This window comes from Choristoneura fumiferana, chromosome 7 (assembly GCF_025370935.1).
Source record: "Choristoneura fumiferana chromosome 7, NRCan_CFum_1, whole genome shotgun sequence".
NCBI lineage: Eukaryota > Metazoa > Arthropoda > Insecta > Lepidoptera > Tortricidae > Choristoneura > Choristoneura fumiferana.
In genome coordinates, this window is record NC_133478.1 from 3757256 (window position 1) to 3861103 (window position 103848).

The window sequence follows — 103848 nt, forward strand, 5'->3', positions numbered from 1 at the left end:
AGCCATATAATGATTCCAGGCAAAAGTTATATGCAGTTAGTTAGCATTGAATCTGAAGGAATTGTGTATTAATAAATACAGAATAGTATTAGCAGACAGACTATAAGATACCTAGGTGTACGAATAGTGACCGATGCTTTTTAGTTACAGCATAAGGACGTAAATCAGACTATCAGTAGGTAAATCCCCTAATGTACCTACATACTGTTGCACGCAAACTCTGTCAGCGTAGAATTCGTTTATAGCTATTCCGCGGGAATATTGCGATTAAAAAAACTACCCTATGTTTTTCTACGGGACTCAAACTATCTGTATCCCAAATTTCATCCTAATCGGTTCAACGAATTAGACGTGAAAAGGTAATAAAGAATAAACAAACAGACTAACAAACTTTCGCATTTATAATATGAGTGGGATTATTGTCTTATTTTAAGTCATCATCATCATCATCGGCCTATCTTAGCCCACTACTGGACATAGGCGTCTCCAATTGCACGCCACTGAGCACGACCCTCGGCCACTCTCATCCAGTTACTGTCAGCTACCCAGTGAAGATCATCGCTCCACCTAGTCTGAGGGCGTCCCTCGCCACGCTAGGCTTTTACTCGTTTACCTTAGCAGTTATCGGTTCTTCGGCTGATATGGCCGGCCACTGCCACTTCAGTTTGCTTCAGTTTTAAGTAATCCTATAGAAATAGACGGACGGACAGCGTAATATCAAATTATCTGAACTATGTCTTTGTGACAAAGTTTCTCCATGTCTTTCATTGAATAAAGTTAGAATTCGGCAGCGATGACATACGACCATCATCATCATCATCATCATCGTCATTAAGATCGGTTTGTGAACAATACTTATCTTTTTCAAAATATCCTGATATTGAATTTAGATTTTTGCTATTCCTTTCTGCCTGCATGTAAAATTTACAGAGATTAGTGATATGGAGATAGAGTTGTAAAATTAAATATATAACATTGAATACCCTGGGTATTAAAATAAACTGGCCAAGTGCGAGTCGGATTCGCGCACGAAGTGTTCCGTACCATTATCTATACAACATTAGACATTAGCAAAAAAAAAACTTAAATATTTGTTTTATTCTGGTTTGAGTATTTGTTGTTATAGCGGCCACAGTAATACATAATCTGTAAAAATTTCAAGTGTCTAACTATTACGACTCAAGAGATAGAGCCCTGTGACAGACGGACGGACAGACAGACAGACAGACAGCGGAGTCTCAGAAATAGGGTTCCGTTGGCACTTTTTAGGTACGGAACCCTAAAAACTAAATAATAGTTACGAACCAGTAGAATTTTATGTAGGTACCTACATAATAAATCCCATTTTTTCCTTATCTTAAATTTCAGCTTTTTAGGATAAAAGGTTTGGTGTGTGCGTTGGTAAACAATAATTAAAAAATAGGACAATGATGTAATGTTCACTTCGAAACACAGACAGACAGACAGACGGACAGACAGATGGACAGATCAACAGACGGACGGACGGACGGATGAGCCGACGGAAAGGTACACAGACAGACTCACATACGCATAAAATTAACAACCTGTGTCACTCCTAACAGAGACAAATCTAACGATACCTCTTCTGATCTCTTTATCTCCTAACATGAGCTATTTCTCAAGACTCTGCTTCTAATTATCAATAAAATACTTATAAATTTTAAAGGTCATAGTAAAATTTTCGACTAAAGTACAGTTGGTACAACTTTATTCACCATCATCATCATCATCATCTCAGCCGTAGGACGTCCACTGTTGGACATAGGCCTCACCCACAGACCTCCAGTTGCTTCAACTGGCAGCAGCCTGCATCCACCGCGAACCTGCGGCTTTAACCAGGTCATCCGTCCATCTTGTTGGTGGACGTCCTACGCTGCGCTTGCCGATCCGCGGCCTCCACTCGAGAACTTTTCGGCCCCAACGGCCATCCGCTCTCCGTGCTATATAGCCCGCCCATTGCCACTTCAACGAGCTGATTCGCTTGGCTATGTCGGTGACCCTTGTTCTTCTACGTATCTCCTCATTTCTGATTCGGTCCCGTAGAGAAACCCCAAGCATAGCTCTCTCCATAGCTCGCTGAGCAACTCTGAGCCTATTTATAAGGCCTAAAGTAAAGCACCACGTCTCGGATCCATATGTCATCACTGGACAATAATGATGTAGTGTTCACTTCGAAACACAGACAGACAGAAAGACGGACAGACAGATGGACGGATCGACAGACGGACGGACGGATGGGCCGACGGAAAGATACACAGACAGACTAACATACGCATAAAATTAACAACCTGTGTCACTCCTAACAAAGACTTATTTTCTTGTCTCTGCTCTTGTCTTGTTGTTTGCTAAGATGCATCAAGGCCTTGTTGCATAGCGTGCGAAAGAAATGACCATACATACGCTCCAAAACCATAACCCCTGCCGTTTCTCACACTTATAAATAAAATAAAAAATCTTGAATCACTTCATAATAGAGTACATACAGTACATACTCGTACATATGCAGACAGACGGTGGGAAGCGACTTACTTCTATGGAGTGAAAATGTTCACGACGCAACTAAGAGTTAGGGAAATTTGGCATCGTAGTAGGTTGCTGCAGACCACAAGTTTGGTACACACGATAAGCCATACTTTGGCCACCCAGTAGGAATTAAATTCTTACAGCCCTGCCTCTGGTGTTCTTGTAACAAATATTAATGTTTCTGACAAAAATGATAAAATAAACATACCCGTGTATCCAATTACATAGGTATTCTTTTCATCATCGAATCGTACATACATAAATAGTTTAAGAGTTGCACTCTTGCTAATTTCCTCTCGTCCGCCAACTTTTGACTTCTTGATTTGTGTTCAAACCATAATTATTCAAACATAATTGCTTTTGAATATCAATCTCATTGACTTGACGTTGTGACAAAAATGTATTATAATGACGTTTAAATTTTACTTATCTAGCCAGTTATAATAATAAAAAAGGTACGAAAACTACTTCGATTGTGAAAACCTTTTTATTCACCGAGCCTAGATTTAGCGGCCGTAAAAATGCCGTGATATGTAGGAATTTATTTGAGCCTCACTGTAAAACTTGATATTCATACATACACATGCAATGTATGTTGAATGTAGACCTTATTTTTTAACTAATTAGTTTAGTGATTACACCTAGCACCTTTTATTGTGAGAATAAATATGCTTTATATAAATTAGTGGCGCTACTGTCTACGTAAGAGTAAATAACTAATATCTGTTCAGAATTTGTAAGTTGAATTTAAACCACTTGTCCTAGATCGAAGCACCGCATTATAATGTATGTAAAGTATGCAATGTTATAATTTTTGCCGAGGACTGGGTCTGTTACTTAAATAATTATTATTTTAAATGACAATTTTAAAAGTAACTTACCTATTTTCGTCTTACTTACAGTTTGCGTCCTTGCATTAATCAGAAATAATAGTTTAGGCGTTTCAACTTACGAAAATAACAGATTTAAAAACAAAAAAAGTAGATACTAGACTCAGAAACTTGAACTTGATCTCTCAGTGATCTAATGCTTTCTCATTTAGTTGTCGTATTATCTGAGCCAAAGGTGATGGTCACGTGACCACACGAAATAGTCGATACCTATTTACAATAGTTTGATTTTGTGACATTGACTCACGCACCCATATAAGATGTCACTACATGCTCGCTGCGAACACTGTCAGTTGTACTCATACAATGGTAAAATGCATCAAAATTTACTGCATCACGCTGCACTCTTGATGCAATAAAGTTACTTTTTTTTGGATTTTGCTTGAAGAGCATATCCATAATTTACTATGCTCAAAAAATCCTCTAAGAAAACATGTCCGTGGAAGCTATGCGGGGTGTCCGTAGGTTTGTATGGAAGAGCAACCCCTTAAGTAGGTATGTCGTTTGCTTGTTTGTTGAAGGTACCCATAACACAAGCTTTGCCTACTTTGAGACTAGGCCAATTGGTATGGTCATGTAATATTTATTATCAACGGAACTTACGTAGACTGAGGAACTCGATGAAGTATATGGGCAGGCTATTGTCGGCAAAGTTGTTGATCATGTTGATGGTGGTGAAGAAGATGAACAGGAGAATATACGCCGTCACCTGCAGAGAGGTCCAGATCACCCACGGACGGATCAGCCGTGGGCGCTCCTGGGAAAACAGAGGCCATTCAAGATTTTCAAACACTGAAAAACGCTCATCTTCCGAAAACTTAAGCAAGCTTCTTTTTTATTGTTGTCAGTCGAAAGACTCTACTGCTGATAATGTCCAGCAACTTCCCCAAATGAAAGCAAAAATTAGTAGTCCTGCAACCCCCGCGTATAACGTAATTATAGGGCTTTTACCAGAGTATCAGTCTACTATGTGGACTATAGACGACTTTAGACGGACGGACGAACGACGGACGACGGACTTTAGACGACCAGATGGCCTAGTGGTTAGAGAACCTGACTACGAAGCTTGAGGTCCCGGGTTCGATTCCTGCGTCGGGGCAGATATTTGTATGTAAAATACGAATGTTTGTTCTCGGGTCTTGGGTGTTTAATATGTATTTAAGTATGTATCTATCTATATAATTATATTTATCCGTTGCTTAGTACCCATAACACAAGCTTTGCTAAGCTTACTTTGGGACTAGGTCAATTGGTGTGAATTGTCCCGTGATATTTATTTATTTATTTATATCTTCACTCATGAACACAATATTATCTTCAAAAGCCGTCAATTCTTCAAGCGACGTGCTCCGGCCACAACCATTTTACTTTGGCAATTATCGGGCTCTGTTACTTACTTTGGTTTATGTGGACGAAATTTTCCAACTGAATAAGTAATGGTTCGTAGATTTTAGTTTTGTGAACTTACAATTAAAAATAAAAGTCAAAGTTAAAATATCTTTATTTAAAGACGACTTGATTGATTGTCAAAAAATCTATCACCCAAAGGGCCAAGAATTTTCCAACCCTTGAAGGTCTTCATCCGTGATGTTTAACTGATCACTTACGCAAATCAACCAGTAGCCCTTACGGCATTTAAATAATTGAGCATTTTGAATCATCTAATCAATCATCATTATGTCAGCTGTAGGACGTCCATTGTTCGATATAAGCCTCCTACACAAACTTTCGGTTGCTTCGGTTGAAAGCGGCATATTTCTACCGTAAACTCGGTGCTAAATCAATTGCTATTTGGATTGCTAAATTAAAAACCACTTTTAATTATAGGTCTAATAGCCAAAAGTCCTAAGCCAGAAGGCGCTATCTCAAAAAAAAACACTTTTGAGTTATTAATACTATTGTGTAGCTTAAAACATTCTGCGCTGTGTTAAAAATAAAGTTGTGTTAAATACTTGTGATGTATACATGTCATTTAATAATATTGTAAATCTGTTTTAAAAAAATATATATATACCTCGTTGAGTTTCTTGCCGGATTCTTCTCAGCAGAGGTTTTTCCGAACCGGTGGTAGATTTTTTTTGACATTCATAAGTGCTTGTTGTAGCCTAAATTGAATAAAGATATTTTGACTTTGACTTTGACTTTGATTCTGCATCACATGGTGTAAATGACAGAAAAGCGATTTTATTGACATAGCGCCTTTCGGCTTAAGAGGGCAGAATAGTCTGTTGTAAAACTTAATCGGTGCTCTAGACTACACTACTGGCTTCTTACCCGGAGTACTCCGACCAACATGATGGCAGTTAGTAAGAACGTGACAGAATGCACGATAGTCACGGTCACCACCAGCCCATATGTCAGCATGAAGGCATAGTCGTCAGGTGTAGTCTTGGTGGGGAGAACGCTGATGGCCGCTAAGCATTGTGCCAGAGCCAAGACTGAGTACAGCTGGAAGCAGAAATCACTTTTTTTATGCAATATAGGCTTACGTTGGTTACAGTCATGCCTGATTGATTACTGATGCTGAGACTGAAACTACTGAGGCTACAAACTGTATAGCTAATGACTGTTAGCCAGTTCGCAAACTAAGCAATCTTGTCGCTACAATAGGTATTACCGTTTACTTATTTTAGCTAGCGGGCGACATGACCATATCAATACTTCTCGCATGGTAACAAATTATTAAAAGCTAAACATTGTGATGCAGTTACACTTATCGATATTCCGCATTAGCAAAATTGACACATTATTAATCTATTTGATAAGATTAACAACGCTTTTACTAAACGCCTGTTATTTTATATCCGCGAACAGATTAGTAGTGGTGTGGCAACATTTTTGCTGCAAGAAAAATAGTAGATTGAGAAAATTTACAATTATAATATTTCCTAAAAATAAATTTAATTTTCATAAAATACGGTGTATTAAATACAATATTATCCTAAGTTTTTAAGTACCGTGTAATAATATTTCAAAGTTAAAGGTCCGTTTCATGGCGCATCTCCCCTACGCAACAGGCGGCCTTATTGTTACAGAGTGATTCCGTCCAGGCAAACTTCACAGAGGATAGAGGAAGAAGACACATTAAAACAAGGTGATGGAATAATCAACATTAATGATAATAAAGAAGACTCAGGCACAAGACGACAAATAGTGGTTCTTAAATATGATCTTAAAGATAAGCAAGAATTAGTGCGGATTAAAGAATTAAACAACCGTCTAGTATGACTTTGTGCAACAATATTTGATTTTGACGAAAGAAACGCCATAAAACGCAATATTTATGTAAGTACAGTCACCAGCACCAATATCTGACACAACAAGCGTGCATAAATATCTGATAAGACTCTATTTCTAGGGCCGGAAGGACGTGTCAGATATTTTTGCGCGCTCAGCTGTGGCAGATATGAATGCTGGTGACTGTATCATCGCCTTTTTTTCCTAATTGATAAAGTGGATTAGACGTGGGGCGCCAGCCTTCCTCCAGAAGATGAATATCAGCTAACCAATGGGAGAGGCCTGTCCAACAGTGGACGTCCTGCTGCTAATATGATGATGATGAAAGTGGATAAAAAACAAAGGTTACGATCACACTTAAATAGTACTTACAATAACTATAAGCGCTGAAAAAATGCTTCCAAACTTGAGGGACAAGCAGCCGAAGCCAGAGTGCCTCGGGATGTTCTCCATCGAAAGTGGGAATTCTGAAAGCATTAAATAGTAGATTGTACAAAAAGAGAATAAAAACGAACCATTTTACCTGAGGCGTTCATGCCACCCGAGCCGGTACGGCGAGGGCGGATAGACACGTCGAGGGGAAAATGGGTTTAATGCTCGAGTTTTACACTCTGCTTTTCACTTCGATTGCGAGGAGATGAAATAACAACAGAGGAAATATTGGGCACTTACTAGGTACCTTCTATTTTTCATGCATTGCTAATATAATTATAAATTTATATATAGTTTTATTTATTTGTTTTGATTTATGTGATTGATGTAATAATGAAATTATTAAAAAATACACTGAAACCTGATTGCCTTAGTCTTAGACGAAAAGTTTACTTTATGTTCTAGAATAAAAAGTAATTTTATGTCGTCTAGGTCCAGCATAAATACGTACTTTACGACTATGAGAAGTTAAAAATATAATTGGAAACACTACATCTGACTGAACTGTATAGGTAGGTATATGCTGTTGACTACACGTTCGCGAGCTTTCTGCATATTCGACTTTTGGTTACAAGTTCTAAGTTAGAAGTTCGGTATACTATATTACCTCTCGTTACTTGAATTATTTTAGTAATTTATGCTACCTGGTACCTTTATGCCCTTAATTAAATATGAAAAATAGGATAGGTGCAGTTAATCAAGATTCTTTATTTTTTAAATTCTCATTTACCAATGAACACGCAGGTACATACGAGATAATTAATAAGTAAATTATGACATTTGTCTGTTATGAGAAAAAAAAATATGAAGAGTGATTATTATGAACATAAATCGGTACTAAAATAATGAATAGGAATAAGAATTTTATGAGAGTCAATATGGACCCAATATTGATACATATATTTTGTCATCACGTTTTATCTTTGATTCTCTCATTTTGTTTTAAGTATGACGTTTCTATTTCTCGTAATAGTTCTATGATTTCAAACAACTGCGTACCTAGTGAAAATGAAGCACCAGAATATATCTATTTATTCACTTGTCTCTAGTGGATGTTCGTTCAATATACTTTTGCTTTAAGTTGCCTAAAACCTAATGCCAGGTCGGTCAGTTGGGCAACTTGGGCATTTGCCTTGGATTGACTGATTGATACCACTAATTCAATGAGCAAGATATTCAGTCGAAAATACAAACTGAGACATGGATACACAGAAAAATATGGCACGCAGCACGGAATGCTGAGGACCTGGGTTCGATTCCCAGTGCTGGTCTCTTTTTCTGGTTTTTCTGTGCATCCATGTCTCAGTTTGTATTTTCGATATGGTGTTACGGGATGACCGTAAAAGTAACAAATTTGGAGTTGAAATAAAAAATACAAAAAACTCCAAATAACCAATCATAACAAGATATTCAAGATATTGAAGCCGTGGTGGCCTAGGAAGCCGTGGTGGCCTAGTGGTTTGACCTATCGCCTCTCAAGCAGAGGGTCGTGGGTTCAAACCCCGGCTCGCACCTCTGAGTTTTTCGAAATTCATGTGCGGAATTTACATTTGAAATTTACCACGAGCTTTGCGGTGAAGGAAAACATCGTGAGGAAATCTGCACAAACCTGCGAAGCAATTCAATGGTGCGTGTGAAGTTCCCAATCCGCACTGGGCCCGCGTGGGAACTACGGCCCAAGCCCTCTTGTTCTGAGAAGAGGCCTGTGCCCAGCAGTGGGACGTATATAGGCTGGGATGATGATGAACAAGATATTCAGAGCAAGAGCTTTAAAGATATTCAGGGAAAAAATACGAGTAGCTCCCAGTGACCTTCTGCATACAATGAGGGCTATCGCGTATGAATTCACCGCTAGAGGCGCTAGTGTAGCGTGAGGTCTCCCGAAATGTCAAATCTCATAGTTTTTGGGTGAGCTACGCGGGTTTATTTATAATTAGAGTAATTTTGTGAATATTTTGCAATATCTTAAATTAATTATGGCAAATATGCGTTCCGGGGCATTGAATGTCTGTGTTTTGAGACAGTTTTGTCTTTCGAAAACCTTTGTGCTCCCTTTTTTCCGAACAAAACGGGGACTATGCAACACTGTGGCATGCTCGATATTTTTATGGTACGGTTTTAAGGTGTATTAAATTTGATTTTAATCTAAACTTTGTTTTCACGCCCGTAATAACAGACTTTGAAAGCCACATTTAAAACCTCACGCAACAGTGGCGCCATCTCGAAAAACAAAAAACGATGGCCCTCATTGGACAAGGGCACCACTCCATTCGACCCCTTTTCTTTACACTTTCTAAATCTGTCTGATAGAATTGGAAACACGACATCTGAACTATGTAGGTATATTGACTACAAGTTGTGATTAGGCTCTCTGGACTTAAAGAGCCAGTTTTTAATGTAAGAGCCATTAAATGGTGCCAAATAAACACAGTTTCGTAGTTTGATAATGACGCAGTCAATTACTTAGGAGTAAATTATGTCGCACTATGTCGATTATTATTATTTATTTCATTGTAAGGTCATGTACATATTTGTGAAAGGTGTTACATTTGGTATTTTTATTAGTTAGTCCATGACGCCCTGCAAGGGCACACAATAGTTATAATTATGAAGTTAATGGTATTAAATCAATTAATACAATGTCGATATTTTGTCGATGCAAATATTTTAGTAATTTTTTACTCGGTTGCTTTGTTATTGTTATTATGCTCTGATACTAAGTCAGTACGATTATAATCGTGCCATAAAACTCTGAAACGTGTCGTAGATATAAAAGGAATGACGAAGTTAATCCAGAATATTTGGTCCAAATAGTAAGCTCAATTTAATCTTTTGGAGAAATTACTGATATTCTTCATTCCAGATGACGTCACAACTTTCATGCGTTACACTTTGAAAATCTACTAAATGTACTGAAGCAATAGAATATAGAACTCTATTATTTATAGTACTGTCAATGGAACTAGTGGGAACACACCTCAACTTCAATACCTACAATGTTCTCGAACTCCCAGTGGCAACAGTAAATTGACTCAAATATGCCTCATCCATTTTGTAATTCGTTATATAAAGCACTATTTATATCTCTTTCGCACATTACTGCTTTAGTGACACAGCGGCAGGTAAACAAAGAACAATCACTTCGTATATTTTGCTTACCACTTTAATTTGAAGGCGTAAACGCGACAACATAATACAACAACACATCACACACTAACCAAAACTATTCCTTATCGATATAGCAGTTTAACGCGGTTATAAACACGTTACGATCTTGACACGAGAATAACAAAATATACTTACGTTTGTACATTGTGGCACTGAACTAACTATTCTTGAGAGGTTATTTATAAAGTCCTGAGACGTCTTCCTCAGCGTGAAGCCGCAGACTGGCTAACTCACCGCATAATCACTACTGATAGTGCTATCACCAATACTTCGGGATTAACAGTGATAACGGACTTTCAAAGTGATTTGAATAGTTTATTGAATCAGGCGTTACTTTGCGGAGGTCCATATCAATGAACTAAAATAATTTCCCCGCTCACCCGCGACCTCACGACAGCTAAGCTCATGCAAAATATGCGTGTTCATGCAGCTCCCCCACCTCCACACTGCAAGAACACACACAAATCACACAAACCCATCCATCACCACCACCACACTACACTGACGCGTTTCGAACTCAAACAGAGCTCATCTTCAGAGTGACACAACCGTACACCATGCTACCAGTTGTTAGACTCTCACAACACATGTCATACACACATACATGTACATGGTGTATGTCTAACAACTGGTAGCATGGTGTACGGTTGTGTCACTCTGAAGATGAGCTCTGTTTGAGTTCGAAACGCGTCAGTGTAGTGTGGTGGTGGTGATGGATGGGTTTGTGTGATTTGTGTGTGTTCTTGCAGTGTGGAGGTGGGGGAGCTGCATGAACACGCATATTTTGCATGAGCTTAGCTGTCGTGAGGTCGCGGGTGAGCGGGGAAATTATTTTAGTTCATTGATTTGAATAGCTATTAAAATATAAATGAAGTGAAGTAAAATTGAAAGAAATCGGTAATTTATGTGACACTGATTATACAGCGTACGTATTACATTTTTGCGCGCGGATTTTCTGGTTGATTGTGGCATTACGCACAAATTAGTTGCCAAGTAGATAATAATATAAATAATTATATATCACTGGACTCTTGACACCAATTGACCTAGTCCCAAAGTAGGCCTGGGTGTCTTTAAGAGGCGGGTGTACAATTTTCTGCAGGGCCGACAACGCACTGGCATCGCGTAAAGCGCTGCGGGTGTCAATGGACAGTGGTGATCACTTAACATCAGGTGACCCACTAGTTCGTTTGTCTGGCCTCTCTAACATAAAAAAGTAAAGCTTGTGTTATGGGTACTGACTGGGTAACGCACAGTAGCGGCGTTAGGATAGGGCGACCGCCTAAGGTACTGGAAGTGTTAAAACCGGTACTTGCAACGCATAAAAATCTTAAATAGATGGATACACACGTAAATACATACATATTAAACACCCAAAACTCGACCAATTTGTATTTTTAATACAAATATCTGTTCCGATCGGCAATCGAAACCGGGACCTCAAGATCGTAGTCAGGTTAACCGCTGGGCAATCCGTCGTCGAAAAAAGTTCTTGCCGTTGGAGCAAATGTATTCTTATATCTATTCATGAATGGCAGTCTCCTACCTGAAGAAGCTGTGTGTTTAAACCCTTACAAGGGGGACTGACGACCTGGTGATGATTTGAAATTGCGGTTCTTTTATGTTTTCATTGGACTCAGTGTCTAGGTACTCTTGTTTCCGATATCCTGTCAATCTTTTAAAGGTTAACTAGAAAAGATCCCTTCAAGGGATAAGTTTGCCTATGTACATCTTTTTCTCTTGCTCACTGATATTTTCTTTGTTTTTATGTACAACTAGCAGTTACCCGCGACTCCGCGTACAATTCGGTTATCGCTATATCGCGGGAACTGTGCAAATTTCCCGGATAAAAAACTATCCTACGTCCTTCCTCGGGACTCAAACTATCTGTATACAGAATCTCATCTAAATTGGTTCAGCAAGACGTGATGAAGTAACAAACAAACAAACAGACTTACAAAATTTTCGCATTTATAATATTAGTGGGATACAATACAATACAATACAAATATTCTTTATTGCACACCATAAAGCAGTAAAAATACTTATAATATAAACACTTAGATTTACGGTAGACAATAGGCGGTCTTATCGCTTAAAAGCGATCTCTTCCAGACAACCATTTGGGAACAAGAAATTATATAAATATGTTACAAAAATAGGTGGCGGAAACAGAAACAGAAAATAAAAACAAACAAAATATCAATAACATTAAAATAAATACAAATGAAAATACATACATGCAATACTATACAATACATAAACCACTAACATAATACAGCAATATAAATTAACAATTAGGCCGCAATGGGAGAAAAAGGATAAGAAATTAGGAAATAAAATAGATAAACACAGAAAGACTGAGGACAGAGCTAAGAAGGCAGTGTCAAGAAGTGAGCCTTGACGAGATTTTTGAAAATAGGAAGAGATTTAGCTTTCCTCACATCTAGGGGAAGAGAGTTCCATAAAAGGGTTGAAGTGCAAGTGAAGGAGTTATGATAGAACTTAGAGGAAGAAATTGGAACAGTGAGAAGTAAATTTTGGGAAGACCGAATGGAAGACAGGAACTTAAAACGTTGTTGGAGATATTCTGGAGTTGTGGGGTTGAAAAGTATGCTGTATAAAAGAGAAAGAATATGAGAGTCACGGCGAAAACGAATGGGGAGCCACTTGAGATGCGTGCGATAGGTGGAGACGTGGTCATATTTCCGTAATCCGAATATGAACCGAATACAGACATTTTGGATACGCTCAAGCTTATTCAGTTGCTCCTCAGTGAGATCAAGATAGGAAATATCAGCATAATCCAAAATGGGCAGAAGAAGAGAATTTGCCAGCGCAACCCTGGTAGCGAATGGGAGAAAATTGCGAAGCCGTCTCAGAGACCCCACAGCAGCAAACATCTTCCTGCTTACCTCTTTAACTTGCGGCGCCCAAGATAAAGTCTGGTCCATAAAGACACCCAAGTTTTTTACCTGAGCCGAGAAAGGTATCGTAACACCATTAAAAAGTATAGACGGCAGATTATTGATATTTAATTTGGAGATAAAATAAGGGCTGCTGGATAAATAGTTTTACAGTGCAAGATCGGAGACCGATGGACACGGGTGGTATACGACCTGTCATTGTGGTGTTCTTTGAGGGAGGCCTACGTCCAGCAGTGGATGTCTTTCGGCTCACCACAATGACCAGTGACTGGCATCTATCTAACCTAGTAGAAAGTGCAGATGATGCCAAAGATGTCAATCTAAATCCAAATCCAAATCATTTATTCAGTAAATAGGCCGCAATGGGCACTTTTACACGTCATCTTTAAACTATCAGCGCTTTCGGAAAGACCATCATTGCCAAGAAGAATGCGCTGCAAGAAACTTGGCAGAAAGTCATGTAAGTAACTAACTGGTTAAATTACCGCCTATTCACTCTAACCTTGAAGACGTAGGATACGTTGAGTGACAAGAATGTTTAAGAAACTCCATTTAAAATCCAGTCGGCTTGAACACTCTGGGTTCATAGTCATAGGGTTCTAGTGTACATATTATAGACTCTTAAATGATTTGCAAAACCGGCTAGTTGACACAACAGACCAAAGAGCCGACAACATCTCTTTCAAAGAATTGGCAAAGCTATTCAAACAAGGAATGGCTGCCACTGCCAGTCATTTGGGCACAATGCCATAGAAACTACAAAGTTTTCATTTTACAATTTATTTATTTTGTAATTCCTTAATATATCTAGTTAGATTAATTGAATTGTAATTGAATACATTTTCATTTTAATTATATTTTTCATAAGATATTGTTGAAATTACTTGACGATTTAGGCCATTAAAGCTCAAACAAGTATTTGTAAGGACTAGGTATCTACTTATTGCAATATGATAACTGTACATTTTTTTTGTGAACCTACATACCTATATAGCCCTATTTGGAAAAAAATACCTCTAGGATGAAATCCTCGTATAAATACTTCTTTTTCCATAAAAACCATTACCGTTGTCTCAATAATTGCTATCTGCCTCATTTATCAGCATACAATTTTTTTGTTGACTTATATTACAAACACATTCAGAAATCACATTAAATTAACCCTTAACCTGTTTTTTTTTTAAGATAAAGGAATATTTTAGAAACAACTCAGTGTATTATTACTGAGCGGCAAAAATTTTTGCCCTCAAATGTATACAGAAATAGGTCATTTTGTATGTAGAGTAGTACAAAATTTGTATGTAGGTGGGCCAAATTTTGTATGTAGGGTGGGACAAATTTTGCGCCGCTGTTTTGTTTCTGGTATGATAGTCGACAGACTGCCGAACACAATTAGGTCAAACAATGTGTAGGTACTCATTTTGTCGGAGCGATTAGAAGAGATAACGACGTGTTTTGAGTTCAGCGTTGACTTTAGCATTGAACTGATGCAAGGGTTTCGTAAGAAATAACTATATGTATAAAGACTACAAAGTTACCTAGTTATTAAAGACTGTGCGGCAATTAGAATCGGAATTGATTAGTATATCTTACCCGGAATATTCAATTCAGAGCTAAAGAAAGTGTACATCCCAGCAAAGAAGGGTTTTTTTTTTCATTTTCCCCATACTTAACCATCTTACATAACCAGCGCCACTGAATAGATAATAGCAAACTGGACAGGGGCCAAACTTTTCCTACTTCAAAGAGATTTCAGTAATGTAATTGGTCACTTTTACTGACAATTTAGGTTCCGGAAAATTGAGTATGATGACGCGAATCGAGGAGGAATGTTAGGTGCAATTGCGACCAGCGAAACCGGCTGCTTATTTAGTACCTCCAGTCAAAAAGTTGACTTTAATTGTAGTTTAAATACATGCATTTAATTCCTTATATTTAACCAAATCACCTGTAACGTGATTGTTATAAAAAACAAATACCTATAGTAGGTTTGAAAGCTTAATTCAATCCATATCCATACTTACTAATATTATAAATGCGAAGGTGTGTGCGTTTGTATGTTTGTCCGTCTTTCACGTCGAAACGGAGCAACGGATCGACGTGATTTTTGGCATAGAGATAGTTTATGGGCCAGAGAGTGACATAGGCTACTTTTTATCCCTGAAAAATGCACAATTCTCGAGGGAACAGCGCGCGATAACCGAATTACACGAGGGCGAAGCCGCGAGCAAAAGCTATTTTAGAATAAAATCAAGCAAAAGCTAGCAAAAGAACTAATAATTTCGTTTTTAAGAGCTCGAAAACAAAGTAACTACTTTATGCCACTGAGAATTCGGTTAAAACTTGTATTCCTTAAATACCTAAGTATTAATACTCGTGTATGATATGATCTGCACTTATTTGTCAATAGTTATAGTCACTTTTTGGTTTGATCTGGCGATATATTTTTTCCTCTGCATAGTAGAAATGAATTGCAACGTCTCAAAAGATTGAATGGACATGATACATGTTTTTAAGTACCTATATATTTATGTGTAGTAAAAAATACTTGTAGATAAGCATTATTACACATCTATCACGTTCACAGATATTACAAAGAAACTGATAAAGAGAAATTGAAGCAAATCATTGTGAAATAAAAAATGATCTTGAAACGTACATATTTTATTAACTCTTAGTACAGTATTAAAGCTATTTTTAAATAGGACTAACCTAACGTCTAAACCAATACAGAAGCATCATTATAAAGATTCATTGTTGTAAAGAGTAGATACAGTTATAGTAGCACGTAAACACAATAGATTGCTCTGTCAAGTCAGCAGTCAAGTGGCGTAATCTGAACGTGTTCATTCGACAACCTTACCCGGAATGTGACAGAAGCGTGAAAATGGGTTCATATTTGTATAATTTTAGCAGTAGGACGTCCACTATCCACCTCCAGTTGCTTCTGTTGGAAGCGGGCTGCATCCACCGTGAGCCTGCTGCTTTAACCAGGTCATCCGCCCATATCGTTGGTGAACGTCCTACGCTATGCCTACAGATTCGAAAACTTTTCGACCCCAATGACCAAGCTGTTCTCCCCGCTTTGTAGTATGCCTATGCCAGCCTAGTGACACGACTATTCCTACATTGGAATCAAATCATTAAGGCCATATTGCCTTAATAAAAAATATAAATATAAGTACCTAACCTAACCAACAAAAAGTTGGAAACCCCGACTTTGTCTCTTCAAAGTTCAATATCTCAAAAACGGCTAAACGGATTTTGATGAAACATGTCTAAGAACCGTCGCTGGAAAACCTGATTTCAAATAAAAAAACCGCATTCAAATCGGTCCACTCGTTTAAGAGCTACGGTGCCATAGACAGACACACATAGCGGTCAAACTTACAACACTTTTCGGGGGTCAAAAATAACCGTGCATAAAAATAGCCTTACATATTTTAAGCCATACAATTGAGTGGTAGGTATAGGGATTTATTGATCACTTTACTCGTACAGTACATTTGCCAACTTGTTATCACTTATGTCACAGTTTTTATTGCGCCACGCCACTGGTGTCTACTTATTTAATATCTAACTTTAAGGAAATTCATAACAAAACAATGAGTCAAAACAAACAGCTCACTATACACTAGGTTATTTGGTTTACATAGGTATATCCTTTCTTATCAGAATTATCTCACGTGTGGACATTATTATCTTAACAGTTCGACAAGGTCAACAAGTACATATTATATACCTATCTCTTGTTTACTGGAATGTTCTTTCAATGTCCATGTGTTCTTTTCTACTATCCTATCCTATCCATTATAAATAAAACAAGTGCCTTATATAGACATTAATTCTTAAAATACCTTAAGTAACTTGCCCTAATGGTTTTACCTATGGCATCTCGAGCAGAGGATCGTGGATTCAATCTCGGGTTCGCATCTCTGAGTTTTTGTTATATATTGCTGTTACAATAGGAATAACGACTGGGTTAAAAATATATCATTATATTTAGTCCGACAGTTAGATTATGGAAAAATATGGGACACGTATTTTTTGGTTTATCAAATTATTAAAAATCGACAAAGGTATAGACTATAGATCATCAAACTTCCGGAGTGGGGGCTTGTGACGTCACTATTATATTGGTAAAAATCGTACCATATAGTGACTTCACTCGAAACTTCTAAGCACTGTGTCCTCGACATTTTTTGTTTGTCAAACAAAAGAAAAAATACGTGTACAATATTTTTTAAGTATCTTACTGACGGACTAAACAGTTTTTTTTAGTCGTCGAGCCTATCGCTCCACCCAGACTTGGTATAAAATAAATACCTACCTTTAAATTAGGTACCATTAGGACCATTTTATTTAGTACCTACTTAACTTTGTGTGTTCATCAGACTTCTTAATAACCCGCCTTAAAATACAAACTCTTCATCAGTCACTAAATATCTTTTGAACTAATACGGATGAACAATAGAATGTCCATGCGCTTCCAACACCTGACCCCGCACTCCAATTGGAGCAACTCCCGACGCCAAAGATGCCACAGGCTGAACGACCGGTTGTGCAATTTGATTCACAGCTACCGGAACTGGCTGAGGAACCCTTACAGGAACAGCTGAAGGTATCCCAACTAAATATGGCTGCGGGACAGGATACCCTACGCCTTGCGTAATAGTTACCGGCACAGGGTGAGCCACGGGGTATGGAAAAGGCCTGTCAATGGGCACAGCTACAGGTCTAGGTATTATATGGGCTACTGGGTGAGGTACTACCACTGGTACCGGTCTTGGTTGATCAACCGGTACTCCATAGTGGACTGGGTATGGCACTGGGCGGGGAATAGCTATTGGTACTGGCTGGGGAACAGGTATGGCTACTCGGTTGTGTAGTTCTGTGACCGAGTGGCGCGTCGGCAAGTTGGCTGGCACGGCCAAGGAGTTGACTATGTTCCGTTTGGTTGGCTCGGCGCTTCTTGAAGAGCTTACGCTCAGAAACAGGAGTATCTGAAAAGAAATTACAACGTTAGCCAAGCTTTCGCTTCTAAGCTGCTACACTCTTGACAGAGTGGTCTTTGTCGTTGGATGAGGAGTGAACCTTCATGACAACTTTCTTGGGAAAATAATGTGGTGATTTCCCATTGCCTAAAATTTTACTAATTATGTGAAATAAACACAGATAGCTCACGTGTTAAATCGAGTTTAGATCGACATGTTTAGGGGTCGTATCTGAGTTTATTTCACTAAACATAAATGATATTCATGTTTAAAAAGGTTTTAGTTTTTATTCGACTGAATGGAAAACGAGCATGTGATTCTCCTGATGGTAAGAGATCACCACCCCCCCCATAAACATCTGCAACATCAGGGGTATTGCAGATGCGTTGCCAACCTAGAGGCCTAAGATGGGATACCTCAAGTGCTGGCTAATTTCACCGGCTGTCGGCTAGTGTGTGCTACTAATATTATTCCGAATGTTTGTGATTGTGTGTGTTTATGGATGCAGATAGCTAAATACGCACGCAAAATGTCAAAATCTCAAATGCTAAATCTAGCGATGCAAATTTTCAAGTAATTCAGTAATGGTTCTCTCACATTGGCTGTTATAAGTGTTATATAACGTTATAAAACATTTTTTATAACAAATTCTAACAAATGTCATGATTGTTATCATGTTATATAACTTTTAAAATGTTATACCTATAACATGATAACATTATGGAATATAATACATATATGGTGTTATTTTACATTTTTATACCAATGTGGGAGCGTTTTAAACATCTAACAAGTTGTAACAAAATTTATAAAGTGTTAGACAATGTTATCGTGTTTTATAACGTAACATAACACTTATAACAGCAAATGCGGGAGCACCATAAAATTTCAGAATTTCAATTTAACTGCAAAGATCCAACGGTCACGTGTGTGAACCCGCGGGTAGTAAATATATTTAAAAAAAATAAAACTTAAAGTGAAAAAAACAGTATTGGTAGTCTATAGGTTGAATACCTACTGTCAATTAATTTAAAGTTCAACAGTCGGGACCCATTCGAAATCGTGGCCTGCTCAAAAATACCCAGTAGTTAATAGGTCATGTAGGTCAAATTCTAACAAACAAACCCGTTAGTTTACTGTTGTTTCAAACAGAAATTCAATAATACTTACACAACATATTCGCGACATTTTCCTTCAATGTTGTAACCAAGTGTTGCAGGTGAAGCGAGGAAAGAAAGTGCCCCGGAGTGGGAAAGCAGGGTATTTATAATGTCAAGTATACCCGTATAAGTAGGCGATGTACGGAACCCGGCACACGCCCTGCAAGAAAGCTGCTCCATATGGATGGAAGCTGGTAAACCCCCCTTTAAAGACATAGAAATTATTTAAAAAAAGCTGTTGCCCGCGACTCTGTCCGCGTAGTATCCGTTTATCGCTATCCCGCGGGAACTATGCAATTTTTCGGGATAAAAACTAGCCTTTGTCCTTTACCGGGACAAATCAGTTCAGCGATTTAGACGTGAATGAGTAACAAACATCCAAACCTCCAAACATCCAAACATCTTCACAAACTTTCACATTTATAATATTAGAGGGATTTCTTACATTGCTAAGGATTTTTCTGGAATGTTGTATTGTATTGTAAAATCTTGAAAAATATTTATTGGGGTGTTCAGTCAAATTAATCCAACCACTGTTAAAATGAAAATATTAATGTGGCAAAACTGTATTTAAAAAAAAATACACGATGACGACACCATCAATGCAACTTCATTGACTTCGAGATTCTTGCTGTAACATGGTGGCTATAGTAATCGTATCAATCAAAAAATCTCAAGTTGGTTTACTTAAGAAACCTGCAAAATTTAACAGAAAATTTATTTTAAGATATACAGTGTACCTAAACACAGTGAACAATTCCCAAAAATACATTACGCATTCCGTAATTTATGTATACATGCAATTATACGAATAATACGAATATTTGTTCTCGGGTCTTGGATGTTTAATATGTATTTAAGTATGTATTTATCTATATAAGTAATGTTATCCGTTGCCTAGTGTCCATAGTACAAGCTTTGCTTAGTTTGGGACTAGGTCAATTGGTGTCAAGTGTCCCATGATATTTATTTATTTATTTAATTTTTTCTATCTCTCTATGTAGAGACAAAGATACTAAGGAAGCTAAGAGCATTTGCCACTTCAGGAATTACATGCGGACATTTCTATCTCGTGTGACTATGGGAATATGCCAATCCGTTATTTCCAAGAACGAACTAAGTTATGTACCTATTTAATTTACATATCCGACTCTATTTTAACCAATCACACACTCACACACTAGAATTAGAAACGCCAAAGTGAAAGTATCTTTATTCAATTTAAGCTATAACAAGCACTTAATGAACGTCAAAAAATCTACCACCGGTTCAGAAGTATTATCAGCTCTATATATTTACTACCAATAACGCGTCAGCCTCACATGTTAGCTATTTTAGGTATAAACTGGGCGATCTAGACTGTGCGCAGACGTAATAGGCTTACGCAAGGGTGATTATCAAATTGTTTTAGCTAAACCGCTCCGAGCTAGGACTTACGACTTCCTTTAATGCTCTTTCGGTATTTTGCAGATAATGGTGATGAGATTTGATGAAATGGTGATTATTTATGATTTACTAGTGGTTATCCGCGATGTTATAAATCGGTTTAAAAATATATACTTTCTTCGTGGAGTTTCTTGCAAAATTCTTCTCAATGAGTTTTTTCGGAATCGGTGATAGATCTTTTGACAGGCATAAATGCTTTTATAGCCTATAATTCGTCTTTATAGCATTAGTTTAGGTACGTGTCTTTTTATTGAAAAACACTTTTGAAAAATAAGTCACAGCAAATAGTAAAAATTAGCAAAGACAATACGAGTATGATCATTTACGAGTACATGCTATTGGTATCATAAGTAATAATTACTGTTTTTATAAAAACATTTTTCAATAAAAAGACTCGTCAAGACTGTTTACCCTTTTTCTGATGCTAAAAAAACGAAGTATAAATTGAATCATCATCATCTCAGCCGTAAGACGTCCACTGTTGGACATAGGCCTCCCCCATAGATCTCCAGTTGCTTCGGTTGGCAGCGGCCTGCATCCACCGTGAGCCCGCGGCTTTAACCAGGTCATCCGTCCATCTCGTTGGTGGACGTACTACGCCGCGCTTGCCGATCCACGGTCTCCACTCGAGAACTTTTCGGCCCCAACGGCCATCTGTTCTCCGTGCTACATGGCCTGCCCTTTGCCACTTCAACGAACTAATTCGCTTAAATAAATACATAAAGATATTTAGGACGCTTATACTCGTATCATTAAGTTATTGTATTGTACAAGTGGCGAGTTGTCGTTCATTGTGGCGTTCTAAGGCGGAGGCCTTTGTTCAGCAGTGGACGTCTTCTGGCTGATAATGATGATGATGAATATTTGGGGATGCGCATGGGAATTTGGTAAAATTATGGTATTTCTATTCAACTGTTCGATCTAATGGTATACGCGTGTAGTATATTATAATAACTAATAAAGTTTTGTTACTAAACCAACGTGCTTTGCGTAAGTAGGCATCGCCGTCGGGTAAGTGTCAGCGTACAGTTTAAACTATAGCCGTAATAGGGTGCCGGAAACAATACTGTTTCGCTAAGTCTTCGACGCACAGGTCTGTATCTGTATTGCTTAAGACAGCCGCAGATACGGTTGCGGATGACGTTTGGAATTTAGATATACGTTATGCCAATCCAGTTCATTAAAAGTGTAAACAAACTGATTTCGTCAAAATTCGTGTATAAACACCCACTGGATCGAATCAATAACACATTTATCTATGATTCGTGTCTTTTAACTAGATGTCACTGTTTTCACCAAAATTCACGTGATTTTAATATTTATTTTTCATTTCTGACGTTATTTCTTTATTGAAACATGTGTATAATCTGTAGAAGCATAGCTAGCTTGTGGATGGCTAGTAGATGGTGGAAAAATTTACATTTTAAAATCGATTAATGCGCGGACGAATAAGCGATTTTTATTTACTTTCCTTAAAATGAAACAATAGTTACTGCTTTCATAATTGAATAAAGTGTTTGGAATTAAATCAAGTATTATAAATAATAAAATAGACAAAAATATGTTGATCTATTCAATTAATAAATAATCGATTTACTGAACAGATTAATAATTTTGGAATAGGTTCTAGGTTTTCACATCACTAAATGTCTATGCTCGGGTTAATGGCGTATTTGTTTACGCTTGTCATGAATTGGATTGGAATACAATAATAGTCTAGTAGTGGTAATGGTAGCAAGTCCAAACGAGCAAACAAAAACATTTTTTTCCAGCCGAACCTTTTAAAGCAGTTTACGCAAGTAGTTTATCAACTCATTAACTGACTCCCCATACTCCTAGCTTATGTTTATGTAAAGAATCGAAAGGACTAATATTAAAGTTACATAAGGTTTAAGAATGCAGTTCTATCACTGCTGTAATGGGCATTAGAGTGTACCAGTTTTTATTTACTAGCAAGTGATAATTATGTAGCTTCAGCAGAAAATGTTTCCTTATCCATGTTACATTTTTTTTATTGCAAACACATCTTACAACGATTCCACTCTACATTGTGAAATACTTATCGAGGTCTTATGTGGACGCTAGCTTTTGCCAGCGACTCCATCTGCGAACAATACGTTTATCGCTATCCCACGGGAACTGTGTAGGAAAGTCTTCCGACCGACGTTCAAACAGGTTCTAAGTTTTCCGAAATTCATTATGCAAAATTAAATTTGATATTTACCATAAGCTTTACGATAAAGGAAACCATCGTGAGCAAAACCTGCACAAACCTGCGAAGTAATTCAATGGTGTGTGTGAATTTCCCAATCTGCATTGGGCCCGCGTGGGAACTACGGTCCAAGCCCTCTCTTTATGAGAGGAGGCCTGTGCCCAGCAGTGGGACGTATATAGGCGTGAAGAAGTAACAAACTTTCATATTTTCACATTTATAATATTGGTAAGGAAGAGTAAGTGTTTATAAACACAAACTGGATAGCTATTTTATTGATTTAGGGAGTTATTAAGTTAGTAAATATTATTTTTATCACCATCTTGTAACTGTAAAAGCCTATCTCTTGTCTTCCTAAACAAACCTTAATTATTTCAATCGTCTATATACATTATTGAAATCGTATATATTCCACTGTAACTGATTCCATGTGCCTCCCTACCTATATAGGTATACACTCACCCTCCAAGGACCCACCTTTATCTTTCCATCATCCCTTAGATCACAATCAGAGCTCCGCTTTCTACATCATAAACTGACTTGTAGCCCGGTCGATGCTTTGCATTTTAATCGATACAATTTTGTAATGGTTCGGCGCTGGTAATGCGCAGGAGTGTTAGTGGGTGATCTCATCAGGACACAGTGGCTGGTGTTACGTGGCATGTATTTTGGGGTCAAATCCCATGCAAAATCACTAGGATAGCTGATTAAATACGATATTTGACAACTGTTGAATTTACCATATCCTGTTTATAACATTATAAATATACAGACAATGTTTAGCGAAGAGAAAAAATAATTTGCTTCAAAATTGGGTTTACAGCGATTTTTTGAAAAAATCTGTATGTCTGTCTCTTTCTAAAATGGGGGACGATTGTTACTCGCGTCCGCAGGAGAAACCCACCACAACCCTGCACGTGTCCCCTGGGTGGTGCTAAACGAGTGACAAACATTAAGGCGATATACAAAAGGTGCCATACGATTAAATAAATCTAAAACGTTTTTCTCTATGCAGCAAATATGGCGCTTCTTGCATGTGACGTCACATACAAGTAAGTTTTTCTCTGCCTAATCTTGAATTTCAAACCTTTATAATTCTGTTGTATACATTAATTTATAAAATGAATAAAAAATTGTCAAATACCGTATTATTATTTTTTCGCTTACTGTACTTTTTATTAATTGTACTTGCATTGTCATCCAATAATATGTACTTAGCAAATTTCAAGTTAATCCGACTACTACGAGTTGTAAAATTTGACCCAAAATCAAACAAGGCAAATTATAAACAAAACTGCCATGATTCGTTCAAAGGTTAGTTAATAATGTGTCTACTAAACCGATACGACATCGTTTCGATAATGGTTTTATTTTACCACATTATCCGGTTCTAATAACAAAATTCCCCTGGGAATTCCTAAATTTTTTATCGTGGTCGTCATTGATGTTTGTGTTAAGAACAACTGCCCAAGATTTCAAGACTTTAAACCCAGCGGTTGTTACTTCGAGATTTTATCCCTATCCCATGGGGATATCGGGAAAGTATTCTATGTTTTAATCCAGGTTATAACTAACTTTTTGCCAGATTTCATCCAAATCCGTTCAGCCATTTCAGCGTGAAGAAGTAACAAGCATACTCACTCACTCATAAACTTTCGCATTTATAATATTCGTAGGATTATTTATATTTATTATAAATTTATATTTCTTACCTATAAGCTATGGTCTGCTTATAGTGTAACAATAGTCATCCGTGCGTTGACACCCGGGTGTTGCGCGTGAGTGGCGCGCCGGCCACGTGCGTTTGCACACTCGTTAACAACTGTCATTGGATTACATAAGATTATCGCCGCCCTAGACGTGACGCGACGGCGATGTAAAATAATAAGGTTAACAGAAGTGTATTCGTATGATACAATACAATACAATATCTCTTTATTGCACACCGACACATAATACAGCAAACACATGTGTATGTATATAGAGATTTTTTAAGGTAAGTAAGTACTAAGCGGCCGCTTCAGAGCGATCTCTTCCAGGCAACCTTTACAATAAACAAACTTCTTTTCGTTTGAGTTTCTTTGAATGCATTGAAATAAACCAAAAACCATAATACAGGCTTTCCAAGCCTGACATTTGTCTTTAATTTAACAAACTAGCACTTAGCCAATTCATGAAATGGCGCCACTTCATGATATGCCTAGGAATTTCGTGATCTAGCGGATTTAACGATCGGCCGCCGACATATATACAATACAATAACTCTTTATTGCACACCAACGCAGTACAGAAAACACAAGTATATACATAGAGATTGGTTTTTTGGAATCTTTTTGTATTTTTTAATTCAATTCCAAATTTGTACTTTTACGGTCATCCCGTAAAACCTAAATTGAAAATACAAACTGAAATATAGATGCACAAAAAAAAAAGAAAAATAAGACCAACACTGGGAATCGAGCCCAGGTCCTCGGTATTCCGTACCGCGTGCTATACCGCTACACCACTGTTGGTGAACAGTGTTGGTGAATATATACATAGAGATTTTCTAAGGTAAGCAATAGGCGGACTTATCGCTTCTGAGCACCTACCTACACCGAGATATTTAATTATAACGCAAGAGGGTATTCTCTAGTCAGAGCTATTGTTGATTACGTGGCATTGTAGTATTACGGACGCTATGTATAAAGTATAAACAGAGAGCTTTTCTCAATAAGCTCATTTAACTTGCCGTCTAGCCGTCGCAGTGGCACCAATACATGCGCCCACGCAAACCCGCGGCATAAACATCAACAATCGGGACGATTTACGACATTCTATACGTATCCTGCTATGAAGAAATCACTACTCACTTAGCAATAACGACGAACATTTATTACAGACCTTAATAATAATATGCAAATGCTCGCATAAACTAAATATAGCACAGAACTAAAAACATCAGCAATTGATTTGTTATCTTATATCAGTGTATCCTTTTCACGATCGATGTCGCGTTTGTTGTTCTTTTCATGTATTTTTTTCTTTAATTTTATACTGTCGTTTTTAATTATTTTATTTCGAAAAAAATACTTTCTGCCAAGTATCTGGCGACGCATTCTTCTTGGCAATGATGGTCTTTCCAAAAGCGCTGGTACGGCCAGCTGAAGACTACCTACAGCTGGACGTCTGGAATGACACATACTTTTTATTCCGATATTACCACGGAATAGAGATAAAATCTTGAAATTTCAACTGCTGGGTTTAGAGTCATAAAATTTTGTACAGTTGTTCTTAACACAACCTCAATGAAGATCACGATATAAATTTTGGGATTTCCCAAAGGAATTTTGTAAAATTCCGGAATTTCAATTATAACTACCAGATCGAATAGTTTACGCGTGCGAAGCCGCGGGTAAACACTAGTGTTCTCATATTTCGAAAACTCAGAAGAGCCAGCCCGAATTTAAACTCGTGATCCTCTGCTTGAGAGGCCATAGGTCAAACCACTTGGAAAATAAATATGTGTGGTTTTTTGTCACATGCTTGTTCATTTTAGCTTGCGACATTTCTACTCCTCTTGTTATAAGATCTATGGTATATAGGATAGTCCTTGGTCCGTCGCCACGTCGTACCAAAAGTAGAACATCGAGGCATTCTTCGAAACAAACAGGATCGCAAACGGACTTTATTTAGGCTTAATAAGATTGTAATTTCTTCGGTTGTGGTTTAGTTGCGTTGTATGGTGTAGTCTGATTTGGATCTAAGCCACTGTGGGAACTGGTGTCCCTTTCTATTGGTGTTATTTATGGGTTCAGCTGATAAGTTAGCGACCGTTGGATGTATGAATGGATTGGATCGAAGTATCGAGAGCTGTGTTATTCGGATTTTTGATTAGTTAAGACTCTTAGCTAAACAAAAATCCCAGTTTTGTCACTTTGATCAGATCGCTCTTAACTTAAGACAAAACGGAACTATTATTATTGGATCAATTGATATGTCTATCTATTGAATAGATTCTATTCGTTTGTCTTAGCGAATTTGTTCCGAATCTTCTGAACCGATTACATCGAAATTTCTTCATTTTTTGTTCCGCCATTTTGTGGTTAGTTTAAAAAATGGTCTCTACAGCAAGTGAAAAAGGGTAATGACACAAAATAAATACTATGTTAGCGTCGACACAAAACGATACATATCGCTCTTCATACACTTCCGTATCGTTTCCGCGTAGCATTGCGTTTCGTGGTACGGTGTGGTGTGAGCGACGCTGTCAAAGATGTTTCGACATTTTACAACCTTTTATTTAGTTTCACCTGTCCCGTTGTCTGTCTGTCTGTCTCTAGTCAAATCTTGCAAGTTAAATTCGACCAACTTCCAGTCGTCGGATTGTCTTGAAATATGGCATACTTATGTAAATCACGTGACAATACATTAATCTAGTAGTGACATCCTGGTAGTCCAGCCAGGCTCGTCTCCACAGGACTAAATGTAGTTTGGGTGACAATGCAAGTAGGTACACTGAACAAAAAGTACAGTCAGCAAAAAAAGCTTGTATTAAAAATGTACAATACAATACAATACAATAACTCTTTATTGCACACCAATACAGTAAACAGTACAGAGAAAACAAGTATATACATAGAGTTTTAAGGTAAGCAAAGGCGGCCTTATGCTTCAGAGCGATCTCTTCCAGGCAACCTTACAATGGACAGAAATAAGAACATACATATAATGTAATTTTTTATGGTTAGGTTAAGTATTTTTTAAATGATGACGAGGAGGGGTGACGTGAGACAAACAGAGCTGGACTAACACGGTCATTAATTTTATGATTTAAATTCGGCTTTTGCCGAAATATAGAGTTTCTCTAAAATCAAGATACGCGGAACAAAACCCGAATTTAAATCATAAAACAAAGCTTCTTCTTTTAATACACACATTGGTACGTTTGAATTTTTGAATAATCAAAAACGTTTGGTGATCTCTGTGATACCTAGGCACAAAGATCATCGTCAATATTACCAACGACCGGAAAGCCGAGTAGTTAGAGAACCTGGGTCCCGGGTTCAATCCCCGGTCCGTACAGATATTTGTATGAATAATACGAAAGTTTGCCCTCGTAGACATTGAATATACCTATTACAGCTATTGTAGCTTTGCTTATTTTGGGACTAGGTAAATTGGTGTCAAAAAGTTTTTTTGTGTCTAAAAGCGTATTAAGTATCTAGTGTAGTAGTACCACCAAATTCCAGCACGTTACCTCACGGGCGCTCGACAGTAACAACAAACGGCGCAGGCGCAGCTTAGGCTATCGCGATCAGTGCCGATGTCGCGTGTCGCAAGGGTTACATTAGCCGTTCGGCCCATAATAGTGCATTAAGTATGTTTGTATTTTGATAATTTTAAAATACGAGTACTTATAGCACTTTAATAAGAGCTGTTGTATTGTAACAACATACCTACATATTAAAATCTAATTATATTATTTTTGGATGATATTTTCATATAATTGATTTAATAATTCGGTCCCCAGGTCCTTTAACGAAATCCACTGGAGGAAATCTCAAAACGTAAGTTTGGTTAAGAAAAAATAATTCAATGTAGTCTTTTTTTCGCTAACTGCACTAATTTAACTTATTAATGGGAAAGTTTGTAAGTCTGCTTGTGTGTTTGTTACCTCATCACGCCTAAACCGATTTAGATTGAGTACCGGAGAAAGACATAAAATAGTTTTTATACCGGAAAATTACATAGTTTCTGCGGGATAGCGATAAACGAATTTTTGCGTACGGAGTCGCGGGCAACAGGCTATTGTGTAAATAAATGTCTCGCTCACTCTCTCCTTCTCATTCCAATGTATTCGTTTATTAATTTCTGTTTAAAAGCCTCACTATAATTTAGTAAAGGTATTAAAACTATTAGCTAAGGGCCATTTTAAATCTCGAGCACGTTAAGATGTGTTGCAGAACTGGCTTGTTTACGACGCGCCAAATTCCATACTATATAGTGCTAGTTGCCTATTAAAATAAATCTTTTATTGCAAAAAAAAAAAATACAACCGAATTGATAACTTCTTCCTTTTTTGAAGTCGGTTAAAAATAGCATTTTAAATGCTAATTTAAAATGCGATGTTTGCGATAAAGCACTTTTTTTTTCATTTGTGTCCCTTTTGTACCTATATACCTAAGCAGCGAAATATACTGAGCGGCAAAAATCTGGCCCTCAAATGTATGCAATAATAGGTAATTTTGTATGTAGAGTGGACCAAATTTTGTGCCACTGAGTATATATGAGAGGAGATAAGCAATTTATGGTATTTTGGGCTATCCAATGCTGTAATAAAATAAAAACAAATATTCTTTATTTAGCACCACGAATCAGCACAATAGGTTAACATCATCATCATCGTCCCAGCCTATATTACGCCCCACTGCTGGGCACAAAAATAATTTAAGCTCGATTAGCAATCTATCAAAATTTTGCAACCACTAAAGTTCTCTGAAAACATAATATTATCCGCCTTAAGGCCGCCACTTGGGGGAATAATAAACAATAAAAATAATATAATATCCGCATTTCCGCATTTGTAGTCAAAAGCGTCATACAAACTTATACTCTGTTTATTTAACCAAGATACTAAAATGACGTTTCATGTGTTACCTGTTTTTTACGTCTCATAATAATGATGTGCTACAACCGTTAATCACCGAAAAGTTTTGCTAGCTATGTCATACGTATAAAATGTTAAGATATGAACAGATCTGTGACTGTGATGTACTAACACACGTAGGGCACTTTAGGACATTCTAAAAAAGGTAAAAATGCCACCGTTTAGGAGATATTTCGACTTTTTGTAGACATTTTCCCAGTATAAACAATACTTAGCTTATGTTCATCTGGGATTATCTAGCTTTTTATATATAAAAGCCTTTTTAAAATCGGTTCATTAGCTCCAGAGGTTGTGTACTACGAGAACCAAGTGGTATCACTTTATTCTATAAGTACAGATCAACGGACAACTAAACAATCTAAATACAGTATTTAAGGATATACACCGACCCACTAAACCATTTTACCCTAACAAATGTCCATGTCGCAAATACTAGTAAAATCCCTTCCTACAGGGTGTACCGCGATCCTTATATAAGCGCGCGCGCATCGGACTGGGCACATTGCCAGTGGACGGTGCTACTGAAAACAAATATTTAAATTGAATAAATACTCCATTAACTGAGTAGTGCAGTGAGTGAGATGAAGGTTTTTGTAAGTTTCGTTTTTTCAGAAGTGTTTTGGGATATTTAGAAAGTTTTCAGTGGATTTTAGTTGCCGAATATTTTTATAAACTGACAAATATTTTAAATAATTAATACGTAATATCCGAATTATTTTGGACGGTGTACCTAACAATATGTGATTGTTTTGGTGGTGGGAACGAAAATTTTTAACACTATTGTAAACTATTACATTGCTGAAATTGAAAGTCTGTTTTCATATTTATTAAAAGTACAATCTTGCAATTACTAGGTACTTGAATAATTGTCCATTGTCTAAAATTATGTGCGTAGTGCGTAATGTAGAGCTTAATAAGGAATCATATCTCGTAAAGAACTATTTAAGGAAAATAAAAACAATCGGTGTACAAATTTATAAAATATGCAGTTATAATGTATGTATGTATGTAAATACTTTATTGTACATAAAACACAAAAATAATACAAAAAGAAAACAACAAAACAAAAGAGTACAAAGGCGAACTTATCCCTTATAATATTTGGATTAATCTCAACAGTTCGTAATTTTGGTCTGATTCCAGTGGTCATTGAGATATTTTTTTTTAAATAACACTAAGTCTAAATTATGAAAACAATTTCTATAACAGTTCATGAGATATCCGAAGTAGATTTTTTGACCACCAATTTGTTTTATTATTCAAAATGCGTTTTTAGTCTGGCTGGCTATCAAAATTTAATTATTGCTAAGTAAATTGACCCATTCATGGCATCACGACACGAAGTTTATTTTAGACTACGGGTTCCAGAAACTGCGGCCCAGCAGCCAACACATTAAATCAGTCAGTCAATTCAATGTAAAAATCGTGGCCGTATGAGCTTAAAAACCTCGCAAATCTGCATGTTCACAGCTTAAAATGAATAAATATTCACCGCGCATTTTAAACCCCACGCTCCACCATTTCAAAAAAAAACAAAAACTAAATCGACAAAATAATGCAACTATAGAATCCGTTCACAAAATTTCTCCAAGAATCGGTTGATAAATGTGAAGTCCTGGCTGACTGACTATCAGACGGAGTAACTGATCATCAATGCCTCGCCCAAACTCCTGGTCATAGAAAGCTGAAATTTTGCGTAGCTTCCCTTTACGATGTAGACGGATTTTGCAAAACGAGAATAAAGCTGCAGGCGTAATTATATCAGCATCTCATTACCTCTTCAACTCAACCTTTTATCACCCTCCTCCGCAACCAAATAGTTAGTAAGAGCAAGAGTAAAAAGATAAAAATCAGTAATTTATTGAAATGGACCTCCGCAAAGTAACGTTTGCATCAATCGTTACCTCTTCTTTGTAATAAATCACTTATTGAAATCAAAATTATAAAACAATATCAAATCACTCGTGATGCGACTCACGCGCGAAAATTTCGTAGTCGCGATGAAGTCGTCCACGTAACGAGTAAAAGTCCATTGTATTCAGATTCGGACATGGCTTTTGGCAACGCTCGTGCGGGATTCGATCAACAAGAGCTTATTGGTAAATCCGATTTATTGGTAATCTGTGTCGTGACTGATCATTCGAAATTTTGTGTCTTATAATTAAACCTATGAAGTGAATTCAACCCATCTGTTGAGAATTAGAGGAGAGTAGAGGAGAACAGAGAGCCTTATTACATACATACAAAAAGCATTCTAACCCAAGATGAAGCGTTCGTTCGCTCAACAAAAAATCCTAAATAACTGACTCACAGACATTTAGACCAAAAGAAAACCAAACTTCAAGCCCAGTTTCTCCTGCGAGCGGAGCGGACTTCGTACAGACTCAGTTTAATATACAACAATCGCCTGCATGAAAGTACTTGCACCAAAAGAGTTCGCGCGGAGTCATGTATACTGGGCTTCATGAATTGAACTAAAATAATTTCTTTGCTCACCCGCGACCTTCTGATATCTAAGTTTATATAAGATATGCGTGTTCATGCAGTTCCTTCACCTCCACACTGTAAGAACACGCACAAATCACACAAACCCATCCACCACCACCACCATACTACACTCACTCACTTTTAGTTGATTGATATGGACTACCGCAAAATAACGCCTGATTCAATAAATTAGTCATGAATTGTTTTTCATTTTCAGTTGGCAGTCCTCTTCGTGGCTTCGGTCCTTGCGGAACCAAGCAAAGTCGTCCAGAAGCGGAGCGGTCTCGTCGGCCATTATGGTGGCTATGGGTTGGGGTACGGGGCCAGCTTGCCAGCCCACGGGTACGTGGGCGGCCTGGGTTTGAGCGGCGGGGCGGTGGTCGGAGCTGATGTACACACCACGGTCACCAAGCATATCGGCGTGCCCGTTCCGGCACCGTATCCTGTGGCGGTTGACAGACCTGTGCCATACCCCGGTAAGGTAAGTTCTAAATTTCAGTTAGGTAATAAAAGGCCTCACCCACCCAATGCTGAGTAAATGCATCTTCATTTCGTTCTAAATTTACAATACAATACTCTTTATTGTACACCAGAAATAGTAAGCGATACAGAAAACAGTTACACAGAGAAATTACAAGGTAAGCAATAGACGGCCTTAGCTTAAGAGCGATCTCTTCCAGGCAATCTTTTACAGAAAGAAGGAAGGACTAGTTCACAGCAGGTGGTGCATTAACAGTAATCAGAAAAATTAAAATGCAACAAAACACATCTACACATACACATTATCGTACATATTATACACGTCTAAAATAAATATAGGCAATGGGATAACAGCCACATATAATTAATGAAATGCAGATAGTGCTTCTTAAGCATAAATTTAAAGAGTGACAGAGATTTTGCCCGTCGTAAGTTAATCGGTAAGGAATTCCACAACCGAATAGCCTGGACAGTATAAGAATATACATAGAATTTAAGTTAGAAAGATGCACAGTAAGGAGAAGTTCTGAGAGCATCGAATAGAGTTACGTAGCTAAATCGCTCTTTGGCGTAGCGAGGAGTTGCAGGGTTAAAGAGAATGCCGTAAAGAAGGTGGAGAATGTGAGAGTTACGGCGAAGGCGGATTGGGAGCCACTTGAGCTGTGATCGAAAGTTAGAGACATGATCGAACTTACGTAGACCAAATATAAACCTAATGCATAGATTTTGAGTTCGCTCAAGTTTATTAAGCTGCTCTTCTAAGAGATCGGATAACAAATGTCAGCATAGTCGAATATAGGGTGCAGCAAAGTTTGAGCAAGCATTTATTACTTCTTACTTGTTTAAAATGCGAGGGGTGACTTCGTTGTCAGCCGCCTGGTGACAAGGAGTGTCTAGCCGAATAGATTTTTATGGCAGCTTATTTGTTGGAGTCTTCTTTGAGCCCTCAAAGCTTAAAAAATGCTTAGAGACTACCTATGTAAAAAGCTCTTAAGTGGTGAACGTATATTTAGACAAAGATCAAACAGAGCTCGTACAGTCACCAGCATTCATATCTGCCACAGCGGAGCGTGCAAATAGAGTCGTATCAGATAGTTATGCAGGCTTGTTGTGTCAGATATTGGTGCTGGTGACTGTACATATTGATAGTAGGACCAATATTTACTTTGAGAGAGCCGTAGACGTTCTCTTGAAAATTGACGTTTTGGAAAACATTAGGTACACGTTTGTTCAAAGCGTTGTTCAAAATGTTAAGCAATGAATGGATATCGTGACAATATGAATTCACTACTTAAATGCCTGCCTACATAACAGCATTTGATAAATTAACCGACTTTATTTAAGTTATTGGGTGCATACCCTGTACCTGATAGTACATTATTTTATCAATCAATTGCAATAAACTTCTTAAAAAAAGCGTCTGCATCCGTGCATGTAGATTAAAACGTCATTAAAACATTGTTAGTCAGGACGAATACTATCTTACTCAAAATATAACTTTATTTTATTTTTCCCTCAGGTAGCGGTGCCCGTCCCTGTGGACAGGCCATACGCCGTCCCCGTCCCGCGCCCGTACCCAGTGGCCGTAGAGAAGCATGTCGCCGTACCGGTCGACCGTCCCGTTCCCGTACCCGTACCGCACGCCGTCCCGTACCCCGTCATTAAACAAGTACGTATAAAACGAGAACAGAAAATGCAAGTTATTTGCATACTAAATTCTCTTTTGGGTGTAGTGCAGGGGTGCTCTCTGGCAGAAGAAAAAAGTTAGTTATATGTCCTTAAGTGCACGTAACACGGTATAGCATTTATTTATTTGATTTACTTCTTCTGAAGAAAAAGTTTTCTGCACATTACATATAATTTATAGAAGAAGACACTAGAATAAGCGTTTACGGTTCACAAAACTGCATGCAAGGCACACCGGAGCGTGTAATTCATGTGAGTATGTTGTGCTGACCATCAAATATACCATACCCATGACATGAGTAACTATGCAAGGATATAATTAGGAAATGGTATTGAATAGGTTTATGCACTCGCCGCATAGCATTATGTCCGTCATTTTTATTAAATGTACGATTATATTTACCTATTTATATGAGCCATAAACATTATGCTATTTTATGTAAGAAACAAATATACCTACAGGTTGTAGGCAGTTTTAAGCTTAGTTATTCAGCAGTTCCAATGAAGCTCATTGCATTGCATTGGCTTATCTATTCTGTAGAGCACTTTATACAAGACCTCAAACATGTTATATTACTAATCGACGTACCTACTTTGTATATTCATTAATTAGATCACAAATAAACTCTGGAAATTTTACTTCCCGATTTAGTACTTATTTTTATATATTCCCGGGTCCAGCTTATCTTTTCAAGTTTAACATTGTGTTTTAGTAATGGTATATTTTAGCAAATTATTAATTACATTGCTAATTGTCTACAAATCATTAGCAGCTAGAAAATAGTCCAGTGTTTTGACTATTTGAATAAATAATATCTTTTGTACACTGGTACAAAAGATATTATTCTACTATCTAATCTACTGAGATTAGATACCCAAAATAACAGAGCTTCAAATTTCCTTCCAGGTCGGTGTGCCCGTTCCCCAACCGTACCCGGTCGCCGTACCGAAACCGGTAGCCGTCCCCGTCCCACAGCCGTACGCCGTACCACTCGTCCAATCCGTTGGCCACGGGCTCATCGGTCATGCAGGACTCGGTCATGGACTTATCGGTCATTCAGCCCTCGGACACAGTGTCATCGGTCACGGATACGGCCACGGTTTGAGCGGACATGGATACGGCCATGGTTTGAGCGGACACGGAAAGATCTGGTAAAGATGTCGAGGTCGTTTGTTTGGTACGGGTTGAGAACAAGGGAAAACCTAAAAGTTTTCGTCTGTGAATAAATGCGTGCTACTTTCGGATAAAAGGTAATGCGATTTTGTTACACTCGAAATAATGCACAATTTGCCGGAAAAGTTACTGGCAACATTACCATTTTGAACCACATTCACATCTTTGTATATTTATCGAATGACAACATGCTTAACACGCATTAACGAAAACTTTTAATTTTGTGGGAAGTTAGGTTTTGTAAATGTAGGGTATGTATCTAACAAACGTGCTTAACTTTACCATGTATAAAATATAATGGCATATCCATATAGGACACAGTAGTCAACGAATGAACGAGAATTGTGATGTAGGTTAAGCTAGCTTTAAAATGAGCGTGTGAAGCGATAGTGCTATATGTATGTATGTTTATAAAGTTTTATTGAAGATAAGTCCCAGAAAGGAGGGTAGAAAGGAGTTGCCATAAATTTTTGTTTAGTGATATTTGGGACGAGAAAGCAATATATAAAATATATCGTAAGGTAAATAGAGGTATTCTTTAACCGACAGAAATCAAAGGATTGCCTGAAACAAGTCCGTATCTGGGGAGGTGGTGCAATGTTCAATTAAAGACTAAAATTTGACCCTTTCTGATGGCTGTTTGATTTATTTTTTATTTTTTATTGGAATGTTTTATGATTTAAAAAATAAATGGCAACAGGAGGTAGAATATCCAGTTCTTTTTTTCAGAAATTATATTCGATTTTTCTTTGATCTCTTTCAAATATTATAAAGGGGAGAGAAAGGCTTGAGTGTACCTGGTTGACGCCCTATTGTATATAGATTTCTATTTAGTACATAGCAATCATAAGTTTATTTCGACCGCAGTCGGCTAAAAACTATTTAACGAACGATTTATTTTGTAATAAAATATATGAAGAAATATTTTTACGTTTTATTTTGTGCTTGTAAAATACACACACACACACACACATACTTATACACACAAACATCACGACTGTATTCCCAAATGGGGTAGGCAGAGCACACGAAACGTTACCGCTTCGTGGCCACTTTTAGCAATTTTAGGTTTTAAGTTTGACAAAACCGGTACAATAGTGACAGGTTGCTAGCCTGTCGCCTACGGTATAGCTTAACCTATATCCTTTGTCGCCTCTTACTACATCCACGGAAGAAATGGAGAGGTGTAATTCTAACCCGACCCACATGGGTGTAAAATGCAATCATGAATAAGTACTTCAAAAAATATTATACAGAATACCAGTTAAGTAAGTACATAATTTTTCAAAAAAGTTTTGTAAAAGACGTGACGCGATCGGTAATTAGGAGTTGAAAAACATTAATAATCAACCCAAATACAATTAAATAGGCGAAGTACCTATCACGGTCTCTTAAATCGCTGTTTAATTAATTACAGTTAATGATATTCTTAAAACCATTAATCATTGGATATGTGGTCACCCTACATTAATTACTGAACTGAAGTAGAAATGACAGTGACAATTTGTTATTCATCATTTTCTAAAATTTAGTTTTATAACTATCCTATCAAAGAGGTTATTAGCTCGTCGACTAAACCATTAGTAGAGTGACAATGAATTTTAATTAAAAGTTATTTTCAACATAAAAGTATTACAAAAAAGAAAATGCTTGGTTCCATGTAATTGCGACTTGTTCTTGATAGCCACTGAATTAGAAAAATTAGTTCCTGGGGGGCTACTACGAAATTCGAAAATCGAAGTTCGTATCGTACCATCCCTCTCACTCTCGTATACATAAGCGTAAGCGAGACGGCAAGGGACGAACTTCGAATTTTGCACTACGTAGGCCTGAACACCGTTTAAAAATCAACGTGTATGTAAAATTTAGGTAAAAGTAAAGTAGGTTGGTAGGTTTGATTAGAAATCTTTATTTCAAAACTGCACCCGTGTGAAGCCGGGGTGGGTCACTAGTTTATAATATTAATAGGATTAAGGAACCACTTAAACCACCCACATGGTTAGCTAATGTTACATATGTGACTGGTAATCCATAACAAAAACCCGACATATCAGCTTCCTTAGTATGTGAAGCAGGTAATGCAAGTCAAGTGTTACATAACGCACTCCCGTGCCATTTGCAGCGCTGCCACTTTCCACAGGACGTGACGTGCATGCTTGTATGACTGGACAGGTTGTTGTTATGGTATTCTGTGAACCGTGTTAGTGGTGTCACCTTACAATGGGTAGCTTGCGCCCACGGCTTAACCGTGTTATGAAACGTGTCATCCCGAAGAAAATTCGCAAAATCCGTCGTTACTTCAATGCAAAATTCCAACGTTCTAGGTCCAATGGTTTAGTTGGGTATTGTTGATGATGAGTCAGTCAGTCAATTAGAATTTTTTATATTGACTTTACGACGTTACATGATGGGCATAGTTAATATTCGTTTGGTTTTTCTGTCACTTTGAAATTTCCTTTTATCACAGACACAGATAAAACCTTTTTTTCATGACATAGCAGGGATGCACAGACCGCGGCCCGGTCTCAGTTCAGTTGTGTTCATTTGCTGCGGCCCACCTTAAGCGCATAACGTGTCAGACTGGAACCTGTTCCTTATAAGTCTGTGCATCCCTGCTGTATACATAGCAATGCTGAGACGTGCGAGGAAACTGCAGCTTTTCGGTCCCCATATGGACTTTGATGCCCCATTTTTTTTTTTTTATAAATAATTCAGGGTAAAAATGATTAGGTATCGCCGTTTGTAGAGTAGGTAACCAAGACATCACAATACCCTTAAAGATGATCACGATGTGAATCTCGTAACAAATAAACCTAAGTATATTTTAATTTAAATATTGATAAATCTAACCTTTACTATGCATTGAGATCAAAGTGTCAATACTTGTAAAGGGCACCTTGCACAACGGATCGTGCGCTGGCGCACAGCAAGGAACCAAGCTGCGATACACTTGCGTCAAGCATTGTATCCAGACAGACAAAATGGAAATTGTATAGTTCTGATCGATCTAACTAAGATAAACTGCTACTGGCTGCATTCTAAATGAGCTTTAACTATAATACCTATTATTCTCTAAAAGGAAATGAGAAAACATCGTTTCTTTCGGCTACTGCTTTGACTTTAGAGTGTATTAAATTCATTTTGAAAAAAAAAATATAAAATTAAAACGAAAAACTATGTAGGTTCAGTCACCAGCAATAATATCTGCCACAGCGGAGCGTGCAAAAATATCTGACACAGAAATAGAGTCGTATTAGATATTTATGCACGCTTGTTGTGTCAGATATTGGTGCCGGTGACTACATACCACAGAAATCAGTTTCAATTTTAAATACTCGTATTCCTTCGTGACAATGCACAAAAAAATTAGCAACTTCATAATAATAATAACACAGCATAAAGCCAAACTTCATATCATCATTACAATATCATAAACATGACACACAAATAACGATATCTGTATACACAATCAGGGAAATTTAACTACCATTAATTTAATGTTTGATAATAACGAACATTAGAATTACTGGCAGTTAAATTTCCTTGACAGTAAGAGGATTGACTGTTATAAATTTCATTATGTCAGTATATAAAACTATTAATAAAATGTATAATTATTATGTATCTTATAATCAAATGTCTTACAACAATATCATTATCATTCACTTTTTACGCGTAGATAGGTCTTACATTATCAAACTATACTCTAGAGCGGAATTATATTTCGAAATTCAAACTAGCAACGCCATCTATCAGAAAGAGTTGGTAACTGCTTTCAATTAACCTTTCTACTATATTGCAAAGATAGTTTGCGAAGGATAAACTGAGGCAAACCTGGCCCTACAGTAATTTCTCTGCCAATATACAGATGGCGCTAACAGTCTTACACTAGTGCTACGAATTTATCAACTGCTACGCCACGTAGAGAAGTCAGCCACAGAGTCATGAAACTTCAGAATTGACTGGAGCTTTAAAATCATATCTATAAAAAAAACCTTAAGCATGTTCTTGTCATTCCGTTTGATAGACACGCATTGTATATTTTACTTACTTAAATAACAGATTGTTGTGACTAAAAATTTTGATACTCACCAAAATCGGTTCAAATAAGTTTTTTGCTAACTACATTTTTTTTGACAATACTTGCATTGTCATCCAACCCACGTAGGTACCTACTATGTCTCAAAACTAACTTACAAGATTTGAAACAAACAAAGAATCTACAACGTGAATTTAGAAAAAAAGAAAGAAGATTCACTCTCACAAACACACACGAATACAACAAAATTTACACAATTGCACACAAATAAACAAAAAAATATATAGAAATGAAAGTGCAAAACGGCCACAGACTCAACATTATGCTGATCTAATAAAAAGCTTGTAAAAACCCGACTTTCGAAAATTAAAAACCAACATTTAACCTGAAACTGTAGTCCATGCTATCTGGGTCGCCTCATTGGGTCAGTCGATGGTCGTTAATAATGTATCGACTGGTCGATCAGTAATGGTCGACACGTCACTACGTCACGCCATTCAGAGAGTCTACCACGAAATTTGAAAATCGAAGTTCGTATCGTATCGTCCCGCTGACGCTAATATTATTTAATACGAGTGAGAGGGATGGCACGATACGAACTTCGATTTTCAAATTTCGTAGTAGCCCTTCAGGTCTGTGGATGTTGCGGTAGCGCGTTGAAAATTTAAAAACATTTACTGAAATTCGTTTAAGTTTTAAATAAAAAGTCTATTCTAAGGTCTTTAGATTTTTTATTTTATTACTAACTGTTCGCGTGAGCGTAACCGTAATGGTTTTAAAAAAAGATAATTGTTAATACAAGTCTTTTTTTCTTACGTATGAATACCAAATTTCCAAGGTGTAGCAGACCTGAGTTATTGATTTCAACTCGATACCTTCACGCATTACTGAGAAAAAGGGTCTTGACAGACTGACGGACAGTCAGCCAATGGTTCTAAAAGGAAAACCTTTAAAAATTTTTTTTTGCACAGTACGAGTACCTACTAGACGTAGGTAATGATTTTAGTTCAAGCAAACAAGACCCCTTGAAGAAGTCGGTGTCATTTTGCACCATCCCGAGCTCATCCTTTTGTTTCCTAACCATAGGTACCTACATTAAAACCTATATATACCTATCCTAAACTTAAAATATTTACATAAAATAAAATAAAAGTAAAACAAATCACTAAATAAATTATTTACGTAATAATGAATATGTTTGTTCAGTATATATCTAGGTACAACAACTATATTAATGTGATGTCAAAGAGGAAAGACCAGCACGATATGATGGCAATCATAAAAATACATGAAATACGTTTTACATTTTTTAATTGGATCATGCAACCAAGTGAAAATTGTGGTAGAGTCTTTTACTATGATATTTATTAACCCTGTAAGGCATTAGTCCCACCAAGGGCGAAGAGATCAGCTTTGACTATCTTTTCGCTCAAGAAGTGAACAAAAGATATATATCCCGTGTTGGTAAAAGAGACAGATATATTTATATTTGATCGCTGGCTGTTCACCCTTCCGGCGAGGACTCTCGTTACTAGATACTTAATCGCAGCAATAAATGCTATCAAAGATATTGCCCCAGTTTTAGGATATCTTTTTTTTTTTTTTATACGACTGGATGGCAAACGAGCAAGTGGGTCTCCTGATGGTAAGAGATCACCACCGCCCATAAACATCTGCAAACCAGGAGAATTGCAGATGCGATCTTTACCTAAACCTAACATAAAGGGCTAACATGGGGTAGTTCAAAAAAGCATTGTATGCGGACAGTAAAGTTGTTGTTGATGTTAAAGACCGGATATCCGGATGATTTGATTAGAGATTATGATTTGATTTTGCAGGTGGTAGGACCTTGTGCAAAGGTCCGCCCGGATTGCTACCACCATCTTGCTCGCTAACCCTGCTGTGAAGCAGCAGTGCTTGCACTGTTGTGTTTCGGCGTGGAGAGTAAGACAGCCGGTGAGATTAGTGGCACTTGAGGTATTCCATCTTAGACCTCTAGGTTGGCAACGCATCTGCAATACCCCTGGTATTGCAGATGTTTATGGGCGGTGGTAATCTCTTACCATCGGGAGACCCACTTGCTCGTTTGCCATCCAGTCGAAAAAAAAAAGAGATCCTGACTACAAAGCTCGACTTCCCGGTTGCGATCCCCGGGTTGGATCAGTACGAATAACACGAATGTTTTTCTCTCGGGTTTTGAACGTTGAATATGTCTTTATGAGTATGTTTATCTGCTGCCTAGTGGCCATAGTAGAAGCTTTGCTGAGTTTGGTTGGGACTAGGTTGATTGGTGTCAATTGTCCCATAATATTTATAAATTTTTTTTTGATTAGCCTATTTTTGTGTCCCACTGCTGGGCAAAGGCCTCTCCTCTCTTGCTCCACTCCTGCCTATCAAAGGCGAGCTCCCGCCATCCCACATTATAAGCGTCTAAGTCGTTCATTTATTCATTTAAAAACTACAAATATTTATCCATATTATATTTAGGTTCTCAAGATACAGGCTCCGCCTAGTTTGACGAACGCCAGATATTTAATTGTTGTATAAGTAATTCATGTCTAATGTTTTAAGCGAATAAATGATTTTTATTATTATAATTACATTATGCAATTCCTGTAACTTGAACACCTAGATGCATGTTAATCAGACATTTAAAAGTAAAACTAAATCATTAAGTGGCGCACGCGCTGGGCGGGGTGCGTATACGCAGTGCGCAAAAAAATGACCGATACACTTACTGTAAAGCAGCGTACAGATCCTCTATAGTAAGTTTCTAGGGTTCCGTAGGTAGTAAATATAGCAAAAAACGGAACATCTAGTTTCACCGTGTTTGGCTGCCTGCCTTTCTACACTCTCAGTACTAAAAAGCTGTTATTTGCACGATCAGTGTCAGGCCGATAAAGTGGTAGAACAAGATTTTTCTTGGAATATCTTCTGGTAGGTACACGTAAAGTGGGGATGTATTTTTCCCATCTACCCCGTATATAAATATACCTACCCCATAAAGAAAAATGTAAGATTTCCCCGGGGAAAAAATACGACTAACAAAAATTATGACAAAACTTACATTACTATGACTATGAATATTATGCAACCCCAGGTATGAGTATTATTTGTAAGTCCTGCTTTGTGGTCGCAAACCGTTCACAGATGCATAGTAAAGTCTATACGCAGCCTTATCTTACTGTAACCTCCGTTCTTTAGCTGCGTATGGGCACATATTAGCATCTCGACAGTCTGATTAGGTGCGAGGTTCTGAATGCTCGATTTAATTTCTAGTTATTAAAATTCCTAACTCGAGATTTCTTAGCGCTAATTCTGCGAGATTTGAGGGATTTCATGCGATTAAAGGACTGTTTTTATAAACTGTACGGTTAAAAAACACAATTAGTATCTAAGCCGTACTATAAAATTTAAAAAATATATATAAAAATAAAATTATTGGACAGGGATATTTGGAAATATTTCCGATCCGCATTGGTGATCCCTTACTCCAAATAGCGAACCTACTGTGTTAAAAATGAAGTTGTGTTAAATACCTGTGATGTATAGATATCATTTAATAATATAATGATATTGTAAATCTGTTTAAAAAAATAAGGTATATTTTGACGTTGAGTTTCTTGCCGGATTCTTCTAAACAGAGGTTTTTCCGAACGGGTGGTAGATTTTTTTTAATAAGTGCTTGTATAGCCTAAATTGAATAAAGATATTTTTACTTTGATTTTGACAAGATAGGCCGTTTTTGCATCTAATAGCATAATATTCGTTATGGAACTTATGCCGTTTATCTAATTGGGAACGTGTTAACGTAACTTTAATGTAACGAACAGTCGGTTCTTAATTACAATTATTCACTTTTTCGTACTAACAGCATAGTATATTATGCAAAAAACCGCCTTTTACTCACTGGAGTTCTGTGTGTGAGCAAAGAGATGTGTATTCCTCAACCACTCGATAAAACTCGTATTGTGGTAAAGTTTGGCCATCGGGGTCTCAATCTCGGCATACGGCAACGGCGGCAGGGCACAGATAATGATAAATTTATTTGTCAAACAGTTCTTGAAATATTTCCATAGAACTCTGTCTTGCCGTTAGGCGTACACATATTTTGCAGTTATACATCTAAACATTCTGATTGACTTAATAAAACAATAGAGTACTGTAAATAATAAAACATTGAAACGAACCAATTCTGTTGGTTAGAAAAATTACGCTAAAGCCGGTGTTTGGTTTTTTTATACATCTGTAGCGGTGTAATCTCTGACCAATCGCTTGTGGCTGTTCTCCTAGTACTTGCTTGTTAGCTAGATCCTATATCCTACTAATATCAAAAAGGAGAAAATTTGACAACATGTTTGGATGTTTATTGCCCATTCACGCAATACGCAATAGTAAGGCGACGGATTAGGATGAAATTTTGCAACAGATACTTTATAATCTGGATTAACACATAGCATACTTTTATCTCAGAATAGTGCGTAGATCCTCCAGAATAGTGATAGGGAGTTCTTTGCAGACGACCTCGCAACAGGTATAGTACCTATAGAAAATTATACAGGAAATATGGCGAAATTAAACACAAACCCACCCATCCACCTACCATCTGTCTGCTCTATATCACAAAGTCGTCGTCACTATATCAAAATTACTCAACTGGCTTTCGACCTAAAATAGAACATATAATTAGATTTAAAGATACGAGGTAATTTACATGCGCATGCGACTGCAGACAGCATGATGGAATATGCACTTGCAATTCACCTTAATCTATTTACCTTATGGACAGAGAAATGCGTTGACAAGAATCATTTATTTATTTATCTTAACGTACAATTCCCATTATAGGCTAAGCCAATGTGATAATATAGCAAAATTACAATTAGGTACTAGGTATGTATTTTTAAAGCGTATTTTATACTTTTTTACAATCAGATAATTTTAAGTTACTTTTACAGAGTATCACTGAGTGCCAATGATTATGATAAAAAAAATTGAGCTCAATTTTGTGATATGTTTTACATTTACAAACTGTAGGTACGAAAAAACAACAAACAAAATTCTCCATAAAACAAGAACACTTTCCTTAGAAAAAATCGTAACTATAAATTATTATTATGTGGTTATAAAAATTAATTGTACTTTAAAGTTAAAATGTTCGTTTATCTTTAATCATTAAATAATTAAATGTTCATTATTCGAGTTGATCCCTGCCGCATCCTTCCGCCACCGCCCTATGTGACAACACTTCCATCCTCACCATATAGAAGATTGGCAGTCTTCTACTGTGCGTTTTTCTAGAAATTTCCTGCCTCGCGCAGCAAAGCTCTGGAACGAACCTTCGCCTGCGGTATTCCCGGAGTGATATAACCTTCAAGCTTTCAAAAAAGACGGTACTCCTACCTAAAAGGCCGGCAACGCACTTGTGACTCTTGTGGTGTTGCAGGTGTCCATGGGCGACGGTAATCGTTTACCATCAGGCGATCCGTTTGCTCGTTTGCCCCCTATAACATAAAAAAAATATTACTAGATATAGCCGGGAAAGAAGCAAAGCGCCGACACAAAAAATTAAATCTCCTCACTTATCATAAAGAATTTCTTATTTTTTTCACAAAAACTCTACTAAAAACGCTACTCTACATATTCTTTGACCGTAACTAAATCCTAAAATGACAGCATCCGGAGCAGCAACCAGCCAGTGACAGGTGCTATCCTATATGTACAACTTGTAAACGTACCATTTGTGAACACAGTACGCATAAGTTGAGGAAACGGCAAATAAGGTAAAGTTGTATGTAACGATTTACTCGCTTACGCAATTTTAGTGTTTAGAAGAGGATGCTGCATAGTTAAGACCAACTCGTCTTCAGTAGGACGTGGAGGTAGTGTTTTGTTTTTTGCTGTTTTATAAATTGTCATGGTAGTTAAGTTTAAATAAAATCTTAAAAGGGAATTTCGATCACCTTCCCGTGGTGATGACAATCCAAGCAGAGTCAACTTAAGCTTGCATTAAAAAATATTTAATTTACAAAAAATTATAGTGCTTTATTGTCTTAAAATAGTTGAGTGATTAAGGTATAAACTATGACAGATTCCTACTAATATTATAAAAGCGTCTGTCTGTGTGCTACCCTTTCCCAGCCCAAATCACACTCACATAAATAGCGTTAAATAGTGATATAAATACGCATTATTTAGAGACGAAGTCGCGGGTTTCAGCTAGTAACTAAATAAGGTGAGTTAATCTGCTTCTTTATGGATAATATTTTACTAATATAAGCTGTTCACGGAATATTTAGTTTATTTAAAAACGGATAGATGTCACTGGGATCGAATTAGATGGCGCTATCGTTTGGTTGCCTCAGATCCTATAAAAGGAAGAAGTTGTTTTTTGTTCAATATACTTTGCTACGAATGTAAACTGTATGGAGTTTCATTTCATGAAACCTATAGTGGATTGTACGGGCATTGTACAAAGCTATCCTCACAAATCAAACCAGTTGCCACCATCCATAATGGAACGTAATGACTGATGAGGTGTTGCTAATTTTAATTTACTTAGATATTTAATGAAGTAATTAAGATAATTACTGCCTATCAAATATATCCCTCGGAATGTATAATTTAAACAGTGAAACTCATGTATAGACTGCAAGAAATGTTACCTCGCTTTATATAGCAGAATTAATAGTTGCAAAAGAATTTCTAATATTTATTGCTAATTCGAGAAGTTTATGAATCAGAGGGCTTAACAGACGATGTTATTTTAGACGCTATCCTAACCTGTTACTCTATAAGGCGCTCTGGCACTTTTAGCACTCCAAAAATTACAAGTATTTAGTACGTTGTTAGAAAATAACCAAGTATTTTTTCGCTTCCAAAGATGCATTATTTTTAACTTTCAGTTAATGGGGATAACATGCCTCGTGTATAACACTTTTAGTGGGTCGAAAAGTCACCTTTACGCCCCGTAGCTCAAATAAAGGCGTTATTTGTCTCAGTACCACTACCATGAGTTTACAGTGACCGTACTCGATAGCGACGGCGTAAATTATTTGTATGGAGAATTGTACAGCGACTCTACAAATAATTTACGCTGTCGCTATCGAGTACGGTCACTGTAAATGTAGTTAGTGGTACTGAAGTCCAAGATATTCATGGTCTGACTCTGACGTATATATAGAAACACCAACCTTCAAAAAAAATTTTTTTTTCTCTAAACTGATTATTATTTAATTTTAAAATGACTTATTAATTTTTCAAAATTCATGTACGAAACCACATTTGAAATTTACCACAAGCTTTGAGGTGAAGAAAAATATCGTGAGGAAACCTGCACAAAGCAGCGAAGCAATTCAGTGGTGTGTGTGATGTTCCCAATCCGCACTGGGCCCGCGTGGGCGCGTGGGAACTACGGCCCAAGTCCTCTCATTGTGAGAGGAGGCCTACATATATAGGCTGGGATGATGATGAAAACAAACACGAAGCGTGTAGGTAGGTAGGTAGGCAACCAATGAAAACAAGCATTTTTTTAGGGTTACGTAGCCAAAATGGCAAAAACGGAACCCTTATAGTTTCGCCATGTCTGTCTGTCTGTCCGTCCGCGGCTTTTATCAAGGCTAGAAATCTGTAATTGTGCACGAATATATATGTAGACTATGCCGACAAAATGGTACAATAAAAAAAATTAAAATAAATGTTTTTAGAGTACCTACCTCCCATACACGTAAAGTGGGGATGTTTTTTTTTCCATCCAACCTTGTAGTGTGGGATATCGTTTGGTTAGGTCTTTTAAAATTATTAGGGGGTTGCTAAAACGATTTTTCGCTTCAGTGATTTGTTTTCAAAATATTCAATTAAAGTGCAAATTTTCATTAAAATCGAGAACCCCCCCTCCCCCCAGAGTATATCAAACTTACAAGGAAAACTATAACGGTTAAGTTTTCTTGAGAATTATTAGTAGTTTAGGAGTTTAGCAGCCTAAGGTATAAAATATACCTAAACTTGGAATATTCCGTACAAAATACGAATCCTTAGAAAAATATTACTTAATTTTTTCGTAATGGCCACGGAACCCTATTTCGGGCGTGTCCGACACGCTCTTGGCCGGTTTTTATACAAAAATCTGACCCGTGAAATACCCCTATTATCTCATCTGATAAAAATTACAGATGAGGCCAAACATCTATCCCACAATCTTACTGGTTCAGTAACAGCGGATTCAATCTAAAATTTAAAACAGATCACGATTGGTTTTATCAATTTTTACCCGACTGCCAGCTTGTTTTAGTGTCACGTACGCACCTAAAATCAAGTTTGGCCTAGGATGTCTTAAACTCCTAGACTGGGCCCGATGTAAAATACCATCGTGGTATAAAAGGGCAGCACTGCGGGTAATTGGCCATACTGCATTCTTGCTCCGTGGGCTACGGTGAACTAAACTATGCAATACTTAGTGAGTATTCTTTTTTTATAAGGTGTGAAAAAATAGACTACACTTTTTTAATTGCAAGGATTTTTTAAATGATTCTTTAAAAAAATGGTAACTACCTAGCAAAGTGTCTACGAGTGTTGTCGCCATTGTTTTATTGTATTAACCATAATTTAAAAAAAAACCGTCAAGTGCGTGTCAGACTCGCGCACTTTCACACAGGGTCCCGTACAAATTTGTATGTACCTAAAAATATCCAGTATTGGCCGAGCTCGTCTCCTAAGCTATATTTCAGATGATAGATGTCAGTAACATTTTGCTTAGGAGATGGGCTCTGCTAACACAGACAGAAAAACAGTAATACAATCAGTCTCTCAAAGGGCCGGCAACGCACCTGTGATACCCCTCGTGTTGACAGGTGTCCATGTGCGGTGATTGCTTTCCATCAGGTGACCCGCATGCTCGTTTTCCCCCTCTTATATAAAAAAAAAACTAACTGCGTTAAATAAAGTAATCGAATCTTAAACCGTAAAATACTTGTTATTGAATAATTCCACTGGCCAACTGTCTCATAAATGGTGGTCTTTTTCATAAATTCCACTTCCCCTGATGGTGATTTCCAAGAGCAAATGCATGTGTTACTACTAGGTACATATTATACCTACTAAAATCTACAGGCAACCCTGCTGACAATATTTGTAGGGTTCCCTCAATTTCCTTAGGATACCCATAGATCCTGACTTGCTGGCAATGGGATCTAATTAGAAGTATTCCTATTCCAACGAAAACATTTTTTTTAAATCGATTCATAATTGATGGAGTCCTACGAATATAATAGAACTTTATTCAAGAACAACTATTAAGAATTAAATGAAAATTCACATTTACAGATATAAAATACTACTTTTATAATTGACCAATCAATAATTTTTTATGTCAATACTAACGGATTGAGCTACAAATTGTATATAAAAAAAAAACTTTAACAACTGTAAAGTATATAAAATATTCAATACTTTTAACCAGTAACTGAACTAACGACGTACCTTGCATCATTAAAGCTACCAATTTATTTTTGCCGTCAATGAAGACACCCATGTTCTAATTTTTGTCAACAAAGCAGCGGGTTATAGTTTTCGTCGTCGACTTAGGTAACTTTGTAAAGCTATACCTGACACGACCTAGACGATAGACGAGAAAATAATAATCCAAATTGTTAGCTTTTAAAACAAACGCTTATGGAACTAAAATACATAACCCCTAAAACCAATTTAAAACTCAATATTGGCCGCTGACTCACACTTGTCAGTTTTTTTAAACTTTAAATAAACTATACAAGAAATTTATCCTTCGTGTGTTTCCGGTTTCAGATGTCTTGTCAATTTTGTGTCAATCAAACAAAAAAAGACAAAACATAAAGAACGCCAAAGTTCGGAAGTAAGGCCCGGTGTACGTCCCGCCGTGCGACATGTTTTAGTCACGCGGGACTTTACTGGCTAAAACACACTTGTCCAATATTTTTTGAAAATCTAACTGATGGACTAATTAGTTTTTTTTTAGGAACCAGAGGCCTTATTGCCTAACGTTTCTGAGCTCTCGATTGGCATACAAAAACGTCATTTGATTGCGATCGCGAGCGTCAGAAACGTAAAATACGGCCTCTGGCCTCTTACTGTGTAACGCACTTAGAATCAAAATCGTTTTAACCACTTCTTTCTGTCACACGGAATAAGACGAGGGTAGAGAGAGATGGTGAACGCAATGGCAAACGTCAGCGCGTTAGACAAAAAGGCCTCTAGCCTATTATTCTCTAGCACACACCCGTCTTATAAATGTATTATTTAAGTTTATAAAATTAACAAATTATACTTGTAGGTAGTTTAAAAAAACACGTGTTGTTTATTTTAGGTTCTCATCCGAGTACTGTACACCGAAGCTACCGTACAACGGCCAATCAATAGTGTATTTTTCAACCTCGACATTGGCGGAATCATCGATAGTTTCGATGGAGCTATATTTAATTGAATTGAATCAGTTTGCGTCTAACTTGTTTGAAAAAAATATTGCCTGGAAGAGATCGCTCTTAAGCAATAAGGCTACTTATTGCATACCTTGTAATTTTCTGTTTGTGTAACTGTTTTCTGCATCGCTTACTATTTCTGGTGTACAATAAAGAGTCATTGTATTGTATTGATATTTTTACCTGACAGGGGGAAATATAAAAATAAAGTGTTATGATATACCTGCCTATCTAAATTGGCTGTTTGACTTTTTTTTTTAGATAGCATTCGCTGTGCTGGCGGTGGCGGCTGCGGCTCCGAAGCCCGGCTTCGTGGGCAGCTACGGTGGCCTGTCCAGCTACGGAGGCCTATCTGGATGGGGAGCACCATCGGTAACTAACACACATCTATGTACCAACAACAAAGAGTTTACAATGCAATACTATACAATACTATCTACACCCTATACTCAACCTGGGGTCTTCGTTTCCCATAATTTGATTTGTCATAATTTCACTTGCCATACCAACTTTTCATGTAAAATATATGTAGAACTTATGTCTTCTTATAAAATGCTGTAGGCTCGGCTAGGATAGTTTGATAGCAATTTTGAAGAAAATAACGTTACAGAAATAAATTATTTATTGAATCAGGCGTTACATTGTAGAGGTCCATATCAATGAACTATAAATAACTTCTCACCCGCGACCTTCGGCGGCCGATCGTAAAATCCGCCAGATCACGAAATTCCTAGGCATGTCATGAAATGGCGCCCTTTGAACACCACAATGAAAAGCAACTAGCCACCTGCATCTATCAGTTGCCCGCAACTCTCACAATGAAGCCGGTGCACCTAGTGGGAGACCTTAGTTATAGCTTTGCAGTAATCTAATCCGATGTAATTACTAAATCCTGTACTTATTACTACTTTTTATTTACTACTTTACCTACTGTACTTACTTAATGTGGTCTGTAGTGTGGTGCGTTCAATAAAGATTGTATTGAATAATATTGCAGTATTCATCAGTGAGCCTAGTGCAGCAACCGACGGTGGTGCACGCAGCCCCATCGTGCAAGCCGCCCCCATCGTGCATGCCGCCCCCGTAGCAATAGCCAAACCCGCTGCCACTAGCTACTCTTCCTTCCAACAGGTGGGTTAAGGACAAACTGTCTATAAAGTTACATACCACAACTCACGGAAAATAGTCAGGTTATTAAATATTGTTTACAATTATCCCAACGTTTCGGACATACCACGGCTTGGTCACAAATAGACAACTTTTAAATTATTCTAAACAATGTTACGTGATTAAGCCCCATGAGTTGTAGTACTTTATAAATGAAAAATCGCTTCTATTTAAAATAACATTTGGTGCACATCTTGAAGAAATAAGAGTTATTCAAAATAAGAAATGTGACAGGACCCTTTGTGGCCTATATTGCTAGCTACTGGAGTGCTAATTTTCCTTTCGAACGAACGTGGCTACATATACATTAAACAATTGCTTTTTATTTATACACATTTCAAACTTAACTCCATCTTCCAGGTGGTTCACCCAGTAGCAGTAGCTCAGCCAGTCGTGCACGCCGCCCCCGTGATATCCCAGCCCATCGTGCATGCCGCCCCAGTCGTGCAGACAGTCGCCCAGCCCATCGTGCAGTCGTACCACGCGCCTGTCGTCAGCTCGTACGGCTCCTACGGGCACGGCTGGTAGTCTAGTTGAATATGCGTTGAGATCAAAAGCGGCTAACGGGAATAAAGTATTGTAACCTGCTTTCGTTTTTTCTTTATATTTGAGTGGTTAACGTAATCAACGTGCTTTAGTCCTTTATTACGTGCGAGCGTAAAATATCGTGAGAAAAAAGTACTACCCGACCAAGCTACGTTTGCACCTCGCGTCTTAACAAGAACAGTTAAAAAAAAACAACATATAGAAGGCGAAAACTCGTAAGACAGTACTGACGCGACGCGACAGGGTGAGCAGGGTGACAAGGTGAGCTGGGAAACGGGCGGGATTTTGCATTCCAGCTAGGTGCAATCTGAGCTTGGTCGGGATATATGTAGATATTATGATATGCTTGCATAAATAATTAATTGATTCACCCGTTACTTTGCGGAAATACATACCTATTATTATCAATGAACAAGGTACCTACAACCTTTTAATTTACCACTCCGCATCTCCGCAACCGACAACTCGACTTAACCAGAATAAAATAGTTTAAGAAACAAAGTTTTTATTACTTTGGTAAATAATTTTTCTGGCGTCTAAGTAAAAGTGTAGTTGCGAAAAATATTAGATTACTCAGTACACATACTTATTGATCTTTCAGGAATGGATTATTTTGATGCATTCATACAAATTATGTATTAGTACCAACTTGTATGGGTTGTGTATCGATCAGCAAACAAATTACTAATATTCTATTTTGATAGCCGGTCTGTCGTTGCGTGATCCACTTATTATCGGTCTTCGTCATATTAATACTTGACAACCTGACCGAATTCTAACACAAGAACATTATGATACGATATCGGTATCTTTATGTACAAATTTAACAATTGGGAATGTGTGTGTTGGGTTTATATAGCCGGTGAGAGTCCGGCGCTGTCTGGGTCTTACCTTCCCAGTGGATTTTTTCAATAGTGGATTTTTCCCGACTACACGCCCCATCTCCTATAATCACCTCATATAAAATTTAAAAACCAAAAACAAATAAACAAAAGCAAGGACATAGTGTCTTTGGCCCTGAAGGTATCAACGGTGTATCGCGTAACTCTTCTCTGTGTGACCATGAGCATCACCGGTGGTGTCAATAGCTCATTTTCCAGGGTATCGTTTTATGGTTTATTTTGGGGGCCAAAGTCAAAGCAATTTAAGTAAATGCAATTTTATAGAGAATACTCTGTAGTTATTTAAAAAAAAATAACTGATTCGAATTTTCACATTATATTATATTAAGGAGCTGTTTCACCATCCATTGATTAGCGTTAACCGACGGTTAAATGTGATGCCGTCTCCGTCTATTCGAACAAAACAAATAGAGATGGCATCACACCTAACCGCCAGTTAACACTAATCAATGGATGGTGAAACAGCCCCTAAGTATTTTTAGATTATTATGGCTCAATAGGCTATGCACTAGGCCACCACGGCTGTTCACATAACATCAATCAGTTTCTGCACAGACTATGAAAGAATAGTAGACAAAAGAAGACTGCTTTGTCAGTTTATCTACAATATCCATGTTCAAGTTAATTTGACCAGATGCGGGTAAATTTAACTTGAAATATTTGAACAAATTACATAAAAATTGCAAGTTGATTAAAATAAAGAAAAAAAGAAAGAAGACATTTATTCACATTCGCAAAGACACAAATACAAAATGAAAAGCTTGTAATACACGTGAATGTTTATTCAAATAATAGCGTATTTATAAACTAATCCGTTGAACTTAGGTACTACATCAAATTTAAAAAAAAAACAAGAAACATGAAGCAAAATTCACGCAAAAATACTACAACAACGTCACGCGGCCGTATCTTTCATTTAGTTATCCTCTCCTATGTCCATAACTCGCACTCACAAAAAAAATCTTAAGCTTCAAGACCAAAGGTTATAACAGTTTACTCTCAATTTGAATAAAGAACCTTATAGTGCTGCGCCACGTTTATGTAAACAAGGAAGCCATAATGAATGAAACAATAGCACGAGTCGCGAATCGCGAGATTACGGTTTGTATAATCGATAGCACATCACTAGTGATCGCGTGCATCCCACAAAAGGCAGAAATATTGTCACCATACTCGAATGTGTGTGAGGATACGAGAGTAACTTTTTGTAGTAATTTCTCGACAGATAAAAAAAAATGCGGCTTATTCAGCGGAGTCGGAAACCCTACGGAGACTTCACAGAACTTTTGCACTCCTAAAATGCTAACCAAGTTACTGTCTTGCAATTATAAAAAATATATTCTTCTGTAAAAATAAAAATATGCATTACAATGAACTGCAACCTTTGCTCCTCCGCTGCCATACCTCTAAGACTGCTACTACGTTTGTGAGACACATATGCTTTCATGCAGATAACCCGTAGATCGTAGTTGTGTGTGTATTTATTTATGTGGAAGTGGGTGAAAACACATTCATATGCATCGCACAAAAATAGCTCGAAGTGCAGGAACAATTGAAAAATTTGTGGTTCATCTATCTAGACCTCTCTATAAGTTACATTAGTTTACATACATACAAAGCTTTGCAAAGTAACATCTAAATCAATTAATCATACAAATTTCGAAGAAGTACCTAAAGTCACATATTATGCACAGACTGTAGTGTACGCTGATAGAGTCAATAACTAAAATCCATTAAGTGTCGTCTTTTTACTTTATCTAGAAATGTGTCCCAATTACTCATACACAAATGGACACACTATACGTACCGGCCGTCCGTTTCAGAAGCCACAACAACTCAGTAACTGAAATGCCTTGACACCGAACGCATTGACTGAATAAAATACTGGCTGGTTGTACGTGTTCCAACTTGGTATATGAAAATAATAATTTAAAAAAAACTAATTTTAAATTATGAATCGTAAAGTTTCGAACTGTAGAAAGAAATGCGCGGTAAAATTGTTTGAAGTTTGTGAGCAAGAAAAAACTTTTTAAAAATGAACGCGTGGCCGGGTGAGAGAGGGGGAGATAATATTATGGGACCCACTGTCACTCGTAAGTATTTTTTGGACACATTAATTTAAAAAAATATATATTTTTAAATACTAGTAAAATAACCTCTTTTCGAGAATTTAAATTGGAAAAAAATCTTCGAAGTAAGTATTAATGTTTTTTAAATTGCAATTTAAAAAATGTCTCTGGAGACATGATGGCATTTACTTACTAATTGTAAATAACACTGGGTCAGTTTTAAATTGGGAGTTCGAGTTTTTGCATTTAATTCATCAAAAATAGTTAATCAGACGGACCAAATCTGTGTAATACCTATTTTATAAATTAATTAATCACACCCCGCTGGATGAGAATAAGAAGATACCTACCTACTTACTATAACGACATTGCTTGTACGTATACTTTACAAGTGAATAAATATAAATTTTACAGGAGAGCTTGTTCAAAGGTTCAAAAACCTGTAACTTTCTCATTTGATGATATAACTTTTCAAAATTTTGCATTGGTTCCAAAGAAAATATTTGCTTTCTACCTGTATTCATGGAATTTTGAATTTTTTTATAGTTTTTGAGAAAATTGCAGATACACTACTATACGCGTATTTTACATCTTGTAGTTGTGCGGTATACTGAGCTAATTACCACTTGCTCCAGTATACGGCGTAATGCGTAGATTACTGATCCAACGATATTTTTATATTGTATATGAATTTTTAGATGAAATACTTATATGGCTTGCAATGAACAATAAAAAAGATTCTCTTTTACGTTCATCTATTGATTTATAAACGTTTTTATCACTTGCATCATTATACGCTAACATTAGCATGCCACTTGTACAATATACCGCTAGTAATGTTTTAAAACGTGCTATACAAAATACAGAAATATACCTTTATAAAAAACCTCACTTGAAATATAAATGGTTTTATTAAGAAAAGTAATTGTATTAAGTGCTTTAAATTAATGGAAGCACATTCAATGGATTCGTATTCCTGTTCAAATGTGTACTCATATTTTATTGTGAAAGGTTCCTCATGTGATACATATATCGCATCGCACCCATTTGTATCCACATATCGGTTTAGCTTTTTGTGCCTCTTCAGGGTTCCGTACCCAAAGGGTATAAACGGAAACCCTACTACTTTATACTACTTCGCTGTCCGTCCGTCTGTCACCAGGCTGTATCTCATGAACCATGATAGTTAGACAGTTGAAATTTTCACAGATTATGTATAACTGTAGTCGATATAATAATATATAACAAAAAATAGATCAGAATAAATATTTAAGGGGGCCCCCATAACAATGTTTTTTTTTTTGCCATTTTTTTGCTAATCCTAATGAAGTTGTATAGATGGTACGGAACCCTTCGTGCGCGAGTCTGATTGGCACTTTGCTTAAGACAAGCTTTGACATGAAATATTGAGTCAAAGTCAAAATATCTTTATTCAATTTAGATTTAACAAGCACTTATGAATGTCAAAAAATTTACCACCGGTTCGTAAAAACCTCTGTTGAGAAGAGTCTGGCAATAAACCTAGGTATATTTTGTAAACAGATTTACAATCATATTTTAGTGATATCTATACATCACAAGTATTTAACACAACTACATATTTAAAACAGTTTCTCAATTCGCTATTTGGAGTAAGCACTCGCCAATGCGGATCGGAATTATTTCCAAATTTCCCTATCCATGATATAATCATTATTTTAATAATACGCCTTATATATTAATGTGTCTTCTTGACAATAGATTTAAATTTGTGTCTGTTTCTGAGTCTTGGAAAACTTCTATAACTTCATACGGTTTACCCGTTTTTCGCCATATACATAGCCAGGTACCATTTCTTAGGTGTGTATAAAAAAATGTGTAAAGGGTGTTATTAAAGCCCTGTACTACACTTTAAACCACATTAGGGCTACTAATTACTAATATGGTCCAAGTAGAAAAATACTGTGATTCGAAAAAAAAAAGTTTTGTATGGAAGTGGAGTCGCAAGAAGACTTCTAATTTCGATGTTTTCCCACTTATATCGTATTAGTACAGTAGCCCTAATATGGGTTACAGTATAGTACAGGATTTTTTTTATCAACCTGTAGATATATTGAAATTTACTGTTCTCATTTTAATTAAAGCATGCATGCCTTCGCCTTCTTTTTGGGGATGCTCAACTACCAAAATGCAATATAATACTGCAATGTTATATTTCTAGCACGCGTACATGTAGGTATAGCCGAGGAAATTGAATCACGTACTGGTACTGGGGTGGAACCGTTGTACTACAATGTTATGTTGACATCCCATACATTTGCCAAAAGAAATCATAGCGAAATAGATCACGAAAAGGTTTCACATTGGATTTAGTTTCCATGACTGTCTATGAGAAATACGGCTATTGTGGTCTTGCCAACCAAAACATGTTTTTTTTATATATACTATCAAATTATGTGCTCGTAGAACAGTTTAAACGGTCCGCACGCAGCGACGGCTAGCGCGTACACTGAGGCAACTGCCAGTTACACTCGACTTCCCCGGGCCCGCGACAATATCGGTGCCGCGTATAGTGGTGCATGTCGGTTGCCTCAGTATACGTTGTACCGATTAGCAAAACGGTGTTAGATGCATTCAATATACGTCACTTTATTTCCAAAACTAATAGGAATATCCGTCCAAATTTTTTGTGGTAGGTAAATAAGGAAATATTAATCACAAAATTGCAAAAAAACTAAAAATCAGAAATTTGTCACTTGTACCAGTATACGTAGGAGGTGTCGATAAATAGTCATTGCTGGTCGACATTTCATTTTACAAAGTGAATAAATATTTAAATTTGCTACGTTATCTTTTCTGGCGAACCATGAATTCACCAAACTGGACCTTGGCTACTTCCTTTGACAGCACGGCCGGCACTGCAGTTGCATGCAAATTTTACTAAACCGACCATTTAGATAAAATGACCATGCGATATCATAAGTTTTGAAAATGATTTGGTACTTCACCGGCCTCGAAATTAAATTAAATTTCGTACAAGTTTTTAATTTTACTAATAAAGAATGCCGCGGGTTCTCGGTGGATGCCACCCGCTGCCAACCGAAGCAACTGGAGGTCTATGGAGGAGGTCTATGTCCAACGGTGGACGTCCTACGGCTGAGAAGATGATGATAAATCGATGAATAAATAGTTCAAACTTTTTTTACGGACTGACCAACTTATCTGTGAATCAGACCAAGCAATACTAGTTACACTTTATGCGAACGACATTAAAACTTTTTCGATTCACAGATAAGTTTGTCAGTCTGTACGAGGTCTGCAGGGCTACTACGAAACTCGAAACTCCAAGTTCGTGTCGTTCAGTCCCTCTCGCTCTCGTATTAAATAGTATAGTGTCAGAGGGATCGCACGACACTAACTTCAAGTTTCGAGTTTCGTAGTAGCCCTGCAGTACCCACTCTTTCAGTATTAAGTTTTAGGGCCGTTCTCAAAAAAGTGGCACCGCCATCTGTCAATGGGTTTCTCTTAGATCTTTTTTTTCACAAAGCGTTATCCTTTTAGATAAAATTTATTTTTGTATTGTACATGTCATCGTAATGTCTTATAGAATGGAAAAAAATATAAATTTACTAAATTAAAATAAAATACTCCTTGCCGATGATATGAAATGCCACCGTGGGAGATATTTTCGGCTACCATTTTTAAGGTTCCGTAACCAAAATGGCAAAAACGGAACCCTTATAGTTTCGCCACGTCTGTCTGTCTATCTGTCTGTCCGTCCGCGGCTTTGCTCAGGGACTATCAATGCTAGAAAGCTGTAATTTTGCACGAATATTATATGTAAACTATGCCGACAAAATGGTACAATAAAAAATTAAAAAAATTTTTTTAGGGTACCTCCCATAGATGTAAAGTGGGGGTGATTTTTTTTTTCTCATCCAACCCTATAGTGTAGGTATCGTTGGATAGTTCTTTTTAAACCATTACGGGTTTGCTAAGACGATTTTTCGATTCAGCGATTTGTTTTCGAAATATTCAACTTTAAAGTGCAAATTTTCATTAAAATCGAGCGTTCGGCCCCCCCGCCCCTCTCAAATCTAAACCGGCAGGTGGAAAAATTTGAAAAAATTCAGGATGGTAGTAAGTATATCAAACTTACAAGGAAAACTATAACGTTTAAGTTTTCATGAGAATGATTAATAGTTCAAGAGTAAATAGCAGCCTAAGGTATAAAATATACCTACACACTGTACAAAATACAAAATCCTTAGAAAAATATTACTTAATTTTTACATAATGGTTACGGGACCCTATTTCAGGCGTGTCCGACACGCTCTTGGCCAGTTTTTTCATTCTAAAATGGCACAGTAAAGCATATTTCTCTTAGTTTTAAGTTTTTTTCTTCTTAGCTCTCACAACCGTCAGTCATAAGCGTCTTCGGCGAACTGACCTATAGTTTGCGGAACTCCGCATAATACTAGTAGCACACGCGAAACGGCTGCTTGACACTTCTACTAGTTTTTTCTGTTCTGTGTTTACCACATATTTTCAAATACCTGTATGTATCTTCTAAAATAATGATATAAATAACTTCCCTTTACGCGATATCCATTATTTGACTGTATTTCCAGCGATAATTAAAAAAAATGCGAAATTGAGTATTTTCTAAAATAATGCGGAATTAAATCAGTGCCACTTTTTTGAGAACGACCCTTTAGTGTTTAAACCGCGCTGGTTGTTGATCAAACTCAAAAGCATAAAAAAAAGTTCCGCTTCCTTTCTTACCCTTAAATAGGTTGCATTAAATAATAAATGAACCAATAAACCCAGCTGACTGTGTAACTGGCCGTGAAGAAAAAGTTTCGTGCTGTCATAAAAAAGTATTTACCTCTACGGTTCTGTCAAAAAGTTTGTCGTTTGCCTCCATTTTCTTTAAGCGATGTTTGGCGTATTAAGTACAAACCTTGGTAGATTGGTTCTTGATTATGCAGGTACAGCCAGTGCGAAAACTACGACCCCGCCCTTGAAAAATGGAAGCGATTTACGAGAATCCGGGTACCTTATTGCTGTTGGTTCAAGAACAGCTAGGTAAGTTTATTATCGCTATTTTAATAAATACCTAGTTCCTGTTTCTGCCACCATTTTATTTAGCAGAAAAATTAAACACCAACGGGTAATTTTCAGCATAAGTACCTGTGAAATACTATTTATAAATTTGGAAACTATTAGCTATGTACGAACTATTGCTCCGAAATTATCACTCAACTTGAATCCCAACAAGTTTTTAAAATTAAATATCAAGTGCAGTGATCGCATTTCAGATTCAACATTGTTACACTTTTAAATTCTTTTAAGTTATCTATCACACCTGTGATTCTGAAATTCACCTAAAAACACCGAAGAAGGTGAAAATAGGAAGCTTTATAAATATAAAAAATATATATTTGATTCCATTTACAGTGGTGGTCATGTAATTAAGACGATTTGAAGTTCCAGATTATTTTTAACTAATCATGTCATGTGTAGTCGTGGTTCCTTCTTAGAAGTAACTAGTTACGTTTATGAAATAGCCTCATGTATAGAGCAAACGGGATTAAGAATAAATAATAAAATTGCTGACAATTTTTTTACAAATTTTGTTTTTATTCTCTTTAGTAACAAATTAAATAGTAATGAAGCTGGACAAATAATTAGAACGATTTATTGAACTGTTCGAACTTTTTTTATTTGAAACTTAGATTAACTAAATCACACTAACGTGAAGTTGTACACAAAAAAAGCAATTTAATACATTTTAACTAAAATAATAGTTAGTAGCATGTCACGGCTTTTTATTACTGCCCTACACCGGCGAGGCACTGAATCTATCAATTTTTGACATTTCGCAAGAGAGATAGAGTCATTCTTCTAAGAATACTCGTTCATACAGTTCTCTTAAATTGCCACACTGTCGATTTGAACCTTTTTCTTGACTTCGCACCAAAGATGCTCTATTGGGTTAAGATCGGGGCTGTTGGCTGCCAATCTAAGACAGAAACTGATTGCGATGTGAGGAATTCCTTAACGGTAGTGCAGTATGCTTGGGATCATTGTCATGCTGGAATGTCCAAATAACCGGAAGCACGCCTTCAGCATATGGTACACATTGTTTCTTCCAGTATGTTTTTGTATTGAATCCATGTTTCCTTCTATCCGCCTAACAGGTCCAACACCATGTCCAGAACATCCCCAATTTTCACATTTCCTCCGCCATGCTTTAAAGTCACTTTTGTGTACTTTGGGTCAAATGCTTTATTTGAAGGCCATCTTACATATCGTTTGCCATCAGAACATACCCTATTTATTTTTGTCTCGTCAGAAAAAGTACGTTTTTCCAGTGTCTGACTGTCCAGTTTTCATATTCTTCTTGCAAATGCAAGGCGGGCTTGCCTATGACACCGTTTCAACATAGGCACCTTCCTTGCTATCCTTCCGTGCAACTTTTCTTCTACCAAACGCCTTCGAATAATGCGTGCCGAGATTGCTGAAGGGTTGTTTTCGCCAAAATATTTTTTTTCTTAACTCATTAGACGGTATTAGACCTTTAAAAGGATTTGTTTTGCCAAACGAACGATATTTCGATCATCTCGACGAGATGACTTTCTTTGTCTAGGTACACGCGGAACATTTGAAGTAGTTTGATACGTGGCAAAATGCTTTATGGCGTGGAAAACCATAGTTTTTGAACATTGCAGATGATCGGCTATGTGTTTATACGACCAATTCTTGTCGCGAAGTTTTAGTATTACTTCTCTTGTAGATTTATCACAACTTTTATTTTTCCCCATTGTTTTTATATGAAGCAATCGCCTTTAAGACTTTTACGGCACTAAATGGCGCCAAAATTATTCGAATAATAACTAACCAAAAGCGGCCGTCCGTTTCTATATAATTTGAATAAAAAATAAACTATTCAGCGTTCTTAATTATATGACCAGCCAGTAAGTAGTAATACTAGGTTTAGATGTAATGTATAAGTTTATATATTTATTTTAGCCAATTATATGTAAAATAAATTTACCGCTAATACGGAAAAGTTTTACGATACCGAGAGAAGTACTAAAATATACATGCAGTTTAGTAACACTTGTCAGTTTGAAAAAATCTTCTCTATAAAAATCGTTCTTAATTATATGACCACAACTGTATACACCTTCTGTCTACCACAGAAAACGATGGAATCCTTTTAAGGTTTTTTTTTTATTTACTTTTATTAGATACCTAAACATCTATAATAACCACATTTTATTTAATCTTCCATTAACGATTATAAGTCGGCAAAGGTCCAATAAGTTTCGGGCCTTTTCAGAACCTTCTTCAGGGTGAGTGCGTTCACGATGAAAACATTTTTTAGAAAACTTTATTATAAGTAAATAAATAGCAGTAAACGCACTAGAATAACAGTAGGGACAAACTGTAGCTCATATTTATCGTTATTTACAGGTTTAGAAGAAAACATCAGAGTAAAATGCTGTTAGTGATACTTCTCGTGTTACTTCTATTGCTGCTGTCCATAGCCATTGTAATGACAGTATTGTGTGAGTAAAGATGTTCATCAAGTAATAGTAACAGTAAGGTTTATAAATCGACTAGTTTAAATGTGTGGCCAATATCCCATCTGACGAAAGATATGCTGATGAAAAACAAGGGATAGAGCGTTTTTTTAAATTAATACAGTGTTATAATATATCTTTTACTTACTTTTAAACATATACGAGTAGGTACACTATCCTACGAGAACCTTTTTTCTCTGAATAAAAGGTTATGTGTTACGTTAAGGTATAAACTATTTCTAATGTTATGATTAAATTCAGGTTTTGTTCCGCATACCTTGATTTTAGGGAGAATATTTCGGCTCAGTTGATGCGCCGTGATCACGAGACGCGCAGAACAAAACCTGAATTTAAATCTTAAAATTAGTAGTTAATGAAATGACCGCAATAGTCTAAAACAATATAATCTATTTCTGTTCCTAATGCAAATCCGCCCAGAACTTTCGGTGTGAAAAAAGTAACAAATATACTCCATAACAAAACACAAATACACACACGCAAAGCCAGGAAGAGAGAGACTTTCGCTTTTATAATATTAGTTGGATCAAAGTGGCTATGTTGCAGATATAAAACAAAAACGTCACAAGCCACCCCGATTGTGCGAGAGCAAAGAATGTCTACGTTCGGCGGCCAACCTAGCTCTCTCCATGGACCCTACGGCTGACCCATGTGAAGACTTCTATCAGGTTCGACATGCATATAGAAAGAAAGAAAGAAAGAAAGAAAGAAAGAAAGAAGACATTTATTCACTAACACAGAAGACACACATATACAGCAAAATTAACACAAATAAAAAATAAAAATAAAAATACAGAAAACACATGAAAATATTAAATACAATATACACAATGTTGTGTGTCCCGCGAAAGTGAAACGGTCGCTGACTCAGCATTATGCTGAAGCGTTAAACGCCTGCAGCGCTGATTACATGCATATATAACTATATAACAGATTTCTCCACAAACTTTTTTAAATTGCACTGTTCGTATGTAAAATAAAAACACGGGATACTTGACATCCATTTCCTAGTCCCAAAGTAAGCAAAGCTTGTTTTATGGGTAACATTAAATACATATTAAATACCCAAGATTTGAGAACAAACATTCGTATTTTCGATACAAATATCTGCCCCAACCAGGATCGAACCTGGGGCCACAAGCTTCATAGTCAGATTATTTAAACGCTTGCTTATCCGGTCGTATTATTTAAAAACTACTAGCTGGTGCCCGCGGCTTCGCCCCCGGTGCAGTTTTTTTTTAATTTCTAAATCTTATTAGAACCTTCTTCTGATAATAGCAAACAAAACAAAAAAAGAATTAGCGAAATCGGTCCAGCCGTTCACGCGTGATGCGCTGACCAAGGGAAATAGGGATTCATTTTGATATATTAAAATAATAAATAAATATCTCGGGACAATTCACACCCATTGACCTAGTCCCAAAGTAAGCTTAGCAAAGCTTGTGTTATGGGTACTAAGCAACGGATAAATATAATTATATAAATAGACACATACTTAAATACATATTAAACACCCAAGACCCGAGAACAAACATTCGTATTTTTCATACAAATATCTGCTCCGACACGGGAATCGAACCCGGGACCTCAAGCTTCGTAGTCAGGTTCTCTAACCAATAGGCCATCTGGTCGTCGTATTATTAAAGAAGATTCCAAAATAGGGCTCTTCAAGGCTATACCTTCCGCCGCCTAACTTTGTCTAAAAGTTCATTGCCACGAAAACTAAAAAAAACTTAAAAACTATAAAGGTATAGGGAGTAACGTAAAGACGTCGCATAAAAAATGTATCTTAAAAATGTGTCAAAACTGAGTATTAATATGAACTTTTAGGCAGATTTATATGGCGTTGGTATAGTTAGCCTCATCTGCACTTTTCATCATAGGGGCCAATCACGGCTGTTATTTGTAAAAAATAAACTGGATTTTTAAAAAATAACATTAATATTATTAGGTGTGTGGGTATTTTTTAAACTATCGCTTTGCTGGACACCGTGTCGTGACTTAAAAACATTACACAAACACATATTGTTGTAATCTAGGGCATAGTGACATGTCCATACAGTACTAATGTTCGATTGATGACCTAGATATTGAACAATTATTTATGACCTGCCGTTTGTATGCTCTGTTTTTATTTTAAATTCAATATCAATATAAAAGGAAAAGCAATTTTTTTTTTCAGAATTAAGTGGGTAGTTATGATGATAACTGTTGTTGATTTTCTCACCTCAGTGCATAAATGTGGGACTTAAAAGGGTTAAAAACTTCGGGATTTACGTTACAGTTGCAGTAACAACTACCATGAATAAATACCGAAGCCATATTGTTCCGTTTGGCAAAACTAAAAGAAAGACATAATTTTCAAGTTTATTTTTAAATTAGGTGTATATATTGATTCTGTATTAAATTCCATAGCAATCAAACATACAGGAAATATACCCAAAGCGAAAAGGGTGATTGAATGATTCCTGTAGAGTTCATTGACAAATAAAAGCCATAGGATGACTCTACGACATGGCGTTTTTTTCTTTCAATACAATAATTTCATTAAAGTACAACCCTGTCGGTGCTACATGAGTACCTTTCTGTTAAAACAGTCTTTACCAATGTAGGTCGACTGACATGAAAGCCTTGATGCAGGTTTAATTGAGTATATTTGCAACCTTTTGTATACTTACCTATCTAGCATCTACAATAATTCTACAGTCGGTTTCAATCTCATCATCAGCCTTTCCGAAATCAAGTGACAAAGAACTACTTACTCCTTATTTTTTCCCTCTATTTTTATATAATTTTGTAACACTTTTTATACTTACCTATCTTTCTATCATCTAAAATCTACAGTAAATTTCAGTCTCATCATCAGCCTTTCCGAAATCGAGTCACAAAGATTCCTTATCTTCTCCTCCAGTATGTCTGCGGCAACTGGGCCGCAGACCATCCACGACCGGACGCGTACCGCTCCTATGACTGGTTCCGTGACAAGCAGACCAAGGTGTACAGCGCTGTGAGAGACTTCCTTGCCACCAACAGCTCACAACAGCCAAAACCAGTGCAGCAAGCTAAGAACATGTACGCTGCTTGCATGGATACTGGTTAGTTCCTCTCTCTATCAATTTTGTCACTAATGCCCTAAAATCATGTTAATGTTAGTGTTCCTACCCTACTTTAACTTACTTACTACTTAAGTACTTACTTACTTCTCAAAACTTGATTATTTTTTCTTGCAGAAACCTTAGACAAACGAGGCCTAAAGCCAGTCATAAGAGTGTTAGCTTCGTTAAACCTCCCGCCATACCCCACTTTCGTGAACGCGACAGACTTTGATTACTCCACATATTCCTTCAACTGGCTGGAAGCTGTTATTCAAGTGAAGATACAGCTCGGAATGGACGTCCTCATAGGGTTTGACATATTTACAGACCCGAAAAACTCATCAGTGTACAGATTGGTGATGGGATCACCAGAAACGACGAACCCTTTTCCTAGGTAAGTTCATTCAGGGGTATTTAATAAGGAATTCTAGATCAAACAAGTAGTAACTTCTACTAAACTTGAAGTTTCATTTCCATTAATAAGGTTTGTTTAGATGATAGGTACACAATAAATCACAAAAAAATAACTCTGTAAATTAATCCTCGTCGTTTGGTAACCAATACAATTTTTTATTTTAGTATTTACAATGAAAAAAAACGTCATACTGGTAGAAAAAGCAAACGGCTGGCAATTCCAAGAGAAGAAATTTCTTCGGATGACATATTTATTTTTAACAACGAGCATTACTTCGAAAGTAACGAAAAAGCGGGTGAAGAAGAAAAATCTACCCAAATCTATAAGATATTTTACGCAGAACTTATAAAATTATTTGTGATAGAATCTGGTGGTAGTGATATAACTAAAATTAGTGAAACGATACTTGATCAAAACATATTTCTGTCTTCTGATGAATATTGGACAATAAATGAAAATCTGTACGAGGTAAGTGTTATAAATGACGTATTTGATGAGCAAATGAGCAAATCCATTTCAAGAATCAACTAACCTGTATTCAGGCTATTATTATTGTGGTACTTATTATTTATTGATTAACTTATGGTAAATTTAATATGTACGTTAATGTCAAATCGATGAGTCACAGATCTAGAACTACAAAGTAATTGTACTTACTTACTGAAGTCAATAACTTTTTTATAAGTTTGTAGACGACAAATGATGACGAATAAGTTCGGCGTTATTCCAATCTGAGTCATTGCCCTAAGCACTAATATCGATTTTTCGTTACTTACCTATTCATTTTTTAAGAAATTTACTGACGTCATAAATTTTAAGTGTCAATAAATAGGTAATGACTATTAACTACTCACGTTTTCCGATTTTAATTCATTCACTGGTTTGAAAATATTTACGAGTATATCACAAAAAAATGATAAGTAATTTTTTTGTTAAATTTCAGTTGGAATCGGACAACAGTACTGACTCAGACGAAGATTTATTCGCAAACATACCAGAATACACCGTCGAAGAGATTCAAGCTCATACTGACTCCATAGTGGAAAGCAATAACGCTACAGCCTCTCCAGTATGGAAACGATACTTAGAAGGAATATTCAATATCAGCAACGTTGAGTTGGACTTTGAAAATGATAGAATTCTAATATCTGATGCTGACTTGAGATACATGTCTTTGATGACGGCATTCGTTGCTAAGACACCACCTGTAGTGATGGAGCTCTATATTTGGATTAAGGTGATAAACTTGTTAAAATCCAAAAAAGTGGGTGCGATGAAGTCGGTTAAATTTATTTCGTTTTTTTTCTAGCTAAGTTACAAAATTGTAATATGAACGATGAGTTCATCGTGTTGTTAACAATAACTCAAACACTACTGGTCAAATCTTGATCAAATTCAAATGAGACCACATAACAAGCACCAGCTTTTAAAAATCATCCGAATTCAGTTCTCCTAGAAAAAAGTTAAGAGATAAGTAAAACAAAGAAAAAATACAGTCGAATTGAGAAGCTCCTTAAGAACCTCAACAGAGCGGAGGTTTTGAAGTCGATTTAAATTTAAAACTAATGAACATGAAACTACCGCGAGACTCATATTCCACAGGTGATGGAGGTAATGTCAGTCCACACCACATCGGAGGTGCGCGCGCTGTTCCAGCGTTCCTACGACGCTGTGAAGCCGCACCGCCGGCCGCCGTCGCCGCGCAGCCTGCAGTGCGCAAGCGCGGTCAACGACATGATGGGCATGGCTGTCTCCTACGCTATCGCCGACCAGAGCTTCTACAACGTTACTAAACCTAAGGTGGCTACCGAACAATAGTTATCCATTAGTATCTTTTTCAACCTCGACATTGGCGGAATCGTCGATAGTATCGATGGAGCTATATTTCCCAAAAAAAATATTGAATTGAAGCCTAAGGTAAATTTGGTCATCACCTTCATACCTAATGATTATCGTTCATCTCGAAAATACAAACTAAGACATGGATGCACAGAAAAACCAGAAAAAGAGACCAGCGCTGGGAATCGAACTCAGGTCCTCAGCAATCCGTGCTGCGTGCTATAACCCCTACACCACCGCTGGACAGGAATCTAGATACGAATTTTTCCTATGCATACATATCTCAGGTTGCTTTTTATCTACTACGCTCGTTCATCTGCCTCAACCACATGTTTTTCTGCAATAAAGCAGTGAACAATTTTATTGGTGTTTTTCATTCATAGCAAAAGATGAGATTAAGCACTACTCAAATCATAAACAAAACCAAGTTTTGGGTATTACTAAAGTTATACCTGCCACTTACGATCACTAGCTTTAAAATAACAAGTACATTCAAGATGAACTTTATAATTGCCTGCATATACTAATTTGGTGTTTTGTTGAATAGTTGAAAAGAAAGAAGTAAGCTGATTTACTTTGTTTACCCAGATCAAAACAATGCTGAACGAAATGAAGAACGCTTTAGCACACCTTGTAGGACAAGCCAGATGGATGGACGACGATACAAAGGTAGAAACGTATCAGAAGATCATACAAATGAAGACACTCATAGGGTTTCCGGATTGGCTGCTGGATGAAGGAAAACTTGAGCAGTATTACGAAGGAGTCGAAATAACCTTAGATAAACATTTAGAGAACATGATCAATATCATACAAGTAAAGATAAAAAAAGGGCTAAATAGGTTTAGAGATGGCAACAACTTTACTTGGGCGACGGATCCTACTGAAGTGAATGCATACCATACGTTTCAGGAAAACACTATAAGTAAGTTAGTAAAAAAACTATTTAATATCTTACAAAAAATACTAACAAAAGCAGACTTTAGAATAGAAAATTAATAGTGTTAATTAATTTCACTAAACTTTTTGGACGCAGCTGTTCCTCTTGTGATGTTGCAATATCCATTTTTTGATTTGGGCTTAGAGTAAGTAATTGCGTAAGACATTTTAGTGTGGACACTAATGTGGATAAAGATTTAAGTAAATGATTATTGTTCACAACGATTTTTAATTCTAGCGCTCTTAACTACGGATCCCTGGGAACTGTTCTTGGTCATGAAATAACTCACGGATTCGACAACTTTGGTAAGTTCTTCATCAATTAACTGTTTAGTTATTTTCCTATCATATGCTTTAAAAAATCCGGCAAAGTAAGTGTTGGTCTCGTGGACTGAGCGTTTAATATAAATTTGTAGGGTTCTATAAATATCCAGTGTAAGTAGAGCTCCTCTCCTAAGCAGAATGTACGCAGTGTGGGATCATTTTAGGTGATTATAGTTTCAGACATTTCTTATTGGTTGTACTAAAAGAGCTACCTCCATACCAAATTTGTATGTTAGCACCTTTAATCACGAACTGTATTTTTGATTGCATTGACTTAGAAGTTTGTTTTTAGGGTTCCGTACCCAAAATGTAAAAACAGAAACCCTATTACTAAGACTTTGCTGTCTGTCCGTCCGTCCATCCGTCCGTCTGTCACCAGGCTGTATCTCAAGAACCGTGATAGTTAGACAGTTAAATTTGACACAGATTATGTATAACTGTAGCCGCTATGACAACAGATACTAAAAACAGGATAAAATAAATATAATAAAAAATGATTTGTTGCCGTTTTTTGCGAATGTCTAATGAATGTTGTATAGATGATACGGAACCCTTCGTGCGCGAGTCCGACTCGCACTTAGCCGGTTTTTTTCACTACATCAAGGGTAACAGACCTATTTGATATTAATTTTAGCTTACCTCCAAGTGCTCCTGAGAAAAAATGATCTTGACAAAAACACACCGACAAACAGATAACAAAGTGATCATACTCGTAAATCATATAAAGAGAATAAGGCTTCCTATTTAGCCAGCTGAGGTACTTAGTCCTAAAAATGTGTGCCCAATCACCGTGAACCTGAAATTTCATGATTCTGAAAGTAATCTAAACCTTATCTCTGTTTTATTTCAGGTCGTCAGTTTGACAAAAGCGGCAACTTGATCCCGTGGTGGTCGAACGCTACGGTCACCGCTTTTGTTAACATGACACAGTGCTTCGTCGACCAGTATAATGAGTATTACATACCGGAGCTTGACGAGCACGTGAGTAAAATAATTTAAAAAAACTGCAAAGAACTTCCTTGGGAGTGTTTTTTTTATAAAAAAATCTAACTTAATAAAACATTTTTTTGAAATTGGGTCATAAATGTATGTATGTGAGATGTGACAACAAATAATACTTTTGAACATGAAACTACCGTGAGACTCAATCATATTAAATATATTGACCCGGATAACTCAGAGTTATCCGGGTCAATATATTAATAAATAATAATGATAAAATAATTTAGAATGAAGAAAAAAATATGATAAAACTGTCTATAACGATGAAAACGTATACACTAAAAATATCAAAGACTTAAAACATGTAAGAATCAATTAAACTAATCATCGCAGCATGGGTGGGTATATTATCTTGATGTGATAGGTACTATATCTATGGCCATATCTAAGGTTAATATTCCAGGTAGACGGCAAGAAAACCCTGGGTGAGAACATAGCAGACAACGGCGGAGTACGAGAGGCTCTGGCGGCACTGAAGCAACATCTCCGCAAACACGGGCCTGAGCAGAAGCTGCCGGGTTTTGAGCACATGAGCGCGGAACAGCTGTTCTTCCTGTCCTACGGCAATGTAAGTCTCAATGAACATAACAGACAAAATTGGCAGGGAACTACTAACAGCATCTTTACAAGCACGAGCCTGAGCAGAAGCTGCCAGGTTTTGAGCTTTTGAGCGCGGATCAGTTGTTCTTCCTGTTTTACAATCGCGGTCATGAGTAGGTATAAGAAAAGTCATAATTTTCAGTTCAGATACTCATATCTCGCCTCCCGCGATGGATGTCCGTGAGAAATAATATCATCTATAAAAATATCTAGCCATCTAAATCTATCTAAACTAATAGAACATAATATAAAGAGAGTATTGATCATGCGGTTTTTTTGTAATGTATAAACTTTAAAAGGACTAAACCGATTAAAAACAATGTTTCATCTTTATAATAATATAATACCAGCAAGTAGGTATTGGTTTTATTTTATCCCAGAAATGTGTAAGCTTTTCAATATCGTTGAATTAATACTCTTTTGTTTCTTAGCTATGGTGCGGAGTATCCACAAAAGACTCTCTCGAAGCAGAGTTGTCCGACGAGCACTCCCCCCAAGCCTTGAGGGCGCGCGGAGCTCTGCAAAACAACGCGGAGTTTGCGCAAGCGTGGCGGTGCAAACCCGGCAGTGCCATGAACCCAAAAAAACGATGCATTATATTTTAAGTACCTACCTACCTACCCGGGCACAGCTATGTTCGAGTTAAAACTCGAAAGACGCTTATAAGACCGAGCTAGATAAATTTGTTCATTCCCGGACACTATAAAAATTGACTATTAAGACAAATGTACCGGTTGATATTTGTCCAGCAGAGCTGCCGGACCATTACTATATAAAAGATATCCAATGTTGAACAAAGGGTGCGTGCAGATGACAAGCGCTTAACGCGCATTTTGATAACGCGCGTTTACAACTACCATACATTTTAAGCATGTGTACGGCCTGAATAAAATGTATGTAGTTGTAAACGCGCGTTAACAAAAAGCGCGTTAAGCGCTTGTCATCTGTACTTAGCCTAAAGCTTCCCGCTCAGGACGCCACAGTAAACAACAACGGCCACTTGCAGCGACCGGTTGCCCGCAACTCTCGCCATGTCGTCAGTTAACCTAGTAGGAGTCTTTGTCTTTTCCCTCTTAAAAAAACAAAATTTGTGAAATATGCAATTGAAACGTTGAGTTTTTGTTTGTGAAATTTGGCGTTTTAAGTAAAATAAGCCAAGAGTTTTAAAAAGATTTTGAAAGGAAGTTTTGGCATTTTATAAAAGAGCGTATGCAAATAAAACGAAATTTTATAAATTGTTAGTCGTATAAGCGATTAAATGTTTTGAAACACCATAGCTTATTTACTGTAGAGTAGTCTCTTAGGACATTATTATATCGACATCAATTTACGATACACTGTCAATGAGAGTTTTGTAAGAGGTCGAATATCGCTAGATGGCGTTAGTTCCGTGAGGTGCTTTTGACGTAACAGTCTAACTGCCTTATTCATAAAAAATCCTTAATTGAGGTTTGATCGGTCTGTTACTTAGCAGACTGATTAAGCTTGTTAGACGGTTGTCAAGAAGTCAAATGCTTGCTAAGTCTGCTAGTTGTTAGCTGTGATAGCGGATTTTATGTTATTGAATCAAAGACAAATTTGTGAAAATTTTGACATAACTGAAAAAAATTATGGCGAATTTTGCGTTACCGGGCATGAATGTCTGAGTTTTGCAGTGTTGTTTTCAAACTTTTGTCCTAATTTCTTTTCCGAACAAAACGGGACTTTTAGCAATCTGTGGTTCTGTATTTTATCTTCGGTACGGTTTTTTAAAACATCTAAACTTTGTTTTAACGCAGTAAAGCAGACTCTGAAAGCACACTTAAAAACCTCACGCAAAGTGCGCCTTCAAGGAGAACAAATAAGGCTGTTACTCTTTACATTGGCTCAATTCTAAGGCTCAATAGACATAAACCAATCCTAAGCGTGACACAAATGTCAAAATTGACAAATGGTTCTTACGGTAATAGCGCCAACTAGCTAGGCGTGAAAAACCCTCGCGTCAATCAAAGTACTATCTAAGTCATAATAAAGATGATCTTTTTGACAATGACAGTGATAGTATATCGAAAATCAAAATTAAAATAACAAAACATTTACCACAGTTTACATACTAATAATTTTAAAATATGCCAGTTATTTTTTGCGTTCATATTGGCACGTAAAATAACGATGCGATAATAAAATCCATTCGAACATGTCATAGTGCTGCAACAAAATAAAGTTTAATTTTTCAAATTTGTAATTAATAGGTCATGTTAAAATTTTGACACCAATAAAACGTAGCTGCAGTCCAGTTTTCATTTTTGCAAATGATTCAATAAATAAGATTTTACACCCATAACGATGTTTTATTCAAATATTTCTTAAATAAATACATGAATCATATCAAGAGGCATGAGACAGACTAACGACCGTTGAGTGCGAAGCTGGAGACATCAGCGGAGATTGAGTTTCCGATGGAGGAGATGCCACCAAGACTTGCTCCACCGAGGCCAGCACCTAAACCAGTTGTCAGCGGTATTCCACTCCCAAATCCAGAAGGCACGGTTTGAATCGTCTGAATAGCCGGTGCTACGGGTACTGGTCTGTCAACCACCACGGGCTGCGGAACCGCCACTGGCCTGTTCACGACCACTGGCTGCGGCACGGGAACCGGCCGATCCACCTGGACCGGCACAGGCACGTTCACCGGACGATCCACGTACACGGGGTGCGGCACCGGCACGGGCCGATCAATGTACACCGGTCGGTCCACCGGCACTCGCCTCTCGACCGTCACCGGGTACGGCTGGGGTACAGACACCGGCACTTTCACCGGATACGGCACCTTCCTCTCGTAATACACGGGTACATGTCTCGTGACTTCAACCGGTACTTTCTGAACAACGTGGACAGGGTACGGTCTGTCTACGGGTACTGGTACTGGTACGTTATACGGCACGGGTACTTGGCGGTCCACAGGGAAAGGCACGGGTACTTGAACGGGAACTTGTACGTTTCTGGTGATCGTTCTCGTGATGAACCGAGGTACTTCTTGGCGGAGAACGACGGGGTTGGGGGCGACGTCGACGGAGGTTTGGACGGCGGGAGCCACGGGGACCACAGGGGCTGCTGGGACCGCAGCCACTGGGATCGCTGGGGCAACAGCTACAGGACTTCCTAATCCTGGACCAACTGGTACACCAACGGAACCTCCTATTGGTGCCCCTATTGTGCCTATCCCTCCTAAAGAGCCACCAAAGCCCGTTGAACCCAGACCTCCCAATCCTGTTGAACCTAGACCTCCCAATCCCGTCGAGAAAACTTGTCGCTTAACACCCTTGCCAGACGGTGTATCCTTTATGCCATTGCCTTCGAGTATCTTTGATAATTTCGGCTTATCTTCTAGCTCCTTGGACAGGCTGCTTGCTATCAGCAATATCTAGAAACAAAAAGAGAACATCCATTAGAGAAATAATAATAATAAAACAAACTAACTAAGTTTCTTACGAGCGTAAATCATTAAATGGATGAATGAAGGATGAAACGCAAAAATATATTGGCTTTTTCTTTAACCTATGTCAAGCTTAACAGTGCTGGCAGTCAAGGCAAGATTTAAGCAAAATAATTTATGGACTACTTTCAATTCACTTCTTTTTTCAATACTTCACTCAATGTTCCGGAAAGGAAATATCATTTGCCATTTGCGTTTTTTTCGCCGATCCCTTTGTCCAAATATGTTTAAAACAGATGGTTTTCAGAGATAACTTTTATGATAACAAAAGATAGCCGATGCTGAGTCTAATAAATTATGGTCAAAGTTATAGCAACCTGTTCTTTGGTTCTGGTATTAATCGTAAGTGGATAATGATGTTTAATTTAATATCGACCCTCAAGTTTAATATAATATTCAATTTAAGTGAATTTCTACAGACCTCAGCGTTGTCCACCTTTTGCAACAACTCGCTCATAAAATTTCACAGGTGCATAAAGGAAGGCGTAACATGCAGGGCCATACATCAATGCCATACAAACAAACGGAAAGTCAAGGCAAGCGACCGATAACTGAACTGACCCTATCCTAGATTATAATTTATAACGACTGATAAGTTACCGTCGGAAAAGTGTAGCAAGCTTGCAACGAAGTGATTTTCTTTTAAGACACTATCAAGTCAAGCAATTTCTTTTTAAAATTAACCCCCTTGTGTAATATTGTTGGAATTACAATTAATACACTAAAACAACTTTTATTTTGATTCGTAATCAAATGAAAAATATATATTTCCAAAATGCTTTCAAAATTAAATTGGGTGACCAGCTAAAATCATGGTGACCTATGATCATGGCACGGTTGTTTTATGTTAATGCAATGTTAATAAAATCCACAATGCATTTGCATTTTTTTTGGAATTCTCATGAGAATTTATTAAAACTTCGGAGTTTCAATTCATCTGTTGGATTCCTATGGACACGAGGGATCACAGGTGCATTGCCGGCCCTTTGCGAGACTGATAGGCTCGTTTTTTAAATATCCCGATTTTGTACACGTGCCTACGGGAATGCTGGTCCAGGAAGCTTGGTTCCATATTTTTGTCATGCGTGAAAAAACTTGTAGTACCTACATTACCTTATGGTAGGTACGTACCTAGTTGGTTTACAAAATGTTCAGGATTCAAGAAAAAACAATGTTAAAGTAGTTTTATGTCATACGAGTAGTATAGTCGTAACATGTACAAAATTGGTCAACAAAGCCATCATATCGTCGGTTCCTTTGAGTAAATTATAAATTCCTCAAACTCGTTACGGGCAATAACTTGTGTTAGACATATTGCACAAAAGTGGCACCGAACCGAACCGAACTAGCTGTTGCCCGCGGCTCCGCCCCCGCTGTAACCCCGTGTTTTTCTAAGTTTTCTTCGATAAAACCTTCTCCTGACAATAACGAACACTACAAAATAAGAATAAGCGAAATCGGTCCAACCGTTCCCGACTTTTGCGCTTAGCAACACATTTTACGATTCATTTTTATTAGGGGTCCGAAGCCAAAATGGCAAAAACGGAACCCTTATAGTTTCGTCAAGTCCGTCTGTCTGTCTGTCCGTCCGTCCGTATGTCACAGGCATTTTACTCGAAAACTACAAGATGTATATCAATGAAATTTGGAGTACAGATGTGTTGTCAAAGCCGCTATTTAGTTTTGTAGTTAAATTACAAAAATAAATATTTATAAGGGGGGCACTCCATACACGTAAAAAATTGAAAAATTTTTTTTTTAGCTCATCAATGTGTGGCACATAGTTCGACAGTTTTTTCTTGTATTCTTTATAATTTTGTAAATGTGTTTTCTCTTTTTTTGTCATGATGTGTTGGCTGAATAAACATATTTCTATTCTATTCTATTCTATTCTAATAAATACTTTCAAGGAAAATTGGTTTCAACATGATCGGATATACCGTTTTTGAGATATTGCCGAAAAACTGCGCTTCTCAACAAAAGGGCGTAAGTGCCGTGAAGATACACTCTTTTTCTGATAATAGATTTTATGACTGTAGTAAGTGTTTTAATTGTGTTATAACGCACATAATATTACTTGTTTTTTTTTTCGTAATGGCTACGGAACCTTATCATGGGCGTGTCCAAGACGCTCTTGGCTCGTTTTTTTATATAGTGATTATAATATAGATCACGAAAGTGACACAAATTTCAAAGTTGTCAAACGGACCTCACGATATAGCACCAACTGTCACACGCATTATTTGCTGAGGAAACATTAATTTTAATTCTTGACCATAAATTACCAGTTGCAAAATCCTTGCTACATTATCCTAGCGGATCTAGACTTGATCAAGATTCGAAACTAGTTTATTTATGCCTATGCCAGTCGACGTCTTATGCATGCATAAATTAACTTCAAATGGTCCAGTTTTAAGCTCCAATTTAGGGAAACCGTAAGAAGTGCTACTAAAGGGACTTATTTGGAAGTATCCTAAAAGGAATATCGAGCTTTTCCCAGTACGTACTAAATAAGTGGGACAGATACTTATAGAAAAAAATCTACGAGTAAGTCTTCGACTGAGATATCATGAGAGCCAAAATGACAACGGAGCATTACGTACGTACGTAACCAACAGAAAAGTTGAAAAACACCGACATTGCCAAAAGTACCTACTTCGAAATCAGTCCATTTATAAAATAAATAGACAGGCATATAGATATTAGCGTCAAATTTATAACATCTTTTTACGTCGGGGGTTAAAAACTACGTGTACACGTAGACCTGTACAAGCGCCACTGTTGGGCACTAGCCTCCTCTCATAATGAGACTTTACATACACCAACCACAACCTTAATCCGCATCACACGCAGGTTTCCTCACAAGGGTTTCCTACACCGAAAAGCTTATGGTAAATTGCAGATTTAATCGCAAATAAACTGAAAAACCTTAGGTTCTAGCCAGCTCAAACCTCACGAGACCAGGGTCAGTCAAGGAAGAAAGCAATGGGGATAAAAAAAAGACTAACGCAAACACTCCTCAGAGCCTAAAGAGAAGCATGCTCGTCTGAACGTCCCATCTTTGACGACCGGATAGCCTACTCGTTAGAGAACATGACCATGAAGTCCCGGGTTCGATCTCTGGCCGGGGCAGATATTTGTATGAATAATACGAATGTTTGTTCTCGGGTCTTGGATGTTTAATAATGTATTTAGGTATGTATTTATTTATATAAGTACATTTATCCGTTGCCTAGTATCCATAGTACAGTCACCAGCACCAATATCTGACACAACAAGCGTGCATAAATATCTGATACGACTCTATTTCTAGGGCCGGAAGGACGTGTCAGATATTTTTGCACGCTCCGCTGTGGCAGATATTAATGCTGGTGACTGTACAAGCTTTGCTTAGTTTGGGACTAGGTCAATAAAATTGGTGTCAAGTGTCCCATGATATTTATTATTATTATTATGTTTATTCACCCCCATAAAGCGCCTTATATAAAATTTAAGAAGTTCGGTCTTTGACCCTTAATGGGACTCAACCCCAACAACACCATGAGACGTTAAATAAAAGCTCATTAACTCACCATCAACAAAGGGACCGCAGCCATCTTAAAGCTTCCTAATCCGAGATCACAGCTAAATCACATGAGTTACGAATCGACCACCCGACTCCAGTAACAGGCAAGTCTGTTGCAGTGACCGATGCAGCGCACTTATATAAGAAGTTTGGTGCTCCCATATGTCCCAGTACACGATATATGGTCTTCACGCATTTGTAATTGGTTTCAAATGTTTTAATGAATTAAATGTCGTTGCGACATGTGTCCAGGGTTTTGGATTCTTCAATATTTACTAGCATGTTTCAAGTTAAGTAGAGCAATATTTAAATGAAATAGTACCTATGTTTTGAAGGATCGGACTTGTCACGTAAATAAGAAATAGGTATAAAATAATAAACTGTGGTCAATTTTTGTTAAGATCATTAGGAGTAAATATCCTTCCTTGCCTTCGGAATCCAAAAGCTTAATGGTAACTTGACCTGAAATGTAAATTTCAGAATTAAATTATTATTATTTTTTTAATTTATGACGGTGGAAGCAGTCTACACTTCCACTGAACGTAATAATAGTTAGTGTTTAGTTTTGTAACTAAGGGACCCCATATACATCCCTGTATTTTTTTTTTTTTTTGTAATTTATTTTATTTAATTGTATGCTGTAGTTTTAAGTATTTTATTTGTAATTATTTTATGTTGAAAAAAGGGCTTTCTGCCAAGTTTCTTGCGGCGCATTCTTCTTGGCAATGATGGTCTTTCCGAAAGCGCTGGTAGTTTAAAGAATGACGTGTAAAAGTGCCCATTGCGGCCTATTTACTGAATAAATGATTTGAATACCACTAGTACGAATACTAGTAGAACTATTTATTACTACGAGTAATATAGTAATACCTATATATAGTAATATCTAGTAGGTACTATTACTTAAGTAAATTTAAGTGACACAGGACGTGACTAACAATTATGATGTACCTACCCGTATGTTATTCACGGCAGTCATTTAAAAAAGAATTAAGCGAAAAAAATGGAACCGACTTCAAAAACCTTAAAAATAATTTTCTACTAGTTTGAAGTCGGTGCCTCAGCACAAGCCAGCAGGAGTGGAACTATAGTCGTCTACCTCACCTACGTATTATATATTGGGCTTCAATCACTCCTGCTGGCTCGTGCTGAGGCACCGACTTTAAACTAGTAGAAAATTATTTTCAAAGTTTTTGAAGTCGGTTCCATTTTTTGTTAAAAAAAATAATTGTCATAGTTTTTAGTGCTTTGTAGCCAAAGTGCATCTCACAACGATTCCATTAAGCTCAAACACAGCATAGTTATATCATTTTAAAACAGAGTACCGATACCTACGGTCTTCTTTATCAGGGTCCAGTTCACCAAATGATACTTTCTGAATGTAAATACTTCACTTGATGTTAAAAATGGCAAAATGGCTACAGGTGTGCTTTAAAAATTCGAGGGTTGCCCTTTATAACTAAAAAAGAATTTTGAAATTCGGCCCACAATTGGCGGAGTTATCGCGTAACAAACATACAAAAAAAAACGTACACTCGAATTGAGAACCTCCTCCTTTTTTGAAGTCGGTTAAAAATTTTAGGAAAAAATGACTACAGAATCTCGAACTGTTTTTTTTTAATCCTTTTTTTATTAATTACCTAGTAGACACTTATACTTACTTACTTTTATTACTAAAATGAAGTTGTAGTTTAGTTTAGTACAGGGAGTCATGACTCTGAATTTTTCGGAATTTGTGAGCGAAATTACGTTTACGCTGAAGAAAAACATCGTCTCTATTATATTTTCTTGTTACTACTGTTACTTATTTTATTTTATTTTTCTATGAAATGAAAACTTTTATTGAAATAGTTTCCAAGATCACAAACCTGAGAGTACCTACTTGGCTCGGTCTGTAGAAATGTACGGTAAAAAGTCAGAACTTACGAGGTTAAACAAGTTTTTTCAATTAATGACCGGTCAAATCAAGACCATTGCTAGAAAACCTGCTCTCAAATAAAAAAACTGCATTCAAATCGGTTCACCCGTTTAAGAGCTACGGTGCCACAGGCAGACTCACAGACAAACACACAGACATCACATAGTGGTCAAACCTATAACACCCCTCTTTTTGCGTCGGGGACTAATAAAAAAAACAAAGTAAAACGATTCACGCGAGTAAATCAACATGTAGTCTTTACTAAAAAGTAAGATCCTATACTATCTTATATCCTATACATATCCCATGTAATACATCATGTGCAGTAGGCGCATAGGCGAGCGGCGCAAGCGCAGGAATCCGCGGCATTGCCCGCTGCAACATATTTAGCGACAAATTAATCAATACGCTAGCGGATTCCGACCGGCCCGCCATTTTTATCGAGTGTACTGGCCACATGGTGACCAAAAAACACTAAATTTCAGGACATGGAAAGTTTACATTGAGAACAGTGCGAATCCACGTAACCAGCATTGGTTAATTCCGCGCATCTGCCGGCCTGAGTCAGTTTTTATCCTACTAATATTATGAACGCAATATTTAATTTGTATGATACAGAAATGTGATGCTGTCGCCGTTTCATCATCATCATCATGTCAGCCGAAAGACGTCCACTGCTGGACATAGGCCTCCCCCAAGGCTCTCCACTCAGACCGGTCTTGTGCTTTCCGCATCCACCGCGATCCCGCGATCTTAACCAGGTCGTCGCTCCATCTTGTTGGAGGCCTACCAACAGCTCGTCTCCCGGTCCGCAGACGCTATTCGAGAACCTTCTGACCCCATCGGCCATCACAACCCCCGCCTTCGCCGTGTATTCAGTCAAAACAGACATAAAATTGCCTATAAAAATTCTCAATAAGTGGCGTAACAGGCCCTAAATCTTTGCAACTACCGATTTACTCGCCAAATTAGATTAACTTGGCATAGACTATCATATTACTACTAGACATCGGACCTTCGGAACCGGACTTTTGTCCAACGGAGCTGTCACCCTAGCCAATCAAACCATCTGAGCAACGCAACTATCAAACATTTAGCACTCGCATTGTCGTAGCAAAAACCTCAGGATATTTCCCCACGTGGCTAAATCCGGACTTTATTGGCTTCTGTGTGAGCCCAATACTGATTAGGAAAAATTATACACACCCTGTACGGGAATGGATGCTATTTGAGACGGTTGCGAAATAAGTCGGTCGTCGTCTACGATATTTTGATTACAGAATAATTGGGATAATTATTCGCACATTAATATTTATAAAGGTGTTCTGCCATGCTTTTTAATTAACTATAAAAGAGGCGTGAATTAATTGGGTTGAAGACATATTTTTAGAAGCTTTTACTTAACTTCCCGTGTATTTATTGTATTTATGTACCTACATGTCGTGGAAATACAGAAAGCATTTTTCGACCACTTCCTGCTGGTTATCTTTGATTGAGCTGAAAATCAGTATACTTACGTAAATCCTGTGGTCCAGCCAGGATCGTTTCCGCAGGATGTAACTCCTCAACAGTTTAATGGCATCGACTTGAAATTTCGTACGGAAATGTAATTTAATTTGAAGTCAAAAAAAAAAACCTTGAATTAAAAATGAAATTTTTACCAAAAACTGACAACTTTTTTAAACACTTTAGGAGAAAGATACACGATTATGATAATGGATTATTCTATCTTTAACATAACTAGCTACCTTCTTTTGTTTAATTTAAGTAGTTAATGAAAGTAAGTAATAAGTTACTGAAACTTTTAACAAAAACTGATTTATCTTCCTGAAAAAAATATCCGACAACTTAAAGACTTTAGGAGAAAGACACACGATTAAGGTAATTTCTATCTTGAACATAACTTAGCTATCTACTTTTGTTAACTGTAACTAATATAATCCTGTAAGCTAGTTTATTTGAACTTAAATCGGAAACTTGGTTTCGAAATAGTACATGTTTATTTATCTAAACACAAATCTTGAATTCCTGTAGATACTAGATTGAAACAACATTCTAGTTTTTACGCTGTATTTATCAAATAAACTTACAACTAAACAAATAAATAACTTAATCTATATAACAATCTATAAATTATTTAATTTATAAACCAAACAAACACATATCTTGTTTGCAGTCAATCAGAATGTTAGGTGAATAATTCGCACAACATTAGTTAAAACCGTGTCAAATTTTAGTTTGGAATTTCAGAATGTTTTTAATATCATGGTATTTCGTCAAATATTTTCAAGAACACACGGCACACGGGATTCTTAAACGCGCCGTCGATGTCCCTAAAATGCGTAATGATGGCGCGTTTAAAAAACGCGGCGTGAAAATTCCCCAAGTGGAGTGCCATACGGCCAAGTCTAGAGGTGGGTACTCTTGTTCTTTATCCTAGAATAGATCCGGAAACCCTAATAAAAAAACTGACCCTGTCTATAGAATGCGCTTCATAATGGCTATTCAGTCTCATTCTCTTCACTCGGTTCCTTCGTAGACAACTCTGTGAGCTCCGTTACTTCTTCGACGCTGGTGACTTCTGTGGTGTCAGTTGTATTGTCCGGTACGGGTGTTGTCATGCTGTCCGGCAGGTTCTCGCAGTTCCGGCCGCTGATGCCCGCCGGACACTGGCAGCGGAACAGGCCGTCGCCGGACTCAAGCGATTGGCACTTGCCTCCGTTCTTACACGTGTCTGGATTCTTCTCGCAGTAGTTCAGTTCTGTAAAAGGTTAGACTATGTTAGTATCGTCTATGCAAGAAGTGTTAGGTTATTTTATCCATACGTTGTCAAATCAAGGTAGTTCGATCAAAAACTTGAGTGGGTGCGACAGACCAGATATTGCGCAATCTTTGACTGTGTAATATTGTCATACTTCATCTCGCAGCATGCCACCCCAGCTCGGGTACGGGTGGCACTGCGAGCACGTCAGTCCGGTCCACTTGACGTTGCAGCACTACAGCAGTAACGTGCATACCTTCATCGCACAGCATGCCGCCCCATCCTGGCTCGCAGGAACACTCCCAAGGACGAGAGCACGTGCCGTGCTTGCATCCCGGGTACGGGTGGCACTGCGAGCACGTGGGGCCAGTCCACCCGACCTTGCAGCGGCACTCGCCCGGGCGACGGCAGTAGCCGCGCTCGCTATGGCACCCCGACGAGCATATCGCTGAAATTGAGAAAATATAAATTATTTTAAGTTTAGCTATAGCTTAAGTTCTTCTCTACAGAGGAATATCCCAGAGCTTCCACAATAAATTAGTTAATTACCCACATGTCTCACGTGTCACGAATTAGAAATTTGAAGATACCCACGCAAAAGAACGAGGGTCACCGAAATAGCCAAGCGAATTAGTTCGTTGAAGTGGCAATGGACAGACTATTATAGCCGGAGAACAGATGGCCGCTGGAGCCGAAAAGCTCTCGAATGGAGATCGCCGAACAGCAAGTGCAGCATATGATGTTTATAAACTGGATGGACGGATAACCTGATTTAAGCCGCGGTTAATGACGGATGCAGACCGCTTCCGACTGAAGCAACTGGAGGTATATGAGGAGGCCTATGTCCTATGGCTGATATGACATGTCTACGGTGGTAAATCGGAAACGCCGTCTAAAGCGCAATCGCAATCAGCGTGGGACCGTTCCTGCAGCGTCGTCCTGTATTCAAGCTGCAGTACCGATGGTGGACATCTACTTGTCTCGGTTGGACAAAAAGACGACACCGGAGAAGGTGTTCGAGCACGTCCGCGAGGCAGTAAAGGCCCGGTTACAGGGAGCCCTGCTAGAGCTGTCCATCCTCCCGCTCGAGTCTCAAAGGGCTAACAATTTCAGCTCATTTAGACTCCAAGTGCCTGCCAAGCACCAGCAGATGTTCCTGCGCTCCGACTTCTGGCCGCAGGGTGTGGTGTTCCGTCGTTTTAGGGTAGCGACGAAGACGACTTTCAAAAATCCCTAATTAGTCTTTTTTATGTCTTTTTGTTTTGTATAATTTGATTTTTACATCGCATTGGTGTTTTTGTTGACAAATAAATAAATAAATGACGATGACTCACGTGTCTGACAAAGCAGTCCTGTGTAGCCAGGCAGGCACTTGCACTCTAGAGGTTTGTCGCAGTAGCCGTGCTGGCAGCCCGGCAGCGGCTGGCAGGCGCGGCAGGTCGGCCCCGACCAGCCCAGGCGGCAGCGGCAGTCGCCCGGCACCTCGCAGAAACCACGGGTCGCGTGGCAGTCTGAGCGGCAGATCGCTGGACGAAAAATAAGTCATCAATGTAAAAATTACAAATGTCAAAAGTGGTCCTATTGTCCTCGTAGAGTTCTTCGTGGATATATATTTTTTGTCGTAATTTCTCAACAGATACAATAGGTAAAGGAAAGGTACACAAAATGAGCTTTTTATGATGACAACGCAAGTTGTAAGCCGTGGTGGCCTAGTGGTTTGACCTATCGCCTCTCAAGCAGAGGGTCGTGGGTTCTCCAATAAAGTAAAATAAATAAATAAACCCCGGCTCGCACCTCTGAGTTTTTCGAAATTCATGTGCGAAATTACATTTGAAATTTACCACGAGCTTTGCGGTGAAGGAAAACATCGTGAGGAAACCTGCACAAACCTGCGATGCAATTCAAATGGTGCCTGTGAAGTTACCAATCCGCACTGGGCCCGCGTGGGAACTATGGCCCAAGTCCTCTTGTTCTGAGAGGACGCCTGTGCCCAGCAGTGGGACTTATATAGGCTGGGATGATGATGATGAAGTTGTTGCGACTTATACTTCCGTAGTTGTAACAGTCGTAAAGTATTTACCCATACTTAGATATATTTCAAACGTCGAGAAATTAAATAGTAGTGGGTAATACCGGGAACCCAATTGTAAAACTCATTACATTAATGACAATGTCTCAGTAATAACGTAGGTACAGTCGAGTTCATAAACTTGTGAGCAAAAATTTGATCAAAAATATCTGAACACAACTCTATTGTTAACAATATTAAAGGCGCAGGAGCGTGCTCAGATAATTTTGATCAAATTTTTGTTAACAAGTTTATGAATTCGACTGTACTAACATAACATTAGTAGTTTAGCGATATGTTTTCGGCGTCGCAATATAGGTACAGAGCTCAATAGATATCGCGGGCTAATTTCCGTTCAATTTAATTGAAATATGAATATGAAGACCCGACGGATTAACCCTTATTCCCTGGCAAATGGGTCGGCCACTTATCTGGGATGCCACTTGTGTGGATACCCTCGCGCCGTCCCATTTAGCCTCTTCATCTACCAAGGCGGGTTTTGCTGATACAGCAAAACGCCGCAAATATACAGGTCTCTCTAAAGACTACATACATATTTACAGCTTTTGCTGTTGAAACTTTGGGTCCATGGAGTTCGGACGCACACAAACTTTTTGGACAAATAAAAAAAAAAAAATCGAAATTACCAATGACCATAGGGCTGGTGTATTTCTCGCCCAACGTATTGGAATCACGATCCAGCGAGGAAATGCAGCCAGCCTTATGGGCACTCTTCCTCAGGGACAAGACTTGGGCGAACTGTATATATAGTTAATTTATTTTTAGGATAGTTTAGTGTAACCTCAATTGTTCCTTTTTAATTAATGTGTATGATTTATTTGTTATAACCCCCTTATTATATTACGGTACGTACTCGTCGATACCGCAACTAATGTAAAACTGTTACTGTGGTCTATATTATCAATATATTATATTGCACCGAGCACATTCAAACTTAAAGATGCTACTTATGCAAATTCTAAAAGCAAATCACAAAGAACATAACGGTGACATTTAAATCTATTCAACGGGCTTTATTATGTTTTCTTTTGAATAGTTTTAGAGATCGTCGTGTCAATGAACTATGAACAGGTTGATTTGTATGTGGGTCGATTATCATGCTTTCTAGGACTATACGGTGTTTATTTTTTACAAGCTTTGTATGTCAAACCAAAGGTATGTTTACTTAAGAAAATATTGCAAGTAAATATACCGATATATTTACTAGTATTGGACGACAAAGAAAGTATAAAGACAAATAATTTCAAAGTAACCATGCTTGAATAATACAATATATCACGAAATATTTTAAACACACAAGTAAAGTAACAACAGTATTCATTCTTGCATCAACACCACTCATATTCGCAACAACACTACTCAAACTAGTTCATACTAGGTACTCACGCTCAGAGCAGAACAGGCCATCCCAGCCCTCGCGGCAGATGCATTCAAAGGAGACGTTGCAGCTGCCGTGCTGACAGCCTGGCAGGGGGATGCATTTGTTGCACCGTTCCCCGTAGAAACCAAGCTTGCACCGGCATTCTCCGGGCCGCTTGCAGTAACCTAAAATAAATGTAGGTAGTTAAGTCTTACGGTCCTGCTAATATTATAGATGCACTAAATTATTTGTGTATATGTGTGTTAGTTTTTCTTGCCAAAATGGGTGGATAAAATTTGGTATGAAGATAGCTGGGTCTCTAGAATACTAATGACACAAAGGGTACTTTTATCCGGATACTTTTGTCGGATCAGAAAAAATCCCGTACCTGACCTGAGTCGATAAGTCTAACTAGAGACATGAAATTCGGCGTGCATAGGTGTCCGAAAAAAGACCATGGGTTCTCTTTGTGGGAGAAAACGCTCCCTTCTTGACGTGGAAGGCTTTCAGAAGGGCAGTGGCAGAAGAACGCTTAAACCTGTCCTCTCCCAGAGGCACAAATTTGTGCCCAAAATCCTTCGATCCTGTTATCCTGGGAGATGACAGATTAAAGAAAATTGGGTGACGTTACTTAGTTAAAACAAAAAGTTAAAAAGTTGGGAAACCCCCGACTTTGTTACTTCAAAGTTCAATATCTCAAAAACGGCTGAACCGATTTTGATTAAACATATTTAAGAACCATCGCTGGAAAACCTCATTCCAAATAAAAAAACCGCATTCATATCGGCCCACCCGTTTAAGAACATTAATACGGTGCTACACAGACACACAGACAGACAGGCACACATAGCAGTCAAAATTATAACACCCCTCTTTTTGCGTCAGGGGTTTAAAAAAGAAAATATGGTCGAGAACCTAATAGTTACGCACTGCACATTTGGTTCCACTCATAAATTATCTCACACCGATTTCGGCCATTGTTCCCCTCCCCCCCTTCTCACGCCTAATGTTATGAAAATCGCATTTTTTTGTTTTTGTGTCACAAATACAAACTGCCTGACCCTGGCCGTTAAATATGTGGCGTAAATATATCAATGACACCTTGCTAATTGGACGTAGTTCTGCAAACAGGAACCAACCCACACCTCCCCCCAAAATTGAAATAAGTATGCAACAAGTTACTATAAAACGCACTCTGTCGAGTTGATAGAAGGTGCACTTTAGTAACTTCTTGTTGCATACTTATCTAAACCTTGGGGGGAGGTGTGGGCTGGTTCCTGCTTGCATAACTACGTCCAATTGATAGTTACCTTGCAGCGGGTCGCATCCCTTCTTGCAGATGGGCACGTCGCAGAGGTCCCCCTGCCAGCCGGGATGACACTTTGGCTCGCCCTTCTCGTCGCAAATGTAGTGGCTGTGCTCGCTTTGCACCGCTGGCAGCTCACACGCCTGCCAACGAACACATTCTTACATTACAGATGTATCCCATCATGCATTACATGATGTACCTAATCGACGGCGAAGTACCAATACCTCCTAACTGAATAACCTTTGACACGCGATTGAGGACCTTAGCACCCCCTAGCTAAAGCTAAGTTGCATGTTCGAGATTTATCAGTTAGGAGGTATTAGTACTTCACCGTCGTAATGCATGATGGTTTCCTAAAATGGAGACCGGCTCAAACATTCTCAGTAATGGGTCCCGACTGTTGAATTCAATTCTACTGCCAGATCATAAAGATTAGTGCTCTAATAAGGCTTTATTAGACAGCCATTTATTTAAGTATTTTTATTTATTTCAGTGTTTCCAACACATGCAAGTTAACAGTAAAAACAAAACACTTACACATTAGGTAGAAACAATAAAAATACTAGGTAACAATAACGAAACATCTTGAGAACCCCAAATACCTCAAAATACCAAAATACCATAAAATATGCTATAATGCTATCAATCGTAGTACCTACTTATATAATACTCTCAACAAAAGTCCCAAGGGATATTTTTTATCCCTAGACAGCTTTGAACACTGCAGGTGGTAGGACATTGTGCAAGGTCCGCCCGGATTTCTACCACCATTTTGCTCGCTAATGCTGCCGTGAAGCAGCAGTGCTTGCACTGTTGTGTTTCGGCGTGGAGAGTAAGACAGCAGGTGAAAATACTAGCACTTGAGGTATCCCATCTTAGGCCTCTAGGTTGGCAACGCATCTGCAATACCCCTGGTGTTACAGATGTTTATGGGCGGTGGTGATCTCTTACCATTAGGAGACCCACTTGCTCGTTTGCCATCCAGTCAAATAAATAAAAAATACAAAAAAAACATGTCAATATAAGCTCGCAGATAATGAGTATCCCAAGACCTTTTTTAATGTGTGTACAGTCAAGTCAAACAAATTGAATCATGATCCAGGGTGGAACCTTTTTATAATCAATTTCACTATGATTTCCTTGACAAAAATATGAGATGTCAACATGACATTAGTAGCACAAAGGTTCCACCCTGGGTCATGATTCAATTTGTTTGACTGTACATAGTGTAATCCTACTAATAATATAAGTGCGAAAGTTTGTAAGTAAGTCTATTTTGTTTGTTTGTATATTTGTTTATTTGTTACATCTTCTCGTCTAAACCGCTGAACCGATTTAGATAAAATTCGGTATACACATAGTTTGAGTTCCGGGGAACGACATAGAATAGTTTTATCCCGGAAAATTGCAGTTTCCGTGGTATAGCGATAACCCAATTCTAAATTGCATAGTTCCCGTGGGATAGCGATAACCAAATTCTAAATTGCATAGTTCCCGTGGGATAGCGATAACCAAATTCTAAATTGCATAGTTCCCGTGGGATAGCGATAACCAAATTCTAAATTGCATAGTTCCCGTGGGATAGCGATGACCAAATTCTAAATTGCATAGTTCACGTGGGATAGCGATAACCAAATTCTAAATTGCATAGTTCCCGTGGGATAGCGATAACCAAATTCTAAATTGCATAGTTCCCGTGGGATAGCGATAACCAAATTCTAAATTGCATAGTTCCCGTGGGATAGCGATAGCAAAATTCTAAATTGCATAATTCACGTGGGATAGCGATAACCAAATTCTAAATTGCATAGTTCACGTGGGATAGCGATAACCAAATTCTAAATTGCATAGTTCTCGTGGGATAGCGATAGCCAAATTCTAAATTGCATAGTTCACGTGGGATAGCGATAGCCAAATTCTAAATTGCATAGTTCACGTGGGATAGCGATAACCAAATTCTAAATTGCATAGTTCCCGTGGGATAGCGATAACCAAATTCTAAATTGCATAGTTCCCGTGGGATAGCGATAACCAAATTCTAAATTGCATAGTTCCCGTGGGATAGCGATAACCAAATTCTAAATTGCATAGTTCCCGTGGGATAGCGATAGCCAAATTCTAAATTGCATAGTTCCCGTGGGATAGCGATAACCAAATTCTAAATTGCATAGTTCCCGTGGGATAGCGATAACCAAATTCTAAATTGCATAGTTCCCGTGGGATAGCGATAACCAAATTCTAAATTGCATAGTTCACGTGGGATAGCGATAACCAAATTCTAAATTGCATAGTTCCCGTGGGATAGCGATAACCAAATTCTAAATTGCATAGTTCCCGTGGGATAGCGATAACCAAATTCTAAATTGCATAGTTCCCGTGGGATAGCGATAACCAAATTCTAAATTGCATAGTTCACGTGGGATAGCGATAACCAAATTCTACGCGGACGGAGTCGCGGGTTAATCTGTCATCTCCCAGGATAACAGGATCAAAGGAATTTGGGCACAAATTTGTGCCTCTGGGAGAGGACAGGTTAATGGAACCATAAAAAAATAAGCTTGGGTCTTAGACCAGGTTTCCGCGTTAACCAACTGCGCAAGGAGCGCACGTGTGTTGGCCGCTAGTGTTTTCACCCAGGTTTTCCTCGCGGCCCGCTTTCGCGCGGCTTTCTCGCGCATATTAGAAAGTGACTGACTCATGAGATGCAAGATGCGTCCTGACGTAGGATTAAAGGAGCTTTCTACGGCCAAACGTAAATATTATTTTAAAACTAGCAACAGCCCGCGACTCCGTCTGCACAGAATGCACTTAACGCTATCCCGCGGGAACGGGGGGTGCAATTTTCCCGGATAAAAACTATCCTATGCCCTTTTCCGGGACTCAAAATATCTATATATTTTTCATCTGTACTCTGTAACATTCGTTTGGTGCTTATGGGATTTTGCATTTATCCCATGGAAATATCGAGATATAAATTAGCTTAAGAGTTAAGTATTTCAAAGTTCCGGCCATTTTAGCGCGCGCGAAGGAGTAACTAACATGCACACACTCTCAAACGTTTGCTTTTATAATATTAATAAGATAAATGATATGGTTTATTGAAACTTGCATTAATTTTATAATTTTTTGATATGTTTGAGTTTGATGATTGAATGATTATTCCATAAATCAATCGTTTGGTAGTTTTAGAAAAAGTAAAAGTAGGTAGGTACCTGTCGTAAGATCGAGGTGCTTTGACACAATGAAGGGTATAACTTTGGCACAGGGCTAAATTAACCTGATCTTAGTGTATCTTTTCAAATTAGCTAAAGCTGGGTATACTGACCAACGTTACGAGGTGAAATGTACATTCGCATCGAGCATGTTACGCATTGAGCATGTTCGCTGTGTTCTCAAAATCTGCGTAATGTTGCTCGTCAAAACTTGTGCTCCATATTCGCCAGCCACTCTCAGTAAAGATGGCTGACTTGTTACAGCGTACTGACTGAACCGCGTAACAGTCAGAGGATTCGCCAAAAAACCGACAGCCGGGTGGAGCACTCAAAGCGAGCAACGAGCGGCTCGTTGCTCGCTGGTTTCCCCGTAACACTAAGTACTGACTGCACGAATGCTCGCTGTGCAACATGTTACATTACACCTCGTAACGTTGGTCAGTACCCACCTTAAGGCGTTGGTGGCGGAGCACATAGCCCACGTACCGAGTTTGAGTTTCAACCAGAATTTCGACAAATTTTTCTTCCACAGTAACGCCGAAACTCGCCGAAACAGAAACTTCGGGGGGGCACTAATTGACAATCTTTACACGTTTGATTGTAGGCCCGAGGTCCCTCACGCGCACAATCGAAAGTGACGAATATAATTATAACTCCGTGATGTAACGGAACTTGATTGAAGTCTGTTTGTTTACTATCTTATTTTAGAATTTGTTCCAGTTCCAGTTAGAATCCCGTTTGAAATTTACCACGAGCTTTACGGTGAAGGAAAACATCGTGAGGAAACCTGTACAAAGCAGCGAAGCAATTCAATGGTGTGTATGAAGTTCCCAATCCGCACTTGGCCCGCGTGGAAACTACGGCCCAAGCCCTCTCATTGTGAGAGGAGGCCTGTGCCCAGCAGTGGGACATATATAGATGGGATGATGATGATTCTAGAATAGCTAGTTCAGAAGACATGAAAAAGCTTCCCAATTCACAAAGAAATAGGAACCACTCTATTGAAGTTGAAGTCAAATATTTAAGTATTTTAAGTTTTTTTTACTTGCAATGTTTGTATGAAGTTTATCATTATCACATCGGCCTTTGTACGTACATCTCACTTTAGGGCACAGGCCTCCTCTCAAAATGAGTGGGCTTGGGCCTTAGTTCCCACGCGGCCCATCCGCAGATAGGGAACTTTACACATACCACTGAATTTCTTCGCAGGTGTGTGCAGGCCGAAAAACTCAGGTGTGAACCCGGGCTCGAAACCAACACCCTCAGCTTAAGAGGCCATAAGTCAAACTAGGCTACCGCGACATCTGCGCTTCTTTTTTGGCATTCGTAACAACAGGTATTAAGTATCTTGTAAGTATTGGAAAAGTTTTTTTTTCACTCATACAAGCCGCAGAATGACACTACATTTACATTATGCTAGGTATTATTTTTTCTCATTTGTCAGTCTTTGTGAAATCGGAACAGGAAAGACCTCAGTAGTTATCAGAATGTCCATAGATGGTTAGTAACCACGACATAAATTTTAACATAAATTGCTAACTGTACTTCTTGTTGACTGTGTTTATATTGTCATCCAAACTACACAGTACCAAGCTTCAAGAGGATTCCATTAACAGTTCCGTCCTGCGGAGACAATCCTGAATTACCGAAATTTCAGATTCTGAATATGAATTTCTCTATTGATTATTGTATTTTTACTTAAATAAATACGCCAAATATCAGCTAAATCGAATACCAGGAAGTACCTAGTCGAAAAATGATTTGCAAATTTTAAAACCACGACTAACAAACGAACGTTGCAAATTAAATAAAAGCTTTAAAAAATCAATGCGCAAAACTGTAGATATCATTAAATAACATATTTAAAAAAAAACAGAGGATTTATGTCATAAATTAGACGAGAAAACACTAAGAGTTACCAATAACTTACTGGCTGACACTTAAATGGGTGCTTTAAAAAAAACACAAAATTTCCACAGACCTGCTTCTTCCATTTGGGCATGTACTTGGCAGGCAACACGGATGGCGCGAGACTCGCCAAGCAGAGTATCAGGAGGATCTTCATGGTCACGCCACGCAGCTGCGCAGGCGTCGCGGTACTGTTACCCGTGGTAATGAACTTGCGCGACTTTCGCCGGCGCCGCGCGCGGGGCCAGGCGACCGGCGGGGCTTGGGTTGCTTTCTCTGAGGCCAATCCGCGGTGAAAGAAAGCCGCAGACAAGGAGGCTACTACGAAATTCAACAAGTGGTAGTTCGTATTCGTATCGCACCGTTCCCTCTCACTCTCGTGTTAAATATAAGCGTCAGCAGACGGCACGCAGACGGCAATATATACGAAGTTCGAATTTTACACTTATTTATTTATATTACTTCATAGTATAGGGCCTGATAATGCGTGAATGGAAAGGTTAGGCACTCCGGAGAGAAGAAAATAGATCCTCGTAGTTAGTGCTCAAAACATTTAGTTTAAGTAGATACTTTTCATAATGGGCATGGGTAGGCCTGGGTAAACCACTTGGCTTGAAGAACAGATAACTTTGTGTAGCGCCATCTAGTCGTCACCCAGGCCAACTGTGACATCCGGCACCGCGATATCGAAGTTTTTCTTCAACAACATCAGTGTGCTCTTCCTTTAGAGTTCGGTCCCCAGGCATAACATCTGCTTGGAGAGATATCTCTCTGATGTAGCCTATCATCACATTGGTCAAAGTCGCGACTGTGAGCCGAAAGACGCAGCGTTGGCCTTCCACAATGAGGGCTACCGTTTTCGCGCTCACCAGTTGGCGCCACTGTAGTAGAGGTGGGTAAATCCGGATCTGAAGATTCAAAAGAGTCAGATCCTCAAGCGGATCCGAATCCCTTAATGACTCCTTTCAAATCTTATTGACTCCGGAGTTACTAACTCCGACTGGATCGAGCGGCTCGCCTCGCTCGTGATCGCCGTCACGCTCACTCACACTGACTCGCTCCGTCCGCCTGCTTTCGCTCTCGCTCGGCTCGGATCGGATCGGCAGGGCTACTACGAAACTCGAAGTTCGTATCGTACCGTCCCTCTCGCTCTCGTATTAAATAGTATAAGTGTCAGAGGGACCGCACGACACGAACTTCGATTTTGGAGTTTCGTAGTAGCCCTGCGGATCGGATCTTGGACTTGGATCTTATTATCTATGTTTGGTTGGTCGGTTCGGTTCGTAGTAGCCCTGCGGATCGGATCTTGGACTTGGATCTTATTATCTATGTTTGGTTGGTCGGTTCGGTTCGGTACTCGGACTTGGACTAACGAACCTCAGAACAATAACTAAAGCAGTAAACTAAAGTTATTGTTCTGAGTAACGAACGAATCTTTCTCTCTCTCACGAATCTGTACTTCAGTTCAGTCAGCGGGTGGGGCACCGCAGTACCGTACCGACACCGACCGACCGAACCGAGCCGGGGCGGATCGGCCATAGATAAATTAATAATCGCTCGAAAGAACCGGAGTCAATAAAGGAGTCGGATTCAATAAGCGGATTCGGTACCGATACCGGAGCTGGATCTAGTGAGTCAGATCACTTCGCGGAGTTGAGATTACCCATGTCTACACTGTAGACAAAAGTCCTGCCTGAAGTATAGTGGTTAGTTTGTTATTACGGGCGTGAATTCTTATTTAATATCTTAAAATCGTACCATAAAAATATCGAGCATGCCACAATGTTGAGTAGTCCCGTTTTGTTCGGAAAAAAGGGAGGACAAAGGTTTCCGAAAGACAAAACTGTCTCATAACACAGACATTCATTGCCCCGTAACGCATATTTGCCATAATTAATTTCAGGTATTCCAAAATATTCACAAAATTATTCTAATTATAAATAAACCAGCGTAACTCACCCTAAAACAGTGATATTTTTGACATTTCGGAGACCTCTCGCTACACTAGCGCCTCTAGCGGCGAATTCATATGCCATAGCCCTCATTAAGCTTATTCCAGCAATCGCCGGTGCAATGGCCCGCCCCCGAAACGGGTATCGTTTGGTTCGGTTCCGCACAAGTCATCCTAACTGATAGAGCTGCATTTCTCTACTGCATAACCCGTTTTTAGGGTTCCGTACCCAAAGGGTCCGTCTGTCACAGGGCTCTATCTCTTGAGCCGTAATAGCTAAGCACTTAAAATTTTCACAGATTATGTATTACTGTGACCGCTATAACAACAAATACTAAAACCGAATAAAACAATATTTAAGGGGCTCCCATACAACAAACGTGATTTTTTGCCGTTTTTTGCTCGATATTAATAAAGGCAACAGGTAGATGCTTGAAATATTCACAAAATATTTAGTTGTATAGGGGAAGTCCGGGAGACTTGAACCTCATTTTACTCTTATGCCGCTAAAGTGTAACCGTAAGTGGCAGTTACTCGATTTTTGGCATATAGGCGTCATGCCTAAATAGGTATCGTTAGGTGTTATTGAAATGATAATAAAACTATAATTGCATTTTTGGCAATTTTTTTTATAAAATTTGGAATATGGCTCAAGTCTCCCCAACCCATGGGAGAGTTGATCAGGGGGTGCGGGAGATTTGACCATATATTTATTTATTAGAGAAAACAGTAAAAACATTATTGTTTAATTAAAAATATTTATTTTAAAAAAGAACTCTAATGTATTTAAAGTATGATTCAATTAGATTTCATTTTTGATTATTATCTAGTACCACGATGTTAAACATAAATTAACTTAATCTAATGCCTTTAAACCAGCAATTCTTGTATATATATAATCAGAATCTCAGAAATGGCTCCAGCAGTTTCGATTAAATTTGGTATGTAGGGGTTTTCGGAGATAAAAAATCGATCTAGCTTGGTCTTATTTCTGGGAAAACGCTTGGTACCGAGTTTTAGCCCGAGCGGAGCTCGGTCACCCAAATACTGAAATTATTAAAAAAAAACTTATAAGAGATTTATTGTTCTTGTCTACTTTAGTCTTCGCTACTCACTGTCAACATCTGGTAAACCCTTCCTCTTAATTCTTTTACTGTTTTTCGAATAGTTGCACTATTCTTAATTTTTTCAACAGCGTTCTCCAATTCCTGTTTGTAATATTTTTACAGAGCCATGTGTACTCCGTTTACTGCAAACCGCACTAATGGCGGGTAATATGGCGGCGCTACTAGTTGAGTCTTGTGTACGAGTATAACACGAACTATCAGTGGTGCCGGTGGCGCGAACTTTGAATTAGATATTCGAAATGGTTCAAGTCTCCCACCTGGGCATGTCTCCCGGACTCCCCCTAATAACTTTAAAATCAAATAATCAAATTCAAATAAAATAATATTGAAGGGGGGCTCCCATACAACAAACTTGTTTTTTTTTGCTAATATTATACATTAGTTATTTGTTGTGTATAGATAAGGTACGGAACCCTTCGTGCGCGAGTCCGACTCGCACTTGGTCGTTTTTTTGCAACACGATCTACTGACTGGTGAGTACGATAATAATGACAGTCTATAATTAATACTAATTACCTGTCTTTACTAGCACTTTCAATCCGACTTCTCGCGTGAAACATTTTATTACTTCGGACAGTTGAAATTAAATTCCGAGTTTTTATTAAATTTCTAAAGACATGAATTTTATTACACGACTGCTTTTCTTACAACGAAAAATGAAGACATTTAGGGTAACGGCACCAATCACGAACATGTTAAGCACAGTATTCCCCAGTAAAAGACAACAAGGATTCAATGCCTTATTGCTCACCATTCATGAACTTTACTGATTATAATCATCAGTTATCTGAACATTAAAGAAATATAAAGAAATATTATTTGGTTCCATCTACCACCACCGTACAGTAACATACATTAGTTTTATTTATTAGTTTTAAAGAAAGTAGGGTCCGTTTCTTAAAATTTGTGTTAACGGAAAAAAACATTATTGGTTATTGTCCATGACTGGTGTCATTACCCGAAGTATGTATGAATGAAGAATAACGCTGCACTTTGTAGTATAGCTTTACTTTTTTTAATTCAGTTCACATTTCGCACCTCTAAACCGACATTGACGTACCTAAATGCAAATTTTAACTTTTCGAGGCAGTCAGAAAACCTTTTTTGAACGATTTTTGAATTTTGACCGTTCTCTATCATTAAATAATTTTTGGAAATAGACATTGTTGTTTTAGAGGTGCCATTTGTATGTTAAAATATTTGTTTATTTAGTTAAAAAGTTGCACGTGAAACTTAAATTCTACTTATAAACAGTTAAACATGGAGGCGTTTGGGGGGAGGACCAGAGGCTCTATTTTGTTTCTAAAGTGTACAATGCACGTTCAAACTATATGATTGAATTATGGTCACTTAGTTTAGAAATAGGTATAGAATATAAAGTTAAGGATGGTCATAGAAGATAAGTACCTATTCTATTCAGTATGCCAACAAATGAACACGTTGATTATACAACAAGACTGCATTTAATCTTTTCGACGCCAACGACCTATATATACGTCTATTAATTCAATTCAAAAGCAACCTTCGTTCAATTGTGTAAAGGTTCAATTTTAGGCATTGAAATATAGAAGCCTGGCGTATGGGTGATGTCTTTTGTATTTGACGTGGCGGCGAAAAGGTTAACAACGATAAGATTTGGTTTTACAGTCACAAGCATTAATATCTGCCACAGCGGAGCGTGCAAGAATATCTGACACGTCTTTCCGGCCCTTGAAATAGAGTCGTATCAGATATTCATGCACGCTTCTTGTGTCAGATATTGGTGCTTGTGACTGTACATAGAATAAATAAAATGCCACAAATTAAATGTTATGTTATTTAATTTATATTTTTTGTGTTATGTACATTATACCACAGTTATATACACACAGCTTAGGTCCATTTTACATAATTCATTACACTACTACAAGCTCTTAACATCATTTGAATGTTTACACCAGCAAGAGTATTGGAATTAACATAATTGTACGTGTATAAATAAATAAATAACTAACGTACGGGTTAACATCATATATTACATATAAATAACATTCACACGATAATTTTGACATATTTGTACAGTAACATTCTGACTGGTAACACATTAAATTAATTCTGTGACACATAGCTCTAGCTCGCGGGTTTGTCCCGGTAGTTTTTTTTAATCCCTGTTCAATCAAAACTTCAGACAATTACGAACATACCAAAAATTTAGGAAAAATCGGCAGTAGATTTTTATTCATGTAGATAGATAAAGATAAAATGACAAGGTGGCGTAGCCTTAACAAAATGCTTACATTTTTTTATTTACGTGAAAAATATTGTAATTGTATATTTTTCAGATACAACGAAATAACTAAACAATAATAAACTAAGCAAAATTATTTAAATTTTACAAAATGAATTGTATTCTGAAATTGCGATTTTTAAAATGTCTTTCATTTAACGATTGTTTCAGTCCATTTTTGGCTTGTTCTATTCCAATTATTTTATACAAAAATGCTATAAAAAATCGAATTTATTTATTCCATTAGTCTGGTCTGTAGTACAATACATTTACAAGTGTTGTATGTAAAAATACAATAAAAAACCAAATACATTAATACAATAAAATAAAACTATAAATGCATATTACAAATTTCTTGTACAAAAAATGTGTTACTAAATCATGGGCATACGTTTACCGGGATCGGTGTACGCATTGTTTTAAAAATAATTTTCTACCACTAAACTAGGAACGTGGCAAAATACATAGTTTAAAAATAATAATGGACGTAATATGGTCGTTTGGTATAATATAACTTTCGGTAAAATAATTATATAGGCACACTTTTTTGATCGTGTATTCTACGGATTGGTTTAGGATACGTTAAGTTTACTTCCAATTGTGTAAAGTTATATCGAGTCACCATTATATATTCTGTCCATTATTATTTTATAACTTTATGTAATACGTACCCACTAAACTACTAACAATAACTCCGACCAACAATACCAAAGATGACAAGTCACATTAAAAATCAAAGGTAAATGTCGCCCGTTTGAATTCGTACTAAAATAAGGCTTCAATAGGCCCTCAACAGTTGACAGCCTAATAACTAACGTACCGTCCAGTCAGGACTTGAAAGCGGTACCAAAAATTCCTGTACTAAACCCGGTACCAATAATAACGGTATTAAAACGGTACACCGATATTTTTGGTGGCCTATTTACCTGCATCCAGTAAAAGATAGAAATGTCCAAAACATAGTTTTCTGATAAGCTTGAGCATTCACTTGTAACAGAACATCATTCATATTTATTATTTATTATTTCAACTCCAAGTTTGTTACTTTTACGGGTATCCCGTGAAACCATATCATAAAGAAAAAGAGACCAGCAATGGGAATCGAGCCCAGGTCCTCAGCATTCCGTGCTGCGTGCTATAACCCCTACACCACTGCTGGACAGGAATCTAGACACGATTTTTTCCTATGCATACATATCTTTGCTTATTTCTACTATGCTACTTAAGCAGCAGCACTAGCGACATCTATGTTGCGTCGACAGACGTCACATTCTTTCTGAACCAACCGCTCACCCAGACAGGAGATGTCGCTACTAAGCAATCAAATTATGATTGATTTTTAGGAGTCTTTGTATTTATTAAAAAATAAATCAATCATAATGGAATGATGAATGAAGAATGTGACGTCTGTCGACGCAACATAGATGTCGCTAGTGCTCATTTTGTATTTACTTTATTGATCTTGAAAGTTTGATCGTTGAATCGATCCAAGTCCGATGTATCGGACATGGCGGTGTTATCACTGTGTCTTGGTACAAGGGCCTTTAAATATTTTTTGACATTTATTTGACATCGCTTAGATAAACAGTTATCAATGTGCTCTTAATTTTGCATTGTATCGCGTACATTGAAAATTACATTTAATGTGTATGAAAAAAAAAACAGTGTGATCATATTTTTAAAAAGTTGCAGAATAAAAGTAGCTCAGTTGCCCCATGGTCAGATACCCTGTATAAAAGCTAGTACAAGCACCGAACCGTCATCTTTGGTGTTACTCATCAAAAACAATAACTTATTATTATTTTGACATTCAAAACATCAATTAGTAAATAAATTTGAGCCAACTTTACAATATATAACATATATTTGCAATCAGATCACATCAGATCTCTATAAAATAGTTTTAAAACAAAAGATCGATATCATATTCGAATCTAATAAAAAAAAATTAAAAGGAGGAATTTAACAAAAAGTTCAACTTTCAACACAAACGGTACATGCCTTTATTAACTGCATTTAGGGCAGAAGTACCGGTTTTGGCCAACTTGAGCCCGTTTTTGGCCAGTTGACATTTGAAGTCATATATAAAAAGTTATAGTATTAAAATAATATGTTTAGTGAATTTTCAAAAGTTTATACTGAAAAGAATAAATGGCCATAAACGGTACAGTGGCCACAAACGGTACTTCTGCCCTAGTTGGTACCTCTTCGTAATAAGGAATATTAAATACACCTACAACCACTACTTTTAAATAAAATAGCTCCCTCATGTCTATATCCTACTAATGTGTGCGTACAGTCACCATCACTGACACAACAAGCGTGCATAAATATCTGATACGACTCTATTTCTAGGGCCCGTACGACGTGACAGATATTTTTGCGCGCTCCGCTGTACCAGAAATTGCAGATGACTGTAAGTCAACCAAATTGTTTTCTAGCCCACCATAGAACTGTCCTAAAGACATTTTACGTCATTCGATAAACATTCAATATCTCAAAAACGGCTGAACCGATTTTGATAAAACATGTGTAAGAACCATTGCTAGAAAACCTGCTTTCAAATAAAAAAACCGCATTCGAATCGGCCCACCCGTTTAAGAGCTACGGTGCCACAGACAAACACAGACACATAGCGGTCAAACTTATAAAACCCCTCTTTTTGCGTCGGGGGTTAATTATTTACTATGATAAGGTTCCATGGTAGCCCAGGAATTAAATTAGTTGACTGTACACTTGTTACTCTTTTACGTAAAAACTCATTCTAACCCCTGAGATGTACTATTATAAAATCACGAATGTTGAGCGGTTTTCTTCATATGACGTAAAAGACTTCGATATAATTTTTGAGAATTCAGTAAAATCCTGGACCGTCAATTCAACTCCGATATCTAATAGTGTACGTAGGCGAAGCTAGTGTAAACTTAAAACTTCATATCGACTGGTGTTCTAGCTAGAAGTTGTCAAATTACTTGATCGGATATTACATTTTGATATTTGAACATACCGAATATAGAGCTGTTCAATGAGGGCTATCGTTTTTTGTCTTTCTAGATGGCGCCACTGTTGCGTGAGGTTTTAAAGTGTGGCTTTCAAAGTCTGTTATTACGGGCGTGAAAACAAAGTTTAGATTAAAATCATATTTAATACACCTTAAAACCGTACCATAAGAATATCGAGCAACCAGTGTTGCGTAGTCCCTCTTTTGTTCGGAAAAAAAAGGAGGACAAAAGTTTCCGGAAGACAAAACTATCTCAAAACACAGATATTCATTGCCCCTTATCGCATAATTGCCATAATTAATTTCAAATAATGCAAAATATTCACAAATTATTCTAATTATATTAATAATTTCGTCAGGGTACGGTAGAGTCGAACGAAATGCACATCAAATTGAAGAGCGTAAAAAATTAGTCGATCCGAGTCGACAACATATATCCGCAAAATTCGGATTATGGAGAATTTCGTTAAATTCTAATGGCACTGACAAACAAACCGCAGTCGCCATCTTGGGTAGTTAATAAACGTTCCGTTTCATACTAGCTAGCTCTTAGATACGGCTCGCCTTCAACACATCGCGTGCGTCACGCCAAAAAAGTATCCATTACAAAGAACTGTGACTCATGTGACTGTGTAAAACGAAACGTCTTGCCGAAAAACTTGAATGGATCTTATCAAAACTCAAAACTATCACCAACTACCTTCAACTATAACTATCTTCAGTTGTTGACGTTTGTTCCGAGTCGACAACTTGTAGGTAGAAAATTCGGATTTAGCGAGTTTTTCAATAAAAAATGGATAAATTACTGAGTATATATAATGGCGTTGCGAAGTAAAACATGTCAAAGTCATCACATCAAAGTGGCGTGAGTGTCACGTCATCACGTGTCACAGGTTTGCATTTCGTTCTCCATTGTGACCTTTTAAGGGCCCCCACACGGTACGATTCGTCGATTTTCATCAGATCGATCGTACAGACGGATCGTACCTTATATGGGGCCCTTTAGGTCTAATTTCTTTGATTATGAGACAGACATACGTAGTCGGTCCAAAGTTCTGTCACTGGCACATTATTTTTAAATTTAAAACATGATTTTAGAAAATTTGATTGAATTCCATTTTTGAATGTTTGTCAATTATTTAAAACAATAAACAGTCATTCGCTGCAATTTCTCACGATGGAGTGGACGTTGAAAGAAAACCGAATAGCTGTTTTAGCATTGCACCGCTGTGGGCACTCGCCAAGTACCATTTTCAAGTTGCTCAAAAATGTAAATATAACGCTTAGGTTTGTGTACCGTACTATTGACAGGTACAATGAAGTCTCCAGTGTTGAGGACAAGAAAAGAATTGGCCGGCCTCGCTCCGTACAAACACCAGCAGTGATCAAAGCGATCAAGGCACGCATAGCAAGAAATCCTGTCCGAAAACAGAAGTTGATGGCTTTGCAGATGGGTGTCAGTAGAAAAACCGTTCGTTTAAAAAAGGTTTTAAACGAAGATCTTAGTCTGCGAGCATACAAAAAATAGAGTGGGCACTTACTTAATGCCCGTCTAAAAAACAATAAGGTTTAAAAGATCCCGGAAGTTGTTAAAGCGGTACGCGAAAAATCGACACCGTGATATCCTCTTTACAGACGAAAAGATTTTCGATATTGAAGAGAAGTACAATAAACATAATGATAGAGTGTACGCTAGGAGCTCTGAAGAGTATTCTCTGATCTTATTACGGGCCAACTGAGGTTCATTTTTGCGAAAAAGGGGTCAAAATCAGTGCGAAAGTGTACCAAGAGACGGTTTTGGATAAGCATGTCAAAGATCTGCCCAACACGCTATTTTCAGGTCATAATTTTGTATTCCAGCAGGATTCTGCGCCAGCACACAAAGCCAAGACCACTCAAGCCTGGTTTGGCCGTCAAAAAATCGACTTTATAAGACACGAAGATTGGCCTTCCTCCAGTCCGAACCTTAATCCTCTGGACTTTAAAAATTGGCAGGTCTTAGAGGGGAAGGTCTGTGCTAAACCCCATAAAAATTTGGAGAGCCTGAAGTCATCTTTAAGAAAAGCAGTCGCTGAAATAGACATGAAAATGGTGCGTGCTGCGATAGACGACTGGCTGCGCCGATTAAGGGCCTGTATTAAAAACAAAGGAAGTCATTTTGAATAATTTTAAGTACTTAAATTTATTTTTTATTAAATGTACTTTAAATTGGTATATAATTTATTAAAAACTGATTGGTACTTTTGTTTTTATCATTTTTTTCATTTGTGACAGAACTTTGGGACTGACTACGTAGTTATTTGGGCAAATAAGATTTAGGAGAAATATCTACTGGTGAAATACCGATACGTAGGTTAGCCGTTAAAGTGTTTGTGATAATAATTAAGGCTGGGAATATACGTCAGATTTTTCGATAAGTACGACAGTCTTTACTGGCAAAATTTTTTTCAAACATTATTATGAGTCTACATTTTACCCGAGCGAAGCCGGGTTTTCATCTAGTTATAAATAACCCCGCGTAGCTCACCCAAAAACTATATGAGATTTCGAGACCTCATCCCGCTACACTAGCGCCTCTAGCGGCGAATTCATACGCGATAGCCCTCATTATCTTCATCATCATCATGTCAGCCGTAGGACGTCCACAGTTGCACAAAGGCCAACATTTAAAAAAAAACAGTGCACCGGTTTAGCGACGTTATTGCCTAGTTGATTGTTACTTGGATTGGGAAACACACAATGACTAACAGATTCAGGAAAGAAGGGTAGGAAAGATAAAACGATGTCATCGATAGAACATCACAAAATGAATTCGGAAACGCTGGGAATGGCATATTCTGGCAAACAGGATCCTCTTCCCCACTGGGCACACTAACGTGCCCAGGGCCCCGCGATGAATGCATCGCCCCCTAGCCTAGAGCCCCCTAGCCTCTACTCCATAACCGATAGCTACTCCACTCTCGCCTGAAAATCAGGCTTACCCATAAAGCAACGCGGGCTTCCTACGGAAGGGACCAGCCATTCGCCGCATTCCCCTCTGTCAAAGTACAGGCCCAACTGGGCATACGTATTTTATAAATCAAGGCGCGCTCGGATTTCAAACTAGACCGAATCGAGTAGCGCGAGTGAACGCTGCAGTGCTAAAAATGCCGAATTGTTCAGTTTTCTGCTGTAAAAACAGATCCGGGACATCAAGCTTGCAAAAACATGGTGTTACATTTCACATGTAAGTAAATTGTTATCGTATTATTGCTATTTAATTACATTTAAACAACAAAGTCGTACATTATTGTCCGATTCGTTTACCAACATCGAGTCCGCTAATCCGTACAAATTTCGGATCTGTCAAGCGATAAATCCGACTTTTCGCCGATGAAAAACTTAGTGATGTTACTGTCAACGTGAGTTTGAGTCATCTTGTACACGAATATGGATTATTTATG

General features: G+C 37.7%; 6 protein-coding genes across 7 annotated transcripts in view; 3 read left to right on the top strand and 3 right to left on the bottom strand.

Moving 5' to 3' along the window:
- Positions 1 to 10837, bottom strand: part of LOC141429548 (uncharacterized) — a 35533-nt gene extending 24696 nt beyond the window's left edge. Inside the window, exons 1-4 of the mRNA XM_074089895.1 lie at positions 10407 to 10837; positions 7044 to 7138; positions 5709 to 5882; positions 4038 to 4191 (exon numbers count right to left, since the gene is read on the bottom strand). Coding sequence (XP_073945996.1) covers positions 4038 to 4191; positions 5709 to 5882; positions 7044 to 7138; positions 10407 to 10416 — 433 coding nt within the window. The 5' untranslated portion in view covers positions 10417 to 10837. The remainder of the gene's footprint in view (positions 1 to 4037; positions 4192 to 5708; positions 5883 to 7043; positions 7139 to 10406) is intronic.
- Positions 10838 to 30169: 19332 nt separating this feature from the next.
- LOC141429373 (uncharacterized) lies at positions 30170 to 36410 on the top strand. The gene is made up of 4 exons (XM_074089665.1): positions 30170 to 30252; positions 32364 to 32627; positions 34146 to 34295; positions 35220 to 36410. The coding sequence occupies exons 1-4, from the start codon at positions 30241 to 30243 to the stop codon at positions 35466 to 35468; spliced, it is 675 nt and encodes a 224-aa protein (XP_073945766.1). The 5' UTR covers positions 30170 to 30240; the 3' UTR covers positions 35469 to 36410.
- An 8879-nt stretch (positions 36411 to 45289) lies between these two features.
- Positions 45290 to 51729, top strand: LOC141429374 (uncharacterized). Of its 2 annotated transcripts, none has more exons than XM_074089668.1 (4): positions 45290 to 45308; positions 50238 to 50348; positions 50974 to 51107; positions 51504 to 51729. In XM_074089668.1, the coding sequence occupies exons 2-4, from the start codon at positions 50333 to 50335 to the stop codon at positions 51669 to 51671; spliced, it is 318 nt and encodes a 105-aa protein (XP_073945769.1). In that variant the 5' UTR covers positions 45290 to 45308; positions 50238 to 50332; the 3' UTR covers positions 51672 to 51729. The 2 variants fall into 2 exon arrangements, with proteins under 2 accessions (XP_073945769.1, XP_073945768.1); XM_074089667.1 differs by lacking the exon at positions 45290 to 45308 and adding an exon at positions 47951 to 47980.
- A 2711-nt stretch (positions 51730 to 54440) lies between these two features.
- Positions 54441 to 71969, top strand: Nep5 (M13 family metallopeptidase neprilysin 5). The gene is made up of 15 exons (XM_074089869.1): positions 54441 to 54684; positions 59631 to 59727; positions 62122 to 62216; positions 62796 to 62917; positions 65161 to 65344; positions 65480 to 65738; positions 65924 to 66227; positions 66703 to 66996; positions 67362 to 67559; positions 68187 to 68523; positions 68635 to 68683; positions 68776 to 68843; positions 69712 to 69842; positions 70267 to 70431; positions 70895 to 71969. Exons 1-15 carry the CDS (start codon positions 54627 to 54629, stop codon positions 71066 to 71068), a joined length of 2535 nt encoding a protein of 844 aa, XP_073945970.1. The 5' UTR covers positions 54441 to 54626; the 3' UTR covers positions 71069 to 71969.
- Positions 71970 to 72849: 880 nt separating this feature from the next.
- On the bottom strand, positions 72850 to 77601 carry LOC141429845 (uncharacterized). The gene is made up of 2 exons (XM_074090408.1): positions 77511 to 77601; positions 72850 to 73866 (listed from the first exon to the last, which is right to left on the bottom strand). The coding sequence occupies exons 1-2, from the start codon at positions 77532 to 77534 to the stop codon at positions 72850 to 72852; spliced, it is 1041 nt and encodes a 346-aa protein (XP_073946509.1). The 5' UTR covers positions 77535 to 77601.
- Positions 77602 to 81402: 3801 nt separating this feature from the next.
- Positions 81403 to 92277, bottom strand: LOC141429545 (uncharacterized). Its single transcript, XM_074089891.1, has 6 exons — positions 92134 to 92277; positions 86942 to 87080; positions 85658 to 85816; positions 83517 to 83708; positions 82439 to 82630; positions 81403 to 82182 (listed from the first exon to the last, which is right to left on the bottom strand). The coding sequence occupies exons 1-6, from the start codon at positions 92215 to 92217 to the stop codon at positions 81923 to 81925; spliced, it is 1026 nt and encodes a 341-aa protein (XP_073945992.1). The 5' UTR covers positions 92218 to 92277; the 3' UTR covers positions 81403 to 81922.
- Between the last annotated feature and the right edge of the window lie 11571 nt (positions 92278 to 103848).

What these genes read in the sequence shown, in the direction of transcription:
- LOC141429374 (XM_074089668.1), top strand. An exon ending in GCTACTCTTCCTTCCAACAG is followed by an intron (nt 51,108 to 51,503) that starts GTGGGTTAAGGA and finishes TCCATCTTCCAG; the next exon opens with GTGGTTCACCCAGTAGCAGT.
- LOC141429845 (XM_074090408.1), bottom strand. Translation starts at nt 77,534, where the DNA reads ATGGCTGCGGTCCCTTTGTTGATG. An exon ending in CTGCGGTCCCTTTGTTGATG is followed by an intron (nt 73,867 to 77,510) that starts GTGAGTTAATGA and finishes TTTTGTTTCTAG; the next exon opens with ATATTGCTGATAGCAAGCAG.
- LOC141429545 (XM_074089891.1), bottom strand. Translation starts at nt 92,217, where the DNA reads ATGAAGATCCTCCTGATACTCTGCTTGGCGAGTCTCGCGCCATCCGTG. An exon ending in TGCCCAAATGGAAGAAGCAG is followed by an intron (nt 87,081 to 92,133) that starts GTCTGTGGAAAT and finishes GTTCGTTGGCAG; the next exon opens with GCGTGTGAGCTGCCAGCGGT. An exon ending in AGGACTGCTTTGTCAGACAC is followed by an intron (nt 82,631 to 83,516) that starts GTGAGTCATCGT and finishes TCTCAATTTCAG; the next exon opens with CGATATGCTCGTCGGGGTGC.
- LOC141429373 (XM_074089665.1), top strand. An exon ending in CTGTGCCATACCCCGGTAAG is followed by an intron (nt 32,628 to 34,145) that starts GTAAGTTCTAAA and finishes TTTTTCCCTCAG; the next exon opens with GTAGCGGTGCCCGTCCCTGT. An exon ending in CGTACCCCGTCATTAAACAA is followed by an intron (nt 34,296 to 35,219) that starts GTACGTATAAAA and finishes ATTTCCTTCCAG; the next exon opens with GTCGGTGTGCCCGTTCCCCA.
- Nep5 (XM_074089869.1), top strand. Translation starts at nt 54,627, where the DNA reads ATGAACGCGTGGCCGGGTGAGAGAGGGGGAGATAATATTATGGGACCC. An exon ending in ACGACGAACCCTTTTCCTAG is followed by an intron (nt 65,739 to 65,923) that starts GTAAGTTCATTC and finishes TTTTTATTTTAG; the next exon opens with TATTTACAATGAAAAAAAAC. An exon ending in ACAACGTTACTAAACCTAAG is followed by an intron (nt 67,560 to 68,186) that starts GTGGCTACCGAA and finishes TTGTTTACCCAG; the next exon opens with ATCAAAACAATGCTGAACGA.